At 37.4% G+C, this 144,179-nt stretch overlaps 3 protein-coding genes across 6 annotated transcripts in view; 2 read left to right on the forward strand and 1 right to left on the reverse strand.

Moving 5' to 3' along the window:
• Window positions 1-14,527: 14,527 nt before the first annotated feature.
• LOC149837547 (serine/threonine-protein kinase D6PK-like) lies at window positions 14,528-18,350 on the forward strand. Its single transcript, XM_090007418.1, has 3 exons — window positions 14,528-14,697; window positions 15,366-16,494; window positions 17,392-18,350. Exons 2-3 carry the CDS (start codon window positions 15,563-15,565, stop codon window positions 18,260-18,262), a joined length of 1,803 nt encoding a protein of 600 aa, XP_089863544.1. The 5' UTR covers window positions 14,528-14,697; window positions 15,366-15,562; the 3' UTR covers window positions 18,263-18,350.
• Window positions 18,351-77,577: 59,227 nt separating this feature from the next.
• Window positions 77,578-117,700, forward strand: LOC149837548 (SEC14 cytosolic factor-like). Of its 4 annotated transcripts, none has more exons than XM_090006111.1 (11): window positions 77,605-77,803; window positions 77,982-78,010; window positions 81,963-82,046; window positions 82,222-82,275; window positions 82,436-82,513; window positions 99,044-99,097; window positions 111,654-111,713; window positions 111,788-111,883; window positions 113,034-113,135; window positions 113,305-113,385; window positions 117,107-117,700. In XM_090006111.1, the coding sequence occupies exons 1-11, from the start codon at window positions 77,749-77,751 to the stop codon at window positions 117,458-117,460; spliced, it is 1,047 nt and encodes a 348-aa protein (XP_089862237.1). In that variant the 5' UTR covers window positions 77,605-77,748; the 3' UTR covers window positions 117,461-117,700. The 4 variants fall into 4 exon arrangements, with proteins under 4 accessions (XP_089862240.1, XP_089862237.1, XP_089862238.1 ...); XM_090006112.1 differs by having other exon boundaries at window positions 77,616-77,803; window positions 113,326-113,385; XM_090006114.1 differs by lacking the exon at window positions 117,107-117,700 and having other exon boundaries at window positions 77,578-77,803; window positions 113,326-113,618.
• Window positions 117,701-139,631: 21,931 nt separating this feature from the next.
• Window positions 139,632-144,179, reverse strand: part of LOC149837549 (WEB family protein At5g55860-like) — a 6,670-nt gene continuing 2,122 nt past the window's right edge. Inside the window, exons 2-3 of the mRNA XM_090007419.1 lie at window positions 142,439-142,641; window positions 139,632-141,602 (exon numbers count right to left, since the gene is read on the reverse strand). Coding sequence (XP_089863545.1) covers window positions 139,788-141,602; window positions 142,439-142,609 — 1,986 coding nt within the window. The 5' untranslated portion in view covers window positions 142,610-142,641 and the 3' untranslated portion in view covers window positions 139,632-139,787. The remainder of the gene's footprint in view (window positions 141,603-142,438; window positions 142,642-144,179) is intronic.

Here is a 144,179-nt window from a genome sequence, read left to right on the forward strand (position 1 = left end):
ATTTAAACCTTAAACTTTGATAGATGGTTTGATATGGATAGACATGTGATCATGATGATTTTATTTAGATTGGTGAGACCTTCAATATTTCTTGTTAAACAAAAATTGGCTTGGCTTTGAGGTCATTTTGAAAATTTCTCTCTAGGAATTAACGTCCACGGACCTGGGCTTGAGATGCTCCGATTTGGGTCGTTACAATTGGTATGAGAGCTAGGTTATCAAATGATCATTATGAATGATTGAGAATTATTAGAATTACAAGGTATCATAAGAAAAAGGATTTTTATCATCCAAGTTTGGTCCAGTAGTCTAAAGTCATAAGAGAGTCCACATAGATAGTTAAACCATGAACTTATGAGTTGAATAATGTTGGCAGGTATGGATACTAATAGTACAAATGGAGGGATTACGGTGAAGACAAGAACACATGAAGAAGATAGCATACACGTTCTATACAAACGTACCAAATGGTGACAATCCTAACTTATTTTATGAGGGCCCTGATGGATGTGTCTAGGACAATTAGAAACATAACACTTCTTCTTCCTCCTCCAGCACCAGTCGTCATTGTGTTTAACGATGGCGGTTACAAAAGGTAGAGATTTAGACCAGATGATGTAGCATCACCCCATCCACCAGCTAGAGGAATGTCAATGTCACGGGGGTACCCTCCTCTTGGTCACACTAGAAGAGGATCGAGAAGGAACCATAGATGCAGGGGTGCAGAAGCTTCAGGGCTAACCAGTATGTTGGGGCTAGCAGTACCTCCTCATTGTTGGGCCATCCTTAGCTTGCTCCGTATGCGAGAGTGCATCTTGACTTCTACTTTCCTGAGAGTCGTTCGATTGATAAGATGTGCCTTGGCTAGTTCTTATACTGCATTTATAAATTAGGTAAGCTTACACATACACCCACATTTAATATACATTAAAAATATGCAAGTAAACACACTAATCATAAAACTATTATTTTATTATGTCAAGCAACATCTTTACAAAAACGAAAAGACTATCAAATAAATTTTTTCCACAGGTTCTTCCATAATACAACCTGGGAACCCAAAAGTGCATCCCATAACAACATGGGGTTGACGATGGAGGTCATCTGCATCACAGGGACAAGGGCATGCTAGTGTAGAGAGTGGCGTGCCTCCCGGTTATACTACTGATAGGATTTTGTACAAGTTGTTGCAAAATTTGAGACAGCAAAGTCAAAATCAGGTGGTGGCAGGAAGCAGTTCTTGTACAGAAAGTTAAATGCAATCACAGTAAAGACAAGTACCCATTGCTAAGGATAGATGATTTATTTGATCAATTCTAAGGAACTGTGTTCTTTTCAAAGTTAGATCTTCACTTTGGGTACCACCAATTAAAAACCAGGGAGGAGGATGTGACCAAGATAACTTTTCACTCAAGATATGAACATTATGAATTCTTGGTCATGCTCTTTGGTCTGACGAACACCCCAACAACATTCATGGACTTAATAAATTGGGTGTTCAGACCTTATTTGGATAAGTTTATAGTGGTGTTTGTGGATGATATTCTCATATATTAAGCCAATAAGGAACATCATGTGAAGCGTTTGAGAACAATATTGCAAGTACTTGGAAAATATAAGTTATATGCCAAGTTCTCTAAATATGCATTCTAGCTAGATCAAGTCTCATTTATGAGACATATCATCAGTAAAGAGGGAGTAATGGTAGACATAGTTATGGTCAAAGCAATAACTAATTGGTTTAAACCCAAGAATGTCACTGAAGTACGGAGTTTCTTGAGTTTACTAGGGTATTATAGCAGATTTGTTGAATGATTCTCAATATTGGCAGCCCTAATGACTAAACTTACAAAGAAGAAGGTGAAGTTTGAGTAGAATGAGAAGTGTGAACAAATTTTCCAATAATTCAAAAAGTGATTAATCATTGCACCCGTGTTAGTTCTACCTTCTGGCACTTGCAGATTCACTGTCTATAGCGATGCAACGCACCCAGACTGAGTCAGGCCAAAGAGAGAAAGAGACATGGCACTAAGGCTCCCCATCTCGGTTTGGTGTATAGATCGACTTGGTCTAGGTTTTTCTAGACTGTCTAGTCATATTCAAGCTCTCTGTCTTTACCAGTGGAATATACTGACTCGGTCTGGGCTTCCTAGATCGAGTTTGGTCATTTTCTTGGGCGAGACAGAGAGTTGCAACTCTCTGTTTCGGTCTGTAGGGACATACCAACTTAGTCTGAGTTCACCCAGACAGAGCCTATTCATGGGTACAGGCGAGACACAGAGCTGGGCTTTCTATCTTGGCCCATAGATCAGACTGTCTCGGTCTGACCTTCTCGGTCTAGGTGAAACCCATACTGAGTTCTGTCAAATTCAAGGGCTCTCTATCTCGATCTACAGGATAGACTGACTCAGTTTGGGTTCATCCAGAATGAGTCAGGTCTAAAGAGGGGCGAGACAAATAGGCACACTAATGGACCGACTCAGTCTGGGTGCACCCAGACCGAGCTAGGGTCACGTGAGAGGGACAAGACAAAGAATCGAGCTCTTTGTCTCAGACTGTTGAGCAAACTGACTCGGTTTGGGTTTCACCCAGACTGAGTCTTGTCCATAAACGGGGTGAGATGGAGAGCAGTGTTCTCTGCCTTGGTTCATGGGAAACCCTAGACCGACTTGGTTCAGGTTTTTAAACCCTAAATCGATGGCATAATCGTTCTTTATAGGACACTTGAATGCCACTCGGGAAACCAGTGCATTCTGCACTAAGGGAATGTGTACCCCAACCCCATTCAGTATTCCGAAGCAAGGTCTAACAGTGTGGTCAAGGAACTATCATTAAGTTTTATTCATATGCATGCATGACTCTGCTCTCGGCATCTACGACCTTCATGAGCACTTTACCTCTTTCGAGTGGACAATGAATTCTGGTACTTCAATCCTTATGAGTCTAGTTATACAACAGTATTTTACATGAGCATGCACGTACCACGATCACATCAGATTGATTGCTCAACATGTGTTGCTGCAAGGAGCACTTGGCCTAGTCAAGGTGCAACAACTACTTTGGCAGTGTCGACCCTTATGTATAGGGTGACCTTACAAGCGAAGGTGAAACGAGCCATTCCGACAGTGTTCCGACAATAGGAGCATCATCATGTCATTCAAACTAGTTCAGGAAAATATTTTGCCAAACATTTCGGCAACACTTCTTCTGCTTGATGGAGGAAGTGCGACAACCCTTTCTACTTATAGAAAGTACTTGTCAAAAATTGGGCAGCACTTCCTCGCTTTGACAGAATACGTGCTACGCTCTTTGTGAGCTTTGTTGAGTTTCTTTCAGAAATTTCGTCTGCACTTCCTCTCTTTTATGAAGAAAGTGTTGCGTTCTTTTAAGCATGTTGAGAATCTTTTAAGAAATTTTAGCTACGCTTAACTCAGGGATAGATGTGCACCATTATGCATACTTTGCATCTATCGAGGTTCGTTGGAACCTTAGGCCTTAACTAGGTCATGCGCAAGTGACTTAGGTTTTTACGAAAAAGCAATTTTGCGCAAGGGCAAAGCCTTTCCCATAGGGGTTTCTTTCGTCAATCAAAATCTTGATCGAGGAGCAGCATATAAAATTACATTGGTGATTTGGAGTTGATTTTCATTTAAACGCTCATTTATACGCAACTATATATAATATAAACAGGAGCATGTGCAATATAGAGTGATGGCATAAATGAAAGCATATTTAATGTTCAGTAGAAAAAAATGAACTAAATAACTTACAGAAAGCAAATACGTATATATTTATAGAAAGCAAGAGCCTTGGCATTGTTAGACATTACGACAATCTTAAATGCATAAGCAAATTACATAAAGTAGGAGCCTTGGTATCGTTCAACGCGATGATAATCTTAAAAGTATAAGCAAATATATATATATATATATATGTAATATGTGAAAAGCAAGAGCCTTGGCATCATTCGACGTGATGACAGTCTCAAAAGCATAAGTAAATATATATATATATATATATATATATACTATGGAAAACATGAGCCTTTATAAAAAAATATCCAACAATAGTCATGAGGGTACACACGTGAACACTGAAGTGTCCTAGATGGCGTAAATCAAGGACTAGGGCTAGATACTATTTTTAAGAATGTATACGATCTATACCACACCACATCAATCAGCAATCACTTGATAGAGAGAGATCGGCGAGCAAACTTACATTCTAACAGGTGAAAAATTGCTTCAGTTGCGCTTCGGCCTGCTTTGAACCTAGTTTCGGCGAAACTGGGTTCAAACCTTCTTTAGAGAGGCTAAACTAGGTCAGATGTGTTCGACCTAGTTGAGAAAAAGGAAGAGCTGGTCAAGCTGCTAAGACCAAGTGGTCTTGACCCAATTGGGTTCGGTCTAAGTCAATTGAGTTAGGTGGGTCCGAACTTAGCTCAAGTAGGCTAGGTCTAGGTTACGTGGGTCAGACCTAGGCTAAGCCTAAAGGAGGTTGTCTTGATCAAACTTGACTAGACCTAGTTGGACTCAAGCTAGGTCAGGCTAGGTCAAAACCAGGTCAAGTGGGCTCAGATAGGCTAGGTAGGGGAGGTTCTAGAGAGAGAAAGAGGCAACGAGAGAAGGGGGGATGATTTTTCTAAAAGGGGAGGAGGGCTTCTATTTATAGGCAAAGGGTGGAGGCTTCTTTAAGCTTCATTAAGGATAAGGCTTATCCTTTTTACCATTTTACTCCTCTCTTTCAGGATAAGGACAAGTGGTTTCTTTTGTGTGAGGCTCACTTTGATATTTCCATGAGATATTTTATGGGTTTCATAAGATATTTTCTGAGATATTTTTATATAAGGCCCGCCAATATTTTGTGGGTCCCACAAATTTTTGGGGGTTTTACTGATTTTTCATAAAAAATTCTGAGTATGACATTCTCTTCATATCGATGAAACTAAGAAAGTTGGCTCGTTGAAATCTTCTAATTGTACTCAAGGAGGAAGTTATGACTCCCTAACTGATTGATCATATATTTGCGATGATACTAATGTCATAAGTATAATTGGTTCATTGAAATCTATTTGTTTTGCATTTTGGGTTCATATGTTATTTTCATATAAAATACCTCATGGATTTATTCAGAATTTTTGCTAAAAAATTACGGGTCTTATATCATTATTCCCTTAAAAGAATTTTGTCTTCAAAATTTCGTTAAGAGTACTATATAAATAGCTCAGAATACTTCTCTCGCATGTTGGATTCGGGTTTTCAAGTGCAATTGTCTATACCGTGAGGTTGCCATTAACTTTAACAAGTGAAATGACCTTGATTTTTAACACTTATTCTCGATGGTCCACCATTTCTACTAGTTTTTCCTCTACCATCATATCTTCTCGGATATTAATGTCTTCATGTTGGATGGCGTGGAAAGGGTCGTGAACGTATTTGCTAAACATTGACACATTAAATACATTGTGTATCTGTGCATATTGTGTTGGCAATGCTACTCGGTACGTTGTCTCTCTGATCAGATTCAAAATCTCAAAGGAACCAACGAATCTGGGGTTGAGCTTCCCCTTCTTTCCAAAATGAAACAAACTTTTGATTGAGGAGACTTTGACAAAAACCTTGTCTCCAACCAAAAAAGTGAGTTCCCTATGCCATTGATTTGCATAGCTCTTCTGTCAGATCTGAGCAGTTCGTAGTTTTTTTTGAATCATATGCACCTGCTTAGTGTAGTGTTGTAGTACAATGGGTGAGTCCAAGGTCTGCTCACCCACTTCGTCCCAATGAATTGGTGATTGGCAGAGTCTTCCGTACAGAGCTTCATACGGTGCCATCCTAATGCTAGCGTGATGGCTATTGTTGTAAGCAAATTCTACCAACACTAAGTGGGAATCCTAATCCCCTTTTCATTCTAACATACAGGCTCTTAGCATGTCCTCAAGAGTCTGTATGGTACGCTAAGATTGTCCATCAGTTTTAGGATGAAATGCCATACTGAACTTGAGTTTTGTTCCTAGGGCTCTCTGCAACTGCTCCCAGAAGTGAGAGGTGAATTTTGAGTTACGGTCAGAGATAATAGATATCGGCACTCCATGGAGTCCGATGATTTTCTGTCAAATATCTTGTGTTAATTAGCAGGAAATAAGCAGACTTGGTGAGTCTGTCAACAATCACCGATATTGAATTGTGTTGTCTTTTAGATCGAAGTAATCCTATGATAAAATCTATCGTAATATCCTCCCATTTTCATTGTGAAATTTTGATTTGTTGCATCATACAGTCAGGTCGCTGATGTTCTATTTTGACTTGCTGGCAAATTAAACACTTTCAGACAAAGGTGACCACATCCTTCTTCATACCCCTCTACCAATATTTTCTCTCCAAATCTTGAAACATTTTTGTAACTCCAGGGTGGATAGTGTATTATCTACTGTGCACTTCTTGGAGTATCTCTTATCTTAGCATAGGGTTATTTGGGACTCATAGCCTTTCTTCCAACCATATACCTCAATCTTCTTTTAAGTGAAAGAAAGTGTCATCCTTTTCAACCCTTACTTCCAGTTCGATGTACTGGTGGTCCTTGAATTGTTCAGTTATAATACGATCGAGGATCTCAGGCTACATTGTCAGTCATGACAATTGAATCTTGCCTGGATCAATTAAAAATGACTTTCAGTTGATGAAGTCTTCCATCAACTTCCAATATCCTTCGAGGCTGGTAATAGTGTCGACAATCTTACGACTAAGGGCATCGACTACAACATTCGCCTTTCTAGGATGATAGAAAAGCGTGAATTCATAGTCCTTGAAAAATTTCAACCATCGCCGTTGTCGTATATTTAATTTTTTTTTTAGAGAAATGGTATTTCAAGCTCTTATGGTTCAACATGACCTCAAACTTTTATCTATATAGGTAGTGTCACCAAATTTTAAGTGCAAACACTACCGTGGTAAGCTCCAGGTCATGGGTTGGATAGTTTTTCTCATGGATCCTTAATTGTCGTAATGCATAAACAATCACTTTTTTGTGCTGCATCAACACGCAACCTAAACCCATTCTTGAAGTATCGACATAAGCCACAAAGCCTCCTTAACTAGATAGTAAGGCAAGGACAGGGGCCGTAGTAAGCCTCCATTTCAGAATCTCAAAATACTCCTTACACTGGGAGTTTTATTCAAACTTAACTCTCTTTTACAATAATTTTGTCATTGGTAAGGCAATTCGGGAGAGGTCCTGTATAAACTTTTGGTAGTATCCTGCAAGCTCTAAGAAGCTGCGAACATTTGTGACATTCTTTAGTTGTTTCCAATCTAACACAACTTCTACTTTTGCAGGATCTACTACTATATTATCTTTCGAGATCACGTGCCCAAGGAACATTACTTTATCAAGCCAGAATTCATATTTTGAGAATTTAGCATAAAGTTGATTCTCTTGAAAGGTTTTCAAGACAATCCTCAAGTGCTCTTTGTGTTGCTCTTTGTTCTCAGAGTAGATGAGGACATCATTGATGAATATGATGATAAAGGTGTCTATATAGGGCCTAAATACTTGGTTTATTAGGTCTATAAAGGCAGCAAACGCATTACTAAGTCCGAAAGGCATTACTACGAACTCATAATGGTCATATATCATTCTGAAGGTTGTCTTGGGTATATCCTCCTCCTTAACTCTAAGTTGATGATACCCAGACTTGAGGTTAATCTTAGAGAATACTCTTGTTGTTCTGAGTTGATCGAATAGATTCTCAATCCGAGGCAATGGGTATCTGTTCTTGATGGTTGCCTGATTTAGCATCCTATAATCGATGCATAAACGCTCTGATCCATCCTTTTTCTTTACAAATAACATGGGTGCTCCCCAAGGTGACACACTCGAACGGATGAATCCATGTTCTATTAGTTCTTCCAACTGACATTTTAGCTCATTGAGCTCTGTTGGCGTCATTCGATAAGGGGCTTTTGAAATTGGGGCAGTTCCTGGTAAGGATTGAATTCTAAATTCAACCTTACGAAATGGAGAGAGTCCTAACAGTTCATTAGAAAATACATTGGGAAACTCCCGCACCACTTTCAAACTCTTAAGGGGTGTGACAGTTAATCCTTCTACCGAGAGACTCACTAGGAAGGTTATACAACCCTTCCTAAGGTATTTTTGTACCTTTAACGCCGATATGATGCATTTCTATGAGATAGGTTTGGATAACCGGTATTCCACCTTAGGTAATCTCGGTCGAAATAGTATGACCTTGCCCTCGTGGCAAAAAATCTTAGCATGGTTCTGGGCTAACCAATTCATTCACAGAATGACATCGTATTGCACCATATCAAATAGAACAACACTAATAGGCAAATGTTGCACAACTATCTCTATATCAAGGTCCTTCACATATATGATGCATTTGGTGCATGAACCTAGTAGATTTTATACTTCTATCAATTTGTCTACCAATTCCACTGAGGTGTGGAGTTGTTTGGTGAAATCATTAGAGATAAAAGTATGAGTAGCACCACAATCAAACAAGACATAAACGACATGTTCATTAACAGGTATGGTGCCTTCAATCAGGTCACTATTTGCTACTTGTTCAGTAGTTACAACGTACACATGACCTGTCATAGGTCTTTATTCGGTTCTAGGTGGCGGTCATTGAAACTAAGGGTGTTGTTGTACTTGTCGAGAAGGTCTGACTGATCCGGTGTTTCTCTTCTGCTCGTCTGCAGCCTTCTTGGTGCAATCCCTCACATAGTGGCCTACTTTGCCACAGTAAAGGCAACCACCTGTGTCTCGAGGGCACAATCTTCCAAGGTGGTTCGTGCGACACTTCTGGTAGTTGGAGTTTAACTACTGGCTAGGCTAAACCGCTTCTTGCCTTGGTGCATCACAACCTACAAAGTAGAGTTCTTTCTTTGGAACTCCCTCTTGCGAAAGGCTGGTCGTGATCTCTGCCCACCCGAGAACGTCCTCTTATGGTTCCCACTATCCGCTACCGGCCACTTTCCTGGGATCCCTTTTGATCACTCCTAGTCAGTTTGAATTTTTGAATTTGTTGTCACAACAACTTAGAAAGTCTGGGGCATGCTAGTTATAACATAAGATCGTATCCCTTCCCGTAATTCATTTGTGTACCTGTTGGCTCTCTTCTGATCAATCTCGAATAACCAAGAGCGGTACTGCTCAAGATTTTGAAATTTGGTGGTATAGTCAATAAGACTCATACCACCCTGCTCTAATTTCAAAAACTCTATCTTTTTCTTGTTTCTGGAGTGCAACAAGAAATAGTTGTCTATAAACGCTCTCCAAAAAACATCCCAAGAGATGACTTTGTGTTGTGAGAACTGAATGATCGTTGTGGTATCCCACCACTTTCGTATGTTATCCTTCAGCCTATACGTGCCGAAGTTGGTCTTTTTGTCCTCTAGCACAACCAATACCAGGAATGCACATTCTGTTTCTTCGATCCAGCTTTCAGCAAGTTCTTGATCAACTCTACTGACGAAGACTAGTGGGTCGAGTTTGAGAAACTTCTCATATGTTATTCCTCATAAGCTCTCGTTGCGAGATGAGACTGGTTCTTGCCTCGTCTCATGAATGACAGTTACAAGTTTGTTGAGAGTCTCTAATAGAAATCTCTGCATGTGGGATTCCTCGCTCAGCGCGGTTCTCCTCATTCTAGGAGCCATTTATCTAATCATATACAAACAATATGGTTTACTTTCTCGATATATATATATATATATATATATATATATATATATATATATATATATATATATATATATATATATATATATATATATATATATATATATATATATATATATATATATATATATATATATATAGGGAAGTAAAATTTTCTTTACTTGTATATATATACACTTCATTACAACAAGCATACATCACATTTAAATATAAGTGGCACGCCACTCTGGCAGACATTGGCAGCGAAAACCATACATACAAGTCTATTGACTCCAAACATAACCAGTTTCTAAGAACTGAGTTTCTTTTTCGACGTACACAAACTTGAATAAACTCATTGATCGCCACATCGCCTTGGCTTAGGTGCAGTTGGAGTTGGCTCAGACGACACTTCTACACTCTCAAGTGAAGCTGGTGAATAGGTTGATGATGCCCGTCCATTCTGTGGCATGGCAGTATTATGACTTGGAGAATCCAAAATCATAATCGGCAAATAAAAGGAGTTGTATTCTTCATTCGGGCCGTACAGGCTAGGCGTACATGATGTCAGGTGATAGCTTGGTGAGTGATAGAATTCTGTAGGAAAAATCCAGTCATTGCCTCCTAGACTCGGTGATCCTACCGAAGTTGGTGGGGTACTGCTACTCTCCACACTCGAGTGATGGGGTCCACTGATGCACGAGGTCTCGTCTATAAGACCAAGTGATGCCCGTCGACCCATATCGATGGTGTATTTTCTTTGGCATTCGTTGGCGGAATGTCCCTCTTCGCCACAAAACTGGCAATCTTAGAATTCATATGGACACAGTCATTCATCATGCATGAATTTGCACTGATAGTAGTAGCCTCGTGAATCGTAGGTTGTCATCTATAGTTTGACAAGGATTTACCCGGTCAGAAAGTTTGAAAATATACTTACAGTACAATACTGCGAACATGATGGATCTTAAACCAATTTTCTTAAACATAGGCTCTGATACCAATTCTGTAATCGGGTCGGGTTGGCGGGTCGACCCAGCGGGTTGGCGGGTCAACATACCTCAACCCGAACCCGACTTGTTTAATAAACGGGTCAGATGTGGCAAACACAAACCTGACCCGTTTATTAAACGGGTAACCAGACACAACCCGCCAACCCGTTTGATAAATGGGTTGGGTCGAGTAAACGGGTTGGCAGGTTAGCGGGCGGGTTGGCAGGTCGGGTTGGCGGACGGGTCGAGTCGCGTAAACGGGTTGGCGGACGGGTCGAGTCGGGTAAACGAGTTGGCGGACGGGTCGAGTCGGGTAAACGGGTTGGCGGGTCGGGTTTGGGTAAACGGGTGGGTTGGTGGGTCGGGTTCGGGTAAACGAGTTGACCCGCCTGCCTAACCCGTTTATTAAACGGGTCAGCCAGGTTGGCGGGTTAGCATACCCCTAACACGAACTCGACCCGTTTAATAAACGGGTTAGGCGGGTCGACCTGCTTATTAAACGGGTTAGTTTAAGCCAAACCCGAAAGAGGCGGGTTGGCGGGTCCTGTTAGGTTTTGCCACCCCTACCAGGTTTACCTTTTTAGAGGGTGAGTCATTAAATGACCCGGTTCTCGACGAACCTTCTTCATCCTTAAAAAAAAATGATTCCTTTTTATCATTTTTTCTATTTTGTATTTGGTCGCAAACCAAAACTCATTTGACTGCCCTAGATGATATAGGGACACGCAAATCGTCAGGGCCTCATGCCTTGATCTGCCACACTCTCAAATGAGGTCTCACATGTGAAGATGTGAGCTCTTTGTATTGGCCTGAAAATCCGAGAAACCATAGATTTGCTGACGATTAGAAATGTTGGCGGCCATTTTTTTGGCCTGAATCTCCTAGAACCACAGACTTTTTTGTGTTCACCGGAGTGATTAGAAATGTTGGCAGCCATTTTCTAGATTGGCCAACATTTTTTGGCCATAAAAGTCATTTTCCCAATAAGTATTTTCGAAAGGATATGTATATATGTTTTCATGAAACCAAGTTATATATTAGTTTATATGATCCAAGATACGCCTAGATTACCCCAAAAAAGTATGACAACAAGAAATCAGACATTTACCCCGATGCTAAATTAGCGCCAGTAAAAGTCTGCCTAGTTTCGGTAATAATCTTTACTGGCGCTAATGTAGTGTGAATAGTTTTGCCAGTAAAATATCATGGGTAATATATTTACTGACGTTAATGCATAGTGCCAAAAAATGGGTTTTTGTTGGTGCTAAAATAGCGTGAGAAAAAAGCCTTTTCTGGCGCACCAGAAAAATGCCTTTTGGCGCTAAATTTAGTGCCAAAAACAATGCATTTTCTTACGCTTTTTAGCATCAGTATAGTTTTTTTTTTCGGTAATTTATTTTTTTTCAAGTATATAACCTGCTTAAAAAATGGTACCAACAAAATCTTATGCTTCTTAAATTTCTTGGTATCCTATCTTCAGAAGAAAATCTGAGGCGCATGAAAACACTGCAAGACAAAGCAAATGGTTGAGAAGCTGAAAGATGGTCTCACATTTGATTTTGGTTGGTTCATAGAGGGAAAATCGAGCATATCATGTTTTCATGGTATAATTATTGGCAGTCAAAGGGCAAGTAAGAAAATTCAGGATAATAAAGTGGGTGCTCAGTCCTGCAGAGTTTTTGACAGGGAAGAGACCATCAGTTGATTCTGAACTGTTTGAATGGGGACAAGATAGATGACGAAATTATTCCATGTGCAAAAATACTTTTTCTTTCTTTCCAACTCACTATCCTTTTCACAACACCAATAACAACAAATCAACAGTGACATTTTTCAATAGTGGCAAATTTCCAAAATAGACTTCAAACTCTTGGTTAATTATAAATTTGTCTCAGGTTGCTGGCTCTTTTATTTTCTGCATCAGTATGTGGAGCAGCAACAACCCCTTGTGTCAAATTAATTATAGTATCAGCTGGTTCTTTTATGTGTTCTGCATCAGTATGTGGGGGCAGCAACAACACCTTGTGTCAAATTAATTATAGTATCAAAGCTTAGAGATTGGTAGTTTGGACTTTGGCAGGGTAAAGTCATGCTTGCGTTTGATTGGGTTAAGTGGGAGTGGACTAAGGCAACTTAAGCCAAGTTTTTGCTCTATTGGCAAGTTAAGCAAGGCCTGATCTTTTTTGGTTGAGCATGGCTAAGTTGGTATGATTGGGACACAAACATATGCATCAAACCTAATCAAACCTCCTAGATTTTGGACTAGTTTGTCTCATATTTAGATAATGAGATATCTTCATGTAGACATGTCATTTTCCTATTTCAGAAAGATATTAAATATTTTCTATAAAAGCCCTCTTATCTGATTATCGCATTGAAAAATAATGTGTCAAATGACTCATTTTATGAGGGGAGTTTGGCGTTTCACCATAAATAGTGGCAGATTTGATTGCCTCGAATCTCAGATCCAAAGATTTGATATGGCACAGGCAGGAGCTGACACGGCATGGTGCCCCTGAACAAATCCATGGCAATCAGATGCTATATCGCAAATCTTCACTTTGTGTGGATATCGGATTCATTTTTTAAAGGAAGATGCATGTATATTTGGCCCAACTTGGGGTTCATCTTAGAGATATGTGAATCTCAAAACCTTTTATTTTTAAAGTTTGATTTAATTCCTTGGGTTCAACAAACGAGATTTGATATCTTGTTATCTATATTGCTTTTTATATTACATGCTATGAAATTATTTTATAGGTATCTCATTTGGATCTCCGGTAATACTTAAAAAAATCTTCACTTGGTGCAATAGTGAAGGAGACAGTGCATTCTTGTGATTTGACAGTCCTTATACAGAGAGTCGATTTATATTATTTTGTTGCTGTCAATCTTTCCCTTTTCTGGTTCCTTTTTTTAGATATCCAAGCTTTCTTCAGCAAAGAATAGCTAAAAAAACAATTAAAATAGAAGGTTAAATAGAATTACAAAGAAAGGAATGCTAAAAGCCATATGACTTGTTTTGTTGTTCAAGTGCTGTCAAGCAACAAATTTACCCAAATTATGGTTGGCATATCAATGATCCAGCCAAGAAAGTTATAAATAGATATAATTCATAAAGACCATATTTCATACTAGATGTTTAGAAGAAATCTATGGAATGCTATTGACTATAAGTCTATAACCTACAACAGTTCCTCTTCTAATGGGGCAAGGAAAGTAATGTAAGATACCAATTCCCTGCACATCTCTTCTACTTAAATATTGAGTTTTTCTTGGTTGAAGGTGACCGTTGGGTGATAATTGCATTTTCTTTAACTAGGTTTCAGTATCTACATTCATGTTTGTTTAATCTAAGGTAATACCAAAAAAAAAACACAAAAATCATCTTCACAAGATAAACATACTTAACGATGAAGTTTTTTTAGGACAAATACAACTCAATTGAATCATGTAAGCCAACTCCAAGGCCTTTCTTGGCATGGCATTGTGTAATAATAGCTCAATCCTAAAACCAAAACCTCTAATTAAGGCACGTCTGGGTGCAATTACTGGATGTCACAAGTTGGCAAGGTCAGATTTCCAACTTTGATTCCAATCCCAAAGTATTCATTGGAATTGACCATTAAATATAGGAATATACCTATGGTTTGAGTGTTGGATTTCTTAATCATTTATAAACATCACAATCACATAAAAAGAACATTTATTTATCAAGTAATCAACCTCAAGGGACACAATGGTAATTTTGTGGAATACAAGAACATGGTGGCCATATCCAAAATTAAAAAAAAATACTAGTTTCGAAAACCCTATGGAGTAATAAATCTAAAAAGATAGGAATACATTTAAGTAGGAACACAGCCCAAGGCCCCAAGCCACCTCTCTCTCTCTTGCTTTCTGCTTTTTTAACCATCACCTTTTCTTTCTTCTGTGCGTGAAGGAAGCCACTTGGGGAGTCTTCCCTTTTCCTCTTTTTTTGTTAAATCGCAGACTAAAGGTTCATTCTCTTTCAGTTTTTCAGGTATTTCTCCTTCACTGGACTTCCCTGGTGTGGTTTTTTGCTGCTTTCCTGTTTCTTATTTTTTCTGGCTTTGTTGAGGAAAAGGAGATGGGCATAAATGGGTCGTCTGTTGAATTGGGGAAAGCTGATTTGTGGTCGATCTTGTCTTCAAAGATCTGGGGTTGAAAGGATCGCAAACCCATTTCGTGGTTTTCTCATCTTTTTCTTTGGGGTTCTTGAAATCTTGGTGTTTGATGATGGGTGTGCTTCCTTTTCCCTTGTTGGTGCTTTCGTGGGGCTTTTGAAGAAATGGGTTCCATTCCTCTTCCTTCACTATGATTTATGCATGCATGTTTCCCCAAGTTTTAATCTCGCTTTATTTTAGCTGGTTTAAGATATCTCTCTCTTTGGGTTCTTTTGGTATTTATATTCTTCTGATGCCTGGATCTGAATGTCATGGGATGTTGTCATCAAGGTTGACAGTTTTGATGTTGTCATTATTGAAATCGTGTTTTTTTCCTGCATGTTGTGGTTTATGCTGCAATGGTGGTTGTATCAGAATAAGATTAGTATGATAGTTTCCATTATGTGTTCGTGTATATTGTCAATTCATTTGGAACTTAGAAAGGTTAGTTGGAATGAACAATTTGCCATTTTTTGTTAATGGCTATTGGTTTATGTTCTTACAGAAGGGGTCGTCAAAAAGATTGAAGCAATGACAAGTGAGGAGGAGGAAATTTTTGGGTGTTAGTATTAGAGGAAGAGTGGATATGACCAATTGTACAATCTATAGATGGTGAATGGGTTTTATTTTATTTGATCGATTTGAAAAGCTTATTTGGTTTGTTCTGGGGCTTCAACTTTGAGCATATTATAGCGAGCCCCAATGAAAAAATCACCTCAAATAGCACAATGCTCTGGTGCAAAGCATATAACAAACAATGTCATAGCGGACACTGCACCCAGCTATAACCCAGGTGATGGAAATGGTACAGAAAGCCCCACTTCTTCAGAAACCGTGGTTCCTACTCCTGCAGGACAGAACAAGCATCAAGGCGCGAATGGTGCTGACACTTCCCCATCTGGGTTATCCCTATCTAGTGAATCACAACTAACAAAAGTAGTACAGAAGATCCACCTAGATCATAAAACATGTTCTTCGGAAGGGAATGCTGATCATAAAACCAGGAGTATGGTGCAAAATGACGTCGTGACAGATTCCCAGTTATGCAATGGTGTGAATGATAGTTTGGCATCTGCCAACTCTAGTGATGGGATCAGCAGTGTGACCAAGACCAGCGAGAGTGCAAAAATCAGTGATCGTGTGGAATATGTTGATAGTGGAAAAAGCAGCATGTGCAGGGGTAGCACTAGCACCGATGTCAGTGATGACAGCAGTTGTAGTAGCTTTAGCAGCAGCTTGAGCAAGCCACACAAGGCGAACGATTCAAGATGGGAAGCCATCCAGTTGGTTCGCTCAAGAGAGGGGAGTTTGGGCTTGAACCATTTCAGGTTACTGAAGAGGTTGGGATGTGGAGATATTGGCAGTGTTTATCTCTCAGAGTTGAGTGGGACCAAGAGCTATTTTGCTATGAAGGTCATGGACAAGGTTTCTTTGGCAAGTCGGAAGAAGCTGCTCAGAGCTCAGACGGAACGAGAAATCCTTCAGTTGCTTGACCATCCATTTCTTCCTACATTATATACCCACTTTGAGACAGACAAGTTCTCATGCCTGGTGATGGAGTTCTGCTCAGGAGGAGACCTACATACTCTTCGTCAGAAGCAACGTGGAAAATATTTTTCTGAGCAAGCTGCAAAGTATGATTCCTGGTCCTTTTACTTCATCTGATTTTTAAGAATATGATGTTGTAGCTCATTGCCTATGAAAACCATATGTATTTTTAGCCAAATTATATGTGATTCATAAAACTCGTGTGATAATCTTGTAATATTGTCACAATAACTATATTATTTTTGAAAAATAGTGACATTTCCAATCAGATCATTTTTTTCTGTTGTATGGTGATAATATGATATTTTCAAGATTTTAGTGATATATGTGGCAATGCTGTGAGCATTATTTTCATGTCTGATGCAACCCCATAGATATATTCATGAAAATTTTGATAATGCATTATTTTCCTGTCTGATATATTCCTATTCTTTTAGGCCTTAAAGTTTTTTGAACTTATAGATGTGGCATCCAAAATTGCAAAATCCATTTGTAATCTTGTGGTGCATCTATTTTGACGTGAAACTGTATAGCATCATGCTATGTTGTACATCTGGATTACCCATTTCAGCTGTCATTGATGCCAATTGTAGCTTGCAATGTGAAGGAAGATATTAAGGGAAAAACATGTTTTGTCTGTTTGTTTTGGTTTAATCCCATGCTTGCCATCACTCAACATGATACACAGTCTTTTGTATGCATAGTTCTTCCATCAGTCAAACTTTATCTTTTATCGTCTTAATCTTTTCTATTGTCTATGTACAGCAACTTCAATCAATGTGACTATTAGGATTCAGAATTAAATGTAGCTTGATATTTAATTTAGTGAAGTAACTGAAGTTAGTTCTCTTTTAAATCTCAAATGCCTTAAGCACATTTTGGCAGGCATAAAGATCTTGTTTTGTCGATAAATACGTAGGATAGTATGTAGGACTTATCAACGTCTTCTTTGGCTGCATTTTTGTGGTTGTTCCACCTTGCAGGTTCTATGTGGCAGAGGTCCTCCTTTCTTTGGAATATCTGCACATGCTTGGAATTGTTTATCGGGATCTTAAACCAGAAAATGTTCTTGTAAGGGATGATGGCCATATCATGCTTTCCGATTTTGATCTCTCTCTCCGATGTGCTTTTAGCCCTACCCTTGTCCTGTCATCCTCCATGGAAGCAGACCTATTGAGGAAGAACCCAGTCTATTGTGTCCAGCCTGCATGCATTGAACCATCATGTATCCAGCCTGCTTGTGTGCAACCAACATGCTTCTCTCCTCGTCTTTTCAAGAGCCGATCCAAGAAGGATAGAAAGCCCAAGAATGAGATTGGGAATCAGGTCAGTCCACTCCCGGAGCTCATAGCTGAACCCACAAATGCGCGTTCCATGTCATTCGTTGGGACACATGAGTATCTTGCCCCAGAAATCATCAAAGGTGAGGGACATGGTAGTGCTGTCGATTGGTGGACATTTGGAATTTTCCTGTATGAACTACTCTTTGGAAAGACTCCATTCAAAGGTTCTGGAAACAGGGCCACACTGTTCAATGTTGTTGGTCAACCACTGAAGTTTCCAGATTATCCAGTTATCAGCTTTGCTGCTAGGGACCTCATCAGGGGCCTGCTTGTGAAAGAACCCCAGCACCGTTTGGCCTATAAACGTGGAGCAACAGAGATCAAGCATCACCCATTCTTTGAGGGTGTCAACTGGGCACTGATACGTTGTGCAAGCCCACCTGAAATTCCAAAGCCAGTAGAAATTGATCCCATTCCATTGGCAGCTGCTTCTACAAGTGAGAAGAAGGCTTTAGGCAATCCTGAACATTTAAAGTCTTCTGGCAATTATCTGGAATTTGATTTCTTTTAGATGTTTTTTTCAAAATTGAGCACTTGAGCACTGCATTGTGATCTAAATCCTCCTTGTAGTTATCTTAATATCACAAAGTTGGTCTGGAGGTGTATGCGGCTTTTGAGATATGCCATTTTCATATTGTTGGAAGATCTATTATTTTAGCCAGAAATCCATTTTCATCTGTATATTTCTATAGCAATAGCGATTTTTATGTTTGATTACTTCTCTTTGGAATTATGATAAGAGTTCTGACCATTTATTTCCTATTGGTCGTGTCATGAGAAACATCAGATTCCTGATTTGCCTTGATGCCATGTTTGGTGGCTATTGTTTTGATTCCGGCATTGAATCATCATTCTTGGTAATGGGTGTCACTCTTTCAAATGTCTACTGTTGATGATTGAGTGGTAGGGGATAATTCCATAAACTGTTGGAATTTTCCTCTAAGGTTGCAATTCAAAGACTTGTGGGTCAGAGGCTGGGTTTGCTTCAATCTGTCATGAGCCTTGGTAGTCTGGCGCTTGTCCACTGCTTGCTTGATTAGCTGACCTATCTAACAACCTAACCTTTCTGCAGTCTTTAAGACAAGTTCTCCCAAGTCATCTGACTCAATTAGTTGATTAGGCCAGGTCATGGAGATTGCGTTGAATGTGGACAAGTGCAATTCAAGGGTAGTTTTCCAGGATTTTTAGAGCATTCTAAATGATTATTTGCCAGGTACTTCTACTTTGACCAGCTGTTGTGGGTGCTTCCACTGTGTCCCCCTAGTAACCATGATTGATGTGTGCTTCTTGCGAATGTGTCTGAACAGCATGCCTTTTTTCTTGCACACCTGCGAAAGTTTGGTGAAATAGAATAACAGAAGGGTATGGCTTGGCTAGTTCATTCTCAGTTGAGTCAACTGAGAAATGCACTTGGTTGATTTGGTTTGTCTTCTAACCAGGCTCACCAGATCATTGATACTGCAACGCGGTCTCGCTTCCCTAGCCTTACCTTTCCTATAAGTTGTGAGTGCCAATTCTTCTATGTTTCATTTGAAGTCCTTTTTGAATTCACCTGCCTGACACACACCCTCTCAAACCCTGCTGACTCCAGACATGGTTTCATCTATAAAGCAGTTGGTCATGAAATAGTGTCTCGCATGATTCATGTATAGTTTGAACCTAGCATGAATAAGCGTGGAAGCTTGCAGCAGCTATGAAACCCATTCATACTAGGCCAAATCAATGATGCAACACTCTCTGCCTCAATCACAAATATCTTGTACTCTATCTCATTATCTTAATGAAAAGGCTAACTGTAGATGTAACAACCTTCAAAAATCCAACTTTTTAAAACTTTCTCAAACCCCAAATTTTGAGAAAAATTAAAAAACTTTTTATTTATATAAACAATTCACATGGCTATTAAAAGTAATATGTCAACAAGTTTATCTATGGTCATATTTTAACCGTTCCAAATACTAGACGACCCACCTGAACCCAAGTGCAAGCGTATATTAGCCTCATAATATCAGATTCTGTACGGAATCATCCATAAATACAATTTGATTGAGACTATTATTCTAAGGGTTTCTTGCATGTGGAAAAAGAAATGTGAAAAACAAAACGTATCAAGATTTAATATAATTAAGGAGTAATGTAAAGATTTAAAGTTCTAAACCATATACAACAACATAACACGAATGAAATGACAAAATTTAAAAATGTTCTCATTCCAAAATATTACACTTCTTTAAATATAAGGTTTCAGACAAAAAGTAAAATTTACACAAGTTTTTAATCATCTCAAAATTTTGCCTGATTACTTATGGAATTGTAGTAGGTAAGAGTGGAGCCTTCAGACGCGCAACAACTCGCGATTTGCTTCAATCTTTCACGAAGTTATTTGTAAATATTGTAGGGCATCAACCATATGCTTGTAGGAAACTAAAACTAAACTTGAAGAATGAAATTCATGTTCAAATGATGCAATCAAGTGTAATTCTCAGTATTTTAGAAATGAGAGTTAAGCGAATTCACCTCATAATAAAAACATGATATTCAATCATATAAATCATCATTCATTTCATGGCATTCATAATTACATCACTTGTATGCATGAAAACTCAAAATCATTCTTATTTTAATTTATGGCATTCAATTTCGTAACCATTCATATTCATGATAATCATTTGCATAAATGTATGAAACTAACAATTCATAGCATACTCCAAAGTGAAGTAAAAATGCAATCTATCATGGAATGCCATCATTCACTCTCTTTATGCTCAAAAGAAACATGTTCATGTCTGACTTATGACTAAGGCATGCATTATTTCAATTTTAAATTTACATGTCATTTATCAAAATATTTATGCACTTTGCATTCAAATATAATACACAAGTCATATCTTGACCCTTCTCGTGTGCCTCGTATACACAAGCACCTCACATGTAATCAACCAAGCTCTTGGCTTGTACCAACAAGTCAAATCACATGATCAATCATCATGTCTTTTTCATTCACATGTAACAAATTCATATGCAATAATTATGCAAAACCTTAAAAGTCTCTACATGTTCACAATATATGATTATGCATATGAAAACAGTTATCCTAAAAATTTAATTAATTGTTTTTCTTTCTTATTCAAATCCATCTGATAAAGAAGAGGGTATAGACATCCATAAACAATCATAGAAGTATTCATTATTCTATGCATTTTTTATTGCCCTCCTATGGCTTAACTAGTTCTTTTCTTAGTGATTCAATCCTACAGTACAACAGTTGGGAGAACAGACCCATGGTCCCAGGTCTTGGCTTACGCTAAACCAAAATCGCTGACCAAAAATCAGGCATGCATCCTTAACTCTACAGAGTTGTGCTCCTACCCTCTAGGAGTCATTGGTAGACATGCCCCCTAACCTCCATGGGACGGGGACAAGAGAAGCCTTCAGCTCTTAAAAAACATATTTTACGAGGCTTGTACCGCCCTTCCCTCTCCCAAGAGGACACAAGATCGAAACAAATTCAGTCATCTCAAAGAGCTCGGCCTTGCCGGCACCTCAAATGGACCCATGGTCTGGAGTAATCTTTATTATTAAGTCATAGGTTAGAGCCATACATTATATTCTCATAAGATATCCCTCTCATGCCCTTATACATGAATTCAAAAGTCTATGCCACTTGCATAACTCAAATTTGCATGCTCTCATGCGTGATATCAAAATCTATGCCACTTGCATAATTCGAATTTACATGCTATCATGCATGATATCAAAATCTATGTCACTTGCATAATTCAAATTTACATGCTTTCATGCATGATATCAAAGTTTGTCACTTGTATAATTCAAATTTACATGCTCTCATGCATGTTCATAACAAATTTGTATTCACTTTCATGCATGACCTTATCATGTCATGATTCAAGTATACATGCTCACATGCATGATTCAATTCTAACATGATTTCATCCATGATTTCATCCATGATTTAATCTCAACCTGCTTAACACAAGATGCACTCACATGAGCTATTATGCTTACATAGATAATTCTAATATTTCATGCGCAAAACAAATCACATTATACTAGCATACATTAACAGGATACACACAAAAATCTAATCATATTCACAAGTATGATACATTCATTTTAGGCATGTTTCTATGATACAAATTTCACATGCATGGCAAGCTCAATAAAAAAAAATGTCATGCAAGCATTTGATATAGTCAATTCAAGTACAACAATATAGTCAACCATTCATTTTACAATAATGTCAACCATGTACCTGCAGCAAACACACTTCAATATCCCGCTAACTACAACCATGACCAGCATGGTCTCTGAACTACAATTGTCAATAATCCTAGATATTCACAACTAACTGATTGTGTGAGCAGGAGAGTATTGCATTGTAATAACCACAAATTTTTAGGCATTCATTTAAATATATTATAATATATATTTCACAACAGTGTGATTTGGGCCTGGGATCCAAGTTTCGGATCCGGGACCCATAAAGGGATCTTTACGAATAAATTTACCTCGTATAAACTTATATGTACATATATAAGTGCAAAAATTTTAATTAAGCGAATTATTCAAAGTGATAGCCATGTATATGAGGCATATGGGCTTGGGATCCACATTCTGGATCCGAGACTTAGATAGGATTCTTATGGATATGGGTAAATTACCCTATATACGAATATAAATGATTGTATATGTATATATTATACAAGTATTTTTAGGGGATCCACGATTGGATCCAATCTGTGGATCCATACCAAGTGGGAGGCGCGGGTCCAGAATCGCGACCGGGTTTGAATCCCGAGTCGCAGACCCGGACCCGACCCTCTCATTAAAATGATAAAAAGGGGGGGGGGTAGGTTTTTATAAGGCAACCCAATAAGGGTTGCCCGATATTTTTTTTACAGGCGTTAGGGTTCAGAGAGAACCCTAACCCCGATCACAAGGAAGAGAGGGGGTGGATGAGCCGCAACCACTGAAGTTGTGGTAACGACCTCCTCCACTTTCGGAGGGCCTCCTCCTTCTTCGTAAAAGGTCGGTACCCTTGCTCTCACCTCCCCCATCTCTCTCTCTCTCTCTCTCTCTCTCATGCGCACCGGAAGGGAGCCCTGTCACCGGCAAAGCTCCGGCTACCATCAGCCATCACTGGCCTCCTCGAGCACTCCCTGTCACGGCAGCAGTGAGGGGCGTCTTCAATCGGCTCTGTACTCGTGACTCCAGCCTCCAATTACCGAAAAACCCACTCAAAATAGGTACGAGTCTTCGTTGAATCTTGGTGAGGGATCGAACAGGGGTTCAATTTTGTGTAAGGGTTTGAGATGAGAAGCCACAGAAATCCGTTAGATGGCTACTTTCTTGGTTTTCAAGAATCAATGGGATTGTTTTGGTCTAACCCTAACCCGTAAAATCCCCAAATCAGGCCGATAGGGGAGGGGGGGGGGGGGAAGAGGGGTTGGCTGAGGTAGTGGATGGCCCCAGCCGTGGAGGTCCTGAGTTTCTTATAGGGATACCCCAGACTTGGGGGTTTCTTAGTTAGGAAACGAGAAACCCCATGGTACCTATTGAATTTATGCAGAAAACCCCAATTCTTCGATTAGAGGGATTTCAGTTTCAGGTTAACAGGTAAGAGAATATAGAGGCTTTTTAGGTTTTAGATTTCTATATTGAAAAGGGGATTTTCTCCTTTTTTCAGCTTCCTGACAGGGGGGTTCATTTGACTTAACACCTGCCAGGTTGAACAACCTGTTTAAGTTAATAGGATGTTAGAAAAAAAAAAGTATGTTGAATCGATGTTGAGTTAGATGCATCGTAGGTTCCATTCTGTTTTAAATTCAGAATTTGTATGTTACAATGAAACTCTGTGTTTTGTCATTAAACCATAATTTATGTTATAATAAAAGACTACGTTAAGGTGCTGGTTATATCAAAATCTATTTCTGTGTGATTATTAATTGTCAATTTTACATATTTATTGACTAAGTACAAAATGCAGTGTAGATTCTTTTTCAGTTTGAGCATACAATTGTGGTCTTGGACTGTTATTGGTTTGTTTGATTAAAATTTCAGAATGTTTAATTGTAAATTTCAATTGTTTTCTGATGAATTTAATTATTAGTTAAAACTGTCTTACCATAAAAGCTTTATGAAGATGTTAAATCTAGTCAAAAGATTAGACATCACAATAGGTCCTTTGAAAAAAAAGAAAAAAAGAGAGATTGGTGAATTAGTAAGATGTTCTGGTTGTGATAACTCACCACACACACCTGTGCTAAACATACACATAAGCCTCTATGCTCTTGTTAAAGGATATAACTTTGGTTTCCTTTTCTTTTATTTGATGTTGAGTTCAAGGTTGGATCTCTTGATTTTTAGTTTTATGGTCTTGCATATTCCTATTATAAAACTGCATATGTGCGGGTTGCTTCAATGTTGAACAAAAAATGATATTCCGGTCATAAAACTGCATATATGTGGGTTGTTGCGGTGCCAAACAGAAAATAAACTTTCTGTTTTGAAATTATGGGGGTGTGTTGGCTGGACTGAGTTGATTATACTTCTAGCTAGGAGGTTGGGGGGTCTGGGATTGGTAAGCCTTACCAGCTTCCCTAGCATATGGGAAAGCTTACACTTCTGCCCGATAATTGGTAAATGTTATTTTTACATCTCATCTCATGATACTGGTTGTGCAATCATGAATGCGAGCATGACTCGGTTACTGATTTTCTTCTTGAGCATGTATGCTTAATGAATATGTGAAGTTTTACATGTACACTCACATTCAAAAGAAATGTGCATTGGTTAATACACGTATATGATGTAGGTACCACACATAGGGAAACTGCATATGAATCCCGGGTCCAGAATCGCGATCGGGTTTGAATCCCGAGTTGCAGACCCGTACCCGACCCTCTCATTAAAATGATAAAGGGGGGGGGGTAGGTTTTTATAAGGCAACCCAATAAGGGTTGCCCGATATTTTTTTTACAGGCGTTAGGGTTCAGAGAGAACCCTAACCCTGATCACAAGGAAGAGAGGGGGTGGATGAGCCGCAACCGCTGAAGTTGTGGTAACGGCCTCCTCCACTTTCGGAGGGCCTCCTCCTTCTTCGTAAGAGGTCGGTAACCTTGCTCTCACCTCCCCCATCTCTCTCTCTCTCTCTCTCTCTCTCTCTCTCTCTCTCTCTCTCTCTCTCTCTCTCTCTCTCATGCGCACCGGAAGGGAGCCCTGTCACCGGCAAAGCTCCGGCTACCATCAGCCATCACTGGCCTCATCGAGCACTCCTTGACACGGCAGCAGTGAGGGGCGTCTTTAGTCGGCTCTGTACTCGTGACTCCAGCCTCCAATTGCCGAAAAACCCACTCAAAATAGGTACGAGTCTTCGTTGAATCTTGGTGAGGGATCGAACAAGGGTTCAATTTTTTGTAAGGGTTTGAGATGAGAAGCCACATAAATCCGTTAGATGGCTACTTTCTTGGTTTTCAAGAATCAATGGGATTATTTTGGTCTAACCCTAACCCGTAAATCCCTAAATCAGGCCGATAGGGGGGGGGGAGAGGGGTCGGCTGAGGTAGTGGATGGCCCCAGCCGTGGAGGTCCTGAGTTTCTTATAGGGATACCCCAGACTTGCGGGTTTCTTAGTTAGGAAACAAGAAACCCCATGGTACCTATTGAATTTATGCAGAAAACCCCAATTCTTCGATTAGAGGGATTTCAGTTTCAAGTTAACAGGTAAGGGAATGTAGAGGCTTTTTAGGTTTTAGATTTCTATATTGAAAAGGGGATTTTCTCCTGGTTCCAGCTTCCTGACAGGGGGGTTCCTTTGAGTTAACACCTGCCAGGTTGAACAACATGTTTAAGTTAATAGGATGTTAGAAAAAAAAAAGTATCTTGAATCGATGTTGAGTTAGATGCATTGTAGGTTCCATTCTGTTTTAAATTCAGAATTTGTATGTTATAATGAAACTCTGTATTCTGTCATTAAACCAGAATTTATGTTATAATAAAAGACTACGTTAAGGTGCTGGTTATATCAAAATCTATTTCTGTGTGATTATTAATTGTCAACTTTACCTATTTATTGACTAAGTACAAAATGCAGTAGATTCTTTTTCAGTTTGAGCATACAATTGTGGTCTTGGACTGTTATTGGTTTGTTTGATTAAAATTTTAGAATGTTTAATTGTAAATTTCAATTATTTTCTGATGAATTTAATTATTAGTTAAAACTGTCTTACCATAAAATCTTTATGAAGATGTTAAATCTAGTCAAAAGATTAGACATCACAATAGGTCCTTTGAAACAAAAAAAAAAGAGAGAGATTGGTGAATTAGTAAGATGTTCTGGTTGTGATAACTCACCACACACACACCTGTGTTGAACGTACACATAAGCCTGTATGCTCTTGTGAAAGGACATAACTTTGGTTTCCTTTCCTTTTATTTGATGTTGTGTTCAAGGTTGGATCTCTTGATTTTTAGTTTTACGGTCTTGTATATTCCTGTTATAAAACTGCATATGTGCGAGTTGCTTCAGTGTTGAACAGTAAATGATATTTTGGTCATAAAACTGCATATATGTGGGTTTTTGTGGTGCCAAACAGAAAATAAACTTTCTGTTATGAAATTATGGGGGTGTGTTGGCTGGACTGAGTTGACTATACTTCTAGCTAGGAGGTTTGCGGGTCTGGGATTGGTAAGCCTGACCAACTTCCCTAGCATATGGCAAAGCTTACACTTCTGCCCGATAATTGGTAAATGTTATTTTTGCATGTCATGATACTGGTTGTGCAATCATGAATGCGAGCATTACTCGGTTACTGATTTTCTTCTTAAGCAAGTATGCTTAATGAATATGTGAAGTTTTACATATACACTCACATTCAAAAGAAATGTGCATTGGTTAATACACGTATATAATGTAGGTACCACACATAGGGAAAATGCATATGAATGAGTAATGACGTGCATATGATTGGGTTTATGATGGCATGAGTGCATATGCTTTTGGCATTTTGGCCTAGTGTTATAAATAAAACGCTACTTTGATTTTATTATGTGATGCATCGATGGCCTAAATGGACCATCATCGGCCTGGAGAGTCGTGGGTTGGGTTTCTTTTCACATATGTTTCTGACTGCATCACTTAAACCACATAAGATGGTATGGCACACTACTACACTGTTCTGGTTGTCCTCACGGGCTGAAGTTCCGTAAGGGTCCCCACAAGGGAGGATGCGGGTTTTCACTTTACTGTTGCATATGGTATTACAATCCTAAATAATTGACTTAAATAAAAATATAATGGATAAGAACAATGTAATATACGTTCTGGGATATCTCATATGGAGTATGAGAATCTTAGAGATCCGGTCTTGAGGAGACTGTGAGGATACAAAAACTCCGTGTGCCGTAATTTTGTCCCCTGAATCCGATATTGAGGTTCTTTCTCCTGGCCACAGTTTAGGGAGAGTCTGCCACTTTACCCGGGAGTGGTGTGTTTGACACAACTGTTGTTTATGGTACCAAGGAAGTGACACTTGTGGGCGTGGGGTGTCCCTTGTGTCCCCGACATTAGATGTGGAGGTCTAATGTTCTGAAGGTGATTCGGTCGAGAGCTAAGTTGAAACCCAGTAATAAAATACAAATTGTGTGCTAAGCTACCCTGGGAACCTACTTGACATCGGAGATTGTACCCGTTTGGTGTATCCGCAGGCAACGATAATTAAAAAAAAGAGAAACTTAAAGTTGTGTGCATTTAATAGAGCATGCATATGGAAATATGGAACTTAAATGAAAGATAACAAAAATAATCATGCATTGTACATAATCATGCATTTTTCTGTTATGCACTAGATCATGCATAATTGAATTGTTCTATAAATCATGATAGAATGGTGGGTATATGTTATTTACTTCTCAAAAAGCATGATTGAAAGATCTTGTTACTTAGTTCTTGTATATGCTCATGTGTTATTGTTTCTTCCTGCTTAGCATATGTAACTGGTTGCATGTATGGTTATTTAAATTCTGTAAATTTTTGTATCTGCACTCACTCAAATCATTACATGAAATCTTATCCATGTTCTTTGTCTCACCTGGTTTCTTTAGAAGTAGTTGTGCTCAGAATTTCGGTTCTGATACTCTACTTTGTTGTTTTTTCAAAGAAAATGATGAACAGTGAGGTAGGACGGACTACTGGGAAAGGATGAGAGTCATACTTGGGCTTGACAGCTTTAGCAAGGGACATAGTAGTTTTTTCTTCAATTCTTCTTGCTTTTTCAGTTGTTACTTTACTTTTAGTCGAATAAAACATTGTCTCTACAATTTACTCTTACTCATAAATAAAGAAATTGTTTTGGTTCGTATGGATGATGGTTGTAAGTTCGTTTGTGGTGTTTGAGCTATCCAGTTGAAATTAGAACTGTAAGGACCCCGGGTCTCTGGGAGGTTTTTCGCATTGTTATAAAAAAAAATATTCCGCATTTTCAAAGGGTATGAGTTGGGGTCGTTACATGCATTGAAGAAAGTAATTAACCTGTGATGCGCTTGCACCACTTACCATGTGTAGCTACCCGATTTGCATGTTTTTGGATTTGTATTTTTCTTTCTTTTTTTTCATGGCATTCTTAGCCGCATGTGATGCTTAGCATTAAACATCACACAATTAGCTCAGCTATGCACCTGTAATGCATATTTATATGGACAATACAATGTAATTCTAATATTTTCTAGCAATGTGATTGTGCTACGAACTCGATGTACGTGCAAACTAACTTTTAGATTTCTATCATATAACATAAATTACATTTTAAAATTTTAGTTTACGAATCCTACATTTTCGATACGACGAAAAGTAAAACGATACTCGAGATCCGAATGGTCCAGTACAATTTCCATATGACATGATCTCCTCGCCCCTCTCACAACGAGAGAGTACTACAGTTGCACACATAACGACAACTTATCGAACCTCGCTCTCGCACATGAGCGACAAAAAGATACAAAATGCAAATCGATAAACCGATTGCGAAAAAACAAAAAGTAGCATATTCACAAGACCATACAAAACTGGACAGCCGTGTGGAGTAAATCCCATGGCTGCACGCAGTCTAAAGCATCGCTCCTCGTGATGGCACAAAAACCAAGGCATAATAAAAATTCTAAAAATCATATAGAAATACACATATGCATCTCAGCCCACGATAAACATGATGAATGATCTTGACTTGTTGGGCACAAGTTCCTAAGTAGGGGGACATACAAAATTTCAAGAACCCTAATTAGGGTCACTTGGTTGAGGCAAAAACGCTTGATGCTTGCAGCAACATGAAGAGGTGCCTAACCTTCTTCATCTGTATTGTTTATGCAACAAAAGAAAAAGATCAAGTGATGACAAATAGTGCCCCACTTGCGCTAAAAGAGTAAAACACAAAGTCATAAATACTAAAAATGTGAAAAAATCACAAAGATAATTGAAACCATCTAAGATAAGCGGTAATTCAGACTGCAAAATAATGTTGTAGACCATGGTTCTCTGGTTGGTACCATAAATTTTCCAATAAAATATAGACCACCACGAGTCATTTCGAATTAGCACAAAATGGGAAATGAAAAGAAAACAAAATCGTGATCCCAAGGGGGGTTGAATTGAGGAACCCCACCCCGAAAGAATCATTATGCAAGCTCCATCTAAACCGGAAAGAAAAAGAAAAAAACAAAGCATACTAGACGAAAAGCAAAGCGAAACAAAAAAAGAAACAGGGAACAAGGGGATACCCTTTCGACTTTGGTGGGTCGGTTGTGGCTGGGACTCATGACGTGGGTGGTAGCAACGTTGGGTCGCTGCAGTGCATGGATGGCCTCCGATTGACACCCGAATGGACCTTCATGGTAGACGAAAAAGAAGGCCCTGACAGTGGCTGGAGTACCCGACAAGGAGGGGGATTTGAGTGAGAAGCGACGAACAGGAGCAGCGCACGAAACCCCAGTGGTGGGCCAGTAGAGACAGGCGGCGGACAGGAGACAATGACCTTGTTGGGTCTTCGACAGCGACTGAAGAGGGTTATGGTAATGGTTGCCCTTCGGTCGGCGCCCGAACCGGGAACAAGGTGAGTCCCGACAATGACACGACAATGGCGTCGACGTCTCCTGTGGCGTTCGAACGAAAGGATAACCGACGAGAAAAACCTAGATAGCAGAAGATGAGCAGAGGAAGAGGAGGAAAAGAAGATGGATGGGAAGAAGAGAGGAAAGAGGGAGAGATGGCATCAGTCGGTGGAGGTCAGCGATGGCCCGACTCCAGCCAGTCTATGGTCGAGGAAAGGAAAAAGGGGAGAGATCGGCTGCGTGAGAGAAAAAATGAAATAGGGGAAAGAAAAGCCGATTAGGGCTTTATAAGGGTGCTATCGAGTCCGGATCGGACCCGGTTTGGGCCCAACTCGAGAAACATGAGACAATCGGGAAAGAAAAAAAAACAAAAGAAAATTTTTATAGAAATGTGAACAAAACCCATTAAAATTTAGACTAAGGTTTTCATGATGAAATGGGTCATGTATAAATACAATAATAAAAATTTTAATTTAATCAAAAGTTAATGATCCTATTTTAGACAAAATTTTCATTTTAAAGTTGATATTCTATTAAAATGTTTTTAAAATAAATTTATGCTTGAAATGCCCTTTTTAAGCAATTATCCCGAAAACCATTAAAATATGTCCTGTTAAGTTCAAAAACACCTAGATGCAAGTGTCTCTTTAAAATGATTAAATTGAATATTTTAAATAATATTTTATTTATAACAATGATTAAAATGACCATTTTAGCCTTCTTTAACAGAAAGATATTAATAGGTGTATAAAACCCATAAAATTTACAATAACATATAAAACACAAATTTTAACTCAAAATAAGGCAATTACTTTATTTATTTATTTTTTAAAAATTACAGGCTTTGCATCCTACCCACCTTAAAAGGAATTTCGTCCTCAAAATTTTACTCGAATACAAATAACTGAGGGTACTTCTCTCTCATTCCTGCTTGGGGTTCTCAAGTGCACTCCTCGGTACCATGATGCTGCCAAAGAACCTTGACAAAAGGAATGGTCCCGGTCGGCAGAACCTATTCCTTCCTATCAACAATGAGAATAGGCATCTCGACAATGGATAGGTCATTCTAAATATCCACATCCTTGTACTAAATGACGTGAGAAGGGTCGTAAATATACTTACTGAGCATGGACACGTGAAATACCTCATGAATCTGTGAGTACTACAGTGGTAACTCCACGTGATAGGCTACCTTGCCAATCCTTTCTAAGACTCTAAATGGACCAACATACCTTGGACTGAGTTTATCCTTCTTGTCGAAACGAAAAACACTCTTGGTAGGAGAGATCTTGATGATCACAATGTCATCAACATTGAAAGTAAGCTTCCTACGTCTACGATCGGTGTAGCTCTTCTAGTGATTCTGTGTTGTGCGCAAACGATCATGAATAATCTGCAGCTGATCTGTATAATGTTGAACTGCTATGGGCGACTCAACACTGCAGTTGTCAACATCATCCCAGTAAACAGGCGATCTACATGGCCTCCCATAGAGTGCCTCATAGGGTGCCATGCCAATGCTCACATGATAACTATTGTTATATGTGAACTCTGCTAAAATCAAATGATTATCTCAATCGCCCCTCCAATCTAAAATGCATACCCGAAGCATATCCTCGAGAGTCTGAATCGTCATCTCAGACTGACCATTTGTTTGAGGGTAAAATGTCATGCTAAACTTCAATCTCTTACCCAAAGCTTACTGAAACTGACCCAAAAAATGTGAAGTAAAACGAGTATCACGATCAAATATAATCGATATAGGTACGCCATGCAAACAAAGTACCTTCTTAATATATAGATTTGCAAGACTCTCAAGAGTCTGAGTCACATGAATAGTCAAGAAATGTGCTGACTTGGTCAATTTATCAACAATTACCCAAATGGCATCGTGATGTCGATGAGTCTTGGGTAGTCCCATAACAAAATCTATAGTGATCTCTTTCCATTTCTACTGCAGAATCTCTATATGCTGCAATAGTTTACCAAGTCTCTGATGCTCGATCTTGACTTGCTGGCAAGTCAAACACTTCGAAACATAAACTGCAACATCTATATAACAGATATCATACCTATAAAGGCGGTCTTACTCGTGACTTAAGGTCACTTTTACCTTTGCTCTGATACCAACTGTAATGCCCCTAAAAAATCCAACCTTTTAAAACTTTTCCAAACCCTAAATTTTGAGAAAAATTAAAAACTTTTTATTTATATAAACAATTCATATGGTTCTTGAAAGTAATATGCCAACAAGTTCATCTATGACCACATTCCAAGCGTTCCAAATACTAGATGGCTCACCTGAGCGCAAGCGCGAGCGTATATCCCAGTATCAGATCCACTACGAAATTATCCATAGACATAACTTGATTGAAACTATTATTCTAAGGGCTTCTTGCATGTAAAAAAGAAAATGTGAAAGACAAAATGTATCAAGATTTAAGATAATTGAGGAGTTACATAAAGATTTAAAGTTTTAAACCATATGCAAGAACAAAACATGAATGAAATGATAGAATTTAAAAATGTTCTCATTCCAAAATATTACACTTCTTTAAATGTAAAGATTCAGACAAAAAATAAAATTTACACAAGTTTTTAACCATCTCGAACTTTTGCCCGATCCCTTTAGGAATCATAGTAGGTAAGAATGGAGCCTTCAGACGCGCAACAACCCACACTTTGCTTCAATCTTCCATGAGGTTATCTGTAAATATTATAGGGCATCAACCACATGCTCGTAGGAAACCAAAACTAAACTTAAAGAATGCAATTCAAGTTGAAATGATGCAATCAAGTGTAATTCCTATCATTTTAGAAACCAGAGTCAAGGGAATCCACCTCATAATAAGAAAATGATATTCAAGCACATAAATCATCATTTATTTCATGACATTCATAATTACATCACTTGTATGCATAGAAACTCAAAATCATTCTCATTTTAATTTATGACATTCAATTTTGTAACCATTTATATACATGATAATCATTTGCATAAATGTATGAAACTAACAATTCATAGCATACTCCAAAGTGAAGTAAAAATACAATCTATCATGAAATGCCATCATTCACTCTCTTTATGCTCAAAATAAACATGCTCATGTCTGACTTATGACTAAGGCATGCATTATTTCAATTTTAAATTTACATGTCATTTATCAGAATATTTATGCACTTTGCATTCAAATATAATAATTAAACAGGTTTTATCTTGACCCTTCCTGTGTGCCTCTCACACACAAGCACTTCACATGTAATCAACTAAGCTCTTGGCTTGTATCAACAAGTCAAATCGCATGACCAATCATCAACATGTCTTTTTCATTCACATGTAACAAATTCATATGTAATAATCATGCAAAACCTTAAAAGTCTGTACATGTTCACAATATATGATTATGCATATGAAAGCAGTTATCCTAAAAATCTAATTAATGGTTTATCTTGCTTATTCAAACTCATCTTGTACAAAAGAGGGTATAGATATTCAGAAACAATCATAGGAGTATTCATTATTCTATGTATTTTTTATTGCCCTCTTATGACTTAATTGGTTCTTTCTCGAGCGATTCAATCCTGCAGTGCAGCGGTTGGGAGAACGGACCCATGGTCTCAAGTTTTGGCCTACGCCAAACCAAAATCGCCGGTGAAAAATCGGACATGCATCCCTAACTTTGCAGAGTTGTGATCTTACCACATATGACTCATTGGTAGACTTGTCCCCTAACCTTCATGGGACGGGAATAAGAGGTGCCTTCAGCCCTCGAAAACACATGTCCAACGAGGCTTGCACCGCCTTTCCCTCTCCTGAGAGGACACTAGATCAGAATGAATCCAGACATCTCAAAGTGCCCGGCCTTGTCGGCACCTCAAATGGACCCATGGTTCGAGGTTATCTTTATTATTAAGTCATAGGTTAGAGCCAGACATTATATTCTCACAAGATAACCCTCTCATGCCCTCATGCATGAATTCAAAAGTCTATGCCACTTGCATAACTCAAATTTACATGTTCTCATGCATGATATCAAAATCTATGCCACTTGCATAATTCAAATTTACATGCTCTCATGCATGATATTAAAATTTATGCCACTTGCGTAATTCAAATTTACATGCTCTCATACATGATATCAAAGTCTATGTCACTTGCATAATTCAAATTTACATGCTCTCATACATGCTCATAACAAATTTGTATTCACTTTCATGCATGACCCTATCATGTCATGATTCAACTATACGTGATTTCATGCATGATTTAATCTCAACCTCCTTAACACAACATGCACTCACATGCGCTATTTTGCATGCATAGATAATTTCACTATTTCATGTGTGAAACACATCATATCATACTTGCACACATTAACAAGATACACAAAAAAATGTAATTATATTCACAAGTATGATACATTCATTTTAGGCATGTTTTCATTATATAAATTTCACATGCATGGCAAGCTTAATAAAAAAATATCATGTAAGAATTTGATACAGTCAATTTAAGTACAACAATACAGTCAATCATTCATTTCACAATAATGTCAACCATGTACCTGCAGGAAACACACTTCAATATCCCGCTAACTACAATCATGACCAGCATGGTCTTCGAACTACAATTGCCAACAGTTCTAGATATCCACAACTAAGTGAGTATGTGAGCAGGAGAGTGTTGTATTCAAGAAAGTAATTAACATGTGATGTGCTTGCACCACTTACTTACCACGAGTAGTTACCCGATTTGCATGCTTTTGTATTTATATATATTTTTTCTTTTTGCATGGTATTCTTAGTTGCATGCGATGCTTAGCATTAAGCATCGCGCAATTAGCTCAGCTACGCACCTACAATACACATTTATATAGACAATACAATACAATTTTAACATTTTTTAGCAATGTGACTATACTACAAACTCAGTGTACATGCAAACTAACTTTCATATTTCTATCATACAACGTGAATTACATTCTAAAATTTTAGTTTAGGAATCCTACCTTTTCGATGCGACGAAAAGTAAAACGAAACTCAAGATCTAGAAGGTCCAGTGCAATTGCCACACGACATGATCTACTTGCCCCTCTTACAATGATAGAGCGCTACATCTGTACACATAACGACAACTTATCGAACCTCGCTCTCGCACATGAGCAACAAAAAGAAACAAAACGTGAATCGGTAAACCGATTGCGAAAAAACAAAAAGTAGCGTATTCACACGACCATACAAAATTGGACAGCCTTGTGGAGTAAATCCCAAGGATGCACACAGTCCAAAGCATCACTCCTTGCAATGGCACGAAAAACAAGGCATGATAAAAATTCTAAAAATTGTATAGAATTATACATAGATGTTAAATAATCGGAGGCTCAAATAGAAAATGATGCACATGTGTATCTCAGCCCATGATAAACATGATGAACGATCCTTACCTACTGGGCACGAGTTCCTAAGTAGGGGGACATGCAAAATTTGAAGGAGAACCCTAATTAGGGTCACTCGGTTGAGGCAAAAATGTCTGATGCTTGCAGCAGCATGAAAAGGTGCCCAACCTTCTTCATATGTACTGCTTATGCAACAAAAAAAAAGATAAGTGATGACAAATAGCGCCCCACTTGCACCAAAAGAGTAAAACGCAAAGCTGTAAATACTAAAAATGTGAAAAAATCACAAAGATAATTGACACCATCTAAGATAAACAATAATCCAGACTGAAAAATAATGTCGCAGAATACCACCACTGTTCTTTGGTTGGTACCATAAATTTTTCGATAAAATATAGACCACCACGAGTCATTTCGATTTCGAAAAAAATGGGAAACGAAAAGAAAATGAAATCGTGATTCCAAGGCGTCTGAACTGAGGAACCCCACCCCAAAAGAATCATTACGCAAGCTCCATCCAAATCGGGAAGAAAAAGAAAAAAAACAAAGCATACTAGACAAAAAGCAAAGTGAAACGTAAAAAAGAAATAGGGAACAAGGGGATACCCTTTCGGCGTTGGTGGGTCGGCTATGGCTGGGACTCGCGACGGGGGTGGTAGCAACATTGGGTCGCTGTAGTGCCTAGCTAGCCTCTGATCGACACTCGAACAGACCTTCATGGCCGGCGGAAAAGAAGGCCCTGAGAGTGGCTGGAGCACCCGACAAGGAGGGGGATTTGAGTGAGGAGCGACAAACAGGAGCGGCACATGAAACCTCATTGGTGGGGCGGTGGAGACAGGTGGCGGACAGGAAAAGACGGCCTCGATGGGTCTCCGGCAGAGACTGAAGAGGGTTATGGTAATGGTTGCTCTCCGGTAGGCGCCCGAACGGGGAACAAGGTGAGTCCCAGCGTCGGCACGACAGTGGCGCCAATGTCTCCCATGGCGTTCGAACGAAAGGATAACCGGCGAGAAAAACCCAGATAGCAGGAGTCGAGTAGAGGAAGAGGAGGAAAAGAAGATGGAGGGGAAGAAGAGAGGAAGGAGGGAGAGATTGTGTCGGCCGGCAACGGCCTGGCTCAGGCCGGTCTCTGGTCGAGGAAACGAAAAAAGGGAGAGATCGGCTGCGTGAGAGAAAAAATGAAATAGGGAAAGAAAAGCTCGATTAGGGCTTTATGAGGGTGTTATCGGGTCCAGATCAGACCCGGTTCGGGCCCAACCCGAGAAACATGAGACAACCGAGAAAGAAAAAAAAAAAGAAAAGAATTTTTTTTAGAAATGTGAACAAAACCCATTAAAATTTAGACTGAGGTTTTCGTGATGAAATGAGTCATGTATAAATACAATAATAAAATTTTTAATTTAATCGAACGTTAATGATCCTATTTTAGACAAAATTTTGATTTTAAAGTTGATATTCTATTAAAATATTTCCAAAATAAATTTATGCCTGAAATGCCCTTTTTAAGCAATTATCTCAAAAACCATTAAAATGTGTCTCGTTAAGTTCAAAAACACCTAGATGCAATTGTGACTCTTTAAAATGATTAAATTGAATATTTTAAATAATATTTTATTTACAGTAATGATTAAAATGACTATTTTACCCTTCTTTGTCAGAAAGATATAAATAGGTGTATAAACCCCACAAAATTTGCAATAACATATAAAACACGAATTTTAACTCGAAATAAGGCAATTACTTTATTTATTTTCTTTTAAAATTTTACAGGTTTTACAGTAACCCAATTCTCTTTTAAGGATCGTTCAAGTTGGTGACCATGAAACGAGTTAGCTACTTCATGCAATTCATATTAGTCAATCTGCCAGCCTTTATGATTACAGCTGCAACTAGATTGGTTAGCATAGTATCAGGCTCTGCTGAAACTCGAGTTCAGCTCAAGCTTTTATTTTTAAGTTTCTCTTGGTAGTGGTTAAAGTAACCAGCAGGCGAAGGCAAGGCATGAGTGGTTGAACCATGGTCCCTCTGACCTAACAAAACAAATGCTCTATCTAGTGGAACAACATTTACTGTTGAAAAGTGTTTCACGTTTATAAACCACAGGTGCAGATCAAGCTTGGTTGTTTTTCTCACTGAGCTTGAGAAGTAGGTTCCGGTTCATCTCGTGAGCCTATGTCTCTAGCCCGACAGGATTGGCAAGCATATTCCGCTTGAGTAGCTTGCAGACAGTTCAACTTGTTAACATCTCTCTCTCTCTCTCTCTCTCTCTCTCTCTCTCTCTCTCTCTCTCTCAGATGGGCAAGCTGAGAAACCGCCAGTGAACTATTGCACTGAACCTTTCACATTTTTTTATTATATACATGGAACTAATGCTAGCAATTTGAGTACTCTTGTTGGATGACTCAAATGTATAGCAGATCCTTTCTTCCTCTCATTCAGCTTCTGTTAGAGAGAGAGAGAGAGAGAGAGAGAGAGAGACTGTTGAACTGGGAATTTAATGCACCAATGCAATAAAAGTGAAAGAGGGAAAGGGGAGGGAAGGGACTGAGACTGTTGAATTGAGAATTTAATGTACCATCACAGTAAAAGTGTGCCTGCCCACAAATTGTCTTAATTTGTGGCTCATAAAGTGTTGGTACTGGTGGTTTTGAAGTCCTTAAGGCCCGGTTTGAAATCTGGTAGCTGGAATGGGATCATGTGCGTTTATGCAGTTGAAGAAGTGGTAGCTGCCACATCCATTCTTTAGTAAATACAAAGGCAAAGGGCCTCACTTCCCATCCCTGCTACCAGATTCCAAATGGTACCAGCAACGTAGTTTGACCAAGATTTTACCTCAGAACACCAAATGCATAAAAACCCATCCCAGCTACCAGATTCCAAACAGGCCCTAAGGCATTCAATTCGCCATCAGTTCAAGTTGAATAGGACAGATCCTTCTTTCTTCATGTTTGCCAGTAAACTGGAGCAATGAGTTCTGCGAGCATCCCCTCCACCAGTTTTCAAAGGCAGTACTGACGTTGACTGACACCCTCTGCCTACACACAACTTAAGTTTACTGCTACCTTCTGATGAAATAGTCAGCTAGCCGAGTGAAATTTTGACTTGAAATTTGAGAAAAACAGCCCTATAGACTATGCATCTGTTGGGTGATAGTGATGAAAGTTTAAAAAGTGGCAACATTATGGCAGTTAAATTCTCGTGAGAATTGATTCTTTTACTTTCCCAGAAAAATCTTGGCCAAGTAAATAGATTCACATGGATAAAGTTCACAGAGACTCTCTCTATCTCTATCTCTATCTATATATATTTAGTTACTAGAATATGAGAACTAGAAATATGGGCATTTCTAACACTTTTTTTGCAAATCTAACCACGTGGATGTGCTTGGCACGATGAATTTGCTAGGAATCAACCATTGGATCATGTAATTTCTATGAAAAATGTGATTTTTTGAATGCTTGAATATTTATGAAGATTATGAGTCATTAATTTTAAAGTCTTAAAAAAATCTCAATTATCAAAATCGGATGATTCAAGAGCAGGTTCTTATAAAACCAAGCATGTATATTATACGGTTAGATTCAAGAGAAAAAAAACAAAAAAAGCACAAAATCGTGGTTCACACATTAGTTCCCATATTTTCAGTTCCCATATTCTAGTGTGATTATATATATATATATATATATATATATATATATATATATATATATATATATATATATATATATATATATATATATGTGTGTGTGTGTGTGTGTGTGTGTGTGTGTGTGGAAAAACATTGGGTATGAGTAACTAAAATATGTTTACCAACCAAGTATGTTTTCATAGTTTTTTTTACTTTTTTTCGATGTGATCTAAATGCTTGGTTTTATAGAAATAGACTCTTTGGATCATTCAATTATGATGTATGAGAAGAATATTTTAAGGGTTGAAAATCAAGAGCTTTGAATTTTCATAAATATTCAAAAATAAAAAATCACATTTCTTGATCCGATTATAATGATCCAAAGCAAATGTACCACGCCGAATACATCTGCAAGTTAGATTTACAAAAAAAACTATGAAAATTTTGATTCATACCAGCAAACATATTTGGTTGGTAAACATATTTCAGTTTCCCTACTCTAAAGTACCATCTCAGTTAAAATTTATAGGTGCAAACTTTATTTGTTCAATTAGGCCCTATAGATGTATTCAACATAGTCCATTTACTAGGAAGTGCACCTTGGATCAAGTGGTTTCAAAGTAAAAACATGATTTTATCAATGGTGATGCATTGTGGATCATTGAAATTTGAAGCTCTTAAAAAGATCTAATTATATAACATGATTGGATGATCTAAAACTTGTTTTTTACTAAAGAATCTCTAGGGCTTCATCCACAAAATGAATCACGACAATGTGAAGAAACGAGCTGTTTCTACTGCAAGTACGTCATACACACATTGGGTTTATATTTAGTATTAATGAAGGTATGAAACTATTGGGCTAGAAAACATTGATTCAAGCTGTATCGGCTTAATATGACTGCATAGATATGTTCAGCATGGTTTGTTTAATAACGATTAAACCTTTGACCATGTCTTTTTGATATAAAAATACAATTTTTTGAGTGGCAAAATTTTGGTACTGTGAACCATTGGTTTTTTAAGCCCTTGAAAAACTTGCTTACATGTTCCAATAACATGATTCAAAACTCATTTCCTATTAAACATTGTAGATCTCATCTTTATGGTTTAATAGGCAAAAAGTTTAAGTAATATGAAATAAAGGTGATATTACGAGTGATTCGTAGTAGGGGTATACTATTAAATTTTGTACGTGACATAACCCCTATGCCACATAATGGATGTAAAACTCCAAAAAAGGCGTATTTAGAAATAAAAATAAAAAATATTCAAATTCAAGAGAAATAAATAATTAAATGATCTAATCAAATAATATTATATTAGTACGGTTCAAGAGGAAGTGCCAGTATCCATTTATAGGTGTAGCTAACTCTCCATGATTCTTCAAGATAAAAGTGCACTTGACTAGTTACAAACAAAAGTAAATAGGAACAGAGTTCCAATAAAAGGAACCCTAGGACCATATTCTTCTCTTCAATTTGAGTGTTGGTCATAGTCTCGAATGAATTCAAGAGCATATTCAAAGAAATTTTGGCCGTGAGACAAAATAGTTTGTGGATTTCGAATGACTATAGCGGTTGAACCTAATAAGGTAGCAATTACAACCTAAGAAGTTATAAGTACTTGGGCATGCTCTTGGAAAACCCCTATTTGCCAATAGAAGTATTGGTCTAAATCTACACTGGATATCTCATATAACCCTTTTAGTGTGTTGATGGAACATGGAAAAACATTCATATTATCCTCTAATAAACATGAAACTTAAGAAGGAATTATTTTGATTCAAACATTTCTTTTTCTACTCTCTTGCCTAATTTAATCACATATTTCATTTTAGGGTCAAGCCAATACAATAAGTATCTCGATGAGAAGGGCTTTACTTGGAGAACTAGAAGGAACATGTATTACACGTAAAATCTGACGCATGAATATTCTACAATAGTAGGTATTAAAGAATTAATCCATAAAATTTTAATGAATTTGAAAAAATTATAGTTAGAAGTGATATATACTATGGAGATAGAAATACCCACATTAATAGTTGAACGGATTCCAAGAATGAATCCATGGATAAGAAGATTGGCACACTAATGTAAACTATTTTCGTTCAAGTAATAGATTCTAGCCAATTAAAAGGATCTTAGGATCAATTAAGAGAGAGAATTTAGATTCCATTAGTAATGAGGATTCAGAATATCACACATTGATCAATCAAACAAAGATTCAACAACTAAAAAAATTATTGACTCTTTGTGACCCTTCATCTCTTCAAACAAAATGAATAAAAATAGAATCAAATCGGGTCATCAACCATGTCATTTTGATGTACAAATATAATTTTTTGAGTGGCAAAATTTTGGTGCATTGTGAACCATTAATTTTTTAAGCCCTTGAAAAACTTGCTTACATCACTACAAAAAAGTCTACCTTTACTGGCACAAAAATTGCGCCAGTAAAGACAAGAAAAGTGCCAGTAAAAATTTTCAGTAAAGACCGGGAAAGCACCAATAAAGATTTTTGTTGGCACTAGAATTACATCAGTAAATGTACCATAGTTGGTCTTGGCAGTATAGCCTTTAGTGGCACAAAATGTTTGCATCAGTCAACATTGTCTTTATTGGCTCAAAATTTACACCAATAAAAATCTCTTTACTAGCGCTAATATGGTACCAGTAAAGAGATTTTATCATATTTTTAATTAAAAAAATATCATCTTTACTGGCATGACAAATTTTTGTGCCAGTAAAGATATTTTATCATATTTTTAATTAAAAAAATATAATCTTTACTGGTGCAATTTTTTTTCAAAGATCTCTTTATTGGTGCTAATATGGCACCAGTAAAGAGATTTTTCCATATTTTTAATTAAAACAAAATATCATCTTTACTGACAAAAAAGTTACGCCAGTAAAGATCTCTTTATTGTTGCTAATATGGCGCTAGTGAAGAGATTTTCCTATATTTTTAATTAAAAATATCATCTTTATTGGTGCAAAAAAAATTTATGCCAGTAAAGATCTCTTTTCTAATGCATTTTTCGTGCCAGTAAAGGTGATATATTTTTTTATTTTCTCGTTATTAAACAATTCATAAATACATTCATTCATTCATTCATAACTTGCTCATACATATATTCAATAATATATACTTGTTCATTCATTTATTCATTCATGAACCTTCTTAAACATTCAATATTATATACATGTTTATCCATTCATTTATTCATGAACCTGCTTATACATTCAATACTATATATTTGTTCATTCATTCATTTATTCATGAATTTTGTTTATACATTCAATACTATATACATGTTCATTCATTCATGAACTTGCTTATACATTCAATATTATGTACATGCTCATTCATGCAGTCATTTATTCATTCATTCATTCATTCATTCATGAACTTGTTTATACATTCAATACTATATATTTGTTCATTCATTCATTAATCTGCTTATACATTCAATACTATATACATATTCATTCATTTATTCATGAACCTTCTTATACATTCAATAATGTATATACATGTTTATTCATTCATTAATTTGATACAAAAACTACTTATACGTTCATTCATTTATAAACCAATTCATTGACTAGAAAACCTACTTATACATTCATTCATTCATTCATACACACACTACTATATATTCATTTAGCCCTCAATAATTACATCCTCTGTAACTTCAACATTCATAATTGAAACCCTGCAAGAAACACAACATGCAAAGCATTCATATACATCCTACTGTATTTCTCCATTCAACCCTCTATAACTCCAACATTTATATTTGAAATCTTACAAGAAATATAACATGAAAAGTATTCAAACACACACTACCACATTTCTTTCTTCAACCCACCATAACTCAAATATTCATAATTGAAACTCTAAAAGAAACACAAAATGCAAAGTATTCATATAAACACTATTATATTTCTTTCTTCAACCCTCTATAACTCTAATATTTACAATTGAAACCATACAATAAACACAACATACAAAGCATTCATTCATGAACTTGCTTATACATTTAATATTCCATACATGTTCATTCATGCATTTATTTATTTGTTCATTTATTCATAAACTTGTTTATACATTCAATACTATATACTTGTTCATTCATTCATTAACTTACTTATACATTCAATATTATATACATGTGCATTCATTCATTCATGAACCTTCTTATACATTCAATAATATACATATACATGTTTATTCATTCATTTGATACAAAAATTGCTTATACAATCATTCATTTATAAACTAGAACATTCATTGACTACACAACATGCTTATACATTCATTCATTCATTCATACACACACTATTATATATTCTTTTAGCCCTCAATAATTGCATCCTTTGTAACTCCAACATTTACAATTGAAACCCTGCAAGAAACACAATATGCAAAGCATTCATATACACACTACTATATTTCTTCATTCAACCCTCCATAATTCTAACATTTATATTTAAAACCCTACAAAAAATATAATATGCAAAGTATTCATACACACACTACTATATTTCTTCCTTCAACCCACCTTAACTCCAACATTCACAATTGAAACTCTAGAAGAAACACAACATGCAAAGTATTCATATACATACTACTATACTTTTTTCTTCAACCCTCTATAACTCCAATATTCATAATTGAAACCATGCAATAAACACAACATGCAAAACATTCATACATACATTATTATATTTCTTCTTTCAATCCTCCATAACTCCAAAATTCATAATTAAAACCCCTACAAGAAACATATCATGCAAAACATTTATACACAGCTATTATATTTCTTCCTTCATCAATCCATAACTTTAACATTCACAATTGAAACCTTGCAAAAAATACATATATGCAAAGCAAGAGAGGGGAGGATAGAGAAAAGGTGAGAGAGAGAGCAAGAAAGGTTCACGGGCAACAGAGAGAGAGAGGGTTGGTGCGAGATAGAGGGGACAAGGAAGAAAGGGGGGTGGGGCGATAAAGAGAGGGAGGGGGAGGGAGAGGGGCAGGGGTGACAATGAAAGGGAAGGGGAGAGAGAAAGAGAGAGAGAGGGGCAGAGGTGACAATGAAAGGGAAGGGGAGAGAGAGAGAGAGGGTTCAAGAGGGGGCATTTATTTATTTATTTTTAACTATCATCTTTGTGGGTGCAAGTTTTTTTGCGCTAGTAAAGCACATTATACTAGCGTGAACCTCTATGACAAATATCGTGAGATTTATAAAAATCTCGAGAGAATTTGCTTGAAAGTTTAAAACAAAAATTTCTCGCGAGATTTTCAAACCATGACAAATATCGCGAGATTTATATTTTTAACAGATATTTATCATGAAAATCCTGAGATTTTATTTTTAAATTATTTTATTTACATTTTCTTATAAAAAAAGATTTTTTTATATTTTAAATTTATTTTTTATTACTAAGATTTTGCCAAAAAATATAAGATTTATAAAAAAATTCAAAATCTCTCAAGTTTTTTACTGCCAATATTTTGTCGTTTTAAACTTTTGTTACTATAGCATGAACTATTGTCACACCAGTATAATGTAGATCTTTACTGGCATGACCATATTTTGCACCAGTAAAGATGTTATACTAACACAATGTATGTTGCACCAGTATAATGCACTTTTTTACTTGCGCAAACATATTTTGCACTAGTAAAGATACTTCATTACTAGCGTGGATAAGAGGCGTTCTAGTAAAAATATAATTTCTTGTAGTGCAATGTTACAATATCATGATTCAAAGCTCATTTCCTATTAAACAAACATTGCAGAACTCATCTGTATGGTTTAGTCAACAAAATGTTTAAGAAATATGAAATAAAGGTGATTTATAATCAACACTTTCATACCTTCATTAGTATTAAACATTTATCATATATATAGTGCTTTTATGGTGGTATTGTACCACTTGATTTTCATAGATCTAAGCTCCAAAAGCAAAATCTAACCTTTGGATAATGTTTGGCATATTTTATTTACTATTTTCATGTGTTAAAGTGACTCAAATATAATGTTTTATGCCATTTTAAACTACCCTTATTTTCATGAATTGTAAGTCATTGAGTTTTCACTATTTCAAAAATAAAATTTGTAGTGTGTTAAGCATGATAAAACCTTTTAATATAGTAAATAAATCACACTGAACATATATATATAGAGTTGAATCTGTCATTTGGTGGCTAGATCCATACAAACAAGAATATGTACCACCATAAGGTATCATGGCACAAAACCACCATATAGGCTACTAATGAAGGTACAGAGATAATGAGCTAGAAATCATAGGTGCAAGTTGTATCGACTCAATCTAACCACATATATGTGTTCAACATGGTTTGTTTACTAAGGAACAAGCCTTGGATCATGCTTTTCTGATGTAAAAATGTGATCTTTTGAGTTATGAAATTTTGGCATATTGTGGGCTATTGATTTTTGGATCCCTTTAAAAACCTAATTACTTGTCATAATCACGTGATTCAAAACAAGTTTCATATTAAACAAACCATGTAAATCAAATCTGTAACATTTGATCTACAAAAAAATTAGATTTTTTTTAAGAAAAGAGTGATTCTACTCGTTAGTTCTATACCTTCATTAGTAGCCAATATTAACCCATATACATGTATATTATTGATGTATTTATTTAATGTTTTCGACTCTCATTGGTAAGGAAGCCCCAACTGAAAAACCTTTTTTTTTTTGCACATTTAAACCACCAGATGATCTAAATGTTTAGCTTAGTAGAAACCATTCCTTGGATCATGTTTTTCTTCAGATTTTCAAGAGATTGAAAAATCAGCTGCTTACAATAGATTATATATAGAGAGAGAGATCAGATAAAAACATATTGTGTCAAAATGATAAGGGACATTTTTGTCGTTTAAAAGGGCTGCCAAAATATCAAGTTTTTTTTCCTGATGTTTGTCAGTATACTTGGATAAGCTAAACATGATCCAGCCAGATTTTGATTTTGGTCTATATCTTAATTTTAAAGCAAATTTGATTGGAAAAGCTTACATGATTTCTGTTGGCCATGAAGTCCTTGGTTTTAGGGCTCTTTTTCAAAAGGAAAAAATTGTAAAACAACTTTAAACTGCAATAGCAACAACAACAACTATATAGCAGTATTGTTTGTACTTTTGGAGGGTTGTGAATGTTATTCAGCACTCTCATGTGCCCCCATAAAAAATAAGGAATTTCTTGATGGTTTTGGTAGACTATTATCACTGTCAAATCCATCTTCATAAATGCATTAACTAAAGGTTAAAAAGATTTATTGTGCCTCTTTCTCTTTATAAAACTATTGTAATACCATGATTTTGATATTCGCACCACTGCCTCTCAGGCCTTTCCCAACTGATTCTTCCATAGAAGTAATCCCTACAAGAAAATACCATGGTAATTTTAAATGTGCTAGGGGCAAATGGTTTTGGCTTATGGACATGGAAGTTAATGGCCTAACTAATATTACTATAATTATTGCAATACTATAGTAGTAGTATCAAACCAAAAACCATCTTTTTAGAAATGACATGAAGAATAATTACAGATACAATGGATCATCAAACAGCCCCAATTATTGCATTGCGTGTACTTGTATCCCTCCCTAGTTATTGTTATAACTAATTAATTTTTCAAAATAAAGATAAGATTCAAATGTTGGCCCAATTTGATAAACAAATTATTTTGTGTCTTGTGTAAAACATTAGATACTGCTTTATATCTTCAAACAAAAATGTGGAATTTTTATTTGTAAAACGATTGTTTACTGCAGAAATGGTTGGATAACAACTACTACTTTGTCTTAAACTGATGCTCTAGATTAGGGTAACTTACATATAGACTCCTAATGTATGGTAAATTTATGTTTGGATGCCTCAAGCTTAAGTATTTATGATATGGTCATGAAATTTACTATATGTATGAAATATTTATGTTTGGATGCCTCAAGCCATTTGTATTAGAAAGTTAGGTGGTAGAGCATTTGACTGCAATTTCTTAAAAAGTTAAATGTTCCATCTTAAATATTTCAAAACCAAGGGATCTAAACAGAAATTATCCATCCAATGAGGTTCGTATATGTAAATCAGGACCAAGACCCAGATGAATATTTAACGAGTATGGAAATTAGACAAGTCTCTTCTGCAATTCAAAGTCCCTTAATTAGACAAGTCTTTGTTATATGAAATCTTTTTTCATGCACCAGTAGTCCATAGGCATATTAGTGTTCGTGCAAATGGAATTAGTGTTCGGGTTCACATTATATGGAACCTGGTAGGGTCCCCAGCATGCCTTTTAAAAAATTCCAAAAAAAAAAAAATACATGTAATCAGAATTAGATATCTATCAGATGTGGCCACGAAATCCTAAACCGAATCTGAATCCGCTTACTAATTGGATTTAGTTTTCTTAACCAAATCAGATTAATTGGATTCCCAATTGGGTCGGATATCCAATATATCTGATGCATTGACATCCCTAAGATTAGGTGCCATTCGTATTTCGGATGGACGGCATTGGAATGATTTAAAATGAACAGCTCACAATGAGCTTGTTTATCTGTGTAGATCATTTTTAAGATGAGCAACATCCAAGGCACCTCTCATTATTGTTGCTCTTGCTGTTGTTATTATGTGTTTTTTGCATTACTTTTTTCCTTTTTTCCTGAGAGAAACCAAAATCAAGATCTTTCTAGCTCGTCTGACTGAAATCATATACTGACTTACAAATCAAGATATGGACTGGAATCGGGATCTTGACAGATCCTATTTTCCTAATACACCGAGACATGTTCTTTTTTTATATAGTTAGTACAACCGAGACATGTCTATTAGGCTGGGTTTTTTCAAATTTCAAATTGAAATAATTTTTGAATCCCATTACATAAAGCATTTTCATACTTTTCAGGAAGCTGTGAAAAGTGCATAATCTCAATTTGGAGGAAATCTTCTTAGGTTTCACCAGAGAGGGAGGGTTCCAAACGTGTCCTCGATGTAAAATGTTTGCTTGTGCAGGTCACGCATCTTCGTCATAGGGACACGTTATTTAAGCCCCTATATCTGGGCTACATGTCATCACATGTGGACACGGCACATGAAAGAGTGTGTGCACGCATGCACGCACATATAAAAAATAAATAATAAGCATATAATATATAATTATTATAAGGGAAGGGGGAATAAATAATAAACATATAATATATAATTATTATATGGGAAGGGGATCATCCAACCAAAGAAAGACCAAAAATCTACAACCTATGATAATCAACGGCATTCCTTTAGTGAGCGACATGTTTTGGATTATGATTTTTTTATGTTTAGATGTGTTTTTTAAAGCAGTAAAAATCAATGGCTCACAATACTTTGTATTATAAAATTTTAAATGCATTATGAGACGTCAATTTTAATGTCTTGAAAAACATGACTATATGTAGTAATCATGGTGTAAAGCATATTTCTTACTAAATAAATTATAAAAAATAAATATATGGGGTCCCATCGATGAGATGCTCAAGCATTAGAGAAATTAGAGAAGGAGAGCCCTCTCATTGTTGTTGGTTATAAATTATTGACCTTCCTTGGTTGGAGGGTCCCCTTTCCCATTAATATATTATAACTTTAAAAAAATAAGAAAGTACACAAGACTTGACAGAGTCAATGATAAAACTCGATAGGTTCAGCCAAGCCCATGGTCAATTTAGTTCCTAACAACGACATAATTGTTTTTTAATTAGGCTGACTTGACTGAGTCAATGATGAAACTGGCTCGGTCAAGTCTTGGCTGACTTTACATATTGGATTTTTATCATTTGTTTAGTGAGCGACATATTTTGGATTATGAATTTTTTATGTTTAGATGTGTTTTTGAAAGCGGTAAAGTTTTAAATGCATTCTAAGACATTGTTTTTTACGTCTCAAAAAACATGCCTATACGTAGTAGTCTTCAGGCAAAACATATTTCTTACTAAATGAATTATAAAAAATAAATATGCGAGGTTTGATCGATGAAATGCTCAAGCATTGGAGAAGGAGAGCCGTCTGATTGTTGTTGGTTATAAATTTTGGACCTTCCTTTGGTTGGACGGTCCCCTTCGCATTATTATATTATAACTTTAAAAACTAAAAAAGTACACAAGACTTGACCGAGTCAATGATAATTGTTTTTTAATTAGGCTAACTTGATTGAGTCAATGATGAAACTGGCTCGGTCAAGTCTTAGTTGACTTTACATATTGGATTTTTATCATTTGTTTAGTGAGCGACATGTTTTGGATTATGAATTTTTTATGTTTAGATGCATTTTTGATAGCGATGAAAATCAATGACCCACCTAACACCCCAATTTTTATAACCTGAAAATTAGTGATTTTTTTTTAAATACTTTAACAAATACAACGGAAAAACACAACGAGTCTAAAATTTAACATGCGACTTCACATGAATATTTACCAATGTACACTTATGAAATTGAAAATTACACGAATGACTAATCATGTATAAAAAAACTCAAATGTCCACACATGTCTAAAATTAATTATATTTATCATTGAATTAAAACTTAAGAATTAATCAGAGTCCAAAACGTCTTGAAGGCAAAGGAAAGGTAGGCTCAGTCTCCGTCGCAACCTCCTGTCATCGCACGTAAGTACCTACTCACTTCATGAATAACATAAAATCATAGGGGTCAGACACAACTTGTCTTAGTAGAATAGATTATACTAAGCTTGAAAACAGAAGTACAAAACAGAAATTTCATCTAACTTTTCATAAGATAGCAAAGTAAATTTAGAAAATTAAGCATGCATTTCAATTAACCAAATAAGCATATTACATATCACATGAAACAACTATGCATGAACAGATAAAATGCATGTGATTACCAAATGCAAAAGTCCTTCGATGCATGAATCGATTTTTATCTTTAATTATATTTTGTTTTTTAAATGATGCATGCAATGCCTAACTAATGCACACATCTTAAGTTTCACTTTTTAGCCCTTGTTGGTACGACACAGGCTTGAAAACTTGGATCAGGGCTATGATTTTTATACATAAGGGTGGCTTTGACCTGGCCAGGCACCTTTCACCAGGAATAGGGTGAGGGACGACAACTCAAGAGAGATTCCCAACACATTTAATCTCAATGCATCAGATTTTTACTCATGAGTATCGTATCCTCTACGCTGCATTTTATTGCAGAGGTTTTCCCATAAAATCGTAGGAGGGAAGGAGCAACCTTCCGTGCTCGAAACTTACTTAACCCACGAAGTTTTGTACCACTTGCCACTTTCCTAGCAAGTATCTTTTACTTGTAATGTTGCATTGTTTTACTTGATTACTTAATGTTTTACATAATGTCATAATTTAATTCATAAAAAGGATTCGGCCTCTTAGAGGGCATTGGATGCATGTGTAAAGCATTTGCATTGAACATTCATTCATTCATGCTTTTAAACAGAACATAGGCATATACATAAATGCAATTATCATTCATATTCTTTTTTTTGGCATTCATCCATACATGCATAACAACATCATCATCATAATCATAATCATCATAGGAATTTACATGAATTTCAGCAAAGATTTCATTAACATTAATTAACACATTACGCAATTTGGACACTTCAGTTCATTGATTGTGCATAGCTCCTTCTTGAGCAAACATAGCATATCATTTAAACATACATGTATGCCTTATCATAGGAACATTATACCCTGCATAAAATCAGACACACTCATGCATACATACTCTGTACATTGATTGAAATAACGAATTTATGAAACACATAAATAACTACACAAGTATCGGGGTTCAGTCCTTTGACAGTTTTTTATTTGCGAAACCCTCAATTCTGTCTAACTATTACAGAATTAACAAAAACTTTTATATTCAGTGAATAAAGGTGAGATTTTCACAGACTAGAAAATTTTATCAGCTTTCTGTAGCCGCAAACCGTTTATGAAAATTCTTCCGTATGAGGAACTTATGAATGTTTTATCGTAGATATGTTCTATGTTTTGGCTGTCACAAAGATATGCTCAGTCCATAAACAAAGCCCAAATTTCACAGTAGATAGAAAATTTTGTTAGCTTTCCAACTAGCAAACCGCTCATCAAAACTCCTCTGAACGAGAGAGTTATGAGCATTTTACTGGTCGGGTGTCTAGCCGAGAAGCAGTAATATCGGGTCTATGTATTCGGGTTGGACCAAACTGGGTCACCTGAATCCGTACACCCATATTTTTTTTATAATTTATTTTAGAAAATTAAATAAAAATGCAGCCATTCATTACTCATAATCTACCATAAGCAAATTTATTTTTCCTCAGCCCTTTTGGTCGGAAATAGACCTGTCTTACACGTCATATTTTCTCAGAAATTAATTTGGTAAAATACATAATTAAGCTAATTATAGAATTTACATAAAATTAAAAATCTAAAAAATCTAAAAGAATTACAGAATATCCACATGCACATATTCTACCAACAACACTAAAAAAAATTACATGGTTTAAGTCACAAAATTCATGATTCTTCTAAATTACCAAAATCTTTTTTGAAAAAAATGATTTGACTAAAATTGCTATATCTCAAATTTTTTACCATGTAAATCCATCATATTTTTACAGAATGTCTACAATATCATATACTACTAACCCAAATTGAAATTTTCATGAAAATATTAGCCTAATTTACGTATTATAAAAAATTATGATTTTATTTTCTAAGAAATCAATTTTTGGGGAAAAATGTGTTTTCAAGTTAGTTTTCTCTCAAAAAACCATTCTTTTTCCATCTTTCGATAGCCCTAAGCCAAACCCATGTATGAGAAGGTTTACTTGGGGTCTATACTTACAAAAAATCAATAGAATTCATGTTACGAATTCTGTTTCATAAGAGAAGTATAAATTCACCTACCTTTTATCAAAAAATTCACTCATATGCAAGCCGGTGGGTCATTTCGCAAGATCTGGCCGATCCACGCACACTACGACCTCGTATACACCCTCCTTGAGTCCTTCTAAATCACGTGAAGGTCTCTCTTGTTGGCTCAAGAGAGAAAATACTAAGGGATTGGGTGAGAAAAGTTGAGAAAATGAGGAAAAAGAGAAGGGGATTTGGGAGAGAAGGAAAGGCTCAAAAAAATTTAAAAAGGGTCAAAATGGGGGGGGGGGGGGGGCATGAGCCCCTCCTCTTCTTAAATAATCTCTAGATTAGGTCAAGAGATGAGGCTAATCTCAGCCCTTGATCTAATCTTGGGCTTGGTTTCTAAATCCATGTGATGTTACTTACCCTTATCATATATCCTTTTTTGTCTTGATATATATATATATATATATATATATATATATATATATATATATATATATATATATATATATATATATATTGAAGCATAGCCTAAGCACTATATAATATACCTTATATATTACATACTATACATATTATATTAGTACTTTAAAAAATAAGAAATGGTGGTCGACCCCCCATGGATTGGCCCCCTTTCCATAATCTTCAACTTGCTTGCCAATCAAGCAAGTTGACCTTTTTTTTTTTTTTCCTTCTTTCTTTCCTCTTATCCTCATGGGTCCAGCCCTTGCTGGACCCTTCTAGGGTCTTCCAAAAGTGACCCCCCCCCCCCCCTCTATGGAGCTTATTTTAACAATTTGGGAAAGTTTTGACTTTTTCAACCCTTCTTTTGATTTTTGAAAACTTTGGTTTTGACTTAAATTTCAAATTGATTTTTGGTTTTATCAATTTAAACTTTAAATTAGGATGCCACATAGGATGAGAGGGCCCACCTATGGACTCCTACCATTTTATAAATTCTAGTTAACTTTTGAAATCCATTCCATAAAATTCAAGTTAAATTCTTTCTAAATTAAATTAAAATACCTCATAAATTAATTTAAAATTCACATAAAATGATAATGCATTTAATTTAATTTAATTTATATTTAATTAAGTTTTATTAATATATTTTTAAAATTCTAAGCATCTTAATTATTTATTTTTAATTAATTCAACTAAGGTTAAAAATCCAAATTTTATCAAAATATGCCTAAATTTTTTATAACTCTAGGCGTGTGGGGTTATATTCATTTTTTTTCATTTAAATTTTCTTTTAGCTAACCTCACAAATCCCTTTAGTTCATTTCTAGCTAAAATTTTAGAATTTAAAATTTATCACATAATACAAAAATACAAAAAATCATGAAAAGGTCTCAAAAAAATCCCAGATATTACATCCAACCCCCCTAAAAAAAATTATCCTCGAAATTTGGTTAGGGTTACATACCAAACAAGTGTGGATATTTAGCTCTCATATCCGCCTCAGGCTCCCAAGAACACTCTTCGAGCCCATGGTGCTGCCATCGTACCTTCACGAGCGGGATTGTCTTATGTCGTAGCATTTGCTCTTGTCAATCCAGTATCTCTATCGTACGCTTCTCGAATATGAGATCTCTCTGAACCTCAACCTCATTAACTAAATGATATGTGCAGGGTCTAGCACATACTTTCTCAACATCGACACATCGAAAACGTTGTGGATGTTCGAGAACTGAAGCGAAAGTGCCAGTCTGTAAGCGGCACCTCCTATCCTGTCGAGGATGAGAAAAGGTCCTACATACCTCAGACTCAATTTTTCTTTCTTGTCAAATCAAAATACGCTCTTTATCGGCGATACTCAGACAAATACATAGTCACCAACTTTGAATGAAACCTCTCATCTCTTCGGATCTGCATAACTCTTTTGATGGCTTTGTGCGGTCAGAAGTCTCTTACGAATCAGTTGCACCTGATCTGTATAATGTTGCAACACTATAGGTGATTCGATAGCTTGATCATTGACCTCGCTCCAACAAACAAGAGACCTATAAGGTCACCCGTATAACGCCTCGTATGGAGCCATGCCGATACTCGAATTGTAACTGTTGTTGTAGGCAAACTCGGCTAACTTTAGATGCTTACTCTAGTCGCCTTTCCACTCTAGCGTACAAGATCGTAACATGTCCTCCAATGTCTAGATGGTCCTCTCTGATTGTCCATCGGTCTGTGGGTGAAATGTCATACTAAACTTAAGCTTTGTTCTTAAAACTTTCTGAAGTTGCCCCCAAAACTTCGACGTGAATCTAGGGTCTCTATCTGAGATAATCAAAACAAGTACCCCATGTAACCTGACGATCTCGTCGACGTACAGATCGGCCAAACTCTCCAAATTCTGATTTGCCCTGGTCGATAAGAAGTTTGCTGACTTTGTAAGGTAATCCATAATCACCCAAATGGTGTCATACTGATGGCGTATCTTGGGTAGACCTACCACAAAATCTATGGTAATGTCTTTCTACTTCTACTGCGAGATCTCAATCGACTACATCATGTTGCTCGGTCTTTGGTGCTCTATCTTGACCTACTGGAAGATCAAGCATCTTGAAACATACTCAGCTTTGTCCTTATTCATGCCGGGCCACCAATAATTCCTCTGCAGATCCTTATACATCTTGGTGCTCCCTAGATGTATAGTGAATCTAGTGTAATGTGCCTCGTCTAAGAGCTCTTTCCTCAACTAAGGATCCTCTGGCACCCAAAGCCTCTGGTTATACCAGATGCTTCCATCCTCCTCTAAGTGCAATGTCAACTGGTTCTGCTTGCACGTTGCAATCATCTTTGTGAATCTGGGATCATCCTTCTGTTGGGCAATGATCTGGTCCATGAGCTATGTTCTTACTGTTATACTAGCAATCTGAATGTGACCTGGTTCCGTGTTGAACGATGTCTATGCTATCAGGTCCTCAAGCAATCTCTACTCGCTACTGATAAAACTCGAAAGGCTTCCAGCCATCCTACTCAAAGCATCAGCTACTATATTGGCTTTGCCTGGTTGGTATGAAATAGAGAAATCATAATCTTTGAGAAATTCTTACCCCCGCCTCTGCCTTATATTTAAATCCTTCTGTGAGAAAATATATTTGAGGCTCTTATGATCCGAGAAGACCTCAAATTGCTCGTCGTATAGGTAATGTCACCAAACTTTAAGTGCAAAGGCTACGACAGCATGCTCCAAATTGTGAGTGGGGTAGTTTCGCTCATTCACCTTCAGCTGGCGTGATGCATAGGTGATAACTTTGCCGTTATGCATAAACATGCATCCTAATCCAGTACCAAATGCCTCGCTGTAAACTACAAAGCCTTCATGTTCTGAAGGCAATGTGAGCGTGGGGGTTGTAATAAGATTTTTCTTCAGCTCCTATAAGCTCTCTTCGCACTGCGGGGTCCAAACAAATTTGATTCCCTTGCAAAGTTGCTTCATCATGGGTGAAAGGCTCAAAAAAAATTGAAAGGGATCAAATTGGGGTGGGCGTGAGCTCCTCCTCTTCTTAAATAATCTCTAGATTAGGTGAAGGGATGAGGCTAATCTCATCCCTTGATCTAATCTTCAGCTCGGTTTCTAAATCCATGTGATGTTACTTGCCCTTATCATTTTTTTTTTGTCTTGATTTTTTTAAGCTTAGCCTAAGCACTATATAATATACCTTATATATTACATATTATATACATTATATTAGTACTTAAAACAAAATAAGAAAGGGTGGTCGACCCCCATGGGTTGGCCCCCTTTCAATAATCTTTAACTTTCTTGTCAAGCAAGCAAGTTGACTTTTTCTTTTTCTTTTCTTTTTTTCTTTTTTTCTTTTTCTTTCATGGGACCTCTCTTCATGGGTCCAGCACTTGCTAGACCCTTCTAGGGTCTTTCAAAAGTGACCCCCCCCCTGTGGGGCTCATTTTAACAATTTTGGAAAGTTTTGACTTTTCCAACCTTTCTTTTGATTTTTGGAAACTTTGGTTTTAACTTAAATTTTAAGTTGATTTTTGCTTTTATCAATTTAAACTTTAAATTAGAATGTCATATAGGATAGGAGGGCCTATCTATGGACTCCTATCATTTTATAAATTCTAGTTAATTTTTGAAATTCATTCCATGACATTTAAGTTAAATTCCTTCTAAATTAAATAAAAATACCTCATAAATTAATTCAAAATTCACATAAATTGATAATGCATTTAATTTAATTTAATTCATGCCTAATTAAGTTTTATTAATATGTTTTCAAAGTTTTAAGTATCTTAATTATTTATTTTTAGTTAATTCAACTAAGGTTAAAAATCTGAATTTTACCAAAATATGCCTAAATTTTTTAAAACTTTAGGCGTGGGGTTATATTCATTTTTTCCCATTTAAAAATTTTTTCAACTAACCTCACAAATCCCTTTAGTGAATTTCTAGCTAAAAATTTAGAATTTAAAATTTAAAATTTATCACATAATACAAAATTTTAAAAATTCAAGAAAAAGTCTCAAAAAACCCTCGAATATTACATTAAATGCATTGTGAGAAGTTGATTTTCACTTCTCAAAAGACATGCTTATATGTAGTAGTCTTCGTTTAAAGCATATTTCTTACTAAATGAATTATAAAAAATAAATATATGTGGTCCAATCGATGAGATGCTCAAGCATTAGAAAAGGGGAACGATGTGATCTATCATTGGTTATAAATTTTGGCCCTTCCTATGGTTGGAAGGTCCCCTTTTCATTATTATATTATATTTAAAAAACTAAGTATACAAGACTTGACGGAGTCAATGATAGAACTCGATAGGCTCAGCCAAATCCATGGTCAATTTAGATCCTGACAGAGACATAATTGTTTTTTAATTAGGCTAACTTGACTGAGTCAATGATGAAACTGGCTTGTCAATTCTTGGCGAACTTGGCCGAGCCAATGGCCAAGTTTAGTCTCCATCAGTCCTACTTTTTTTATGGCAACATTGATTAGAGCGGCTGTTAAGGCCATGTAGGGATGACCTGTTAACGTCACCAAGTTGACGGGATGTCATGAGTTTGAAACCCACAGGGGACGTCCTTTGCTGTAAAGCCAAAGTTGGGTTTATTCTCTTGTGAATAATCAAAGGCCAGCAAATGTGGTCGGTGATGGGGTTTTTCCTTGCCTAGCTAAAAAAAACTATAAAATCATACTAATTTTCAATTGTAATGTTCACCCTAAATGAAGCTAAATCTATTGGTGCAAGACGATTTGATACTGGTCAATCCATGGTTGGTCCATGTCCAAATTTGGATCTTAAGTAGTAAGTCCATGTCAGGGCCCATGTTCGAATTCTGAAGTTATATGGTACTATTGGATTGAGTAAAAATAGGGCTACGAACATGCATTTTTCATGAAAAGAATCAAAATGGATCAGATTTTATTTCGTTGCAGAAAGAGATCTGATAGAAAAACATCGATCTGAATCCAAAAAGAGTCTGACTATATAAATGGAAATTTGTTCCAAGAGCACCTTCGGATTCTATTTGGAGATCTGTACCAAAAGTATTGTATTGGACTATGGGAGGTTTGACCGATCCATTTGCATCATTTAAGGGGCGTTGGATTTGCTTGGACAGAAGTATCCTCGGGTCACTGCTTTCGTGCCCCCACATGCCCGACACGAATAGCAGACGCATGTAGGGCTGGTAAATGAACTGAGCAGCTTATAATTCGGCTCGGTTGGATTCGTCATGAACTCATTTGTGATCGGTTCATATAGCTGGCATGCCAATCCACAGCAGCTCATTTAGCTTAAACGATTTTAGCCCCAACACAGGGTGTTCGGCTCGAAGGAAGCTCATGTAGATAACATATATATGCTTATGAATAATGTATTTTAAGTGCAATATTTAAAAAGAAGTGTGCATAAAAATATATAAAAAGAGATGGACCAATGAAAAATACAATTATTATAATCTATATATATATATACATATATTCTATGTATAAATAATGTGAAACGTTTTTGCACAAGCTAGCTCGTGTAGAGACGAGACGAACGCAAACTCAGCTAGGCTAAACACGAACATGAACCGAGCCATGAGCTCAATACACTGGTAAACGAGCCGAGCCCAAACTATTATGTTCTTTTCGCTCTTTTTTAGGGTATGTTTGATCGTGCATCACGCGAGACGCGATGACCGATTATCACAGGTTTGTTAACAAATGTGGGACGTGGCAGACGTGCGAAACACCGTCAGTCGCATCCCACTATCGGTGTAAATACCATTTCACCCCACCCCCTATTACAAATGTAACAAGGACAGAGAGAACCATATACTGTGAAAAAAAATAGGTTAACCTCGATGGGGGCGCCCTCCCATCCTCCGTCCCTCACCCTGACTTTCTCACTCTCTCCTCTCTCACCTCGACACTCTCTCCCTCTCTAACCCCGACCTCAACTCATCTCTGCCACCATCGTTGCTCATGTCACCAGCGCTGCACCCGCCACCATCACCACCGTGGACCGTCGCTACCTCGCCTCCTTGCCACTGTTACCTCCTCACCATCGACGACCCCTGCCCCCTTTTCGTGAGGATCTTCTTCTTCTTCAATGAACAATGTTTTTTTGTTGCATATTTTAAAAAATGTTAAAAAAATAAGGGTTTCGCCTCCTTACCATTGTTGTTGCTCTTGCATATGGGCTGAGGGTTTCTCAAACCCTACCCTGAGTCATTTTTTAAAACTTGTAAGATTATCATTTATAATCTTTTGTTGGGCTCTATAATTTTCAGCCACTTTTTTTGTTTGCCACAATACTCAGATTTATCATCTAGAAATGGTCCATGTAACACCACCCTTCTGGGGCGGTTGCGGGAAGAGGGAGAACCGCTACCCCTCTCCCTCTCCCTCTCCCACGAAAATGGAAAGTGGGATAACGGGGGGGGGACGGCTCCCCCATTATTGAAGGACAGGGGTGAGGGGGGTAATGGACGCCCCTCACCCGTGGCTATAAAAGCTGTAGGGGGCTTCTCTCTTCCCCCATTCGAAATTGACACAAAGAAAGGGAGAGACTCAGAGAGAACATGTGAAGAAGAGGAGGAGGAGTGGCTCTACCAACATAGGTAAGTCCTTCTCTCTCCCATTTTTCGTTCAATGCAGAGGCCGCTGGCAACCTCACGGTTGCCGGTGAGTTGCAGAGGTACAGGGATAGGGAAAACCTTGTCCATGCCTTCTATAGAAGAGGGGATAGCATAGGGGTTTTTCCTCTGCTATCAAAACCCCCGAACGGTGACGTAAAATGTAAAGAGGGCAGTCGCCAGCGATCGAAGATCGCCAGCAGCGCCGCCCCACTTACAGGGGACTGCAGCAGTCCGTCAACAGTGGGACTGCTGGAACTGACACACACTGTAAATGGCAGACTTGGCATGCATTTTCTGCGGACCAAGTCTGCCATATCGAGCCGGATCGAGATATAACTTGGTCTGGGCATGCCCAGACCAAGCCAAGCAATAGAAAAAAAAGAATTTGTTGACAGACCGAGTCAGGTCTATGTATTTTGACAAACCAGCTCAGTCTAAGCAAACCGGCTCAGGCTGGACAGACTGAGTCGGGCCTGTGTATTAGCAACAGATTGACTCGATCTGAACAAACTGAGTCAGATCTGACTTTTTTTGACCGGCTTGGTCTTTTTGGATTGAGTCGGGTTCGAGTGGTTTTAGCAGACCGAGTCGAGTCTGTTTTCTTAGCAGACCAATTCGGTCTGGACAGTCCAAGTTGAGTTTGTTTTCTTGACAGATCGAGCCTGAATTATGTTCAAGATAGACCGACTCTGTTTGAGTAGATTGAGTCAAGTTTGTTTCTGCGGACTGACTCGATCCAGACTAAGTCAGGCCCGATATGGGTCAAACCAACTCAGTATAGACCAAGACAAAGTGATCTTTTGATGTATATGAATAGATATGCATGCACGTAATTAAAATTGAATGGATGCGATGAAAAATTGAGATAGCAAAGACCACGATTTTTTAGTATGAACCGAATCCATGTTTGGATTTAAATTAGACCCAAAACTCAAATCGGATTGCAGACACCCAAAGTGGATTTAAAACTAAGTAGACTTAGTAAAGTTTAGTCCAAAATCCAAGACTTTTTAGCATAGATGCCATACATATGTCAAACCATCACAAATAGGTTTGGATCGGGCGTACTAGATCCAAAATCCAATCGAAATTGCAGTTGAAAAACCTAAGTGATCTGTTTTGAAATCAGAATAGATCTAGATTTGGAATTCAATATGAATTATACATTGTGTAAAAGATGTTGTGTAAAGACAATATAGATCTAAAAACATTACATGGAACTGGGGGTGGTCAAAAAGTAAAAAGGTCATTTTGCCCTCAATATGCCTGATTAGTAAACAAGGCATAATTTGGTACTCCGAAGTCGGATTCAAGTGATTTTTGGATCCTTAGATTCTTTTCTTCAAGTAGGATCCATTAGCAGGAGATGTGATGACAAACTCTGAAAGAATGAAGTCAGAGTTTGGCATTTAAGCCTAGAGATATTTTGGTAATTTTTATAAAGATAAGACTGTAAATGATAATATGGGATATTCATTGATTTCAGATCAAAACTTGTGAGAAGGCTAAGGATCCTTAGAGTAAAGATTTAAGTGTTTCAGGTAAGTGAACATTTACAAATTTCTTCTTAGTTAAATAAAATATATGTTAGTTAGTTTAGACATCTTTCAATGTGATTCCATGCGCTTTAAGTATGCTAGTTTTATTTATCTTGAATAAAACAATGTTTATCATGCTTAGGGATCCATAAATTATGATGTTCAGTATGATGCTTAAATATGATGATGCATATTTCATGTTGCTTGATTTATGGCATGATTTAATTATAAATGTATTCTGTGTGGAGGAAATCATTACATCACTTCATGTAAAAGATTGATGTATAATTTTAAGAATTGAGTGTAGAGTTCTAGAGTCTCGGGGTAGGAACTATCTTGAGAATGTCATGCTTATGCCTTGAGAGGGGCATTGTAAGTCTCGTGACTTAATAAGTCTGTGGTGGGTTGCTATTCTTAAAGTTCTGACATGTGAACACGTGTTAAAAAATAGTTAGTGGACATACATTGATGATTGTATAATGCACTAACTTTAAGATATGAATGTTGAAAAATAATTTATATAGGATAACCACACATAGCATAATAAGAAACTCTACTAGGAGGCATGGTCTAGAGCATTATTGAAATGTGTACCTTAGGAATATCTCAGACGTTCCTAGGTGACCCGTAGGGGTTAAAACATTGCCCACTAGACACATGTAGGATGTAGCATGAACCACAAAACCTTGGAAGCAGATATAGCTTATTGATACCTTGGGAGCAGGTATAGCTTTTTAAAATACCTTGGGGGCAAATATAGTTCCTTAAGTACCTTGGGGGTAGGTATAGCCACCCTGGTTGTTCGGCTAGCTACCGATTGAGCTCTTTGTAGTTTCTGGCTTGCAATTGTCGAGCAGCTGCAGCACTTGTATCCATAGTTTGGGTCAGTTTGGACTATGTTGTTGTGAGTGGTTCATATGTCTAGCCAACACCGTAGACTCTAAATTGTCTACATGGGTCGCTACACTTGATGAGGCTATATCCGAAATAGTCGATTAGAGTAGAATATAAGTTTGAGTATGATGATAAAGACACTGTAATAAGGGTGTAAAATTCATAAACAACATGTGTGCATAATTAGCAAACTAAGCTAAAACTAGGAGCTTAGAGCTCATTACAGTTGTAATGATCGTGTCTATTTATAAATGGAAACTTACTGAATTGTAGACTCACCCCCTCTCTTAATTGCAATTGTAGGTTGATGAACTGGTACCAACCGCAGGAGTTAGTCGATAACTTTGACTCTGCCACCAGATTTCATCACGTTCGAAGTATGGATCACTTTCACTCTTCTATTTATTTTGCTTATGATAGTTGTATTTGGATGGTTCTGATTGTTGTAAATGGTTGTATAGACCTTCAATTATTAAATAAAAAAAATATGGCATGATTCTGAGGTTGTTTTAGAGGTTATTATAGTAATTTCCCTCTAGGAACTAACGTTCACGAACCCGGCCTCGAGAGACTTTGGTTTGGGTTGCTATAGTTCCTCAGATGTAGGATAACATAAAATTTTATATCCCCTCTGAACCTCTTTGATCTTTTGCTGAGTCTGAAACCCTAAGCAGTAAAAACTGGAAAAGTTTCAAAAAACCCTAGTTTTGGAGGTTGACATGCGAAGAGCAAATAATTGTGAAATCATGCTTACCAAGATTAAGATGCCCTTATCAGAGATAATAGTAAGTCATTATATCCTCTCATGCTCATTTACTATTGTTAGTGCAATCCATACACTGGACCTCAACAAAATTTCACAGCCCATTGTGGATGGTTAAGTAGATCTTTGTTATGAAGTTTCTAGATGACATACTTTTTATTTTTATTTTCTATGTGCATACAAATTTTGTGACATTTTCTAGATCACTTTTGAAGTTACAATGCAACTCATGGTCCTATGGTCACAACATCAGCCTTTCGCATTTGATTCTACTTTATATTTTTCTTACGAGGTAACCATTAGATGTTGAATGATTAATCGTAACTTTTTTCTTTTAAAAGATGCATCTAGTATAATTTTATATTGTAAATTTTTTTCTTTTAAAAGATGCATCTAGTACAATTTTATACTTCAGGTTTTCTTGTGCAACCTATTGCCTCTCTGTGATGAATCCTAAATTTTTTTAAGTATTGGAAAATTCAATTTTCAGTTAAATTTTCTTGTGCAAACACATGAATGTATGTGTGTGGGCATGTATATGTGAGGATGTGTGAAAGTGGTAAATTTGTTCCTTATACTAGATGGTAAATATATTCATGTGATATCATGCCTTGCTTTTAAGTGCCATGGTGGGTATTTCTTTTTTTATTAGTACTAAAAGGATACTTTTAATAAGTTTGAAGGAAGTTATACATTACTTTTCTCACTTGTGCTTTTTGAATCTAGAGTCATTTTGCTTTCCCCCAAAATGATCTATAAATGTTTATGAATTTTGCTGACTATCCTTTTAAGACATCAATCAGTACAACCCACCACATTAGGATCTCCCTTTTCTCTTTCTATTTTTCTTTTTCTGATTGAGAGAGGTTTTAGGGGTGGGGGGGTGGGGATTGGGTTGTAAATAAAAGGTCCATGTGTAGAAAAGGTGTCATTGGCACCATAAATTGGTGAGAAAGAAGTAGTCCAACCACTACTAGAGGAAGATATACATCCTTACTCCTTAGTCACCTCCAAAAGTTGGCACCATGCGATTGGGTTCTACAAGTTCTAAAGGCATAACCTTGATTGTTGGCAACTTTTGAAACATAAATATATCCTTTCATTTGAATGCTTTTGGTCTAATTTGTTTGGGATAACACGGAGGAGGAGGAAGTCTCTTTATCACAGACCCATAATTATCGCCAATATTTTTCACATGGCTTGGTGTATGTTTTTTCTGAATTTTATATATATATATATATATATTTATATATTTATATATCATTTGCATATATCCTTTACTAAATGTTTTTAAGTAGGAACGTTTTTTCTTAGCATGTAATATATCCTTTTTTTGCATGTTTATTAGAATCCAAAATGACAGAGGTAATGGGTGAGGTACAAGAAGTGCAACCAAGTCAAACTGAGAAAATGCAATGGAGTACACCTCAGGTGGACTTCTTATTTGACTGCATGTTAGAGCAGTCTAGAATACCTGCAATGAAATGTTCTAGGGGATTGAACGAGAAGGTCATAAGGGTAGTAGAAAGTCAGATGAAGGAGAAGTTTTGGGTCGAATTTACCTTAAAAAAAATAAAGAACGAGTTGAAGCGTAACAAACCCAACTTGACAGTAATGAACAAAATCGTAAACACATCGAGCTTTGGATGGGAAGCTGAACTGAGGAAGCCTTTGGCAGATACAAAAATATGGATAGAGTGTGTTAGGAAAAACCCAACATGGAAGAATTATCAAAAACCCAAAAAATGGCGATATTTTGAAAAGGCTATGAAAATTATGGTGAATCAACTGCTATAGGCAGTTATAGATCTATTTAATCAAAAGTAAAACCACCACCACCATCTCCCGTCGATCTCGGACTAGAGGAATTGAACTCATCAACAAAAGTTTCAGGTGATGAGACACCCATGAATAGCCCACAAGCTAGCAATTTTCAACTTGCCATAAACCGACTTTCAACTAAAGGAAAGTGCAAAGTCCATAGTGATGATCAAATCGTGAAAATGCTAGGCAGCATTTCTGAGTATGTGAAGACCATTATCAATCAATGATGATCAAAACGTGTCATGCTATATTGAATGAAATGTTTAATAATTTTGAGATTATTGAATCCAAGTTGGATCCGACCGGACCCTGTTGTCCCCCCCCCCCCCCCCCCCCCATTAGCCTGTTTAAACCCCCAAGCGGGGTGGTGGTGGTGTTCTTTTTAACACCTGAGCCTGACCCTCTCATCTCTCTCACTCTACGTTTACCCCCCCCCCCCCTGGAGCCACCCACTCCTAGGTAGGTCCCCCTCTCACGATGTCTCTGACTATCTCTCCTTTTCGGTGGTAGCGGCACCGCCTCGTTGCTACCACCCTGCCTGAGTGGCGGCACCACTCGAGTGTCGCCCTCCCTTTTCTTCCCTGCTGTTCATCGACAAACCCAGAGCCACCAACATCGGTGGCTCTAGCTCGCCAGGAGAGAGGGTGCCGAGCACCCTCTCCTTTTCTCCTCTTTGGCATAATCGACAACAGCCTTTGGCTGCTGCGTTTTTTCCAAGAAGGGGAAGTCGAAGGGAGGGCTTGATGCCTCTATTTTTAAAACGATTTCACATGCGAGATTACAAGCTTGCATTGTTCGCTGTCTCAAAAAACAAAACAAGTGTTTTGTGTTTGCATATTCCCAACTAAGTTTTCTCCTTGAACCAACATAACAAAAAGGCTTCGACTATGTAGCTTTCGGTGGTACGCACGTCTGGTCCTTCTTTTTGGTATCCAAAATAACTTGGATATTTCCCAACCTAAAGCACGAGATTTTAAAATTTCTAAATAATGTTGGGGGTTCTTTCTGAGAAACCAATATCCTTCTCATCAAAATGGTACTATTAGACATGCACGACATGTTAGTACTACGATGATTGGACTGGAGGTTTATGATAACCTCATAGTGTGAAAATACATGATGATTAAAAGATAAATGGTGATGATCGCCTTCATAGGCAAGATGCTCAATTTGGTTTAAAAGATTAGAGCATATTAAATAGACTGTTAGATAAAATAAAACCTGACATACCCATTTATTCTTTGGTTCCGTAAAGGGAGAGGATAGGATGGTACAAAAACTCTGATGGATAAGTTGTTAACAACTATACTCCTCGAGTAGCAATGGCTTGGTGTCACCGGTTATCGAAGTTAGGAGACTGGGCTACCAAATATTATCCTAGGTGGTAAATCCCAATGACTTCTGCAAAAGTACGGATGCATCTCCCTGTAACAAGTGGCCTCTAGGGAATTCTCTCTCGGTCATTTGGCCATCCCCTTGGGAGGGTACTCACAGGATAAACATAAAAATAACTAAAATTATTGGGTGGTTTGTTATTCTATATATTTTGATACCCCAAACAACTAGCTGAGTCCGCTTCTAAGGGGATGGCCTGTGACCGAGAGAAATTTCCATACGCATAAATGGCAATAGATGCATTTGAACTTCTGCAGAAGTCAATGGGATCTACCACCTAGAATAATTTTTGGTAGCCTAGTCCCCTAACTCCGATGACCGGAGACACTAAGACATTGCTACTCTAGGAGCGTAGTTATTAACAAGTTGTTCACCAGAGGTTTTGTGCTATCTCATCCTCTCTCTTGACGGAACCAAAAGGACAAATGGGTATGTCATATTTTATTTTAACTGACGACCCCATTCTACATGTTCTGGTCTTTTAAACAAAATCAAGCATCTTGCCTGTGAAGGCGATCATCTTCATTTATATGATTTTCTTTTAATCATGGTGGATTGTCGCACTACGAGGTTACCATAAACCTCAGTCTAATCATCGTAGTATTAACATGTTGTACATGTCTAATAGTACCACTACGATGAGAAAGATGTTGGTTTTTCAAATGAAATCCATACATCATTTAAAAAATTTAAAGTCCCATGCTTTAGGCCAGGGAATATCCAAGTCATTTTGGATACGAAAAAGGACCAGACATATGTACCACCTAGGGCTACATAGTCAAAGCCTTTCTGTTATGCTGGTTCGAGGAGAAAACTCAGTTGCGAATATGCAAACGCCAAATACTTGTTTTTCTTTTCGAGACAGTGAACAATGCAAGCTTGAAATCTCGTATGTGAAATCTTTTTAAAAATAGAGACTCAACGATGATGTACAAATCTGTGTCTTTAAATACATACATGCGTAATCTAAAGTAGGTAAGAGTATGCAAAATTGCATACTTTATAAAGTTATATATGTATATAGAATACATATATAGTAAAGCATAAGTCTATGCACATTACAACGCGATGACAAAGTAAATGACATAAAGAAAGGGCTGATGTGTGAAACCACACATCGAGCTAAATAAATTGCGTAAGCGATGCCTGGTATACAAAACTGTACATCAGGCTAAATAAATTGCAAAAGTGATGTCAGGTGTATAAACCATACATCAAGCTAAATAAATTGTGTAAGCGATGCCCGATGTACGGAACCGTACATCGAGCTAAATAAATTGCATAAGCAGGAGTCTATGCACATTACAGCATGGTGGCAAAGTAATTGATGTAATTTAAAATGGACAAGAATACACAAAATTGCATCCTTAAGTTAAAAGCATATATATATATATAATATAATACATATAAGTTAGAAGTATTCCGACATTTGTTCTCGTATGCAACTTTTCCCTACTTCAGAGATGGTCTGAATCTCTGACAATTTCGAGCATAGGTTCTTAAAGGCTTGTACCTTGGCAAGCGTGTCACATCCATAATGTCAATGTAGAGCGCTAAAAAGGATTCTATTATGCTACATAAAGGATGATATTAAAAATCTTATTTTAGCGGACGAGGTGATAATTGCATCGTAGGGGTCAAACATGAACCAAGTTTGAGTCAACCAGACCGAGATGGTTTTTTACTTGGTTAAAAAGGGGCACAAAGACTGAGTTGGGCTAGGTCGACTACTGAGCTTGACCCGATTTTCAACCGAGTTGGTCTTGATCCCTAATTGACTAGGGACCGAGCTGAACTTGGTTGGTCTTGAGCCACTCACTTCTGGTCGAGCCCAAGGCAGCACCAGTTGTTGCTGCTGTGTGCAAGAGGTAGCAACCAAAAGAATAAGGAGGGCAGAGCAGCTCAGTGGCTCGACTGAGTCGAGCCCAACTCTAGCCCCAGGCGGAAATCGAACCCAGGCTGTCACAACAACAACCCTACTACCATCGCTGCAGCCTGAGGCGGCGAAACAGAGCCACCGCTCAGGTGGCTTTGGTTCCCCGTTCGAACCAAACGAGAGGGAAAAAAAGAGGGGCAGGCGTCAGGTGGAAATGGCTCGACCCCTTCACCTAGCCAACCTAGCAAGAGGGGGAAAGACAGACAAGGGGGGGGGGGAGTTGCCTAACCCAGCTTGCCTTATCAAAAAAAGGAAGGAGGCAGGCACATGTGGCACTTGCTCTCCATCCAGTCAGAGGGGCAAGAGGGAGAGGCATCAAGCCCTCCCTCTAGCTGCCCCTTCTTGGAAAAACGACAGCAGACAGAGGTTGCTGCCGATTTTTCCAGAGAGGAGAAAGGAGAGGGTGCTTGGCACCCTCTCTCCTAGCGATCCATAGCCACCAATGATGGTGGCTCTGAGTTTACTCGTGAATAGCAGGGAGCTTACACAGGGTGGTGACAACGGGGTGGTGCCGCTACCGCCGAAAAGGAGAGAGAGACAAAAACATCGAGAGAGGGGGACCTATCTGGGAGAGGGTGGCTCCAGACGAGGGGATTCCTAGCGAGGGGGGATAAACACAGAGTGAAAGGGAGAGAAAGAAACGAGAGTGTTAGGGTCAGGTGTTCAAAAGAAACCCTCCCTTTGGGGGTTTAAATAGGCTAATCGAGGGGGGGGGGGGATGTCAACAGCAGGGTCGACTACTCTCCCGAGTCTGGGTCGGATCCAACCTCGATCTTAACACTTTTTTTTTTAAGAAACGAATCTTACAATTCAATAATGGTGAGATTATTGTGAACACATGTGTGAGGGCATTGGACTTAATAATAGTCCCTGAAAATGCAACTTTGTTCCAGAATATGGATCCAGAATGTTGGATTGATTGGTTGGATTTCAAATTATCACCCAATGTTTAGGTATGCATTTGCACAAGTCAACACTTATGTTGATTTTTTGATATTGATCATTTTGTTGAATGTTTCTCCATTAAAATATTGCATGTTATGACATTGTTACATATTCAATATACATGTTTATTGCAACCATGTTATTCTTGTTTGATTTTTGTCATGATATACATGTTTATTCACTCATGTTAAATGTTCATAATGTTGAATGTTATTCATATATACTTCTTAGATTTTGTGCATGTTAGTAATGTTAAAACCTCAATGATTTTATTTGTATTTGCAGAAGTACAATGAGCCATAATCAAGAACTTAGTTACTTACTCACCATGGTGGTGTTGATCCTTTCACTACGTAGTTTGAAAAGGTCGTGTAAGGCAATAGTTCATGATTCTATACATAGCGGTAATGATTTTGTGTGTGATTGTGTGTTAGGTCATCGACATAATTGTTTTGACCTTTTACTCATGAAAAAAGACACTTACATCACATTATGTGAAGCTCTTCGCAGAAGTGGATTATTGCAAGATGCCCATGATCTAGATCTTGAAGAACAAGTTTCAGCTTTTTTATTAACAATTGGTCACAATGAGCGAAATAGAGCAGTGCAATATGTGTTCCAACACTCAAGACAAACAATTAGCAAGTATTTTAATTTTGTTTTAAACACATTACTTAGCATTGGTCATCGATACATGGGCCGACACAGTAATGATACCCCAAAAAATTTTGTCGAAGAACCGAGATTCTACCCATATTTGAAGGTAACTGAGATTCTATACATGTAATGTATATATATGTATGTGTATGTGTATACGTATATGTCTATTGACTTACCTTTATTTCTTACAATAGGATTGCTTGGGGGCTATAGATAGAACACCTATTCCTATAAACGTAACAAGGAGAGAACAAATGAAGTTTTGAAATAGAAAATGATAGTTGTCAAAAATATCCTCGTTGTGGTGTGATTTGACATGCGATTTCACTACGTGCTTGCTGGGTGGGAAGGAAGTGCAACCAATGTAAAAGTATTGTATAGTGCACTTGACGATCCTGACCAGCCTCTAGTAATACCCAGATGCAAGTAAATAACTATCATGTGCATAAATTACATTGATTATTGTATATAGATAAATTTTTTTATTTACTTCATAAACCAAATGTGTGTATGTAGGCAAATATTATCTTGCAGATTCTGAATACCCAAATATTGTTGGGTTTTTTACTCCACACAAAGGATATCACTACCACTTGTCAGAATTTAATGCACCTGGTGCAAAACCAATTGAAAAAGCAACAAAGTTATACAACCATAGACACTCCTCATTGCGAACAACAGTTGAACATGTGTTTTTGGTTTGCTTAAAGCACAATTTCTAATTTTAAAGTGCCAAATAAAACATCCAGTTTCCACTCAAGTTAAAATTGTTCATGCGGCATGAATAATACATAATTTTATATTGGAAAATAACCCATATGTGTAATAATTTACAATTGACAATGATGAAGATACGTTGGTTCCTGAATTTGAGGAAGAAAATTCCATAACAGTAGTTACTCGTGGTTGCAATAAGTACATGAGAGATGCAATAACAACTCAAATATGGAATGATTGGCCACACAATAAGTATATTTCATGATTTTATGACATGTTATATAAGTTTCATAATTGCAATGTAAAATGATTAGCAAAATTGATGATTTGTTGTATTATATTGGTGCAACAGGAGGTGCGTGAAAGAGCGACTACACAATGTTCGAGGAGATGTTGCATTTGTTTTGCCATGATACTCTTCTTGATTTTGTGCTTTTTCCTAGTATATTCATGCTGAAGTGATGTACACTTTTTGGGCCTTGGGTGGGTGGTTCACATAGTATGATACTCTCTCACATACTATTATACTCTCAGTTTGCACATTTTGGATTTATGCTAATGTTGATATTTTAATGAATGAAATGTATGTATTTGGGAACATAGGTTGATTCTTAAATTAATGGAATGAACATGAACAAAGTGCAAAGAAGTGAGACTTTTTGGCTGCATGATTATGTTTCTTTTGGGTACTTTTTGTGTGTTCAAAATGATAATGGTCCAGAGGATGTTTGAAGACCATCTCTGATATTTAATTTTTATTTAGTCAAGGGTATATGCAGTGTATGGATGATTTTTAATGCAACACTAGACAAAAATCACCTTGTTTCATGCTTCCTCTACTTGTTAAGAGAGTGCACGTGTCTGATAAGTGTCATATTTGGATCAAGATATTTGAAATAATTTAGGTCTCATATTGTTTTGTAGCATGTACAACATAATAACACAAAATTCTTGCAATTGAATTTTCTTTCTACCTCTTTATTTTCTTAAAGAAACGTACTATCAAAACATTATATTATTTCCTCAATGATCACATATTTTCTCCATTTCTTTTGTCTTTCTTGTCTTTAAATATTTTCTTTCATCTTTTGAATTTTCTACCATATGGACCTGCATATACACATCTTTGGAATTATTTACAGTACATGGATGCACAAGCTTTGACAGAAAATATGCATTTACAAGTGAGATAAAAAATGAAAGATAGTCCATCTCCACATAAATATATAACAAGACTGATTATCCTTGTCCTCTATAAGCTTCCATTCTTCATATTGGTAGCCCATCAGCCTACCTTCCTCAATTCTTGCACCCTTCAATTCTAGCAGACCAATAAATAAGATATAAAAATAAGTCTGTTAACCAGTGTTGTTTTTTATGTATACAAGTACATCTAACAAGCTAATGAAGCTTATCTGTCATCCTATTTCTCATCCTGCCTTTAGTTGATTGGGGAGATTCATTCGAAAAGTCACCATGCAATAAACTGACTTGGCGATTTGGTTGCTGAAATTGTTGAAAGTGGGTTGTAGTTTATGTTGTGCAGCAGAAAAAGCATGTTGTAGCTAAGGTTGTTTGTATATGAAAATTTTTGCTAGTAATAAAATTAATTGTTTTGCTTTCATAAAATTAATTGTGGCTAAGGTTGTCTCTGGCTTTTGATTGCTTTGATATCACTTCCATGTACATGTTTCACCTGCATAGGATTGTATGCATATGTTGCTAAATGAGTTCACAAACTATAATTGCTTGTTCTGAGAGACCAAGTACATCTAGTATTGTTGTCATAAACTATTCATCTCACTTGTTCGTTTGCTTTGTTTATGTGGAGATGGGCTTTTACCTTTTTCTTTTTCTTTTCTTTTTCTGTTTTCATAATTGGATTCTTGAAATTGATGAAATATGCATTTACAAAAGGAATTTGTTCCTTTTACCTCCTACTTTGGTATTGACATTGGATGCTTGGAAGTTTGGAGAAACCATAACCATAGTCACTTGCACAACTACCAAACATCAAAAAATGAAAATGAGAAACAGAATGTGGTCTAAAATCACATTTGGAGTCAATCTCATGTGATTCAAAATCACCTAGTGGAATCTGTGATTTGAAATTACAGGTGATTCCAAATCACATGAACATGAGATGCAGCCAAACATGCTATGAGTATGCAACCGTGCACAAAAAAGAATTTCTATACATTTGGTTAGGTGATTCGGTTTAAGGCATTCAAGTTGAACAATATAAAGTTTTGACCCTGGCCATAGTTAACAGAAAACTATCCTCGGTGGACAGGAAGAATACTCGTAGAATTTTTACTTTCTGGTCTGATACCTCTTGATTTTTAACATAACATCCAAACCAAAGTTTCTCCTTGTTATTAAAAAAAAAGGCAAAGATCTTGACAACCACTTGCTGCCACACATAATGAAAGTTCTTTCCCTTCAAAATGCATCAATCTCTTCTTGTGAGGTGGATCTCAGATATGAAACAATATGCGGCTGTAGCATTTGAGCAGATAGAGGGATCTCAAGCTTGTTCCTCCCTTCATCTGGATGGAAACTTTTTGTTTTTTTGTTGGTAAAACTTTGGTCTCTCCTACCCATCAATAGCGACACCAAGTTTCAACTTGCAGCAAAAGAATGTTTCCATGGCTTTTGAACTCGTGACATCCCATCAACTTGATGACTTTCACAAATGGCCCTTACCTTGATGAACGTACTATGTATAACAATCATAATATTTTAGGAAGGATCGGGTTGGATAGGTTGCACAAGTTTAGTGTGCGGCTGCACTTGATCACCCTCCATCAAAGCGTGTGTTGATGCACCTAATCCACTAAAAGGCGTACTCTGACAATCAAACAAAAATTGTAGCATTTTTAGTTTTACCACCCAAAAAAAAACTACGATTATAAAAAGGTTGCAACAAAAACTATGGTAACTAACCCGACTCCAGAGTATGCGTGTTCCTACCTCCCCTGCTGCCTCTTGAAAGAAGAACCATAACCATCATCTCGAGCACCACTCTCATAGCCAGAATCATCATCCTCCCATTCATTATCGCGTAGATATCGACTTTCTGATCTCTGTTTCTTCTTCCACCACCCGCTTGAAGACTAAATGTTGTTGATGACAATCTTGTGATGATATAAACCAATTTGAAAATCATATTTGAGGAAAAAACCAATTTGATATCTATATTCAGGTCAAAAATCCATATTCAGGGCAAAATCCAATTAGATATCCATATTCAGGGCAAAAATCCAATTTGAGATTCATATTCGGGTTAAAAATCCAAATAGAGATCTATATTCGAGGCAAAAATACATATGCAAGGCAAATATCCAATTCAAGATCCATATTTGAGGCAAAAATACATATTTTGGCCAAAAATTCAACTCGAGATCCATATTCGGGGCAAAAATCCAATTTAAGATCCTTATTTGGAGCAAAAATCCATATTTAAGGCAAAAAATCCAATTCCAAATCCATATTCAGGGCAAAAATCCAATTTAAGATCCTTATTTGGAGCAAAAATCCATATTTAAGGAAAAAAATCCAATTCCAAATCCATATTCAGGGCAAAAATCCAATTTAAGATCCTTATTTGGAGCAAAAATCCATATTTAAGGCAAAAAATCCAATTCCAAATCCATATTCAGGGCAAAAAACCCAATTCCAAATCCATATTCAGGGCAAAAAATCATGATTTTAGATATAATTTCGTAATTGGATCTATATCTGAGCAAAAAAACATAATAAACTTGTTAAAACATGTAAAATGGTGGACGAATCGGGTCATACGATCCAAAACAAAGTAATTCGACCCATTATCCATTATTGTCTAAGTTGTCCGCACATTGTCATCAAACAACGAACATTTGAAACATAGCATTTGAGTACGGTCCAAACAAACGTTGGACTTAGAACAGTTGTTACGAAACAAACATAACTTGTTCTGTTATTTTTGTTCATTTCGTTCAACCCTCCAATCAAACACACCCTCACCAGACCTAGACATGGGACACCTGGAACATGACTTCTCATGCATTCAGCTAGTGTTTCAGGCATTCCCTTGGAGCATTAGTATTTGGGACACTGAAAAAAAAAATTAAAGTAAAACACTTGAAACAAAAACTCGATTTGTTCAATACATCTTTGCATCTGACCAGCAGTGTCCAGTCAAACCTGTTCTACACAGTCCACACTCAAACCCCCCTTTATATAGAATCTAGTCAAAAAAAAGCAAAGAATTGGATTACGGTCAGAGTTGGTGGCTTTGGCCTTTGACTCAACTATAGCCTTCAAAATTCATCTTTAAAAATAATGATGATGGTAATTGATAATGACAATGGAAAATGGTGCTGACGATATGCTTTGCTCAAACATGTTCCATGTCTACTCTGCCCGAGAATGGAGGCGGGGATAGACTTACTTTTGCTCGCCTCGCCTCATTCGGTTAAGGAAATTATTATTATACCTTTATATATATTATAAAATCTTTTATATATATATATATATATATATATATATATATATATATATATATATATATATATATATATATAACCCTAACATAAAAACCCTTTCTTAAATCTCTCCTTTCCTTTCCTTTCCTTTCTCTTTTTCTAACGAGTCGCGCAAGCTCTCATTTCTCTCCTCTTATTCTTCTAATGATAGAAGATGATAGCGGCAGAAGGACAAGGACAGGAAAACTAAGCCCCACCTCACCCCGTTTGAAGCGGGGATAGAGCCCATGCAGGGATGAAGACAGGAATGAAGAGCAGAATTTTGAAATGGAGTGGGGGGGGGTGGAGACCTTGTCCCCGGCCGAAAGAAAAAACTTTTTTAATCTGTATATTCATTTTCAGACGCTGACAACTCTTTTTGAAACTTAGAGGCAGCACCCAAAGAAAAAACTTTTTTAATCTAAATAGTCATTTTCAGACACTAGCAGCTCTTTTTGAAACTTGCAAGTCTGGTGATGCTAGGAAGCTTCTAAAGTTGTATTTGCTTTATTCCAATCTCACCTCCAACTTTTTTTTTATATTTTTTATGGGCCCTTAAACATTAAACACGTGACACAATCTGGAGGCCCTAACTTGACTTTCCTACTTTTCCTTGATTCAAATTATTAGGAGTAACATTTGATTATGGGCGTCAACGGGTCGGGTTTGATTTGGATCTAGGTGGTATCAAACTTGGACCTAGTTTTCAGGTATGGTATCGGGTCCGGACTCATGTCTAATCGGGTCCACTATAAGAAAAATCATACCCAGACCCAATAAGAACTACATGAATCAGACCTGGTAAAACCGTATTTTTGTATCATTTTTACATTAAAAAATTGCAGGTCTTAATCGGAACTTGGGTCGGGTTTGGGTCTGGTATAAAATTTCACAAACTATACCTGGGTCCATGTATTAATCGGGCCTTCGGGTCCGAACTCAGGTCTTAATCAAGTCTTATTATTTATCACTATACTCGGACCCTATAGGGTTTGGTTCGGGTCCGTTTCGGGTAAACCAGGCCGGGTGACACCCCATGTGCCATTACTTACAAATGCATCTTTTTTATTTATTTTTTGTTTTTTTGTTGTTTTCTTGAAAGTAATCTAACAGATGTGATCTACATGTTTCACTTAGTGTGAATCGGCACTTGAATCGCTCGACGATGAGACTTCAAAATTCAACAACATACAATGTGATATACTTTTTTGGGTCATAAAATCATATTTTTTCTTTGAGAAAACATGATCCATAAGCAGGTTCCCAATGTTTTGAGCATTTTGAATCCATCCATGAGATTGGATTGGATCGAAACAACTTCTGCATAAGAGATCCAGAGGCATTTTGTACTTAATGGCACCATTACCAAATGCTCAAGTTTTTTTTTTTTTGAATAATCCAAGGAAAAAAAATACCTTCCAGTTATTAATACCATCAACTCCGTTTTTTTTATAATTTGGTTGAATTAGAAACCCAACTTATGAGCTATTTACAAGAACACCTACATTTTCAAATTTCTATGCGTTTCGAATGGCAATTATCGTTCTCAGGCAAATCTCGTGATACTTTGAAATCTTTTATTTTTACCGAAATAAAAATCAAAATATTTATACAATGTTTTATTTTTATTAGAAAATCTCAAAAAATATCAAAATATTTATATAAATAAGTAATATGCAATAAGAAACATAAAATATAAATGCTCACATATGCTAGAGGAGGTCGTGATGTTGACATGAACCTCAAGCACCAATGCACACCCCTAACTTTCGAACTTGTGACGTTCTGTCAACTTGGTTGAACCAAACATGTCCACATTCGGAATTGGAATTTGGTTCGGATTAGAGAGATACCTGACACAGACCCAACCCGTTGACAGCACTAATGTACCACAAAGGTGCATTTTCCTACTTGAAATGCGGGTCTGGCTACTAACCATTACAAGTTGATGGTTCGTGTAAGGGCCATGATCTAGGGCTGGCAATGCATCGGATCTGGATCAAATCCCCATTCAGATATAAGGCGAACTAGGACAATGAATCATTGGTTATCGCACCAGGATCTTCTGGACTTCATTTCCATTTGTGGAAACAAACCTAACAAAATGGGTCTGATCTTTGCTCTGGATCAGATCTGGATACATACGGGTCTCACATGCTTGGCCATGCTATCACCTGTATCCGGCTAGGATCCATTTTTGTAGGGTCCAAAATTCTCCTTTTTTTGGACATGGTCTGGCACATTATCGATGACAATACTCCACCGTCAACAACGCAGACTGTAATAAACACCCACCCAGGATCCACAAAGGGATTAGACCCAGGTGGGATCCAACCCACTTAAGTTTATGCGGGTTGAATCCAACTGAGGTACGAGTACGACCCTAAATCTATGCCACGTGGCACATCACGGCCTTTTTTATATTCTAATAGTTTTTATATTGTTATTAAATTCGTTTGGATATTTATAACAATTAAAAATATTTTTATATATTAAAAATAAAAAAACATGTATCCGCGTGTCGTACTACTATAAAAATCACGTTTTAATGTTCCCCAAATTCGGGTCGTACTGTATCCATGTGACACTGATCTTGACCTAACCTAGTTTCCTTTTCATGGAAAACGTGGGGACTTACTTCAAGGATGAAGGTAAAATTAAAACCCATGCCAAGAATCTGGATTTGAATACATCTCTTGCTACCAACTCGAACATCCATCCCACTGTAAAATGAATCTGGATTGACATATAGTCCAATCCATATCCATATACTTGACATCCAACGCTCCAGATCCATCACTTTTTCGGATGACGTCATCACTCTCCCCAAAGGCCCCAGGCAAGCGTCACCACGTAAAGAAAAACGTTGACCAAAAGGCTGGACCGTTCTGCTGGTTTTAAAAAAATGCGATTAATAGAAAGACCGACCCATAAATCAAGCCTATGTTGCCGATGGAAATCATCTTGACGGAAAGATGCAAGAATTTTCAAAAAGCCAACGTGGCAGCTAATTGTTTATGGACTTATTTTGTAAACGAGAAATAATTCAAGTAGTCTTTTTCTGACCGGGACGGCCTTTTTCTCGAGTATCTTTATGTTACGCAGAAAACACCTAAAAATCAAGTTCTTACAAGGAGAGGCAACCGAGGTTTAAAATCGGTACTTTTATATGGGAATATTCAATTTGGCAGCAGATAAATTGCAACACTTTTTTTACAAACTCGCATTCTTACTTTCCATCCCAATTTCCGTTTTGAAAAAAATAGGGAGCGAAGTATATGATTGTATGGAGATATTGCGAAAAGATCTGGTGCAATATGATTGCACAAATATTTTTGCATTAAGCACCTGATCACCCTCCATCTTGGGGACATGGTGTCACTTGTGGGGCCCAAGGCCTGATGGAGGGCGATGAGATACTTAATGCACAAATTTGGTGCCATGTAATTGTACCTGATCCTGATCGGTGTTTGTCTTTTTCATCGCCTTCCATTTTTCAACAGCGCCTGCGCAGGAAAAGGGAGGGAAGGAAAGATAAAGAGGAATTGAGGAAACACTCCACGTCTTCTTCTTCTTCTTCTCACTTTCTTTCTCTTCTCGAAAGGGAGAGAGACGGAGAAAATTAATTATTCTTCTTCACATTTAATCCCCCAAAAAATGGTGAATATCTCTGCGGATTCGATCCGGAAATTCGAGGCCCTCATCGATGAAGGTGAATTTCTTCACTCTACTCTTTCTATGTTTTCTTATTTTTTCGGAAATTTTTGCGGAAGTTTCGGTTTTTAGCTCCCTTTGCTTCTTCTTAACTGAACCTTAACACTCAATTTTGCTTCTTGCTTGCCTCTGGAATCCCGAATGCTCAACTTCTCGCTCTTTTGGAACACGTGCAGTCGACGAGCCGCTGAATAAGACGTTTGCGGTAAGTGATCACGTTAGAATTTGCTTGTTTTTGGGTTTTTTGGGCGGGGTTTTGTGGTAGATTGCTTAGATCTCGTGGTTTCAGTGCGAATTTCAGTTTTTAATGTTGAGATTGGCGGAATTTGCTTTCTACCGATCGTATCATGCTCGTTCTTGTGTGTAATTCGACGGTTCGTGTTCTTGGCCGTCTTTTCTTTTTTATCCCTTTTTCGTGATCGTTTTGGTGCGCAATTTTTTAAAGTTTTTTTATTTCCTTTTCAAGTTCAGGTTTCATGCTCTTTGTAGCTTATTTTCCTTCAGGATACTCGCTTTTTATTTTTGTTTTCTTTTCTTACTTTTCAGTTTATACGTTTGGTTGCATCTCATGTGATTTGGAATCACATTGAGATTTAGAAAGTGAATCTCATTTGAACAACTATCAAACATAAATATTTTTTTTTGGCATAGAGCAAGTCTCATAAAAAATGATTTGCGACTGAACCCAAAAGTGAGATTTCTAGTGAGGCCTGGTGAGATTTGAAATCTCTTTAGATTTTTAAAGTGAATCTCTTTTGAGCAATATTTTCACTTTTCAAAAACACAACCAATAATCATTTTCTGTTTTCTTCAAAAAAAAGAAAAATGGCCACTTGTGAGTGTTGAAATTCTTCTAGTTGACATCAAATTTTGATTTTTTCTCTTTCTTGCGTTGCATTTTTCAATTTCAAGTGATCTTTTTTTTTTTTAAATAATTAGAACATAACGTCTTTTCGCTCTATCTTGTTCTAAGTGTAATTGCTTTGATGCAAATACGGCTGGACAATGGGCAGTTCGAGGACCGTTTAGTGGACGGGCTTGAACAGGCTGTTGATCGGCCAGGCCTGGTCATGCCTGCCTCCATTGACTAACCGGGTCAGGCCTAGGACCGGTTCAGGTCAAGCCCAGGTCTAATACAAAGCACATGGCCCAACCATTAGACCATGGGCCTAACTCGGATTGGGTCGGGCCAGGTTGCAAATCATCTTATATTCACAATAACATTTCTCATTGGTTTCCTTGAATTCATGGGTTCATTGTTTGGAGAAATGCATATACTTCTGTTGGTTTCCTTGAATCCATATACTTGACATCCAACGATTTTTGGAGAGGCATGTTTGGAAGATAGAGAATGATAGGAAAAATGCAAGTAGAAAAGAAAAAATGACAACTTTTTTAATCATTCCAAACAAGAGAAATTTTTTGAAAGGAAAACTTTTTAAAAAGGTGTGATTTTTGATAGGAAAAAATTTCTCTACCTTGGGGGTGGAAGAATTTTTTCTATCAGAAATTCTTTTTTTATTAGGGCAACCATTCACTCACAACACATCTCATCCCATGGGCTGCCACAAGAAGAGCTTCCTCCTTCATCTTCTTACTACCCACCACCACCTCCAGGTCTCTCTCTCACACATTTTCTATTCCATTTTTCTCATGCTACACAAACAAGTGAAAGCTTTTCATTTAGAAAAGTTGTCATATCAAAGCTTCTCATAGGCAAAATTTTCTTTTCCTCTGATAATTTTTCTTGCTTCCAAACGTACCCTTAACAAAAAATTTAAAAATTGCAAAAGAATAGATGGGATACAAGATGGATCTATTTTTTGAATCATATATATAGTGAGAGAGAGAGAGTAACCCATGACGTCGACGTTACGTCGGATGAGTGCACGCCGCTGATTGCGCACACTCGTTCTGAGTAAAACAGCCTTTAGTCTTTTTTCCGCCCATGGAATTAGCAGCGGTCAATGACCACCATTACATGTAGGGCTGAACAACGGGCCAGACGGCCTGCGGGTGGCCCGTGGCGTGGCCCGAACCTGTCGAGACTCGCGACTGCCTGGTTTTCAAAAGAAGGCTCGACCTGACAAAATATTTGGTCGGGTTGAGCCGGCCGACAAGCTAACGGGCTACCTAATGACACTCTTAAAGAGCTGCCAGCATGCCTAAGTCATTACTTTATTTGTTAATGAATGACAAAAATGCCACTGAAAAGACAAAATATGACATTGTTAAAACTCTTGAATAAAGTCTATTTCTTTGAATTCAAACGACCCATTGGAAGTGTTTTAAAAAGCAGAACTTAATAGCTAGAAATTGAGCTATTATATGAATTATATGACCTCTAGAAAAATGGTTAATTCTTGCACATTAATATTGAAAAATTGAGCTTTAAATTATAAAGTCTTTGAGAAATTTTTTGTATTTATAGTATATGATTTACAGTTTTTATTTTATTTAAATATGTTTAATTTTGTTTGTAATGAAACTATAAATCATATATTTATTATTTATTTAATTCATTAAGCAAAAAAACATGACTTGTCAGAGTCGTCGAGTTGCATGTGGCTAATCTGAGACTGAGTTCTGAGAATGCAACCAGGTTTGTGGCTGTTCTTTCTTTTAGCCTATGTTGTTAATTAGTTAATTTGAAAAAAGAGTTAGACCTTCAGTGAGCTTTGATTTGGCATAGACTGCATCGTTCTCTTGTTTCTTTGGTTTTGAATCATGAAGATTTGATGAACCTGGTGCTTTTTATCTTTATTTTTTTCTTTTTCCTCATATTGGGCAATGCTCTTAGGACTACCGGAGTTGAGTTACTTCTTGTATCATCTCAACTGACTCTCATCTTGAGTTTCACAATTTGCACAACATTGTTCAAACCAGAGTTATCGGAAGCTTCTTTGATAGGTGAGAAGCGAGCTTCTCAGAAACTTTCTTCGAAAGTGCGATACTTCTCACTTCCAAAACTTGATGGAGTCTTGATTCTCCCATGCTTCTCCTATGGTCTCCACATGCTTCATCTATGCTTCTTATATGTTCTCTCACACCTTTTCATGTTCTTTATGTGCTTCCCCTTATGCTTCCCACTCACTTCTCATGTGCTTTCTCTAAATTGGGCACCATCATTTTTAGATTTTGACAAAAAATTAATTCTTGGCACTAAAATCATGAAAATTAAGAATAGTCATTTTTTTTTTAGTTTTTATTTGTGTTCCATTTCATTGCCATTTCAATTCCCATTTAATTCTCATAATGCTTCCTTTTTATTCCTTGTTTTCTGCTTTCTATAAATTTTAAAATGCGTCACTTCTCTCTTATGCTTCCTATATTGTTTTCTGCTTCCGCTTATGCTTCCTGTATCATTTCCTGCTTCCGCTTCCTAGTCTGCCAACCTTGGTTCAGACAAAGTCCATGATTAAACTTATGGTTTCTTTCAAACATTGAGTTGCAACCCGTCACATGCTTCCATTGTCAAGTCTGCACAAGTTTACATTATCTTGCATGCGTAGTTTGACTTAAAACCATAGCATTTTTTAAGTCCCTTTGACTCCTGTTTGTCTTTTTCTCTTCAAGAAAGGGTGTATCTAGGATACCAAGCTTTGTGACACCCTATTAGGTTTCTCACTTTCTGGCTACATACTGTGTCCTGATTATTAATCTATCCTTGAAGTGCAAAGGGTGTGTGCCACCTTCTTAATCACTGGAATGGAAAAAACATATAAGTTCCAGGGACCATTAAATCAAATCGCCTCGTGTGTAACAAAAGACTTGCGTGTTGGACCATATGATTGTGTCGGGATTTGCCTAGCTTCTAGGTTCACCTTAGTTTACGATGATTTTGATATGCTTATGTTGATTCTTATTGCACACTCCTTTGACGGTTTTTGCAATTCATCAAAAGATTAGAACTTTAAAGGTTATTTGACTATCTGTTGATTTCTTCCATGGTTTCAAGAGTTTGTTTTCACGTTCAACCCTCTGTTTCTGCTGCTTTAGTATGGTTTTGTACCCCTGTTATTTGGTGAAGCACTGTAGTAGTTTTCTTTTGCATTGGCAAAGTTTATATCATTAATGACATTAATTTATCTGTTAGACAAGTTGTTTTGATGGGACATCTCCTACATGACAAACTCACACATTCAATTTTCTTTCAGAATATGCATCAGGGGTATCCAGCAGAGACATTAGTTCGGTTTCTGAAGGCTAGAGATGGGAATGTCTTGCAAGCAAACAAAATGGTTAGCTTGCATTTCATGCTTCTTAGATAAGTTAATGGGGCCTGTTGCTTTTGCTTTTCAAAGAAAAGTCATTACTGTTTTTTTTTTTTGGTTAAAAAAGGAATATATTGGCTGCTTTTGTTGTGAATAAGCTTTTAAAGGTTTTCCCTGTCTTGGTCTCTATGTTCTCTTGCAGTTGGTGGATTGTTTAAATTGGAGAATACAAAATGACATCGACAACATATTAACAGTAAGTTCTACGAAGCATTAATTCTTTGTCAAACATTTGTTTACATGGTACCTTATTTTTATTTTAATTTTGCTTGCTGCACACTCATGTATGCTATATTGCTATGTAATCCTTTTTTTTGTTTCTTACTTTTTAATATTATTACTTCATCCTGAAACAGAAACCCATAGTTCCAAGAGAACTATACAGAGCAGTTCGGGATTCACAGCTCATAGGATTGTCAGGATACTCAAAAGAGGTTGGTACTTGACCTTTTCTCTTTATAAGTTCTAGATTATTATCAGCTGGTTTTTGGCATTTCGTCGTCAGATATTCTTCTGCTAGTGAGATGGCTATCTAGCAGCACCTTTCCTACTGTAACTATGCATCGCATAATGATCTATGCTGTCTAGTGCTACCAAATAGCAATTTTTCAGCTAAATTACATGGAATAGATTTACTCTAAAATGAGCAACATTAACAGTTAAAACTCCAGATGCATTGCCAATTTGCCATTCATTGAAACCTCTTTTGGAAAAGCTGTTTACATGTTAAACATAATGACTTGGATGACCATTTATTAAGGACCCTTTAGGAGAAGCTATTTGTAATGCCCCCAAAATCCTGGACTTGTAACTTTTTAGAAAAATTTTAAAAGCCTTGTAATCGATCATTTATCAGAGTTTTAAATAGCAATTCAGTGAAAAATGGTGTTTTTGAAATAACAAGTCAACGAACCTTGGGCGCATAACTTGCGAAACATTTCCTTTACACAACTGATTTGAAACTTCGTACATTCAAAACCAAATAGAGTAAAAATGTAGTTTTAGTAATTTAGATTTTATATAAAAGAAGAACACGGATTTGAAACTCCGTACATTCAAAACCAAATACAGTAAAAATGCAGTTTTAGTAATTTAGAGTTTATACAAAAAAAAGAATTTTCAAGAAAACCCTTATGCAAAATTACAGAAATATCCTCAGGAGCGAAACGTCAGGGAAAGAGTCTCATCTTAATACCATCACGTCATCGTGCCATTGCTTGTTCTACCGACTTAATCATCACCTGTACCCATAAGACGGGTCAGTTTCATGAAAAATTGGTAGGTGCACAAATATAATAATTTATGACAAATCTAACACATGCTTTATTTCATGCAAGATATGCAATTCAGAATATACAGAAATGAGCATACTAATCTTGATTCTGTATCGTTCTCATATTATTAAATGTCTCCGAAGAGTGAGCAAAATGAGCATAAAGGGCATAATGAGCAAAATATGTTTGCCAGGAAGATTTAAAACCAAACTAACCTATAGGTTCCTTTCGCAGTGTGCAATGGTAACTTTGTTTCGATATTAGTTGTCCTGGGGGTATGCACAGACGCGAAACGTAGAAACAATTGAGACTAATCCGAGGGTTTATTATGTCATGTATTTTCGATACCCCGGGTAGCTAGTTGAGTCTGCTCCTAAGGGCATGTTCGGTGACCGAGAGAGGATTCTTCAAAGACCACTCGTTCAAGAGATGCCTCCAACTTCTGCATAAGTCCATAAGATCTATATAACGACCTCAACTCGTACCCATTAAAAAGTGATAATTTTTTTTTAAATAATTGCAGAAACATTTTCAGAGACCCCGGGGCCTTTACAGTTATAACACATCCACAACCATAAGGAATCTTATACCTACCATCCAAACCAAAATACCAACTTTATTAATTAAATTCATGGAGTCCAAAAGCATGTGCAAGAAAATATAAATAAAGCAAAACATAAAGTCACGTTGTCCCAAGAAAAGAATCTGTCAAGTAGTCGTGCAACTCTCGTAACTCCTCGCAATAGCAGCTCACCTCACTGGGTCTCTAGGTTTGTAAAAACACCAAAGTAGGGTGTCAGAATTAAAAATCTTGCGTACAAGTCCCTCTAATGAATCAAATAAGTAAAAAGAATACAAATAAGAATCATGCAACATTTTAGAGGGATACAATTATGACAAATTCATAATCCATATAATAATTCAAGCAATAAGGAATAATCCCTAAACAATAAAGAACATCTACTAAGCAATAAGAATATTTGCTAAACAATAGAGAACATTTAACAAGCAATAGAGAACATTTGCTAAACAATAAAGAACATCTAATAAGCAATAGGGAGCATCAATTAAGCAATAAAAACATTTATCATGCATTAGGGAACACATATCATGCAATCACCAATACATCACAAGTAAGTGAACAAGTAAATATGCATGATCTAATGCATAATAGGGATATACATGATTTTAGTGCACATGTATGAATAAATTATTATCTTTTATTAGAGTTTTCTTTTATATGTATGTCCCTATTAAATACATACAAACTTTAGTTTCTCTTTTTATTACTGCTACTCGCGGATGCTTAAAATTAGGTAAACAATTCTCGAGGTCAAGTTAGGTTCTCAGTTATAGCTTAACACACAATTTGTATTTTATTACTGGGTTCCACACTCAGCTCTCGGCCGATATCAGGAATCAACACCATCCATCGGAACATTAGAAATCAATATCTAATGCCGGGACACTATGAAAATCAACAATCATAATGCTGCTTTCATGGTATACATTACCCCTAGGCAAAGTGACGAAATCTCCCTAAAACCATGTTTGGGAGGTGAACCTCAATATCTGGTTCAGAGGCACAACAACGCACACGGAATTTTAGTATCCTTGCGGTTCCTCAAAACCGTAAAATCCAGGATTCCCATACTAAATAAGGGACATCGAGAAAACGTAGATTACACTGTTTTTTTCTTTTATCTTGTTATTAATTCAACTTCTTTAATTTACAATTTAGCATGCAAAATTAATAGCACAGGTTCTCAAATCAACATGTGAAGCTCATCACGGGACCACAGCCCGTGGCAACATAGAACAATGCAACTAGAACAATAATATCAATTGTGATTTTTGCCATGCATAAACCATTAAACAAGGAGCGACACATGCTCAAGACTCTCACGGCCTACGATGATCCACTTTGATCATCGATACATCCAAAGCAAAAATCATAAGGAACATGTTACTCATGCATTTATTTCTCATGCCTTTCGATGCACATGCAATATAAGTAAACTGAGGATGTGCAAGAATGACGATACCCATATGCGTATGTTCATATGATCATATCAAATGCATGATTTCATTCATGAATCATTTAGAACTAACACATGTGAACACTCATGCAATATTTAACAGGCAAAAACACATAATGCTTTCAGGATACACATGCACATGGAAGTAGCTCTACATAAAGACATTGATCAAGCATAAGGTATCCATTCTAAGCATGCGAAAGTCCCACTCTTAACATGCGAACATGCCATATTTATCACACTAAGCAAATCTGAAAACTTTGCACATCATACTGAATTTCTGTCCAAGGTCATACAGGCATAAGTAGTATACATGAATTGAAAATTTTGACCATATATCAGGTCAGAACATTTTTTTGGCATAACCTGGACATGAGATGGAAGTCTAATGCAAGAATACTATCAAATCATTTCAACAACAATTATTAAATTTCTGTTTTCTAAAAAAAAATCTGCAGGTATATGGCCCAGCCCCAGCCGAACCTGATTTGGCTGGGCCTGACAGGCCTTGTTTCAGCCCAACAGAAATAGATTTTATTTTATAGATTTTTTTTTTGTTCAACTGTTATTCTGTGTTTTTTTTTGTAGCAATGACCTGCCCAGCAGGCCTGGCAGACTTGGCCAGCCGGGCTCGGTCCTACTGGGCCTGGCAGGACCCGACAGAACTCGGTTCGGCTAGGCTGCCAGACTGCCCAGCTGCAACAACATGTGATAAGAAAAGATTTTTTTTTTTTAAATAAAACACCTACTCAGCCAATCGGCTGGGCCAGGTGGAGTCTGTCAACACCTGGCAAGTGCTGCCAGACCTGCCCTTGCCCAGCTGACTGGCTGGGCCTGGTAGAGACTGGTCTTGCCCAACCGAGCACAACTCGGCTAGGCTGCCAGTCAGTCCAGTGATAAAAAAATATATAATAAGTGTGCTGAAAAACAAAATTAGCATTCACATGTGCCAAAAAAAATACAAATCTATATGGCCCGTATGCATGCTTATTATGATTCATCCCTGTATGCATATATGTACACCGAATCAGAGTCATGCATTATAAGCTTTCGTTGAGGTGTGCATACTTGTGCATATGCATACGCATACTGAAAAAGGTGCAGGATCCGACCCGATCCATGTCACCGTCCATGTATGTAAAGATGTATTTAGTTATCGGGTCTGGATATATATACCAGACCCGACCCATAGTGTAATATAAGCTTAAATACATGTTTAGGTCACGATTTCTTTAACTGAAATCGTGACAGCCGAAGTCGATCTCTCCCTTTTCTCTCCCTCTCTCTTTCTCTTCTCTTTCTCAATACAGGAACACAAGGAAAATTTACATGGTATCAGAGCAAAGATCCAACTAAGGGTTGAAGTGGATTCCGAAGGTGCGGAAAATCAAGGTTTGAGGTTTTGCCTCCTTTTTCTTCATTTCCTTCAGTTTTTTTTTCTCTACCGCGATTCCAATCTCCACTTCTCGTTTTCCCTTTCTGTTTTCCCACCTTTTTCACGCAGTGAATCCCTAATATCACGTGGATTTCATTTCCACGATCTCTTCCTTTAGTGGATTCACATCTCACGTGAATCCCTAATCAGTTCACGTAGGATTCACGTGAATCCCTAATCAGTTCACATCTCACGTGAATCTTGATTTTTTTTTCTACCACGATTTCAATCTCCACCTCTCGTTTTCCCTTTCTGTTTTCCCATTTTTTTCACGCAGTGAATCCCACGTGAATCCCTAATCTCACGTGGATTTCATTTCTACGATTTCTTCATTTAGTGGATTCACATCTCACGTGAATCCCTAATCTGTTCACGCAGGATTCAAAAAAAAAAATTTTTTTTGCTGTCCAGCCTGCTGTGGTACAGAAAATCTGTTCATTCCTTTGCTCTCATTTGTTTTTTTTTTCGTATCATTTTTGTTCTGACTGTTACAAGTGGGATTCACATTGAAAACTCAGTGCTTTCTTCTGACAGTTTCTGGTCGGTCTATCTTTGAGTTACTCAGCCGAAAAAAAAAAAAAAAAAAGCCATCAGCAAACACCTCTGACTGCAGACTGAGCACTCTGTGAATACTCAAAAAAGGGGGTTCCCTTTCTTGTTAAAACTCATTTTCATGGATCTTCATTCCTCTTCATCCAATCTTTCCTCAAGTTTTCTCACTCAACTCGTTTCTGAAAAGTTAACTACCTCAAACTTCTTGATTTGGAAGAGACAAATTATTCCTTTTATAAGGAGTCAAGCTCTCTTAGGTCACCTTGATGGAACCACTCTCGTCTCACTCGAATTTGTTACGAGAGAAGAAAAAGACGACAAAGGAGTAAGTTCAATTGTGTATGTCAAGAATGTTGAGTACTTCAACTGGGAAAGGAAAGATCAATCAGTGGTTGCATACATCACTTCCACCTTGTCCCAAGAGGTCCTTGTTGCCATCCCCGACAACTGTACTGCTTTGCAACTTTGAGAAAAATTGGTTCAAACATATTCACAAGTTTCGCAGGCGAGAATGGTTTTTCTCAAGAGGGAATTCCAGATGTTGAGAAAAGATTTCATGACCATCATGGAATATCTGAACAAGATGAAGACTATCACAGATCAACTTGCAGTTATAGGATGTGCGGTGAATGACAGCGATATGGTACAACAGACTCTGAGTGGATTGGGATCCGACTACAACATGATCGTCACTTCCCTATTATGTCTCCCTGCTCTTCCTACCTTTGATGAGTTGCGAGCAAAATTAATTCAGTATGAGATGACTCTGAAAGGGTTCTCTGAGGAATCTCACGTTCACACAAATTCTCAAGAAGTTTTTGCCACAGGGGTGTCTTATGGTAGAGGATGCGGACGAGGAGGACAAGGGCGAAGTGGACACGGAGGGCGTGGTTTGCTTCCCACTCCAAATATGTTAGCTCATGCGCAGGGGTCAAGATCCATTCCTACCTGCTTCCTTTGTAATAAAAAGGGGCATATCAAGGCGAATTGTTGGCATAATCTAGAGAATAAAGGAAAGGGTCTATAGACAGAAAACAAAAGGAAGTTCTCAAGCAGTGGAGAGATTAAAGATTTGTTGATATCTGCCTTGTCAGAGTTGAAATTGAAGCAGAGCGATGAAGGCACCTGGTTTGTCGACTCAGGGGCAGCGACTCATGTAACAGGTGATGCAGGTAAGATTTCTAATCCCATTCCTTATTTTGGAAAAAGTAAGATTGTCACTGGAGATGGATCCCACCATCCTGTTTCTCATGTTGGAAAAACTGTCATTCCCATGTCACATTCCACTCTTACTCTTTCTGACGTTCTTCATGCTCCTGACATTAAGAAAAATATTGTCTCTGTTTCCAAACTTATTGATGATAATAATGCTTCAGTTGAATTCACTCCCTTCTCTGTGCAGGTCAAGGACCTTCGCACGAGGGAAACATTCGCTGAAGGAAAGAGACGAGGCAATATGTATGTCTTTGAAGAAGCTCCTTGTCATGTTGTCCGCCCTGTCCACCTGAATTCAGAGCCTTCATTAGAGTCGTGTTCATCCTCTTCTGCTAATGTTTTTAGTATTTCTGAATGTAATAAGCCATTCTTATGGCATAGTCGATTAGGACATTGTGGGGGTCATTTCATTGAGAAACTTGTATCTAATAATCTCATTCCAAAAGAAAGTCTAAATAGGGATGAGAACAGTCACAAATGTTCCAGTTGTCTTTCCTCCAAGAGTCATGTATTGCCTTTTCATTCCATTAATAAGAGAGCTTCAAAACCTTTTGAGATAATTTGTTTTGATGTATGGGGACCAGCCCCAGTTGCCTCTGGATCTGGGAGCAAATACTATCTAATCTTTGTTGATAGTTGTACTCTATACACTTGGATATATTTCATAAAAAATAAGTCGGAAGTCTTCTCTTTGTTTCAAAATTTTCTTTCCCTTGTCAAAAATCAAATTTCTGAGTCCATTCAATTTTTCCAATGTGATGGAGGTGGGGAATTCTCATCCCGTGATTTTATCTCTTTTCTTCAAAGTAATGGAATAGGAAGAAGGGTGTCCTGTCCTCACACCCCTCAACAAAATGGAATTGCTGAACGAAAATACAGGCATATCGTTGAAAGTGCCATGAGTATGCTTCATGACAGCAATCTTCCCATCAACTTATGGACAGAAGCCTTCCATTCTGCCGTGCATGTGATAAACAGACTGCCTATGGTTATTCTGGAAAATAAGTCTCCTTATCACTGTCTTTTTGGAACTTATCCTAGTTATTATGATCTGCGTGTTTTTTGATGTGTTTGCTATGTGCATATCGATCAGTCTCTGAGAAACAAGTTTCAAGACAAAGCCCAAAAGTGCAGATTTGTGGGATATGCAGATGACTACAAAGGGTATAGGTGTTATGATCCCACCAACAAACGTATCAGAACCTCAAGAAATGTTGTCTTTGATGAACAAAATTTTGATCACGGAGCTAACACAACGAGTATGCCAACTGAAATTTACCATCTTTGGCTAAGCTCAGAACTTTTTGCTGGCTCCAATGAAACATGTTCCTCAGATTGCGTGCAACAAGAAGAAGAGATTTTTTAGAACACTGGGACGTCGGGGTCACAGAATGCAGAGGAAGTACCGGGCAGATACAAAGGCATTGTCTATTCCAGACAGAGACCGACAACATCAAGCCATTTAGATCAGGTCTCAGCCGCCAATCCTACTCCTTCTCATACCCTCGCAGTTAGAAAATCAAACCGCATACGGCATCCTATTGACAGGTGGGTTAGTTATAACAACTTCTCCTTGGATTTTCAATTGTTTTTAACTGCCATCAATAAGGATGAAGAGCCCATCATGTATTATCAGGCAACAACTTCTATGAAATGGGTAGAAGCCATGAATGATGAAATGCAAGCCTTGCATGAATGTGGAACATGGGAAGTTGTTCCCAGACCACCTGACAAAAATGTTGTCGGATGCAAATGGGTCTACAAAATCAAGTACAAGACAGATGGAACCATTGAACGATATAAAGCAAGGCTTGTAGCAAAAGGATTCACTCAAGAAGCAGGGCAAGACTATGATGAGACTTTTAGTCCGGTTGTAAGAATGGGAACGATTCGAATTATCATTTCCCTGGCTGTTGAACATGGATGGAAGTTGAGTTAGCTTGATGTAAAAAATGCATTCTTACATGGGGATTTGAAAGAGGAGGTATACATGGAACAACCCCCTGGATATCAAGAACAAAATTGTAAAACCCATGTATGCAGGTTAAAAAGAGCCATCTACGGCCTGAAGCAAGCATCTCGCTCTTGGTTTGATAGCTTCTTATCTGAGATTCAGAAACATGGATTTTCACGTTCCATGCTGGACCACTCATTATTTATCTTTAAAAGTCAGTCTGTGACCACTCTATTATTAATTTATGTCGATGATATTATCATCACAGGAAACTCTGCGGACCACATTCAAGAAATAAAAGACTTATTAGGTCAAAGGTTCAAAATGAAAGACCTTGGAGTTCTACGCTATTTCCTTGGTGTAGAAGTTGACAACCAGGCTCATGGATTGACACTCACTCAACACAAGTACACCGTAGATGTTCTCAGCAAGACAGGCATGAAAGACTGCAAACCTCTAGGAACTCCGAGTGTACTTCATCAAAAACTTAGCGCTCATGATGGAGATCTGTGTGATGACCCCACCAGGTATCGCAGCATAATAGGAATGTTACAATACCTCACATTCACTAGACCTGATATTGTTTATTCAGTCAATCAAGTGTCTCAATTTATGCATGCGCCACATACTGGACATATGGAAGCGGTCAAGAGGATCCTTAGATATCTGAAAGGGACTATTGGGGATGGATTGATATATTTACCACAGTCCCATGGCCAAAACGAGCACGAAATTACTGTATATTGTGATGCAGACTGGGCAGGAGATCCCGACGAAAGAAGATCTACATCAGGATATTGTGCCTTCATTGGAAGAAATTTAGTCTCTTGGAGCAGTAGAAAACAAAAAACTATCGCTAGATCAAGCACTGGGGCTGAATATAGATCCATGGTTGTTGCCACTGCCGAAGTCACATGGATCAGGCATCTTCTAACTGAAGTAGGAGAAAAGATCTCCCACACTACCTTGCTCTGTGACAATCAAAGTGCTATCAATATGTCATTCAATCCAGTACATCACAGTCGTGCCAAACACATTGAGATCGACCAACACTTTGTGAGACAAAAGGTTGAAGAAAAGGAGATTGAACCTGAGTTTGTCAGTACTGAAAGACAGGTTGCAGACATATTTACAAAAGGGTTAACCAAGGATCGCTTTTGGATGCTTAAAAGCAAGTTGTTCATAGTCCAAAACCATGATCAACTTGAGGGGGGGTGAAAAAGGTGCAGGATCCGACCCGATCCATGTCACCGTCCATGTATGTAAAGATGTATTTAGTTATCGGGTCTGGATATATATACCAGACCCGACCCATAGTGTAATATAAGCTTAAATACATGTTTAGGTCACGATTTCTTTAACTGAAATCGTGACAGCCGAAGTCGATCTCTCCCTTTTCTCTCCCTCTCTCTTTCTCTTCTTTTTCTCAATACAGGAACACAAGGAAAATTTACACATACACTTTGTATTCATGCATATGCATGTTCTTCATTTAAGTATGCATGAATATATAGATCTACAATCAGGTATCCATGTATTTACGCACTCACATCTCAAATATGCATATATAGGCAAACTTACATTCAGGTATGCATAGATTCATGATCAGGCAAGCATGCTTACACAGATTTACATTGAGTTTTTCATGAGAAAAATAAATTTGCCATGGATATACAACTTAGCATATTGATATAACATCAACGAAAAATCTGTTTTAGCATAAGAACAAGCCTATACAAAAATTATGCATCTCGAAAGAAATGTATGAATAAAAGTGCTATCGCACCTCTACCATTTTTGTCGCCCTTACGAGGGAGAATTTCCACGCAATGACTTTTGAGGAAGAAAGAAAATCTTGATTTCCAGCTGTCCGAAGCAAAACAATAGGAATCAGCCATTGTCTTTTTGGGTTCCCGGTGAGAAAGAACTTAGACTATATTAAAAGGAGGAGCACACCAACTCTATGAGGAATTCTTGGCCTTGTTAAAACAATATGCTTCAAATACCCGATTAATGCTGAATTGGGCCAAAGACTAAACCAAACGATGCCCTACAATTGCGGGCTTGTTGGGTGGTCTCTTCTTTGAGGAGTATGGGTCAATTTTACTTGTTTCAAATTTTTAGAACGACAAACAAAATGACACTAAAGCTTTAATTGACCCTACCCAACGCCCTGATTTAAATAACTCAGAAATCTTTCTTCTTCTCTTTCTTCGACGAGATCAAACGCTTTCTAGCCTCTGGCAAGCCTACCCTCTTGTATGATCGGGCGAAACCTCCTCTATAGATAGGTGAATTATCCTCCTTTCCTTCGTTAACTGAACACCTACCAAGGATGTTGGGTAGGGAAGGTTAGCTTGGAGTGACCTACCAAGCTGGCAAAGTGTTGACTATTCAACTTACCGTGGGAGGTAGGGATGGAATTCACAAACAAATTAGAGAACTTAATCTCTCCCCTCGGGTTGGGTATCAAGCCTATTGCATCCTTCTAGTGCCCATACCCCTCTTTTTTATCGATAGAATAACCATAAGAACTACTGCTTTTGTCGAGGCACGCCTCATGAGTGGCTGAGTTGCTCATGGGGCATGCATGCGGGTTACGGGTTGCTGAAGGGCACTCGTATGTCTCGTCTCCATGGCTGGAAATGGTCGGCCATGGACAATGCAGAGGCCTTGGGGGATGCCTGCACTGCGTGTGCGTGTGTGTAGCAGGGTTGGTATGCAGAAACGGAGTCGCTATACGATGTTCGCCCAAGGGCTAAGGGGCAACAACTATATATAGTGTATTCTTATATGCTATGCTATCTAGCCTCGTGATACTTGGTTGTGGCTCATAGGAGCAGACCACAAGGTTGATCGGTGTAATGCGCTATGGTGGGCTAAATGATATGCCGCGCGAGATAAGAATCGGATCCTGAGGAAGTTGGTGTCTAGCAAAGATGTGGATATGCGCAAGTGGCATTGGTACTCGTCCTACAATGCCTTGTACTGGAGAAGGCTGGCTTCAGCATGCGAGTGTGTTGGAGCGCCGCACGGACGTGAGGCGAAGTTTGTTAGTCGTGCCTCAAATTGTGGAAAACAAAAAGTCTGTGACAGTTGGTATCAGAGCTCGGTTGGTCGTGCACATCGCTCTGACTTTGTAAGGATGGCGAAGGGCGGTGAGACCCGCTTGTACAGTCGGTGGAACCCAATCAATAAGTCTAAGGACAAGGCCACAAAGGATCGACTGGATGCTCTGGAGGCACAGATTGCACCGTTGGCAGTGGTGCTTTTGAGTGTCCCTAACTTTGAGGGGAGGGTTCAAACCCTCGAAGCGAAAGGTAGGCAGTTTGCAGATGTGGTGGAAGGCCTCTCGGAAGACGTTAAAACTCCAGTAGAGGTCCTTCGAGCCGAGGATATAAGCACCCATCTTAATGTCATGATGAGGGCTTGTGGCAAAGGGGAATGGTAATGTGGGTCAAGGGGATACTTCCAAACGTGTGAAGATCCCTAAACCTAAGAAGTACAAGGGTGCCCGTGACGCCAAAGAGCTGGAGAATTTCTTGTTTGATGTTGAACAAGACTTTCGGGTAGTACACCCCGAGTCGGAGGAGGAAAAGGTCTCGCTAGCCACATTTTTACTTTTTTATAATGCTAAGTTGTGGTGGAGAACCCACCAAGAAGACATTGACAATGGACGGGTTAAAAAATATCTGGATCGAAGGGACGGGAGGAGGAATTCAATACTCTGATCTTTCTGGGGATTCATCATTGGCTGGGGGTTTCGAAAAAAAGCATGGAGATCTGCAACTAAGAGGGAGCAGTAGATCGTCGATTGAAGATCCAGGTCAGTCAACTTCTATTGGAACTTCTATTGATTATTTTTTTCGAAAAGAGGCACTTCTAGCAGCAAACTTGGCAGAAGGGCCCCCCTAGGAGGCGCAGGAGATGCTGGGGCCGCTAGTCGGGTCAACCAATGAATGATAGGCCGAAGGGAGGGGCTCATTCGACTAATCAGTGATCCCTGGGCCTACCTAACACAGATGCCCCTGAAATAGGGGATTGGTTGATCGGAAAGTTCAGGCAGGAATTGGACATTCCGTACAAATCTTTCTGATCCGCTAGCAGGTGGTCCTCTCCAATCAAATTTCTTCATTGACATGTAGGGTTAATTCTAAGGTTCCTTATTCCGGTTGCGGAAGTGAAGAGAGCCCACGATGCGATGTTTGATTTCGGTACACACGATTGCGCATTCTTCGCTGAGGTCGGGTCTTCAGTTTCTTCACAAGGACAACAGGGTAGCTGTTTAGTACCTGGATGTGGTTGATCCAGTGAGTGCAGATTTCTGCAGCGGTTTGATCCTGGTTGGGCAGATAGTGGTGCCACTTGGTTAGTTGCAGGACAGCCCGAGTTTCGCTCCAGTGGGAGCTACTAATAGTATAGTAAATGTCCACTGATTTTCACAGATGTTTAGGAGAGTTCTGATTCGCTCTCAGTTTAGCAATCATAGGATGATCGGTTGCCAGTTACTGATGAGGTCAGAGTTTATCGTAGCATAAGCGTTCGGAGACAGAGATCAGAGAGGTCATTTCAGAGAGGTTAGCGCGGCATATAGGAGGCAACCATACTTTCCTCAATCCATTTCAGATGGTGTCGGAGAGACTTGCTGGTCGGGATGTTCGACGATCGTGCTTTATGCGTGTAGGTGAGCAGAGGGATCCGAGAGAGAGACAGAAGCGCTTCGATATGTCCATTTCCCCTAGCCCACCCACCACCCTCCCTTCTGACTCTCAATGAGAATCTTAGTTTAGGTTTCTGGAGGTTCTAGGGAAAGCATGATATGGTTGTTTGGTTTGAATGTCTCGGTAGTATGAAGAGAAAAAGAAGGCCTTAATTGTCTATCCAAAGGTCCGCTTGTGTGTGTATTTTGGAGAATCAAGTGGGTGGGAATGATCCGAGCCCCCTAAGGTAAGGTAACAAAGGGGGTGACTAGGGTTGACCATAAAGAGCTTCATATCAGTAGTGTGTTACCTGACAGCTGTATCTATCGGGTAGTCAGTCTCTTGGTCATTCGCCGGTACCTAATTCCCCTAGGTCGATCCTCGTCTAGCAACGGGAACCGGCTGGTATGGATCAACTGCTTGCCCTGTCTTGATGGGCGTATTTCATTCTACATCCAGTCCCCGATCCTAAAGCAGTTTGTCTGTGCCATCATCCCATCTGGATCTCCATCTATTCGCGTACTGCCATATCAAGCATCTGTTTGGGCTTGATATAAAGCGGGAGGCACTTCCTATCCCGCCCATCAAAGTAGTTGGGGAAGCACTTGATGTAGCAAAAAGTCGATCCGATCCTAGTTGGTTGTTCTAAACTCACCGATGTCAAGCATGGTTTAAGGGTGGGGTTGACTAAAGATTTCGTTCTAGATATGGAAATCAGAACATAAAATCCACCCTTTATTCCCCTTCCTTCAGTGAGGGAAAGCCACCTAGCCCTATTAGAAGAGGTTTTAATATATGTGAGCCCCACCTCTCCCACTGGTTTATCAGGCTCTTCTTCCTTGGATGTTAATTCGGAATGGAGAGTCTGGAACCACCGGTCTTTATCGAATAAACCTTTTTTCTTCGAAACCTGAGGTGGGTGTCCCGCTTGAAGCAAGAGGATTAGACAGATTCTTCATGGAGTCGGCGAGATCGAAGTAGTAGGTTTCCAACCCAGCTGTTTACAGCTTTAGGGCAATGTTCCGTCTCTTTTGAGCCATTATACTCATCGGTTCGCTTAGATATCATATCTCTGAATGACTTATACCCCTAGAGATAAATTACTTCTATCGTGGACCAGGATCATTGCTTCTTCCACCTTTAGCAGTATCCATCTCACTTCTCTGTGAAGACAATTCCCAATCCAGGAGGAGTCTATGCCATAGAAGCAGTAGAAGACCAATAAGATAAAAGCCTCTTCCCTCCATAGAGCTACCTTCAAAGAAGTCTCATCCTTTTGGAAGCAGATGGCCTGTTTTGACTACATGGGTGTCACAGCAGCTGCGCAGTATAACGAATACAACTTCCTACGGGATGAACTCTCAAAGAGGTACGGGCACGTCATTGCCAAGTTCTACGATGAAAAGGCCTATGGAAGAAGGGGACTACTTTGAGGAAATGAGCCGCAAACTTTCCCCAGATGAGCCTCTTCTTGAACCAAGAGTTCCGCTTGCACCTAGAGGCCTGCCATCCGCCTTCCCCTTAAAAGATCCAATTGGTCCCCGGTTCTTCGTCGTCTGTGTTCATGGGTTCATTTAACCACTTCCCAGCCAGACAAAATAGAACTTCTTCATGCCCTCGCAATTGATGCATATTTCTTTCTTTCTATTGTTACTCGATGCATTACGTGATCAGTAGAACGAGTCAATGCTATTGATAGAGGGGAAGGTAGTACCAACACTTTAATAAAAAAAACGCACTCCAGAAAAAGAGGTGGTCTTGGTATTGGATCCGCTCTTCTTTTCGCATTAACATGAAAAAGTCTATGTGAGTTTATTCTTTCTATTAAAAAAGAGAACCCCCCACTCGAACCTTTCTTAATACCACCAAGCCCTCTCGAATCAGTTCTACGATAGAAGCTTTCAACGCACACCCGAGGACAAATCTTTCACTCACTGATAAGTGAAAACATTTGACTATATCGTCCTGAAGACAGATGCGACGGGAAGAAGTGGCATTTAGAAGTGTTGCTGACTTAACATTTAGGTTTTGGCATAACAAAGCTTGCACTGTCTTTTCGCACTTAGGCGCACAACGTGCCGTTGCAAACACTGAGCTAGAACGGTAAGGGGCGCACACACAAACAATGTCGTTGCGTTGCGTGGGGAAAACACAATTGTCTGGCCCTACCGGATTAGGTATGCGAATGCCTTTCCTTCGAAGGGAGGCCCTGGTTCTGAAAGAAATAGCTATGCTATTGACCGACTCTTTTGTAGTTACTTTGAATCCATAGGCTTGGGGGATGGTCGCCTTTTGGTTGAAGGGCGCCCTACTTCCGTACCAAAGGCTTTCGGGGCTGACATCCATAGTCTTTCAGTAGCGTCTTCTGAATAAGGGAAGGGGCGCCTTTCTTCCGTAGCGCCCTTAGAATAACAGCCCTTGGCAGTTCCAGTAGTTTTAGCTGTAGGTAGGGCTTTCGTTCTTCTCGCTCCCTACAAGGGGTTTCGATCTATATGACCTCCGGGTGGTACTAAGTACACCTCTTTCGTAGAGGGTAACCTAACCTTAATGAGTCTGTTCCAGGGCCCCTTTTCTATCAATGAATGGAAAGATCTCCGTGTGCGGTGCGAGAAATAAGGAATCCTAGAAAAGATCGATTGAGACTCTCTCCCTAGCAGCGAATGCAGCCTTTGTAGCCCTTGCTCCACTGCGAGTGCAGCCTACGCGGAGCGAGCTTTTGCGCTTTCGTAAGTGCTCACATAGAAAACTCCGGCGAAGAGGACGCGCACTCCTGCTACGACGCCTACAACTGGAGCTACGCAAGTTGTAACTGCTCATATATATTTTCGTTATTGTAATAGGGATTACCCATTAGGGGTATTTATGTAAATTACCTCAATGTAATAGGCTGTGTCCATTAGGGACACAACAGTCTTTTTTATTTTTCTGTTATTTATTTATTTAATACATGTCCTTTAGCCATAGCTAAAGGGCTGTTGGGCTAGTCCCAACAGCTATAAATATAGTTGTTGGGCTAGTCCCAACAGCTATATTTATAGCTGTTCCCATGTGCATTGTATTGTGCCTATTTAAAGGCACCTTTTTCCCTTGTAAAGTTAATGCTTTCACTAAGCATTTTGCATAATAAAGATTATTATTTTTTATATTTTTGGCCCTTGAGTGGCCACTTGTGAGTGTTCTTAATGATTGACCCATAAGAGATCATTGTTGTTATATATTGTTCTTGCCCATAAGAGGCACCTCTTGTATACTTTTTTGTATTTCATTACAGAATCCACCAGCCACATTTTATGGCTTTGCCCTTTCTAAGTTCTTGTCCCTCTGGCTTGGCCTGACCTCTTGATAGAATTTCCTTGCACTAGAGGGCTGCTGCTGGGCCCTACTAGATTCTGTAAAAGAAGTGGCTTAATTTGGAAATGGTGGCTCCAATCAGTCTGGTGGTTAATCTGGCTAGAAAAGAATGATCACATCTTTACAGGGGCTTCTACTATTCCTTACCTCCTACACGTGGACAGACATTTCTCTTTGGTGTTGAAACTTTGTGACAAGTCATCAATGCTCTTGATTTCTCTGCATAAAATTTTTATTTTTCCTAAAAAGAAAAATCAATGTCATGCTTGGAATAGTGCTCCTTTGAAATGTATGCACTATTTGATGCTCGTGTTTTTGTTTTCTTGGCATTGCCGTCATGATAATTTTAAATAGAATCTTGAGAACTTCCTTCCTTGTGTTAGTTGATGTATATTCCATAATAAAAGATCTGAATAGACTTCACAAATTTCAACTTTCTTACAGGGCCTTCCTGTCATTGCGCTTGGTGTTGGGCTTAGTACATTTGACAAAGCATCTGTAAGGATCCACATATCCTGGGAATTTCCCTTATTTATGTTAGCACACATATCAAATTCTGGATCATGCTGTTACTAGTTAAGTGGGATATTCATTGACATTTGGCAAATATTTCTTGTTGCCAGTCTGTCCTCTAAAACTTGGAAGTTTATGTAAAGGTAGAATAGGACATTATAGAGCAGAGCACTGGTGAAGATGATAATTCTATGACATGTTTGTAATATCAATGCCATTCATATGTATAGATGCAAAGATTATGCTGTTTAATTGTTACTCTAGGACATTTAAATCTAATGATGTATGCCTGAATAAACTGCACTTTAACTCCATTTTTTCTTTTTGCTCCAAGTGTCTCTAATGATGACATTGTTCCAATGGGTTTCAACTTTCTTAATTCTCTAAGGAAAACCATTCTTGAGGGGACAAAATGTTTAATGGACTATAGGATCCCTTCTAACTCATAAAAAGGCAAAAGTGTAATGGTGTTATCCTGGAAAATGAAAATAAATATTATTTTTGGACTTTGCATTACATTTCTTGGATATGCTTACCCCTTTAATATTTGTTAGTTTTCATTGTGAGTTGTGTGAATCTGTAGGGTCCTTATACTGGACTTCTTGTGGCTGTATATGCATAGTCTTCTTTCTTATTAATGTTATGGATGTTGGAAGACAAAACTTGAGATAAATCTGGATTTTGAACTTGGTTCTGAATGAGAAAATAAAAGATAACATGATAACCTAAAAACTTTTGCACCAAATTCTGGATGCATCCATCCTTGTTTGGCATAAGAGTGGTCTATGAAGAATCACAAATTTACATATGTATGCATTGTTGTGAAAAGCACATTAAAGTTGGAGCATAGCTCATACATGAATTTGCATGTGCATAAAGTTTCTGCAGCATGTTATACTTCTTTGCCCCATACTCATGACCATGTCTGATAATATTACTAACAAAATGTCAGTGATTGATAGCAAAGAGAAACCTGCATGTCGTAATAAATTTCTGAAATGAATTGCATACAATAATGAAAACCAAAACAACCATGAAGCATCCAGTACCTTTGATCTTGGGATGAGTAAATGCAAGGCCTTGATTCATGAACCTGCAGCTGTGTTAAGGTGCTACAAGATATAGTTATGAACCATAAGAGGCGCATGATGATATTGGAAACAAAACTTTGCATCTCAAGCACAATCATGAGGGGTTCACTATTCTTCCCTTATGTGAGAGTAAATCAATAACTACAGATTTTCATGCATCTATAATTTCTTCTTCTAAGTTTCCTGAGTTTGCATGGATGCAAACTCAAGCATTTATACACGTTTGGACTTTGGAGACTGCTTTCTAGGTGATCGCTCTTTTCTTTTGTTTTTTTTCTAATTTTTCTGTCATGCTTAAAGGTGAGGTCACTTATAATCAGGTGCTTTAATCCATGCAACTTATCTGCAACAGTTTCCTTGTTTTTAAATCTATTTCCGAGTTTTGTAATTACTTCCTTTAAGTAAGAGGGACAGCCCAGATGGGACATAGTTTCAGGATACACTAATGTAGCTTAATTTATTTAACTTACAGAATTTCTCACTTTTTTTTTAATAATGTGAGGAACCCACCAGGATCAGGCCCTAATTGGCCCTGCCGTGTAGTGGTAAACCCAGGGAGAGCGGACTTGCCCCATAGTGCTTCTCCATACCTGTTGCAGGTTTGATCCCAGGGGAAACCTAGCTCGTGATGTCTGGGGCCTGTAGACCACTAGATGCTCATCCTAACCAACTGGGCCATCCCCAGGGGGCTGTAGAGTTTCTCACATTAATCTAAGGAAACTTGCATATGTTAAACTTAGGGGTGCTCATGAGCCAAGCTGGTACTGAGCTTGGCTCATTCACCCAACAACATGTTCAAGCTCGCTTTCGGCTCAGGCCTAGCTTGGGCCAGGCTTTCGAGCTGAGCTGAGTTCAGTGCAAAAATTGAAGAAATTGAAAAGGTGGTGAGGGGGGAGAGGGGATTTGAACCCACAACCTTCTGAATGGCAGCACAACGCCCTAACTATAAGGTTACCTCATTACTTTTTGAACTCTTAAGCAACCAGAAATACTTTTATCCTAAAAGTATCCTAATAATCACATATTAAACAAGTTTAATCGAGCATAACGAGCTCATTAAGCTGATCAAGCTTAGCTTGTTTGTCTGACTGAGCATGAGCATCAATTTTCGGGCTCAGCTCATTTATTGTTTCGAACGAGCCCGAGCCAGGCTTAAACGAGCCGAGCTCAGACTAACTCGGTTTGTTGTGCTGGCCTAGCTAAACTAGTTTATATCTTTTCTTTTAAGATACGGGCCAGCCCAGGTGACTCACTTCTATTTTACTATTTTTTTGTGTGAACTATGCTGATGAGATGGTTCATGGTGATACCTGTGTTAAAATGTAGCAGGCATTTGTTGATCACTTTGCAAGACCATTGAAATGATGTCTTACAGTGCATGTTTAATAGCTGCTATTTGAAATCCACCATTAGACCATGGAGGTTCATCATCTTCTTGTAATGAAGTATGTGGAATTATTGGAACAAAGTGCAAAAGCACATACAACTCCAATAGTGGACAATACAAGGGCACGGAGGCACAATAAGCACAAAAGTGCATGAACACAAGTCCATTATGGGACAATACAAAGAGCCAACAAAGGGAAACAACTAAAAAATATATTCTTTATTGAATATATGCTTAGAAAAGCATAAGAATAATAAGGGGTGAAGACTTCTATTTATACACAACAAAACCAAGGAAAGAGGGAGACCCTTGGGAGCTCCCAACGGTCACATTTGTGACCATTGGGAGTCCCAATGACTCTATGGTCTAAAAAGACCATAGAGCCCCATTGGTCTCCCTTAATTACATGTGATAAAAAGAAAAAAAGAAAAAATACTGTTTTAATAAACAATATTTATTATATACATGTGAAAAGACAGAAATGCCCCTATAGGGAATTTAACTATTACAAGACAAAAATAAATATATATGTATATATACATACGTATATATATACACACATACATATATTTTAAAACTTCTCAATTTGTCTCATTTCACAAAAATATTATCACCTTGTTGTAGAGATTTATAACAAGTAGCAAATATTCTACAGACCCAATGGGCTGGCTCTATGGGTCATGTTCCTAAGCATTGAAATGGCTAGAACCCATGCCTTTTGAGTTTTGAATATGCTCCATACCTTGCATGATAATGTTTGATGCTTGATACAGATGTAGTGCTATTCCCTCAAAGTTTACTAATAGGAGCGTTTCAGATGGATTGGGTCTTTCTTTTTGAATTTAAGTTCCCTAAGCTTTTCTATATATGTCCATAGTGAAACTTATATATACTGCATGTTTCATTTAGGAATTGAAGTATGCCTGTATATACTAATTGAAATTCTCAACAAGAATGTTAAAATATGTTTTATGTATATTGTTGTATTTATATATATATTATATAGTTATAATCTAGGCTTATTTTATGTAATTTTTTCTTTTGTTCTTTTTGTAATAGGGTCTGCCCATTAGGGGCAGTTTTGTCATTTTTATTTTCATTCTTTATTTGTAATAGGTTCTGAGTCTTCTGACAATTGCAACCTTAATGTTGTTTAAACAAATCAGAGTTTTATTCAGTGTATTGTTATATATTTTAGGTAGTTATGATATTTTAGAAATATCAACCCAGTACATACAAAATAGAGTGGCTAATGAGGCATTGGGCATGAAGTTGAAATTCAGTACTGTCTTTCATCCTCAAACTAACGGACAATCTCTTAACATACGATTCAGACTTTGGAAGACATGTTGCGGGCTTGCATGATGGACTGGAAGGGAGAATGAGATTTTCATACCAGTCTTGCAGAATTCACGTATAATAACAGCTACCACGCTAGCATCGGGATGGCCCCTTACAAGGCTTTGTATGGGAGGCCTTGTCGATCGCCTGTCTACTGAGACGAGGTTGGCGAGCGAAAGTTGGATTCACCGATAGTGCTACAGCACTATACTCAGCAAGTTCAGTTGATACGAGAACGACTCCGAATTGCTCAAAGTCAACAAAATAGTTACGTTGATCAGCGTCGTCGAGAGCTCACTTTCTCGACCGGGGATAGGGTTTTTGTCAAAGTATCCCCGGCAAAGAGTGTTTTTCCATTCGGGAAAAAGGAAAAGTTAAGTCCCAAATTTGTTGAACCTTTCGAGATCTTGGATCAGATCGGTGATGTAAAACCCACAAAAAAATCGGACCCGGATCGGATCCGACTTGGATCCAAACTCGGGTAGGGTTTCTCGGGTTTCTCATACGAGAAACCCCTCCCTCTTGTTTTCTCTCTCACACACCCCCGCTGCTCTTCCTCTCGCCTCTGTCCCCTTTCAAGCCGTCGGAGCCGCACGCCGGCGACCTCACCGCGGCCACTCCGATGTTGTCTCCCCTTCTCTCTATTGTCCACACTCCCCTTCTGTGCTCTCGCCGAAGGATCCCTCCCCAACGCTCTCCCTCTTTGTCACCCCTCTCGCTCGTGTTCCGGCCACCCGACGTCGAGACTGTCGCCGTCAATGACCCCCGTCTCCTCTCAAATAAAGTAATCTCTCTCTCTCTCTCTCTCTCTCTCTCTCTCTCTCTCTCTCTCTCTCTCTCTCTCTCTCTCTCTCTCAGACACCGAGGGAAGGGCGCAGGCCCCTCCCCGCCCTCTCTTTGCCGATAGGCTAGGCTTGCCGACCCTTCTTACTTAGATAGGCAGGGGCGATGCCCCTGCTGCCTCTACCTTCCAGGCAGGGGGCTTTGCCCCTGCCCTTTGTATTTTTCCTCGACGCCCTCTCTTTGCCGGCAGGCTAGGCCTGCCAACCCTTCTTACTCAGACAGGCAAGGGCGATGCCCCTGCGCTTGGCTACCAGGCCGAGCCCGACCCCACCTGGAGATCAGAGAGAGAGAGCAGGGAGGGGGGCACCCCTCCCTGGCTAAAAGAAGCAGGGAGAGAAGAGGGAGGGCGTACCTGTAGGTCGCCGAACGGGGGGTCGTTCCAGCGAGGGGGGCTGACCCGGGGTGGGGGGGGTGATTACCAGCGTCGAGTGGCCGAAAAAAGGGAAAGAGATGGGGGCGAAAGGGAGGCCGTCGGGGAGAGAGAGCAGTCAGGGGTTTCCGGTGAGGGCTTCAGCGAGGTGAGCACCGCAGGGGGGGGGGGTGGAAAGCCAACGAGTGAGATAGAGGGGGTTTGGGGAGAGAGGAGAGGAGAAGCGGCGAGAGGGTTTCTCTTTTGCATAAGAGAACCCTCCCCTGCGTGCTCTTAAATAGGCACGGGGGGTGGGTTATCCAGGTCTGGATTCGGATCCAACCCGGGTCTGATATATATATATATATATATATATATATATATATATATATATATATATTAAAAACATGGGTTTTACAAAGGAGCTACGAGGGCTACACAACTGCTTGACAACTTTACTTAGGGACATTATGGCTCCACTTTTTGATTAATTTATATTCCTTTATATCTTGTTCTCAGACTCTATGCTTTTAATTAATAAAGTTGGTTTGGTTTGGATGATGGTAGTATACGATCTCTTATAGTGGTGAATTGGTTATGACTGTTGTTAGAAAGTGAGTTGGAATACATTGGGTTCAATAATGAACCCATACATATGCATGTGAAGTGCAAATATACCCATTAAAGGGAAACAACACAAGCACATAATGTGCTAACCCATAAAACCCATAAAAGGGAAAAATATGACATAAAGTCATAAGTTGCATATCATTGAAGAAACAATGGACAAGGGGTAAAAACCCCATTACAATGGAGCATAAGCTCCCTCAAAGATACAAAATACAAAGGGGAAATCCCCTATTTATAAGCATGAAAAGGGACCACCTTGGGGGCTCCCAAAGGGGACGTTGGAGAGCCCCCAACGGTCACATTTGTGACCGTTGGGGCTCCCAACGTCACTTTTGGGAGGCCCCCAATGTGGTACGAAATCCAAAAATATAAAAAACAAAAAATAAAAACAAAACAAAAATTACAATGCATATTCCAATTGGAATATGCGTAAAATGCTAATTTACAAGAATACCCTTGAGGGTATTTTAGGAATATATATTTATATATATATAAATAGAGATATGTATATATATATATATGTATGCGTATCTTTATATATATATATAAATATATATATGTACATTTAAGGATCAACATATTTTAACACCCCCCCTCAATCTTTGCGGGGAAACGAAAAGATTGAACAAAGGGCAAGACTCCAAGAGGCTCCGGCAAGGATGCAATGGAACTTGAAAAGGCCTTCCTCCTATTGTCTTCAAATTTCCCGAACTATCCAGGGTACTTCTCTTTGTCCTATCTCCAAGATCCTGTGAAATAACAACAAAGAAACAAGTAAAACAAATCTTTGTACTTTTATTCAAATGGAATATTTCTAACTAGCACAGGTTAGAAGAGATGCAAATTATGCAAAAATGACACCAAAGTTTCAAAATCATATATCATGTTTAAAACAAAATGAGCGGAAGCAAATTATGCAGAAATAAATTACAAGAATGCATAATGCATTCATAAGGTCCAACGTTGGACAAATAGAACTTCATAATGGGGAATAACAAAATGGTCCACTAAGGGACACCACAATAAGCCTACGAAGAGGCATGATATACATAAACATTATTGAATGAGGGCCCAAAAAGGCCATAAAGAGCATATGCATATACTTATCATGAAATAAATTAATACTCAAAGAACTCATTAATGAACATGCTTCAAACATGTAATGAAGTGCCAAACAAGAGAAACAAAGTCTCCAAGCATACTTTAGGCAAAATAAACCCAAGAGTTCACAAGGTTTTAAAATAATTTATGAAAGACATACTTAATACACATTTTGCATAAAAGGGTGGCAAAAACCATAAGCACTTAATATATAGATTAAATGCTAAGAAATCAACTTGATATGCATATCAAAAATATGATTTGCTTGAAAAACACAAGTCATGAATGAAATTTTGCAAATTTCAACAATAGTTTATCCATTACAAACATCTTCCTCATTAGTCCTCCAAAACCCATAAATCAAGTGTATAAGCTACTAGATCAAGAATATAAAGTCATTAAAGGCCAAAGACACACACAAAGGTGTGTAAAAGAACCTCTTGTCTACATATAATAATACTTGAAATAAGTGCATCTACGACAAGAACAAGAGAATACATGCCAACATAGACTAAAAAGTATCTCTTGTCTACGTAAAAAATACACTTAAAACCAGAGTTACCGGAAGCGCCTAGCTGAAAGGGGAAGCGCGCTTCCCCGAAGCGCGCTTCGGAAGCGCGAAACGTCGCGCTTCCGAAGCGTGGGGGGAAGCGTCCCCCTTTAATGGGGGACGCGTTTCCCTTTAATGGGGGACGCGCTTCCCTTTAATGGGAAGCGCGCTTCCCATCACGCTTCCCCCACGCTTCCCCCTCGCTTCCCCCACGCTTCCCCCTCGCTTCCCCTGTTTTTTTCAATTTTTTTGTATTTTTTATTTTTTATTTTTATTTTTTTCGCTTCCCCCTCGCTTCCGAGACGCTTCCGAGACACTTCCCGAATCGCTCCTAAGTGGTCCCACGCTTCCCCGCTTCCTAAAATTTTGAAAGTGCCTCGCTTCCCGCTCCCGCTTCCCGTATCGCTTCCCGCTCCCGCTTCCTCAACTGGCAACCATGCTTAAAACCAAGTATGTTCAGCTACTAGAACAAGAGTAATAAGCCAACCATGGGCTAAAACATAATACATCTCTTGTCTACATATGATAGCACTTGAAATGAGTGAAATAAGTCAACCATGGGCATACATCTTAAGCGACTAGAACAAGGACACAAACGCCAACATAGGCTAAAAATCACGCACCATGGTGTGAATCAACGTGTCTTGTCTACATATAAGATCACTCAAGACAAGTGTGTTCAGCTACTAGACCAAGAGAGCAAAAAGCCAACAAAGGGCTAAAAACACACGAAGGTGTAATAAAATTCTTGTCTACATATGATGACACTTAGATAATGGGCATAAAAGGAAAAGACTTTTGAGGCAATAAACTTGTAATGAAAATAAACCTCGAATGAAACAATATTCCTTTTAAAAAAGAATACTCATAATAACATTTTGGAATAAATGCAAGTAAAACGTATCTTCAACAAGATACTACAACCGATAAAATAATATTCTTTAGAACAAATGTGTGAACATACACACCAAGAACACTTGTGAAAAAACACAAGAACACATGTGCACAACGAGCACAACATACGGAATCACAAATGTGCAAATGCACTCATAAGATTCATAAACAAATAAAAGGTTGGGCTATAATCCCAAAACATCTTGATTTTAAATGTACCTTAAAACATTTAAGGTTTCAAATACCATATGTCCATCACATTTACTTAGAAGCATCCATAATATCAATGGCATAAGAACAAACTAGTGACACACTCATATATCAAATCATTCTAGAGTCCCAAGGTGCCCATAACTCACCTCAACCACCATCTATAATATGGTAAGTGGACAATCTAAAAAGACATAACAACGAGTGTCACACTCATAATTAGAGATCATATACCAAATCATTCTAGAGTCCCAAGGTGCCCATAACTCACCTCAACCACCATCTATAATATGGCAATTTGGACAATCTAAAATGATATAACACGAGGTGCCCATAACTCACCTCAACAAACATCTCTAATAAAACAATAATAAGGCCAAAACAATGATGCATTAAATAACATGTGATGGACAAACATAAATGCCACAAAAGGGCAATAAACACATAAGGAATCATTTTTCAAATAAAAAATTTTTACAAAGAGGACCGATTAACAAATTGAATCAAAGGTCCAATATAATCCATCAAAACAATTTTGCATAAACACGAATTATGCTTAATCTTCAAAAGAAGTCTTGTACACCAAAAAAGGCTTACTATGCAACATAACATGAAATATTAAGCAACATCATGTGTATGAACCGATTTGGAACAAACAAGCCTTAACTATGAAAGACATAAGGTGCAATTAAACGGTGAAGTTGGTGAAGTTCAAAAATAACAAACTTAGGCCAATATAGGCATTCATAAAGATGGTGAATTTCGAAAAACTTATGAAATCTACTATTTCAACTTAAAAATGATAAACAATCATGAAATCTTCATAAAAGAGTATATACTCACAAGAAGATTATAAGGACCGAAAGGCTCCTTAAGGAGAGTTTGAACAAACAAACATATACAACTCCCAAAGAAGGAGAAAACTCCATTAAAGTGGAAGAAATCCCAACAAAATAGATTCATTAACAAAACCTTATGATAAATAAGATTGTACTATGGCTTAAATAAAAAGTAAACATTTATTGAGGAAAAATTTAACACTCTTAAGTTTTATCGAAAAACATGACTTAATAGATTATTACCTACTCCTAATGAAATAAGTACACAATAAACATTAGTGAAGACCATAACTTTTGTAATGAAATATGCGGAAAAGCAAAAGAGTGCATTAAGCACTTACAACATTCACTAATGAACAAACAAAAGGGCAAACACCAAAACCCACAAGAGACAATCACAACATAAAAATATAAATGTCTCTTATTGAAAAGAGAGAGAACTCTCTAAATGTTGAAAACATCCTTAAGAGTGTAAAGATGGAAAGAAAATCACCATATTCCATAAGACCATTTTAAAACTTAATTCAACCGGTATTAAAAAAAAACTTTCTTAATTAAATGTTGCTCATATAAAACGGACACATAATATGGAATTTTTCATATATGCCAAAAAATTTTCAAAAAACTATATTTCACAAGCATTTTAATCTTAACATACCTTTCTTTAAAGACTAAACATTCATATAAAGGTATTTTCATAAACAAGGTTAGGTTTAAAATGTAAATTCAAAGTTCCAACGGTCATAAATTTTTACCGACCCATTAAAGCAAGTTTTGAGCAATCATATATCTAATTTTTCGCCAAACAATTTATCATTTAAAGTTTTTCAAAGAAAAACATACGAAAATGATTCAATGGAGTAGCAAGAAACTCAAAAAAGACATAATGACAAAAATCACACATAAAGAAAAGAACATATTCCATTCTTCATACAATACTCAAAGAAATAGAATGCATACCGAATAACTATAAGAAAGTCAATAGAGAGAAATGAATACTTCACCATTTTTTTTTAACAAATTCTTGAATACCACGCTTCCCGATGCACCAAAGAGCAACTCGATCTCAACCTTGCTCTGATACCATGTTAGAAAGTGAGTTGGAATACATTGGGTTCAATAATGAACACATACATATGCACGTGAAGTGCAAATATACCCATTAAAGGGAAACAACACAAGCACATAATGTGCTAACCCATAAAACCCATAAAAGGGAAAAATATGACATAAAGTCATAAGTTGCATATCATTGAAGAAACAATGGACAAGGGGTAAAAACCCCATTACAATGGAGCATAAGCTCCCTCAAAGATACAAAATACAAAGGGGAAATCCCCTATTTATAAGCATGAAAAGGGACCACCTTGGGGGCTCCCAAAGGGGACGTTGGAGAGCCCCCAACGGTCACATTTGTGACCGTTGGGGCTCCCAACGTCTCTTTTGGGAGGCCCCCAATGTGGTACGAAATCCAAAAATATAAAAAACAAAAAATAAAAATAAAACAAAAATTACAATGCATATTCCAATTGGAATATGCGTAAAATGCTAATTTACAAGAATACCCTTGAGGGTATTTTAGGAATATATATATTTATATATATATATATATATATATATATATATAAATAGAGATATGTATACATATATATATATATGTATACGTATCTTTATATATATATATATATAAATATATATATGTACATTTAAGGATCAACATATTTTAACAACTGTAAAGGCCCTGGTCTCTGAGAATGTTTCTGCAATTGTTTTTAAAAAAAAAAATCTTCTTTTTAGCGGGTATGAGTTGGGGTTGTTACATGAATTGCAAAGCCTTTGAATTTTCTCCATCTTAAAAACTATATATAGTGGCCTATTAGGCATGATTAAACCTACTCAAATGGTAAAACTGTCATTAGATAAGCCAACCAAAAAGAAGAATGAGGTTACAAAATTAGGTGGATGGATATAACATTAGGTGACCACTTAGTGGTAATCCATGTGGTCAGTGGAGTCCTGTGTCTAACATTAGGTTACCCTTCCCCTTCCTCAACGTTCCTCTCCAATGCAGGGTCTTCCATTGCCCCTGCACCGTGACCTTGTGAACGACGCAGCTGGAACCAGTCGAGGTCGACTGGGTGGGTGTGTGAGACAGAAGAGAGAAGAGGGTAATGGGAGAGAGAGGGGTGTTACGAAGTGGCTCTCCTTCGAGGTGGAGAAGTCCTCCCAAGGGATTGCAAAGCAGCTGCCACTTCTGGCGAGAGAGAGAGAGAGGTACCTTGTAAGGAGGAGCAGACACTCCGACGGTAGCCGGCGGTGGTCCGGCGATAGTGCAGATCGCAGAGAGAGAGAGAGGGAAAAAGAAAAAGGGTCTGTCAGACCCTTTTAAAATACTAGGTTATAACGGCGACATTTGTGTCACCATCAAGGCTATAAAGGCGATCGACATCTCGTCGTTATAGAGAAAGACTATAACAGTGACCTTTTTTATGTCGCTGTTATGTATCAATAGTGGCGATATTATATGCCTGTTAAATATTGTCTTAAAAGTCTGTTAACGGCAATAATTAACAGCCATTTAATGTCGCCGTTATAGATTAGGATATAACAGCGTGATTTGTATCTCGCCGTTATGTATCAATAGCGGCGATATTATATGCCCGTTAAATATTGTCGTACAAGTTTTTTAACGGCACTAATTAACGGCCATATAATGTCGTCGTTATAAACAACCTATAACGGCGATATCTACCATTGACGATGTAGGTATGTTTATAACGACGACATATTTAAAGGCTATATAATGTAGCCGTTATAAACATACCTATAACAACGATATATAAAGGCACCGTTATAGACATATCTTTAACGGTGACATTCATGCGGGGCCAAGGCATTGACGGGGATATCTAAAGTTGCTGTTAATGCTCGTTAACAGCGGCGACTTTTTTGTCAACGTTAAAGAGTCGCCGCTATTGACCCTCATCCTTGTAGTGCATAACCCAGCCTGACGTACTGGTCCATGTGCCTCACAGTGGATCATGGGCTCATGCCAGCACCTTTGGCAGGCCTAGTTTGACCTGGACACATGCTGTCAGCTTTTTTAATACGTGTCTCTTCAGAATCTTTTGTAAGCAGGCTCGCTTCCTTTTATATGCATAGCCTCTAATTCCCATTTTCAGATCCTGCTGATCACTCCCTTCTCTTGGTATTCTTTTGTTACTTGTTCATTATTTATTTACATAACACATCCTAGGAACTTTTGTTAGAATAAAAATTCATGTGTGCATTTTTTTTCAATTCTAGGTTCACTATTATGTGCAGTCCCACATCCAAATGAACGAATATCGGGATCGTGTGGTTCTGGTAAGTTTATTTCTAATGAATGTATAACGGTTTGCATTCATTTGTGATTGTGAAAGCATTTCTTTTGGTTGCAGCCTTCTGCCACAAAGAAGCATGGAAAACATATTGGTACCTGCCTGAAGATTTTCGATATGACAGGACTAAAATTTTCAGCACTAAACCAACTAAAGGTCTTCACTCTGGTTAAACTTGTTCAGAACTTTATTATTTTAATTGCCTGGGTCTGATTCTTTCCATGTTTTTCCTTCTACTGTTTGTTCTTTGACTCTAATTCCTCCTTTTCCATTCAAATGATTCCTGATATGTGTAACACAACTTGCATTATATTGTCTTACCTTGTATAGGGAGGATTTCACTTTTTTTTCTGCATGGAGGTATTATAGCCCTTTCTTCAGTTGCTGGTACTGCACATATGCACATTGTGCATAAATGTATCTATATGTATTTGTATGTGTGTGCATGTGCAAAGGTTTGGGGTTGATCTTTTATTTCTGTATCTTATCATTATTTTGCTAATATTGCTATGATTATATCTTATAATATGGTACCTTTGAAGAGAGCTATTGGTTTGGAAAAGATTTATATGCATAAATGTTAGCCTCTTCATTAACATCAAAAGTTAAAACTATCCTTTATATTAATTTCCCGTGGGTTTATGTTACATCCATTGTGTGGAACCAGTTTATGATGGATCTAGGTCAAGGCATGAGATTAATATATCTGATATACAGACAAATGTGTGCATGCACGCATGCACACACACACACACAATGTGAAGGTTCACATGTACATGATTTTCAGGAACCAAAGTCATCCATCTTATGACCCATCTCGAGATACCCAAAATAAAATGCCATAAATACACTCATGAAACACATGCACTATATTCTGTTTTAGGTGTCACTATATTCTTGTTTAATTTCGTTTTTAGGTGGAAAAACAATTAATGCTCATTCGGAGAGACCTGCCACTTACCCTCCATCAAAACCTGTAGTGTTCATGTGGTGGGCCAAAGTTGATATGCCAAGTGGCTGAGTGTATTTCCTTTTCAACCTCCAAGTTCACTAATGCCCTTACACGTCCCTATAGTTAGCAAGTTCCAACATTTGTTTCCTTTGTAGTTCATGTCTCCTTCCTGAAAGCTGTAATCTCAATACAACGACTTTAAAGCTTCTTCAAGATTTGGGTGTATCTATTACTGTATGAATATCTGCATCAATTTCATTTACATACATGATACTCTTAACATGTTAAACTCATAGGGTATGTGGTCAATTATTCTGATAACAAGTCATGTAATGTTTTTCCATCTAAATGCAGCTCCTAACAATTATATCTACTATCGATGACATGAACTACCCAGAGAAGACGGGTACATACTACATTGTTAATGCCCCATATATATTTTCAGCATGTTGGAAGGTGTGCTTTTCTTTTTCTTGTAGTCGTTTCACTATTGTTCCTTCTGTTAAATTCTTTTATAATCTTTTTTTTGTTATTTGCATTAATATGATCTTGGGAGGATAAAACATGTGACATGCCAATTACTATAAATTTGCTATTTTTTCCTTGCACTTTTCATTGTTACTAGGTAGTGAAGCCACTTTTGCAGGAGAGGACAAGGAAGAAAGTACAGGTGTTACAAGGTTGTGGTAGAGATGAACTGTTGAAGGTAAGGTTGCGTTCTCTATGATTTTATCAAAAATGCAAGCATCAACTGTCGTACAATACTTGTTATATAATGTCTCATTTTCTTCTCAGGTACATTTTTATGTATTAAATTGTAACAAGAAGAAAAAAAGAACTTTGGGTTTTGGTTTCTCCAAAAATTCTCTGTTGGATCTGGTTGGTCATTAACCTGCAAGCGAATAGACAACCCACCCATGCATATATTTCTGTGTGCTTATGCAACAAGCTTGGGTTTCATGCTTAGTTACCCTTTTGGCAAAACATCCATAGAAATATTCTCTGCAGAAAAATCCCATGCTAGATTTTCCATGTGTAATCTGTATGCATTTAAATGGTTTCTGCTTTTCTAGTTTTCATCTTGTATGAATATGTGTGCCTCTTTTTATTTTTCTATCTAATATCACTATAACATGATAATATTTAAATTTTAAGCTAATACTTAGTGTCAGTTGATGTCTAGAATGTGTCGTTTAATGTTTCTCTGGACTTTTAAGAGAGATTTCCTTTCATTATTCTCTAGAGGACTGAAAGTGCAGGTGCTTTGACATCATTTTTTATACGCAACACAAGTCTGTAATTCCAGGGTGATTGGTCAAGCCTCCTCTTGAAATGACAGCCTGCTCTGGAAGTGCTTGTTGGGAAGAATTAGAATAGGAACAGTTATGGGAGATGGATTCCCGATGTCACTTTTTGTTGTTTGGCTTGAGAACTCAAGGAATCGAGTAAGTAGACATCAAAGCCTGCCCTGCCAATTCCTTTGTTTGTTTTATTTTGGATTCCTTCACAAAGAGGAGATAATTTCCAGTTCCTTCTTGGGCCAAAATTCTGATTCCCTTCAAAACCACCAAAAAGGTTTGCTTTGGATCTTTTCCTATATACCTGTTCCTTTTTCATTTCTCTCACTAATCTCCAAATAAGATAAAGAAATAAAAAATTGGTGACCTGAATCCTTGGATGAATCACTAGATGCCCTCAAACAAGAGGATTATTCCTGATTCCATCCCAAATAATTTCTGTCCAATTTCTCCCAATTTGTTTCAAACAATTCCCTCTAAGTGCCTCTTTCCAGGCATAGCCTCTGGAGAAAAGAGAAGGAAAAGAACAAAAAGATTTGAGCAGTGCAAAGAGTCATTAGTCAATAGTGAAAAGCAAAAAAGGCATAGTGCTTTAATTTTCTCTGATTAAAAGAGAGAGAGAAAGAGAGTTTCAAAAAGAAGGGCAAAATATACAAAACATAGTCACCAGAATTGGTCTTCACAATATCTTGGCGTGACAGCTTCCCAGGATATTACAGGATTCTCCATAAATCTTGAGATACATTTAAAAAAAAAAGAGAAAATACAGAAAACGGTGCAAGAGATGGGAAAGAATCGATGTTAGTCAATATGTTTTCTTTGTAGAAACGTAGAGAGAAGGTAGAACATGGGAAAAATAAAGAATTAACAAAAATGCATATAATTCATAGAAGCACCAATATAAGTAAAAGTCTATCATGAAATTATCATGATAATATCATGAGACTGTCATGATGATATCATGATATTTTGTAAATCATTGATATTTAAAGTGTTCCTATAATTTTCCTTTTTAACTGTTATCTATTATATCACAATTTCTTCCATATACCAGGGGTGTCTATGACTAATGTAGAACAAATTGTTCCTCTTTAGTTCTGATAGTCTTCTAACCAAGAGATGCTCCTAATGAACCCATCTTAGGCCCAAAATTCCAATAGTTGACTTTCAAGAGGGCATCACAAGGCATGTGAGATGGCACCATTGTGAAATGTACAACTCCTCTTGGTTCTACTTCTCCAGTCATATTAAGTGCAACCAAATTTATTTCAAAATCTTTCCATCTTCTAATGATCATTTCATGGATTCATGCCCTTCTGGTAATGGCTCAGAAACATGTATGTTTTAAAATGCAGGCAAACTTATCCCAGATTTTCCAATGGCATCGATGATTCTAATACTTGTTTGTCACGAAGCATATCTTCTGCGTCCACTGATATTCAATTTGTTTAGTTCATCTTGTAATTGATCATTTCACAGGATTTGCACCCGGAATAACTTCTGATTTTGGCTCAAATGATAAATAATTTTAAAAAAGGACAAGGTGCCAGGTGGGACTTGGATCACATTGAATATCATGACCCAATAATCTTATCCATTTATCCCATTCGAAGCACAATATACATTTGAAATGATGCATTTAAGATACAGATCATCAGCAGTGTTATTTTTCCTTTAACAATGCTCCAGTTGTAGTCTCTTTATTCCCACTCTTCCTCATATCTTTGGATGTTGAAGCCCTTCCTGAACTGATTTAATCTCTCCATTTGGAGCACATGGCCTGGTTCTGTTCAATGAAATGAAATCGTTAACTATTTTTGATACCTAGTAATGAATTCCTGTCGAAATGTGGACATTCTCTAGTCTCTTTGATTAGCTTTGTACAGTAAGTGACAATTTTACCCTTCTAGTTGTTTATGTTGAAAACTAGGTCATGTTTGTTCGCGACTTTAGTCCTATGCATGGAAGTACCATTATTTTCAAATGAAACATCTGACTATATCACATAGGTGCGGGTGCAGGTATGGGTGTGGGTGCGGCGATACGGCACTTTAAAAAAATTTGGTGGTGGGGGTGCGGGAGGGTATATATATATATAAAATCTCGGACAGACCTGGCTCTGTATACCCAGACTGATTCAAACCTGGGTTTACTTTGACCCAGGACTGAATTCGACTGAGTCAAAGCAAACACAATAGACCCGGGTCCAATTCAGACCTAGGTCTGCTTTGACGCAAGACTTAGTCTGACTTGGGTCAGCATAGGTCCAGGTCCAATTCAGATCTAAGTTGCTTTGATCCAAGTCTGAATCAGACTTGGGTCTAAATTGATCCAGGTTAATCAGACCTGACACCTTGACCCAGTTAACACCCGGCTGCTTGCTTGTGCTGGGTGTTGTAAACCTATAAAAAATAAGAAAAAGGGAAAAGGAGGAAAAGAGGAAAAGAAGATAGAGAGAGCCTCCATGTGCAGGCAATAGAGGTGGAAGAAGAGGAGGAGATGGAGGGGGCGGAAAAAGTGGAGAAGCAAAAGGGAGCAGGAGAGTATGAAGAAATGGAGGAGGCGGAACAAGAGGAGAGTGAGATGAAGGAGGATGAGGAGGACCCCAACCCTCTGTGTGTGTGTGCAACCCCACCCACCCACCTCTCTCTCTCTCTCTCTCTCTCTCTCTCTCTCTCTCTCTCTCTCTCTCTCTCTCTCTCTCTCTCTGACGTGTTTGCCGCATCGGGTACGGGACGCGACGCGGGTGCGAGGGCCCTTTTGCTGAGTCCCTATGACATAGCATCTGACTTTTATGCATTGCCATCATTATGTTGCTGGCTTGATATTTTTAGATTTTGTGTGATGACTGTATCTGTGTATCACTAGTCTTTCCATTAAGCACCTTCCCAACAAAAGTTGGTTGGCTTGGGTCTCGGATGTGTGTCGTGTCGAGTTGCTTCTCATGTCAGACTTTTCGTCTAAACCATGCTATGCATATCTCATTCAGTCCGCTGAGCCCAGCAAATCTAGAATCGTTAGACGAGTTCAATTGGTGTGTCTCAACATTGTAAACTCTGCATTTAAACTACAATATTATCCAGCAGTCAACTCTTCTTTTAATGATTTACTTTTGTGTTGTTTCTGTAGGTGATGGACTATTCATCCCTCCCTCATTTCTGTAGAAGAGAAGGATCCGGTTCATCTGGGCGCTCCAATGCTGATGAATGTTTCTCCTTGGACCACTCCTTTCACCAACAAATGTATAACTTTATAAAGCAGCAGTCTTTAAGATTGCATTCCACAATGCCCATGTCACAAGACTCTCTTCATGAGGATTTCCCTGAACCAGACCGTGAAGGATCAAAGATTGCAGAGACTATCGAGTCAGAATTCCAGATACTTGAGGGTCAAAATTCGCATCACTGTTGTCTAGATTGTCTTAAATCAATGGTGATCGAGAGGCCTACTGCCTTACATGGCCATCAACCCAGAACCATCTAGATGCACTGGGAAACTCTTTGGATTTTGAAGAACTAAATTACATGAACAGTAGAGAGTTGGCTTCCATCCAAGCGATATGTGTGTATCATTCAACCTATCATAGTTTATGCTAGAAGATTCTAACTTGGTTAATATAGTCTTGCTTCTCAGTTATCCCCCCAGCTTGCTTATCAAAAAACAGAAAAGTCGATTAAATGTAAGAGAGGACTTCGTAATCTCATTTCATAAAAATTTTATGTATCATCTTTGTTTCTTTTTTATAAGATCTTCAATGTGAGAAATGTAAATCTATGAAAGAAGAATAAAGAGGAACAAACCATTATGTTATCTCATGAATGTTCTTGGGCAAAGAGGCCTTTTGAATTACTATTGTAGATCAGAGAGTTCCATGCTTGCACGTTATGCCCCAGTTGCTGACAGTTACATTTGCCAATGTTTTTGAATGCTAGAAGCTCAAATTTGGAACTGTAATGGCCCCAAAATATTTTATAGAGACTTTTGAGTTACCGGTTCTTTGAGCGTTCGAATTCCTCCCATGCAAGCCGTAGCTCCTCATAATCGATCTGAGATTCACATTTTAATTTATATTCACATTTTAATCGATCTGAGAATCTCTGACCCAAGGACGCAGAGGGGCCAGATATACGTGTATCTCTAATCCTCCGATCTCCATTCTATCAATAACTAAACTTGAGATGCTTACGTAAGTGGAAATTGAAATTCGGTGCTTTGGGGAGGCATTTAAAACAAATAATCAACGACTCGAGTCAGTAAGGTTGGTAAAGGAATCAGGCAGCTCATTATTCGGCTTGGGTTGACTCATCAGTTCATATAGCTTGTGAGCCGAGTCGTGAGCCGCCTATTTAGCTTAAATAAGTCTGAGCCCGTGTGTGTGTGTCTATATATATATATATATATATATATATATATATATATATATATATATATATATATATATATATATATATAGAGAGAGAGAGAGAGAGAGAGAGAGAGAGAGAGAGAGAGAGAGAGTAATGTGTTTCTTAGGCCCTCTTTTTCGTTAGGTATCATTAGGCCTCTTCAAAAATGGTAGTTTTAAGTATTTTTCTCACGTCTAACACCCAGGATGTGATCTATAGGTTTTTGTTTAGTGGGGGCCGACTTTTGGATCGGCGGAATCTGACCTGTAATACAGGTTTTTTCAGTGATACGAAATCAATGGCTATGAAGGTACCAGTTTTTTTTGGCTCAGAAAAACATGTTTATCGATGAGGCAAAATGGGACAGAATGAGAAATGGGGCCTAATATGTTCAGCTCTCTCTCTCTCTCTCTCTCTCTCTCTATATATATATATATATATATATATATATATATATATATAAACATATTTTTTCGACCAAAAAAACCAGTACCTTCATAGCCATTGATTTTGAATTACTGGAAAACCTGTATACAGGTCAGATTCCGGCGATCCAAAAGTCGGTTCCTACTAAACAAAACCTATAGATGACATCCATGGTGTTAGATGTGAGAAAAAATACTTAAAACTATGATTTTTGAAGGGGCCTAATGCGACCTAACGAAAAGGGGGCCTAAGGAACGTATCACTCTATATATATAGTAATGTGTTCCTTAGGCCCTTTTTTCGTTAGGTCTTGTTAGGCCCCTTCAAAAATCATAATTTTATGTATTTTTTTCTCACATCTAACACCATGGATGTGATCTGCAGGTTCTGTTTAGTGGGAACCAGTTTTTGGATCGCCGGAATCTGGTTTTTTCAGTGAAGGTACCAGTTTTTCCTGGCTCATAAAAATATATTTTTTTGCCAGAAAAAATGATCCAAGAGTCAATTCCCACTAAATCCAGTATGCTAAACACTTAAAACTTATGGGGCAGTACAAGACAGAATGAGAAATGGGGATTATGCCATCTTCCTTGACTACTGGATTCTTGAAGTTATGAATTGCATGATATCAAAAATAACATGTGATCCAACTTTGTGATTAGCGAGGACTCCATCCCATCCTGGTTTCATGGCTCGGGAGACTCTAGTGACTATATTTTTATGAGTAACTTGGGATGGTGTTTTCTTGTAACCATTGTTGGGGTTTTGTCTAAAAATTATTGGGTTATAACCTAACTTAGCTTTCCTTCGTTTACCTAAGTTAGTGTTTTTTCATTTCTTCCTAAAAATTTAGTCTCTTAAAGAGTGTGAGAACTTTCTTTGAGTTTATATAAAGTAGAGTTGCTCTTACGAGCAAGGCTCATTAAGGGCTTGTTAATTGAACTTTGAACTTTAGACCTTGAACTTTTTGAGTTTAGGTTTCGGTTTAGTTTGATTTGCTTTAGTCATGATTATTCTTAGATTTTAACTAATCCTTTTGGCTCTTGGGATGGTTTTATCCCCAAACCTTTGAGAGGCCTCTTTTATGAGCCTTAACCAACCGTTTTAAACCAAGACCTAGTCAACCCTAACATTGGAGCTGCCCTTGACCCAATTTGATGTTCTTGCATGCATTTCCTTAGTGGTCTAACATTTCATGATCTTCTATCTTAATTTTAGGTCATTGAACACTGACTGCACCCCCTCTTTTTGAATGGTTTTGACCATGGTAGTATCATTTCTGACTCTTGGAGTACCCCTTTTATCCTTGAAATTAGCCCAACTTGTAACCCCCTCTCCCATTCACATCATCACTCACAAGCTCTCTTCTCTCCTTTGTCCTTTCTCTATCCCATGAGCTTTATGCTCTTTCTTTTCTCTCCTATGAGTTCCTTGCTTTCATGCGCTCTCTAGAGCCCTCTCTCTATCCCTAGTGCTCTTCTTATCTCTCTCAAGTGAGTTCAGACCCCAACTTAGTCAAGGGTATGCATAAGTTGAGCTAGGGTCTAGCCTAACCTAGTCAAAAGGCTAATCAAGGTAGTCTGTGTCGAGTTGCTTGGTCTCACCCAATGCAGGGCATGGGAAAACTTTCACGAGTAGGCAAAATCTCAGTTGCATCCTGAGAGTGAAGTTGCATGAATACTCATTGCACCAAGGACTAGGTCCTAAACGAGACAACTATCACTTTAAAGATAGTGCATCTAAAATGTGCCTCCAAGAGTACCTGATTCGAGATAATTTTTCAACAATTTTAAAGTGAGTATGCAACATGGTGACTACATCGAAAGTTACAACGAATGGTATGAGGTACACATTTAGTTTGGTACATCTAGCTAGATACTTAAGCATATGCCTTATGTTTTTTGTTATTATATGCCTAGTCTATCTATTAGAGTCATTGAAAATATGTTACTATATTTTCATTGTAATGACCCCAACTAATCCTCGTAAAAATAATAATAAAAAAATTTTACAATTGTGAAAACAAACCCAAGGATCTGGGGTCTCGCAGATTTAATATACCAACCCACAAACAAACTGTGCATTGAATCAAAGAAGAATGAATCACACTTTATTAATCAATAATAAATGTCAAATAGACCATGACAGTAAAATCATATATCACAAGGAGCCACTCTGTCAGAGAACTAAGAACTAGTCACATAAGGCTCGCAGTCTCCATCTAGCAAGTCAACCCATCACTGAGTACTCGAACCTGTAAAACATTTTTTGAAAACAGGTAAGAACCAAAGTTCTTTGTATGAATTTTTCAAAAAATACAACCAGTAAAGAAATGGCATAAACCAAATTCATGCATAAATTTAAGAGAAATATCACAATAACAATTTACTACAACCAACTTACCATTCAAGCATTTAACCAAAATATCATGGAATAACAATTATCATGCGAAACAGAATAAGCATGAATGAATGAACTAATAATGAACAGTAAAGATACATGATTCAATGCATATGCATGAATAACTTATTAAGTTACTTATCAGAGTTGCTTTTGCATGCATGTCCTTATTAAATAAACACAAATTTGGTTTCTACTTTTCCTTAAACCCGCGGATACTCAAAATGAGCACAAATTCTCGAAGTCTAAGTTAAGTTCTCAGTTGTAGCTTAACACACAATTTGTATTTTATTACTGGGTTTCACACTTGTTCCTTGACCGATATCAATAATCATCATTATCCATCAGAACATTATGAATCATCACCTAATGTCGGGACATCAATGAAAATCCTCAACCATTGATGTCACTTTCTTGGTACACCAAAACTACAGTTGAGTCAACAACACTCCTAGACAAAGTGGTTGAAATCTCTCTAAAACCATAGTCGAGAGGTGAACCACCACATCAGGTTCAGGGGCACAATCACACACAGAGTTTTAGTATCGTCAAAGTCCTCCATGACCGCTATCCAAGATTCTCACACTGTGAAAGGGACATCAAATAAGAGATTAATTACATTTTTTGATCTCTTTTACTTTTTTTAAATAGTTTCAAATTCTTTACATAAGAACCGTTTTGCAAATCTACATGCAAAATCAACTTCGAGCCATGACCCACCACAATTTAACAGTGTATTTAATTTGGAAAACCAATAATTTTCAGAAATAAATTTTGTAATGCATAAATAAAATCAACATAAGTAGAGCAACACATGCTCCCGGCCTAGAAGGCCCGCAGTGGTTCACATTTGACCACCAAAGCATCTCAAAAGTGATTTATACATCTTTTGTAAAATTTTAATAAACATACAACATACGCCTTATTTCAAAACATGTCCACAATAAACATTCAAACACACAACATGAATGCACATAAAGCCAAACGCATACGCATGCGAACAGATGCTTGCAATGCACATTATCATGATCAATTTTATGCATAAACACTCAAACATGCATATGATTATATATATGTAAACATCAAAATAAACTTCAAAATTCTATGTGTATGATATGCATATTTGCATTATGGTATTCGATTATATGAGCATACATAACCAGTCAAAAAAATATAGTCGGATACATAATCCTGCAGTCAACATGAATACGGGTCAGAACATGGCAAAATTGTTTATATTAACATACACGACACAATAGCAAATCTGATCATATTGTATGTCAACACATATTGGCTAATTTGATCAGATTGCTTAGGCACACATCTATCGGCAGCCTATCCAGATTACACATGCACAGAAGCTGCCAAAATTGATTAGATTGCACCAGTATAAGGCCTTGGCAAATCTGATCAGGATGCACAAGCACACACACTATCAAATCTTATCAGATTGTACACAGCGCACCACTCGACAGTTTGGTCAGATAACACATGTGCAATTAGTGTCAAATTTGATCAGATTGCATATGCACAAACAGTGTCAAATCTGATCAGATTGCACCTGAACAATCAGTGGAAAATCTGATCAGATTTTTTCTACACCAACAGTGCCAAATCTGATCAAAATTGCACACATACCATAAGGTAGCAAACATGATCAAATTACACACACGCAATATGGTGCAGATCTAATCCAGCATCAAAAAATAACATATATCTGAGTTGATAACAGTCAACAAAGTAACATAATCGAATTTGATAACAACCAACAAAATAACATGTAATTAAATTTGATGATAACCAACAAATAACAAGAAATCAAATCTGATGATAGTCATCAAAATAACACAATTAGATTTGATAACAGTCATTAAAAAAAATAATGTATAATCAAATATGATGATAGTCAAAATAATAATATAAAATCAGATTTGATAAGAGTCCTCCAAACATATATATACTCAAATCGACAGACAATCATCAAATCCAACACAATCAGATTTGATAATAGTCATCAAGATTAACACATAGTCAAATCTGATGACAGTCATCAAATACAGCATAATCAGATTTGATAACAGTGATTAAAAATAATGCATAGCCAAATCTAATGACAGTCATCAAATATAACATAACCAGATTTGATAACGGTCATCAAGAATGACACATAGCCAAATCTAATGACAATCATCCAATACATCATAATCAAGTTCGATATCAATTGACAAACTAGCATGTAGTTAGATATGATACTAGTCAACAAAATAACTTGAAGTCAGATATGATAACAATCCAAAAAAATAACATGTAATCAATCCTGATAACAATCATTAAAATAAATTGGAATCAGATCTAATAACCAACAAAATAACCTAAAATCAAATTTGATGACAGTCAATATAATAACATAAAATCAGATTTGATAATAATCAACAAAATAAATCATGGTAAAATAAATCTGATAACAATCATTAAAAACATGTTGCAAAGCTGATCCGCCTACACTCACATGACATGTGAGTTAGTCTGATCAAACTACACCCACACCCATAGTGCCAATCTAATCAGATTGCTCATGTTCACATACATTGACAATCTGGTCATATTTCACAACATAAGCACGATAGCAGTCTAATCAGATTGTCCATGCAACACATCGGCAATCTGATAAAATGTTGTCAGCATCAAGAACATATTGGCAAGACTGATGTAGACATCAAAAAATAACATATATGCAAATCGGCATGTCTAATCAAACTTCCACAAAAGCATATAGGCAAATCTAATCAGATTGCCCATAGAGACATATTGGCAGATCTAGTTAGCTCAAAACTGAACCCATCAATATATATATATATATATTTAGAACATAAACAAGATTCATCAAATATCAAGGTCGATATATAAATACACACACACACACACACACACACACACACACACACACACACACATATATATATATATATATATATATATATATATATATATATATATATATATATATATATATATATATATATATATATATATATATATATTAAGCATGCTTGACTAAAAGAAGAAATCGATAGCATGCATTTATGTATATCGAAAATCAAAGGTTAACATATATTTAAACAAAGAAAAATCGATGGCATGCTCATATCAAATAAAAATATATGAAATTGTAACTTAATACATATATCTATACATATTTATCATATTTTGCTTTCTCATCTAAACTTACACATGAGCCAGATTTAAAACAATTTTTTCCCGTAAGAAACTAAAGAGAAACCCATACCTTAAATCGAAGCGTACAAAAAGATCAGAAAAATGATGAATATGAAAAGAAAAACTGGATTTCTTCCTCTCCTTCCTCTTCTTCTTCTTTTTCTTCCTTTTTTCTCTCTTTCTTTCTTTTTCCCTTTTTCTCTCTCCCCAACTAGTTTGGGGTTCTCTCTAACTCTCTCCCTCTCTCTCTCTAGAATCATGATTCTAGAGAGAGAGATAGAGGAGTCCAGCTCGTCTTATATGTTTTCTAGAAATTCTTATCCTCTTATTTTTTTTATTTTCTTTATGTAGATCTTATCTAGAGGGTGACGTCCCCTCTAGAGAACTCTATTAGAGAGTAGAGTTCTACCTTTCTACCAAAGGTAGAACTCTACCTCTTCTAGATAACTTTCCTTTTTAATTAACTATTTTATTTTATTATTTATTTAATTTTAAATATTATATTCTAAAAATATTTCAGAGGCGTCGCCTCCCTGTAGAAGTCTTCCTATAGCAGAGTTCTACTTCAGGTAGAACTCTACCTACTCAATTTAAATTTTAAATTGATTTTAAAATTTTAAATTAGCCATATATGGATTTCGAATCCAGATCTGAATCAAGGATCCAAATCCATATGGATCCAACCTAGACCAAATCTTAGTTAATATGGATTTTAGACTGGGTCCAGATCCATATTAACTTGGATCAAACAAAGCAAATTTGGTTCGATCCAATTCAGAAAAAGGCAAAAATAAAGGCGGATTATTTTTAAAAAATATGATTTTCAGGCAAACTGTAGCTCAATTTCAAAAAAACACGACACCAATGTGCTCAAAATTACGAGACACATCTAACAGTATACATACTTGATTTTTGCCTAAATTTAACCTAAATTTTGCTCGAATTTAAAGGTTAAAAAAAATCTCAAACTTTAATTGACTCATTTTAGTCTTGTTAGTGGGCTTTGGGCCACGCCCAGACCAAGCTGATGTCACCTATATTTAAAGATATTTTCCCATGATTTTATCATTTTCACTAAATACTTAGTTTAAAAGTCAAAATTTTTGAATTTAAAAATCATGAAAAAATACACGATATTACATTCATATTTTAAAACCACTATAATATATATAAAATATGAGTGTTTTTCATGGTTAACAGTTAAAAAATGACTAGATGCATGATCTTTTAATTGGACCCTACAATGGATTTGAATTTTATTGTTTGGATCTTTTCTTGGATCCGCATTCATATCTTAATCCTTTTTAAGGTATTCGATTTTCTTGAGATTAAAGTTAATTTGTTTTGCCATTAATAATGATGAGAACTGATTTATTGAAGTGGTGTACTCACTTGAGGTCTTTTCTGAATTTTGCCTTTAACATATATTTTTTGGATTATCTTGTTTTTGTATCCATTTTAGATCTTATATCCATTTGATATTGAAATTCACCTAGTCTCATTTTGTAATATGACATATAAAAAGATGCATTTTATTATTTTATGGCTTTTATCGAATCTTGCATTAGGTCCATTTCATTTTGACTTCTCATGTATTTAGATTTGGACCCATGACTGTTGGGTTTTGCCTATCATATCCAATTGGGGTTAAAATCATGTCATGAGCATGTTTCTATGTAGTATAATTGTTTAAAAGTAGATTGCACCCAATCGTGACCCATTTTGATCATAACTCATTATTGTTGTCTTTGGATCCAATTTAGATTCATGTTTTGTGACTTAGATATCAAGTACTATACCATATTTAACTAATGTTTTGGATTGGATACACACATTTTATGGTTGTGTACAACTTAACTTGCACCAATATGATAATTGTTTATCTTATGTGATAAACAACACATAATATTTGGATTAAACTAGTAATATAATCTCTATTAAGAATTTTAGATCTATATAGAATTCATGAAATTTTTACTTGGTATATATGAATGCATCATGCTTGAATGATGGTCATTGATAAAGGATTCATTTTAAAAATATTAGACTTGGATAAACCTCTTTCATGAGGATATATGGACTCATGAGACCTTAGGATAAAATCCTAAATAAAAATATAATTTTGACATGAAATCCTAAGTTTATAGAACCAAGTCATGATGCTTTTTTGACTTAATGATTTTATCCAATTTTGGGGTTATGAATCTTGATGAAATTATTATATAATCATATTGACATCGATTTGATTTCTTCTATAAGTGATTTGTTTGCACCTTGAAAAAGTTTAAATTTTATAAATTTTATTATAAATAAATAAATTTGATCAATGCACAGCCCAAGATTTGGACCTAATCTAAAGATCAATTACAAAAGATCATCAAAAGAAAATAAAAATTTGTTGTTATGGCAAACCGAGTCTCCTCATGAGAGAAAGACCATTCTAATTGAATGGTGTCAAGACAAGCATGCTCGATGACATCAATGATTTGGATAGAGGGTGGTACATAGATTTTGAGTCTACGATTCAATTATGTATGTATGATACATATAAAATCATGGGGATAGACAAATAGTTTACATAAGAAACTATCTTGGAGCTAATTTATATGGTAAATGGGTGTGTTGAACTTAATTTCACCTCTAAGTTATGTTTTGTATACTCATCGAGATGAATCTGTCAGCCTTCCTACTAATTAATATTTTTGTTTAATCTGACATTTTTATATTATCAAAGAATTATGTGTTTGGAGGCAAGAGATTATTTGCTAACAATTTATCAATTTGAATCTAGCTAATAAAACTAATGTTATTGGTCAATATATTTTAGTTACTTTGACTCATGGCATTGCTAATATAGTATTTTAACTTTGAAGGCATAAGTTTTCTTGGATTATTAGCATATTTGTTAGCATTGTATCATTATTATAGAAACTAAAAGTTTATGATTGACTTGATCCAAGTTAAAAACTTCATTTATAAAATGCATAAGTTGAGATGCCCTATATACCAAGATAATTGATAGATGTTTGTAACGAGATTAGCTATTTAGTCAAATTTTATTTTGGTCTAAATAATGAATTTATTATATCTAATCATAAGAGCCAAATTAAATTTGAAAGTATGGTGAATTAAAACATTGTTAAAAAAAATTATCATTATGAGTGATAGAAATTTGTTCAAAATAATCTTTTATAATGTGATGATATTTTGAAAATGATAAAACTCATGGGGTAACCATGAATTTTAAATTTTGCCACGTTTAAATCTCCTTTTATTGAAAGGTGAATCCCATTATGAGTTGGTCAGTTGTGAAAAATCAAGAAAATAAATTTTTAGCATTAAAAAAATACTTTTCTAAGAAATCCAATATTTTAATTTGAATTTTTTTATGAGCCTATTTAAAAGAATATTTGACTTGATGAAGTTTTTAAGACTCTTGCATAATTTTCAAAGTTAATCTTAAAGATTTATGAAAATTAAGGCGGAGATTGACATAAGATTCCCATGAAAATCTTGAAAAAGGGTATATTTTGTGAAAGTCTCAGTACATTGAGAAATTTTTTAGACAATATTTAATTCTCCAATCATAATCTTGTTGCAATTTAGTAAGATCATGGTATTATTCTATCAAAGAAATATATTTCAAGTAGAGCATAATGATATTATAATCTTTTGTTTATATGTGGGATGTGTTAATCATGAGCAAAAGTGTAAAATGCATGGATAATACCAAATGATTACTTTAATTAAAGATATGAACTTAGTTAATGTTATACTTGGTATTAAATTGTTTAAACCTAAGTATGGTCATGCATTTACACAATCATACTACATTGAGAAATAAAATCATTATCATTGTAAGCCTCTCGTAATTTTGTTTAACCTTAGTGTCAAACTAAGTATTAACATTGAAATAAGCATATCTCATAAGATTATTGTTGGCTATCCCATGTATGCAATGAATAACACTGGTTTTGAGGGTTAAACCCATATACACTTGTGCACAAAAAATAGTTTGTTGCATAAGTAAGTTGAGCCAATACTTTCAAAACCCCACACAAAAGCATTAAGATGTTACATATCAAATCATGAAATATTTGAAAGAAACTCAAAAATATGAGAAAAACCCATTGTGCATGATAGACATAGTAATTTGAATTGGAAATCCAATTCCAATGAATCATATTATTCACAAGAGGATGTATATTTATCTTTGGATCGAAAGTAGCTCCTAGGGATTCAAAAAACAAATTATAATAGCCCATTCAACAATAAAAGCAGAATTAATAACACTAGCTTCAGTTAGTATAAAAGCTGAGTGGCTAATAATCTCTTGATAGATACCTTAATAAGTTATAAAATTGTGATTGCTAGTCAATCAAGCTTTATGCAAATACCGAAGAACATTTAGAGTGAATTTAGACTTGTAAAAGTCTAAAGCACATTTATGTGTATAGATTGTTCGAGTAAGGAGTAATCTTAAAGAAGTGAAATCTTTTTAAAACTTAGTGGATCTGCTAACAAAAGAAATTTCTCAAAAAATTGTCTTTAGAACATCAAGATGATGGGATTAAAGCCTAAAAAAATGGTTACCTTTGATGAGAATCCAATCACGTGATATGAGTCAAACCAAGTCTAGTAGTTCAATGGGAAGAATAAGTCACTAAGTGATTGGGTTGAATACTTATAATTTTATCATTCTTGATGTCAAGTGCTAAAAACTTATGTAATAAAGTTGAATTCAAACTGAACTTTTAATGAGATTTGTAAGCCTTATGGCTGAGGTGTTTCAAACAGGTTTACACCATTGATGTACTCACCTATGTGTGTGTGAAGGTGGGAGTCACCTTCTACAGAATTTGGGTTTTTCTCTCTAGAGCACTCATGAAACTGGAATACAATACAAAACCCTTAATGTGTGGCTTCTATATATTGGTAGACACTTTGATCACCTGAAGTAAAAATGTGTATTATTGTATCTGAAAAGTTAATTAGAATTTTAAATTCAAAGTTAACACTATTGGGATCTCAAACTGTCTATAACTAACACTAATGTCGAGGTTCAAACCTAAAAAGTACTTTCATTTATGTATTGTGCCTTTGTGAATAGCCTCTTGAATCTTTCCATAATTTTGATCCACGTGGAGGATTGTTGGGGTTTTGTTTCAAAATTATTGGGTTAGAACCTAGCTTAACCTTTTTTTCCATTCATTTACCTAAGCTAGTGGTTTTTCATTTCTTCCTAAAAGTTTAATTTCACATTGAAGAGTGTGAGGACTTTTCTTGGGTTTATATAGGGTAGAGTTGCTCGTATGGGTAAGGCACATTGATAGCTTGTCAATTGAACTTTTGACTTTAGACCTCAAACCTTGAATTTGGATTTGGGTTTGGGTTTCAGTTCGAACTGATCTGACTTGGTTTAGTTATGTTCATTTCGGCTTGGTTTGGTTTGGTTTGGTCTGATCATGGTCATTCTTAGACTTTGATTAATCTTTTTGGCTCTTGGGGACAATTTCATCTCTAAGACTTTCATCGACCTCTTATATAAATCTTGACCAACCATTTTTTACCAAGACCTAGTCAACCGTAATGTTGGAGCCTCCCTTGACCTGGTCCAATGTTCCTGCATGCATCTCCTTAATGGTTCAACATGTCAAGATCCTCCCTCTTAATTATAGATTGTTGACTATTGACTTCATCCACCTTTTTAATAATTTTGACTATGTAGGGTCATTTCTGACCATTGAAATATCCTTTTTGTCCTTGGAATTAGCCTAGTTTGTAACCCCTTCACCATTTTATGGGATGTGAAGCTAAAGTAACTTCTTGAACTGGGCTTAGTTTATGTTTCCTGAGACTTAAGTTGGTCACTAATGTTCCCCTAATACTTTTGAAATTTCCACTGCCAGGAGGAACACATTGAGGCATTTTGGTGTCGCCCTTAAATCCAGTATTTTCTAATTTTTTGCGTTATCCTAAGAAGTAGGAAATCTGAAAACCATAGAAATGCTAGAAATTTTAAGGCACATTTGATTGGGTCCATATGATAATTGATCTCTAACCGGTAAAATAATTTTTTTTCATGTCTAACATTAAACATTGCATATCTGGAACTCGAGTTGGACTTAGATCTGGTATGAAATTTTATAAACCATATTCTAGCTTCATATGCTAATCAAGATCTATGGGTTCGACCCAAACAATAAATCAGACATCTTTCTTTATTACTAAACCCAATCTGTTATGGTTCAGGATCGTCATACCCGACCTATTGAGACCCTAACACCGTACATCTTAAATTTTGACAGCCATCAGTTGTTGCCTACTCTTTATGTGACACAATCTATTTATCCTGAACGGAGCCTTCAGAATGGGGCATGTGCAGTGCAGAGCTATACTGAGTAGAAAATGCATCGAGTGTAGGAACATGCAGTATGTGTTGGCTTGATCAATGACGTGCGGTGGTAGCATGACATGCGATAGGCAACAATATCGCCATTGGTGTGACAATGTGTGGTGGCACAAACATGGAGCATTGTTTGGTTAAGAAGTATCAGAGGATGTTGCCTTTGGAGATTTGGTTAAGGACCTCTCGACTAAGATGAGCAGCTTCTCATGCAGATCAAACAGTGTGTGGGGATTTGGTTAGGGCTAATTCCCCTAGGGATCACCTTATGTAACGACCTCGACTTAATCCTCATGAAAAGTAGAATTTTTTTTTAAATAATTGCGAAAACCAAACCCAAAGATTCGGGGTCTCGCTGATTTAACAATTACCAAACCACAAGAGATAGTGCATTGAATCAACGAAAGAATAATCAACTTTATTACTCAATAGAATAAATATCATAATAGCATAAATAAATAGTATGTAATATAGAGTTACTCTGCCAAAAATTCAGAACATGTCAAGCTAAACTCGCATGCTCCATGTAGCAAATCCCTTTATCACTGAGCTCCCGGTCCTGAAAAACATTTTTGAAATGCAAGGTAAGAACCAAAGTTCTTTATACGAATTTCTCTAAAAATCCAAATAGAAAAAAAAGATCATAAACCAAGTTCACGCATAAATTCAGAGGAATATAACAACAACAATTTCATAATTGATTTACCATTCAAGCATTTAAAACAAGTACCATACAATACCAATTTTTATACAAGACATAATAAGTATGAATGCATGAACTAATGTAGAATAGTAAAGATGCATGATTCAATGTACTTGCATGAATAACTTATTAAGTCATTAATCAGAGTTTCTTTTGTATGCATGACCCTATTAAATGCACATAATTTTTAGTTTTCACTTTTATTAAACTCGCGGATACTCAAAATGGGCACAACAATTTTCACAGTCCAAGTTAAGTTTCCAGTTGTAGCTTAATACATAATTTGTAATTTATTATTGGGTTTCACACTTGTTCCTCGACCGATATCAAAAATCTGCACCATCCACCGAAATATTAGAAATCGGCATCTAATGTTGGGACATCAGGAAAATCAACATCCACTTACGCCACTTTCCTGGTATACCAATAACAACAGCTGTGTCAACAACACTATCCCTTGGCAAAGTAGCTGAAATCTCTCTAAAATTGTGGTCGAGAGGTGAACCATCACATCGGGTTTAGGGGCACAATCTCAAACAAAGTTTTTAGAATCCTCACAGTTTTTTCAAAACCGTCATCCAAGATTCTCATACTATGGAAGGGACATCCAGAAAGAATTTATTTACAATGTTTGTGTCTTTTATCTTTTTAAACAAATTCAAGTTCTTTGCACAAGAACTGTTTTACAAATCAACATGTAAAACCCAACTCGGACCTTGGCCCGCCACATTTTAACAGTGCAACTAATTTTGGAAAGCCAATAATTCCATAAACAAATTTTGCAATGCATAAAAATAATTTTGGAGCAACACATGCTCTTGGCCTATATAGGCTACAGTGGTTCACATCTGACCACAAAAGCATCTCAAGTGATATATGCATTTGATGCAAAATTCGTAGTGAACATGCACACACTTGTTCAAAACATGTTAACAATGCACATTCTATCACATACAACAAGAATGCACATATAAATCAATTTGCATACGCATGCAAATTGATGCTTGCAACCCACATTAACATGATCTAATTCATGCATAAGCTCTCATACATGCACATGATCATATTTATGCAAACATTAAAATGAATTTCAGAATTTTCAATGTGTATGACATGAACATTTGTAACATGATAATTGAATGTATAACATGCACAATTAATATTCAACACATGTATATGTATTTTGTCTCATCCAATACCATGACATGCAATCAGCCACATGTCACCATTGTGCTAAAGCAAGCAACAACATGCTGCCCGCAGCATGTTGTGCCTCCAAAAGAGTATAGAAATGTGTTGTGAAGAGCACATTGTGGGTGCACAAAGGGTGCAGCGTTGCTACCCCAAACAGATTGCTAAATACAGTTGAAAATAGGTTGCATTCAGCAGGGTTATAGGCAACCCAAAAACATCATAAACAAAATAGTTTGGTTTGCATAACAGCGAAACAATTTGCTGTGTAAAATTAGCAACCAGTCTGTCGTGCATAGCTAGCACAACAGTAGATCAAAGTTTGATATGCATACAACAAAAATAGTATTACATGAAAATCTGCAAAACAAATTTGTTATGTCACATCAAACAAGTTTCGATGTGTATAGCAACAAAAACATAGTTTATGATGCATACAACAACACCATTTGACAGGCATGACAACAACAGTTAGTATGCATAATAGTAAAAACAAATTTGTATAACAGCGAAACATTTTGTTATGTATGACAACAAACAATTTGATAATAAAAAATTTATCAAAACAGTTAGATAATCATAGCAGCAAACAGGTTAACATCCATATCAGCAAAGTTGTTTGAAACAACATTAAACAATTTGTAGAATCGTGAAGCCAACTGATGACAGTCCACAAAGGGATGTCAAAACATAATACAAAAGGGATACAACTGATGACAGTCGGCCAACAATCAGCCCCTAGCATGATAAAAAAAATATGCTCACACAGTCCATGGTAAGGCATAAAAAATTTTGGTTATCAGTCTAATAAAGATAGGTTTAATAACAGTCCATAACACTGTCTATCAAGACCAAGCATTAGTAAAAAAATTTAGTCCAATAATAGTCCACACTAAAGCATGTTCAAATCTGATTTTCTTTAATCAAACAAACTGAAATTTTTTATAACAGTCCTCTATATGGTTTAACAAGTTTGATTATCAGTTTGAAAGGAACTAAATTTTTCATAGCTTTCCACAAATCTGCGTGCATGAGACACTTGGTAGATCTGGGCTAGATCTGCACACATATAGATATGTTGCAGATCTGCACATATACCATGTGTTGTAGATCTGTAACTGATCTGCAGACATGAAAGTATACATATTGCAGGTCGGTTCACAACAGGAAAAAAAAAAAGAATACAACTATCGGTTGCGCATATGATCCATTGACGAAATAGGCTAAGAGCATGAACCTGTACAATTTTTTTTTTGTCACAAAGACAACAGAAACAGTATATGTCGATTTCACATGAGAGAAAGAAATATTAGCACATGTACTTAATTTTCATCATAAGCATACGAATTTATTTTCTTTTATGCATGAACCATGAGATCATATAATATGCCTATACAATGATCACTAAGATCGATTGGTCTGAATATGTTTACACATATCCATACCCTTTTTTTTTAACATAAGTGATTAAAAAAAAACCTAGCCTATGCCAAAATCGGTAGGGCTGAGAATTCATATATATATATATATATATATATATATATATATATATATATATATATATATATATATATATATATATATATATATATATATATATTCAACATAAAAACAAGATTTAGAAGCACGAAATTAACAGCACATACGTCAACTCAAGAATACCTCATGTTAAACCCTTGATTAAACCTAGAAATCGTTTGTAAGATTACTTCATCCAAGGATTTACAAAACCAAAATTTTAAAACATGATTTTAGAAATCAAAATTTATTTTTCCCTTGAAAATCTTACATGAAATTGATTTAAACTCGTTTCTCACCATTCAAACCTAGAGAGCAACCCGTACCTTAATTTGGAAATGAGACTAAACCAAAAAATCATCGGAAAGGATGGATCGATTCCTACTTCCTCTCTCGCTTTTTTCTCTTTCCTTTTTTTCTTTTCTTTCTCTCCCATGAGTTTACTCTCTCTCTCTCTCTCTCTCTCTCTCTCTCTCTCTCTCTCTCTCTCTCTCTCTCTCTAGAATATCAAATTTAGCCCTTTTATAATCTAGAGAGAGAGGGAAAATCTAACCCTTTTATAATCTTTCTAGATATTTTCTTTTCTTATTTATTTATTTGCAATCTCTAAAGATGCCTCTAGAGGGTGACACCTCCTCTAGAGTCCCTATCCTTTAGAGGATAGAGTTCTACCAAATTTAGAACTCTATCTCTCTCTAACTTCTCCTATTAATTCTCTTATTATCTTATATATTTATTTATTTTTTTATATTAATTAATTAGAAGTCTATCTAAAGGGTGACACCCCCTCTAGAACACCTTTTTGGGTAGAGTTCTACTCCATGTAGAACTCCACCTTATCCAATAAATAAAATTTTGAAATTTAATTAATTAATACTTTTTATTAATTATTTAATATTTAACTATTAAATAATTAATTTTTAGAATATTTCAAAGGGTGTAGCTTTCCTCTGAAAGTCCTCTCATAGCGAAATTCTCCCTCAATTTAACCTTTAAATTGATTTTAATATTTAAATTGGTTATATTGGATTTCAAATCTAGATCTAAGATTCAAATCCATATGGATCCCAACTTGGACCAGATCCTAGTTAATATGGGTCCAAATTCATATCAATGTGGATCAAATAGATTGGATACGATCCAATCCAATCTAGAAAAAATAAAAATAGAGGCGGGTCATTTTTGAAAAATGTTTTGGGTCAACCGTAACCCGATTTCAGAAAAACAAAATACCAATGTTCTCAGAATTATGAGGCACATCTAATGATATATTTACCTAATATTTTTCTTTGAATTTTGTCTGAATTTAACCTAAATTTTGCTCAAATTTTGCTCAAATTTAAAAGTTAAAAATGAAAAGTTTTATAATTAGTAATCGTGGCATTTTGGCCTTGTTAGTAGGCCCTGGGCCACGCCCAGACCCAACTGACATCACCTATATTTGAGGTTATTTTTCATGATTTTTATCAACTTTATAAAACACTCTGCCAATTTTCATATTTTTTTAATTTAAAAGCTATAGCAAAACACATGATATTATACCTTAGGTGGTTCCAACCGAGTATGGTGACTCAAGGCTAGGCGAGTGAATGTCTATGGGCAAGCGAATGAGTCTGGGTGGTATTCTTCGCTATGACATGCAATCATCAACTAGTCTTTGGATTGGGGGTCGAAAGGCTTTGTCCTTTCAGTGGCAAGGTTATGCTAGGGGCATGCTCATGGAGTCACGATACGCTCCATAGCACCTCAGGCTCAGTCGTTTGTGCATTGTTTGGAGGTGTTAGCCGGTATGAGATGGCTATGCACGTAAGTGGCATAGATCAAGTAGAATATGCATATGGAGATGCGCTTGATCAGCATCAGCTAGGCATCTGTGCACGGGGTGGTGTGCAGGGCCAATAAAATGATTTGGCACATAAAAAGTGTTGGTGTACGACCTTTGGCCATTAAGCTAGCTAGACTGGGCAATTTGGTGCATCGCGAGTTTGCAAAAAAATCTATATCCATAATAAATTGGCATTAAAGCAAAAAGATTCACTAAAACCTTGTTGTTCAGTGAGCTTGGCACTAAAGAGGATAATGATGATTTTAATTGTTTACAAAAATTTGTGCAGTTGAAGTGTGGTTGACCGAGCGCAAAAGCAAGTTGTTGGCAGGGTGGTATGGGTCATCTTGTTGATGGTAAGCAGAAGTGTAAGGTTGTTGTTTAGTTGGCTAAGAGAACGTGGATAAGCCTACTAGTTATGTGTCAGGCTCGCAAGTGAAGTGTGACTTTTGCCTTGTGCATGAAGAGAATGCACATTGAATTCGGTGGATGAATTTGCACCTTTGAGTATGGGAGACTCAATTGAACTTTTATGTTCTCTTCTGAGATTATGGGTTAGCGAAGTACCCATCTTGACCATAATGTTCGTTGTTTTGTTCTCTTGAATTTGACAGTTTCTCTTGGGATTGTGTGTGAAAAAAGTCGTTATTCATGGCTCATCGATTTGGTTCCTTCGAGAATGTGTTTGCTAGCTCTGAATAAGAGTTGTAGTGTTTGGTCGTGAGTTGTCCCTTGTGTGGATGAGTGATCAGGAAGATGCTTTGAAGGATAGCTTTGGGGTGATACGCAAGTAAACGTTCTTCACTTGAGGACTGGTTTGGACCATTGGAAAACCACAAGTTGGTACTTTAAAGGAGTTGATATCCTTGTGGCATGGGTTGGTGGTCGCTCTTCTTTGTGAGGACCATGAAGGGCTTGGAATTGCCCTTGTTGGGGTTGAAAGGCGCCTCAACCATGAGCGTTAAGATGACAAGTTTGTCGTGCGGACGAGAATGACTTGCTTGTGTATAAGACTACACTAAGGTCTCACGAGTGAAGAATGCTTGATCTTGATGGAGTGAAAGATCATTGTCTAAGCGATTTGAGGTACGTTAAGAAATGAGACTTATTATGTTAAAGGTTGCAACGATAGCAGATGGAAACCAGAACAAGTTGAGTATGGTAAATAAAAGAAGACTAAAGATAAGTGTAAAGAGAAATAGACATATTAGTAAATGTTGTATTCTTACCTGCACCGACATTGTCGAGGACGATAATGGTTTGGGTAGGGGAGAATGTTCTGAACCAAGACTTCAAAATGAGGCATGTGCAATGTGGAGCTCTACTGAGTGGGAAATGCATTGAGTGTAGGAACATGCAATATGTATTGGCTTGATCGGTGACATACGGTGGTAGCATGGCATGCGATAGGCAATGGTATCATCGTTAGTGCAGCGATGTGTGGTGGCAGAGACATGTAGCGTTGTTTGGTTAAGCAGTGTCAACGGATCAGATGATGTTGCCTTTGGAAATTTGGTTAAGGACCATGCCATGCGCGTGCACCATGCAAGTGCGCCATGTGCATATGCACCCACAACTAAAGCGGCAGTGTATGTCTGTGCTCGGTTGGTAGTTGCAAGCCAGTGTGTCCATAGTTGGATTTGCAACAAACTACCACGCTTTACATAGTCTTGTCCTCAAGACTTCTCAAAGTTTTGTGGGTTATGGGCTCACTCTGCTTCACATTATACGGTAGGGGCTGCAACCAGACATATCCATTTTTAGAATCCTTTTTTGTAGTGGGGTGGTGACTAATGAACTTTCTTATCAGCAGGATGGCACCTAAATAGTAGTTCCTTACTACTATTACTTGTTGGATGAGCTTCTCATGCGTAGCGTTTGGACGCACTGGGGAGTGTGTGTGTTAAGGCTAATTCTTCAAGGGATCACATTAGGTGGATCCAACTAAGTATGGTGACTCGGAACTAGGTGAGTAAATGCCTAGGGGCTGACGAATGAGTTTGGGTGGTGCTGCTCTATGACATCCAATCATCAATTGGTCTTCGGATTGGGAGCCGAAAGACCTTGTCCCTTCAGTGGCGAGGTTATGCTAGGGACATGCCCATGGGGTCACGATACGCTCCATGGCATGCGAGACTAAGGCGTTTATTTACTGTTTGGAGGTGTTAGCCGGTATGAGACAACTATGCACGTAAGTGGCATAGACCAAGTAGAATACGCATTTGGAGATGCGCTTGATCAGCTTTCGCTAAAAAATTGTGTATGGGGTAGTGCGCAGGGCCAATGAAATAATTTGGCACATGAAAAAGTGTTAGTGCATAACCTTTGGCCGTTAGATTGGACATCGCGGGTTTGAGAAAAATTTTATGCCTGAGACACTTTTAGTCTAGTTTTATTTTGGCCATCAAAATGGTACCTTGCATCTCAACAAAAGTAACAAAATTAAGTAAAAGATCAAAACTGCGCTAACACTGACCATTCCAAAACTGGTGGTGCTGAAACCTCAACCGCCCTTAATTCATGGTATTCACTTGCCATTTGCTAAACTAATTTTAGCTAAACCTACCTTCCTTACACTCAACTACTATTTCTCTACTTACCTTCCTCCCTAGTGCCCCCACTATATATCTCCTTGTCTCGTCTCTTCCATACCATCACCAGCTCTCTCTCTCTCTCTCTCTCTCTCTCTCTCTCTCTCTCTCTCTCTCTCTCTCTCTCTCTCTCTCATCATGGAGCCACTTACTATAGCAGCATTAACTGGAGGTGTGACCGTGTGATCGGCCAAATTTGGATCATCATGATGTGATTCCAGCCTGTTTTCGACATTGTTTCTCAGCTTATCGATTGCCTCCAGCACCCGCACTCCCGACCTCTGAGAGCTGTGACTGCTGCTACAATTATGGAGACTCTAGAAGCATTGAGCAGACCCCGTGAAGCATGATCTTCTACCAATTGCTCGGTGGCAGCTCTGGAATCTATCTTTATGGTCAAATGCCAGAATCGTTTCAATCTGTTCTATTTCTTGGTGGTGTGCATGGAATTCAGAGGGCAGGTTTAATGTTGTCAAATTCTTGAATCATGGATTTTCTTAGTTTTTCTAATAACATAAGCAGCATTTTGTAAAGTGCCACCTGAATAAAGTGATTATAAGGAAGCTATCCATAAAACTTGCATAACAGTCCACTTCTTTTGGAATCCATGTACACTTTCAAATTCATTCTTTCCATTGCACCTTGTAAATCAACTTCTAGGATAACTTTGGATGTTTTAAACATAAAGTTCGTGATCTTAGTTTTCAAAAATCTTGAACTTGTTTTACATGATGCTAACCCATCTTTGTAGGCCACACAGATTGGCAGGCACCAGGTTGCTTTTGTTTGGCAGTGTTTGTCTTGTTGGCTAGGTACAACGGGCAATGGTTGATGTGGGCATGATGCGCATGCAGTGTAGAGGGCATCTAGCATAGGTGACATGCATACATCCCAGGAGATAATGGAGCCAATCTTGCTTAACCTTGCAGGAGTCGCTCACAGGGACTCAAACTCAGGGTAGGGGGAAACCTTATCCACGAGCCTAACACCATGTGGGCAAAACCCTTGGGGTTCTAGTATAGCTCAATTACACAAAACTATTTGTTATACAGAAATGAAAATATTGCTTTTTCTACACCCAAAACCCAGCAGATACATATCAAGATATCACACCACCAAAATGCATATAAACAAGGGAACCGTAAATACTTAATCCCCCAAAAATATGTGCAAACCAACCTTCCCACCAGGAAGATAAGATGGCATCCCAACGGCCACAGGTTTCTTCTTCCTGCGAAAAATACCACTCAAGAAAGGCAGCATTATCTTCTTCAATGTTGATGACCTCTCCATTTTTCGGCTGCTGTTCGCAGCTTTTTCCGGCCAGCGTGCTCTCACTGCCGCAATGGCTGGCCCCACATCCGAGAGCCTATCCACATCATACTCCTTTTGGTCCATAGGCACTCGTGGAGCAAATTCAGCAGAGCCCCACTTCTTCGGCTCACGTTTCCGCCATCTTTTCAGTTCCCCGTCTACTGCCTTCTTTGCTGACTCAGCAATCTCTGCCTTATTGAGAGCTTCCTCTGTTGCAACCTGTATCTCTTCAATTTCCTTCCTGATTGACTCCAGCTTCTGCAGTGCCTCCTTCTCGCTCGCCCTAACTGCTTCCACTAGTGCCATGGCAGCAGATACTTTCATCCCAGCCAAAGTGTTTGCATCATTCACCTTCCTGTTCAACGAACCATATTCTTCTATTGATATCATGATGTTGGTGCCATGTTCTGATGTTGATGCACGGGCAGCGTCCATCTTTTCAGACAATGACTTGATCTGATCAAGAGCATTGCCTTCAGCTGCCTTAGCTTCTTCCACCTCTCTTAGTGCAACCACAAGTCTCTTCTCTGAATCTTCAAGGGCTATTCTAGTAGCTTCTGCCTCGCTCTTGATCTCTTCAGATTCTTGGCTCATTTTATCTGCCTCCGCCTTCGCTTCCTCCGACTCTAAAGACAGCTGCTTAATAGTTGACAAAAGTTCATCGGATGCACCTTTCACTTCTGCTTCAGCAGCAATTGCCAGAGAGAGCTCAGCCTTTGCATTTTGAAGCTTGAACTGCAGTTCTCCAGCAATATTTTCAGCTTCTGCCTCTTTTAGCTTCAATTCTTGGTGTTCTTTCTTCACATTCTCAAGTTCCATCTTCAAAGACTCCAGTATATTTCTTTGAGTTTGTTCTTCTTCTGCAACTCCATGGAGAGTTCCTTTAGCTTCACCGAGATCTGCAATTATACTTGCTAATGAATTTAACTGAGATGCTTTCACTGAATCAAGCTGCTTCTGGGTACTTCTAACTTCATCCATTGCCACTGTCAATTTGGTCTCAAGATTTCCAGCACCCTCAGCATGGATCTCCTTTTCCAGTGCTTGAAGTTTTGTTTGGGTTTGTTGTACAGCTGGTCTAGATGAGTTTTCCTCAAGGGATCTTGCAATGGCAGCATGCTTCTGCAGGGTTTGCATGTAAGCATGCTTGACATCAGTAAGAGAGTTGTTAGCAGCAACAATTTCCTTGGTCAGTTTACGCGCATACTCTGTGTTAGCTTCAATGGCTTGTGCTGCCTCTGTTGCTTGAACAATAGCAGAAGCCTTAGCATCCATTGATGCAGAGAAATCCTGCCGCATCCTACTCAGCTTTTGCTTGGCCCCATCAAGCTCAGCCATAGCACTTGAATAGCTCTCCCGTGCATTGATCAATTCGGTTTGCCATGAAGCATCATTACTCATTGGATTGCCAGAGTTTGCAGCTTCAAGTTCTTTGGCTTGAATCCTGGATGCTTCTGTGGCCTTGATAGCAGTTTCCTTGGATTCATTTATGCCATTGAGCTTGCAGGTCAGATCGTTGACAGTTTTTTGTGCCCTCTCAAGCTCATTTAGCGCTCGGGCTTTTGTTGTTTTAGCACTCTCTAGCTGTTCCTTGTACTTGTGCAGTTCCTTCTCAGCCAAATGAAGCTCTGTCTCCTTTGCAGCGCTTTTCTGCTCACAACACCCAGAAAGATTATACAAAGTCAGTCAGCCCTTTTGGCTTCCTAACAAGATTGTTTAATCAACAAAATTTATGCATGCAACAAACACTTGAGTAACTTTAAAGATTACCTGATCTTTTAAAGGACATAGATAGACTCCTCCGAATTTTACCATATTGATTGTGAACAATATGTTTTTTCAAAATACAATCTGATTGGGGATCGCTTTTAATGTACATTTAAAAGAAATAGAAAAACACAAATTGCAGGAAGATCTATCAGAAAAAGTTCTGCATTTTTTAGTTTCAAGCAGAAGAAAGGCATTACATGATTATACCAAACCTCAGCATCTAAATGCATAGGCATCCATGTCAGAGAAGTTGGCAAGCAGGCTCTACACAAATTCGCCAATCTTTAATTCCTCAATGAATTCAATTAACCACAAGTGTGCTGAGAAGATAGCAAACAATGACTATCCATTAAAATACATGAAGACCCTAGCCAAAAACTTAACCAACCTTATGCAAGCAGCTCAAGCCAATCAGAGTCAAGTTAATTTATAGTTTATATCCATATTAGGAAGCTATTTGATTGAAGTTCCTTCAGAGCCTGAGATGAACCACTGTGTACGTAATTAGATTTATGGTCTTCTTACCATCTCATCAACTATTTGAATTTTCTAACTAATTTTTCTAGTGTTTCAACATTTCCATTAAGATGAATAGATCTTTCATTAAATCTCAAAGACTAAAGGTCAGCTTCACCCTCATCATAAGGACAGAGAAAAAAAGTTACAGTTAAAATAAATTAAAAAGATCAAACAGAATTCTTTAATTCAAACAATACCTCGAGATCAGGCGACTTGGGCTTCTTCAGAGCAGGTCTCTCTGCAGAGAAGGTTCCTTCACCAAACAAGGTGACTGCAGCTTTAACAGATTGGAAGGGTGCACTTGTGTCGATCTCTCCCACCACTGCTTTAGAACTGGTGGTAGCATGTTGGAATGTTTTAACAAACATTCTCCTTTATGGATTTGGAAAGTAACTATGCTCTGCAAGCATAATTGTAGCATGAGAATAAAAAAAAATTACCAAGAAGAACAAAAAGAAACAAAGACAGAACAAATAAACAAATGATGAATCAAGGTAAAATAATGAGCTAAAATGTTTAAAATTCCAAAACTATATGGACTTGGAAAACAACAGCCATCAAAGAACGTCTCCCTTCAGTTATCACTTTGAAATCATACAGATTTAATGATGTCAGCAATGCATACACTAGCACAAGGGTCCCCTAAAGTGCATCTGAGTAACTCGAAAGATCTGAAAATAGTAGAAAGACAGAACCAACAACCAACAAACCACCCCTATCTTCCCACCCCATCCAACCAAAACTCAACACGAAAAAAACACATGCACACACACAAAACTGCCAAGGATGCCTGATCTCAAGTACAAAAGGGACCTCACTTTTTTTTAGGGATGTAGATCATGTTTTGAATCCCTTAGATTTAGTGTGGCCCCACATGGAGATCCTATCCTTGGATCTATGATTTGGGTTATGCAAACGTCCGACTCCAAAAATCATTGGATATCCTTCCACTTTGTCAAAGCATGATCTTTTCTGCATTCAGCAATCACCATTAATACGAGTGACAAGCAAAATAGATATCTCCTATTCATTTGTTATTTCCTTTCACATGGTCCCACAATTGAAAAATACATTGCAACTTCTTCAAAAATAGTGTGACAGCGAACACTATGTAAACATTGCTGAAAGTAAGGAGAGGGGTTAACTTTCAATATGAACAAGCAAGAAACCAATTAAAATATCGAATTTAGGTCAGCTTCCAGAACACTGTTGTTAAATTACAATATCACTGTCCTAATTTCAACAGCAAAAACTAAAATGAATTACACCAGCAGCTGATTTTGGGGAGTTGAAATATACAAATCAGGGAAACCTTAAGGGAGCACTCATTTTAGATGTCATTCATGTCACCTAAGTATGGGTGCGGGTACACTGTATGACATAGGTGCAGGTACAGAAGGCATGATACAGGAATTTAGTACAGGTATGATGGTACGAAAAGTATGACACAGGTAGAGCACAAGTACGAAGGCTGTAGAGGTACCCATGGTACAAAAAATGTCGATAATTTCTCAAAAAGCCATAAGACTCATAGTAGGAAGTTATGACCTCTTAAAGCTGAACACATCATGTTTCTCAGATGCAACAAGTGTTTCTCATGAGAAATCCTTCACTTGAGGTTGTATCAATCGCCTCCTACATTTTTTTTCCCGCTTGAAGCTTCTTATATGTGTCTGCAATGTTTCTCTCATAAAAATATTTGTCAAGACTCTTTGACTGCATTGTCATAATGACTAATCTCTTATCTTCTTGCACCATCTTTCATTCCTTTACTGTCAAAAATGCAAATGTAGCAAACCTCCACCTTGTCTCTCAAAGAATTGGCCACCCTCTAAAGTCCTGCTTGCAAGAAACCTAATTACATTTTCATGTCACTACCAAAAGGCACGTGATTCTGCCAACTATTGATCATTATTGTTCCCCATGAAACAATTAAAG

This window comes from Nuphar pumila, chromosome 5, assembly GCF_984573655.1.
Source record: "Nuphar pumila chromosome 5, dmNupPumi1.hap1.1, whole genome shotgun sequence".
NCBI classification, from domain to species: domain Eukaryota; kingdom Viridiplantae; phylum Streptophyta; class Magnoliopsida; order Nymphaeales; family Nymphaeaceae; genus Nuphar; species Nuphar pumila.

What these genes read in the sequence shown, in the direction of transcription:
- LOC149837547 (XM_090007418.1), top strand. Translation starts at nt 15,563, where the DNA reads ATGAAAAAATCACCTCAAATAGCACAATGCTCTGGTGCAAAGCATATA. An exon ending in TTTTCTGAGCAAGCTGCAAA is followed by an intron (nt 16,495 to 17,391) that starts GTATGATTCCTG and finishes TCCACCTTGCAG; the next exon opens with GTTCTATGTGGCAGAGGTCC.
- LOC149837548 (XM_090006111.1), top strand. Translation starts at nt 77,749, where the DNA reads ATGGTGAATATCTCTGCGGATTCGATCCGGAAATTCGAGGCCCTCATC. An exon ending in ATCGGGATCGTGTGGTTCTG is followed by an intron (nt 111,714 to 111,787) that starts GTAAGTTTATTT and finishes TTTTGGTTGCAG; the next exon opens with CCTTCTGCCACAAAGAAGCA. An exon ending in TATTTTCAGCATGTTGGAAG is followed by an intron (nt 113,136 to 113,304) that starts GTGTGCTTTTCT and finishes CATTGTTACTAG; the next exon opens with GTAGTGAAGCCACTTTTGCA.